The sequence below is a fragment of the Lepidochelys olivacea genome, assembly GCF_965140295.1.
Source record: "Lepidochelys olivacea isolate rLepOli2 genome assembly, chromosome: 14".
Classification (NCBI taxonomy): Eukaryota; Metazoa; Chordata; order Testudines; family Cheloniidae; genus Lepidochelys; species Lepidochelys olivacea.
This window is the reverse complement of record NC_140424.1, coordinates 31,206,402-31,349,526: the sequence shown is the minus strand read 5'-3', so window position 1 is coordinate 31,349,526 and position 143,125 is coordinate 31,206,402. Positions and strand designations below refer to the sequence as shown.

At 44.6% G+C, this 143,125-nt stretch overlaps 1 protein-coding gene and 13 long non-coding RNA genes across 15 annotated transcripts; all 14 read left to right on the top strand.

Annotated features, from left to right (window-relative positions):
• The first annotated feature begins 5,988 nt into the window (after positions 1–5,988).
• On the top strand, positions 5,989–9,621 carry LOC311531213 (uncharacterized protein). Of its 2 annotated transcripts, none has more exons than XM_084648418.1 (2): positions 5,989–6,167; positions 7,790–9,621. In XM_084648418.1, the coding sequence occupies exon 2, from the start codon at positions 7,859–7,861 to the stop codon at positions 8,861–8,863; it is 1,005 nt and encodes a 334-aa protein (XP_084504544.1). In that variant the 5' UTR covers positions 5,989–6,167; positions 7,790–7,858; the 3' UTR covers positions 8,864–9,621. The 2 variants fall into 2 exon arrangements, with proteins under 2 accessions (XP_084504544.1, XP_084504543.1); XM_084648417.1 differs by having other exon boundaries at positions 7,787–9,621.
• Positions 9,622–19,750: 10,129 nt separating this feature from the next.
• LOC311530746 lies at positions 19,751–22,506 on the top strand. The gene is made up of 2 exons (XR_014714088.1): positions 19,751–20,470; positions 21,217–22,506. It is a non-coding gene; the product is annotated as an uncharacterized lncRNA (long non-coding RNA).
• Positions 22,507–28,833: 6,327 nt separating this feature from the next.
• LOC311530531 lies at positions 28,834–32,016 on the top strand. The gene is made up of 2 exons (XR_014714022.1): positions 28,834–29,980; positions 30,727–32,016. It is a non-coding gene; the product is annotated as an uncharacterized lncRNA (long non-coding RNA).
• A 2,985-nt stretch (positions 32,017–35,001) lies between these two features.
• Positions 35,002–41,526, top strand: LOC311530485. The gene is made up of 2 exons (XR_014714000.1): positions 35,002–39,490; positions 40,237–41,526. It is a non-coding gene; the product is annotated as an uncharacterized lncRNA (long non-coding RNA).
• Positions 41,527–49,733: 8,207 nt separating this feature from the next.
• On the top strand, positions 49,734–52,218 carry LOC311530390. Its single transcript, XR_014713987.1, has 2 exons — positions 49,734–50,182; positions 50,929–52,218. It is a non-coding gene; the product is annotated as an uncharacterized lncRNA (long non-coding RNA).
• Positions 52,219–55,203: 2,985 nt separating this feature from the next.
• LOC311530339 lies at positions 55,204–61,728 on the top strand. The gene is made up of 2 exons (XR_014713963.1): positions 55,204–59,692; positions 60,439–61,728. It is a non-coding gene; the product is annotated as an uncharacterized lncRNA (long non-coding RNA).
• A 6,327-nt stretch (positions 61,729–68,055) lies between these two features.
• On the top strand, positions 68,056–71,238 carry LOC311531332. Its single transcript, XR_014714193.1, has 2 exons — positions 68,056–69,202; positions 69,949–71,238. It is a non-coding gene; the product is annotated as an uncharacterized lncRNA (long non-coding RNA).
• Positions 71,239–74,223: 2,985 nt separating this feature from the next.
• Positions 74,224–80,755, top strand: LOC311531212. The gene is made up of 2 exons (XR_014714155.1): positions 74,224–78,719; positions 79,466–80,755. It is a non-coding gene; the product is annotated as an uncharacterized lncRNA (long non-coding RNA).
• Positions 80,756–83,728: 2,973 nt separating this feature from the next.
• On the top strand, positions 83,729–90,273 carry LOC311531079. Its single transcript, XR_014714138.1, has 2 exons — positions 83,729–88,237; positions 88,984–90,273. It is a non-coding gene; the product is annotated as an uncharacterized lncRNA (long non-coding RNA).
• A 2,973-nt stretch (positions 90,274–93,246) lies between these two features.
• Positions 93,247–99,783, top strand: LOC311531120. Its single transcript, XR_014714143.1, has 2 exons — positions 93,247–97,748; positions 98,494–99,783. It is a non-coding gene; the product is annotated as an uncharacterized lncRNA (long non-coding RNA).
• Positions 99,784–106,113: 6,330 nt separating this feature from the next.
• On the top strand, positions 106,114–109,295 carry LOC311530745. Its single transcript, XR_014714087.1, has 2 exons — positions 106,114–107,260; positions 108,006–109,295. It is a non-coding gene; the product is annotated as an uncharacterized lncRNA (long non-coding RNA).
• A 2,973-nt stretch (positions 109,296–112,268) lies between these two features.
• Positions 112,269–118,809, top strand: LOC311530719. Its single transcript, XR_014714077.1, has 2 exons — positions 112,269–116,774; positions 117,520–118,809. It is a non-coding gene; the product is annotated as an uncharacterized lncRNA (long non-coding RNA).
• A 2,973-nt stretch (positions 118,810–121,782) lies between these two features.
• On the top strand, positions 121,783–128,322 carry LOC311530530. Its single transcript, XR_014714021.1, has 2 exons — positions 121,783–126,287; positions 127,033–128,322. It is a non-coding gene; the product is annotated as an uncharacterized lncRNA (long non-coding RNA).
• Positions 128,323–131,296: 2,974 nt separating this feature from the next.
• On the top strand, positions 131,297–137,839 carry LOC311530457. Its single transcript, XR_014713994.1, has 2 exons — positions 131,297–135,804; positions 136,550–137,839. It is a non-coding gene; the product is annotated as an uncharacterized lncRNA (long non-coding RNA).
• The last annotated feature ends 5,286 nt before the right edge of the window (positions 137,840–143,125 follow it).

The window sequence follows — 143,125 nt, the reverse complement described above, 5'->3', positions numbered from 1 at the left end:
GGCAGAGAAGCAGCTCCTATACCACCTACCCTCTCTGTGGGTGGTGCAGAGACATGGCTACACAATACCCTGCCAGCCTCTGGCTGCTGTACTGGCCCTTTGGGGGCACTGGCAACCCATACAAGTCAGGCTGGTCTAACCTGTGTCTGGGGTCAAGTGCTCCTAGGATGGGGGGAAAATAAAAGATTGCTTAAATACACCTTTTCACCTCCCTCCTGAGTTGCACTGAACATGGAAGCCAAGGATCAGGGCTAATAAGATGTTTTAAATAGTCGGACTCATACAACAGGTGCTAAATGCCATTGGTAGATCACACTAGCTTTTCAGCAGATCTCAAGCTTCATCCTATCTCTGCCCATTATCTTTTCAGCTTGTTAGGTCTTTTAGGGCATGGTTCTTATCTTCTGTAGAGCGTTTCAAAATGTTCTTTGTTGTTGTTTATTTAATTTCCTGAATTTTGTTAAAGTTGTTGGTTCTCTGTTAAATGGACTCTTGCTTTCATGCAGGGGAAGACTCAAATCAACCAAAAAGCAACTGTGCTGGATGCAGGAATCACTGGGTGAAGTTCTATTGCTTGTGTTATGCAGAAGTTCAGATTAGATGGTAACAAGGGTCCTTCTGGCTTTAACAGCTGTAAAAACCTTTATAATAATAATAATAATGAAGTCTCTGTTCTGCAGTGATGTAATTTGTCAGAGATGGAGAGCAAAGCATGCCCGAGAACTTTACAGTAGTTGTGAAGTCCCTGAATGAAGTGTCAAAAGCCTTGAGGAAAGGCCTGGCTTGGTACTGACTGACTTGCTTATGAGTCCTGGGCTTCATTTTCCCCATCTGTGACCCCCTAGCCACCTGTGTAAAGAGCTGTTAGAGCAGTGGATGGAAAGTGTTTATATAGCTCTCAGTGGGGTTATTATTACTCAGCTGCTGTATACAAGCAACGCCAGTTGACTGCCGTCATCTTCTCAGAACAATGGGGCCTATTGTGTAGTATGCTGGACTAGGACTCAGGAAGCAAGAGTTCTAGTCTTGGCTCTGCTATAGGGCTGCTGGGTGACTTATGGCAAGTCATGTCCCCATCTATAAAGTGGACGCTCACCTCCTTTCTAAGGCATGTTGAGAGAGGTATTTAAGAGCTGAGTATTGGCATTATTCAGAAGAGACTGAAGTTTATGCTTCCCTATTGATACTGCATGCTCCAGGCTTGCTGCTTTCTCTTTGCTCTCTGCCTTGGGCACTAAGTGGGTTGTTGAAATCCCCAGATATGGGCACTGTACAGCTCATATTCTACAAGTACCCCAGCTCTAAACTGCAGCTGGATTTGCCTGGGACACTGCAATGGGAGGCTGGGAGGCAGCACTCAGAGAATCACCTAGGTGTAGGGATGGCCTGTGTGCAGGTGCTAGGCACGAAGAGACACTCCACAAGGCATTCACTTCCGTCTCCAAGACATACTGAGAAACCATATGCACCCCAGCTTCATCCAACTTGTGATCTCATGTGAAACCTTAATGGTAGCCTCTAAGATGTTAAAATAGAATAATGTTACGTGTGTGGGCTATGTGCCAGTCACATGTGCCTACAGGGCTTAAAATGGAGGAGTTGCAAGGAGTCAGACCTGGCCCAAAAACACAACGAAAGTTAAACCAAGACGAATTGCTGAGGGGTGCACTTTCAGCACTGTCTTACCAAAGCCGCTGCTTCCACATTATGATAGACCTGCCCCGCCACCACACACTTTTTTCAGTCCAGTCCAAGACTGTGCGCCGATCTGCTGACGTGAGAGTGGTTTTGCACGGGGGTGTAAGTTATTGACAGCACTGCAGGAGGCTTTCCTTCTCATTCCCATGTGGTTACATTTTTTGTGTGGTGGGATGTGTCATTAGCTGTCATTAAATTAAGGTTTGGTTTGTGTTCATAAATGTTTGAGGACTCTCAGACAGTGAAGTTCGGGTGACGTTCCCTGTGCTCTCTATTCCTAGCCTGCAGCTTGCAGAGGTGGTGGGGAGTCTCTCCATTTACAGGCGAGTCCTTAGCACAGATTTATTTGACTTGAATATGGTACCCATATCACCAGGGTGATCGCCAGACTCTCACATGGGGAAGTCATTGGGGGCATCAGCAGCAACTCACCCAAGACACTTCACCCCGGATGAAGCGACTTTGTCCTGAGTGTGACAACCTGCCTTAGGCCTAATTTTCAGGGAACTGCACTGGTGCTGGACAAATGATGACAGAGTCCCTAAAGCACTCTGCACATCTCTCAAGGGGAGCTGCTAAGGTACGGAGCTCTTCCCCCACCCAAAACCAACCCCTCTGTGCCTCAGTTTCCCCAAATGGGGGAAATAAGCCTGGCTGGGGGTTGTGTGCATAAATCCATTAATGTTCATGAAGTGCTCAGATATGACAGCGCTAGGAGCCATAAAAGCAGATGGAGACCCTAGAGTGGCACAGGAAGGTTACCTGTCCTCTGCAGATGTTACTGCTCAGATGTCCTGCCTAGGGGAGGCTCTTTAAGGAGGTGTCTGCACAGTATGGCTGCCCCTCCCCACTCCTTGAAGGTAGCAGGTGAGCATGGAGATGAGGAGATTCCATGAGTCCGGGGAAGGGGAGATTCTGTGGGTATCTGAGATTGTCCCAGGGGTTCCCCTAATAAAAGAGCCCCAGAGATGATGGGTACCTGGCCCCAAGGGCTGCCCAGAGCCCTGCAAGGTCTCTGGTTCATTCCTACTTTTCAGGAAAGAGACAAGGATACTTGATCCCTCCTGTGGGGAGCTAGGGAGGGATCTTCATTGGTTGTGTGAAGCCAGGTCCTACATTCAATTGGATGTCATTTCTCCATTTGGATGTAAGGTCCTAACTTCTCAGCACCACATCCAATCAGTTCCACATTTCAGGGTGTTTTTTTAGGCAGCAGTGGGCAGAACCCTGTTGATTTTGGTGCCCAATCAGGAAAACTGAAAGTGGGGAATGGGAAGCACATGGAGCCCTGGCATCCAGTGAACAGAGCCAGCAGCTCCAACCATCCCTGTAATAATCTATAGTTATTATTTATTATTTGTATTGCCATAACAAGTAGGAGCCCTAGTCATGGACCAGCACCCCATGGTGCTAGGCACTATACAGACATAGAACAAAAAGTTCTTGCCAAGAGACAACAGAGGGGAACAGATAGATGAGGGAGCACAAGAAAACAATTGTCACACTGTCTGGAGTGGCTCACAACTGTGAGTGCTAATCTCAGGGCAGACTGTTAGAAAACCGGGCAGACATCCCTAACTGGAGCTGTGTTCTATAATTAGATTTCACCAAGCCAGTAACAAATGTGAACTCCTGGATCATTGTACCAGTCTTACCATGGAGTCACAGACAGTCCCCTTAGACTCTCCAGCCTATCTTGCCACCTAGACAGACTGGACTTAGTGATAATAGTCACATAAACCAAAAATTACACCACCTCAGATTGCTTCCAGTCCCAAGGGACTAGCCACTTACCCCAGATCAATGGGTCCTCCAGATCTCACCCCAAAGACAACATTGGCACCCAGTTCTATAGTAACCTAGTAGTAGGTTTATTAGCTAAGAAAAGGAAATGAGAATTATTGAGAGGTTAAAGTAGTAAAATATAGGTACAGGAAAGTCACAGTTTGTAAGTCCAAATGGTAGCAGTAATGTAATGAACAACCAGATAATATCTGGGAATCTTGGCTTTGCATCTGGTGCCCTTCCCTGTAAGAGTCCATACAGTCCAGAGATGCAGGATCATTCCTGGAATCCATACATATAGCTTCTCACAGAAAACAAGCTGATGGAGTCTCTACACACACAGAGTTTTCCTTTGATGATGGTGAGTGAGGAATGCAGTTTGAGTCATTGGCCACCAATTATCACCATAATGACCACTTGCTTTTCTGTTGAAGTCCTTTATTAGCATCCCACAAGATTTCTTTGTTGTTTACTTACAGGGGTATGCACAATGTAAATGTTTGCTATTTCATTATAACAGGAACAAAGAGGTGAAAATAATATGAAAACTATTGGGATGTTATTTGTGAATTGTAAACACCAACCATACTTTCATAGAATACCAGGGTTGGAAGGGATCTCAGGAGGTCATCTAGTCCAACCCCCTGCTCAAAGCAGGGCCAATCCCCAATTTTTGCCCCAGATCCCAAATGGCCCCTTCAACGATTGAACTCCCAACCCTGGGTTTAGCAGGCTAATGCTCAAACCACTGAGCTATCCCAATCTGTACTAATACACAAGTGAATTGGCCTGTGGCCCTGGATTGACCTGGTCTGCCAGCAACTCTACAACAGCGGGATCCATGTCTAGTTGGCAGCCGGTGTCAAGTGGAGTGCCCCAGGGGTCGGTCCTGGGGCCGGTTTTGTTCAATATCTTCATAAATGATCTGGAGGATGGTGTGGATTGCACTCTCAGCAAATTTGCGGATAATACTAAACTGGGAGGAGTGGTAGATACACTGGAGGGCAGGGATAGGATACAGAAGGACCTAGACAAATTGGAGGATTGGGCCAAAAGAAATCTGATGAGGTTCAATAAGGATAAGTGCAGGGTCCTGCACTTAGGATGGAAGAACCCAATGCACAGCTACAGACTAGGGACCGAATGGCTAGGCAGCAGTTCTGCGGAAAAGGACCTAGGGGTGACAGTGGACGAGAAGCTGGATATGAGTCAGCAGTGTGCCCTTGTTGCCAAGAAGGCCAATGGCATTTTGGGATGTATAAGTAGGGGCATAGCGAGCAGATCGAGGGACGTGATCGTTCCCCTCTATTCGACATTGGTGAGGCCTCATCTGGAGTACTGTGTCCAGTTTTGGGCCCCACACTACAAGAAGGATGTGGATAAATTGGAGAGAGTCCAGCGAAGGGCAACAAAAATGATTAGGGGTCTGGAACACATGACTTATGAGGAGAGGCTGAGGGAGCTGGGATTGTTTAGCCTGCAGAAGAGAAGAATGAGGGGGGATTTGATAGCTGCTTTCAACCACCTGAAAGGGGGTTCCAAAGAGGATGGCTCTAGACTGTTCTCAATGGTAGCAGATGACAGAACGAGGAGTAATGGTCTCAAGTTGCAGTGGGGGAGGTTTAGGTTGGATATTAGGAAAAACTTTTTCACTAAGAGGGTGGTGAAACACTGGAATGCGTTACCTAGGGAGGTGGTAGAATCTCCTTCCTTAGAGGTTTTTAAGGTCAGGCTTGACAAAGCCCTGGCTGGGATGATTTAACTGGGAATTGGTCCTGCTTCGAGCAGGGGGTTGGACTAGATGACCTTCTGGGGTCCCTTACAACCCTGATATTCTATGATTCTATGATCCCTGGGGTGCAAACTGGAACTGGGGTACTGCTGAGCCCTCTGGCTTACCAATAGGGTGACTGGATGCCCTGGTTTTATAGGGACGGTCCTGTTATTCAGGGCTTTTTCTTATATAGGCACCAATTACAACCCCCCCCCCCAATATTTCACACTTGCTATCTGGTCACCCTGCCAATAGAGGGGGATGGAAGGGGGACCTGCAGGGAGCTCGTGGGGGAAATGGAGGGATGCAAGGAGCCCTTGGTGACTGCAGTGAGCTCAGGCTACACAGTGTGCATGTCTGTCTGCCGGGGGACATTTTCACATCACCATCAATTTTACACCCATCCTGGGAGTTTTCCCCCCTGCTCGATGTGACCATCACAACTCTTCCAGCCCCAGCTTCCAGTTACATCCCAGTATATGCGGGCAGCCAAGACAAGACCTGCCCCATGCATCCCTTCTCAGATGGGTCTTAAACCTGAAAAGCCATTTGCAGTTCAAACGTGCATTAACACGGTGCTCAGCAGCAGCAAAGCGGGCCGCCCTCAGCAGCTGTTGTCATCAGAAGGCTAGTTTGGCCTCTGGTTACTGCTAAGGAAGGGGGAGGGGGATTCTCCGAGTCTCTCTGGCTTTCGTCTGACCAGGATATAAGGGATTGAACTTCCTGGGTCAGGAGCTGGGGCTGTTGCCTCCATTGTGAGCCGGACTGAGCCGCCGCTGCTGCTGTGTAGGGAGAGTCATTCCCTACCGCCCTTCTGTGCCCAGCTGGCGGGACTTTCTCCGGGGCTGGAACCAGCCCCTGGGGCAGCCTCGGGCTCTGTCGACATCAGCTTCTGAGCCGCAGACTCCAGGTAATTGCAAGAGGGAACTTGGAGAAAGTGCGAGGGCCCGGCAGAAAGCGAGCCGCGCTGGCTCTGCCCAGATGGCCCCTCCTCACCCCCAGCGCTTCTCACTCGTCGCATGGCAGCTCGCTCCCGTTCGCACTATTAGGAGCCAGGCCAGCGATGGGGGAGGAAATGCCTCCGGGCTGGACCCTGCCAGAGGGGAGGGCAGCGGGGGAAGGAAAGCCCAGAAAGGGGCAGTAGGAGAGAGAACTGGGGAGGGGAGTTCCCGGATACCGAACCTGCCCAACCCAGCTCCAAGTGCTGTGGTCACTGATACATCAGCTAGTAAACCTGCCTTTTAAAAACTCTTATTCATAGCCTAGGTTACCTTAGACAAAAGTCATCTAAGAATTGACTTTCTTGTTTTTTTTTTAACTAGAAGAGCAGAGAGGAAAAGCCAGTTGTTGCCTCTGCTTAGTCCCTGCACTTGGGGATAATGTCAGGGGAAACCCCTAAAATGGCTCTTTTGATTGTTATTAGTCTTGCCCACAGATGAGCGGGCTGGGTTCTTTGTAGAAACAAATAAAAATGTCCCCCTGCCCTAAGGAGCTGCCAGTTAAGGGCTGGGTGCTCTTGCCTTGCATTTTGTGTCATTCACCCTCTGCTCTGCTAAGCTGAAATGGTTGTATTTTCCCCCACTTTGCACTTAATCTGCACAGGTGTAAATAACAAGTATAAGGCTATGGGGAATGAGGCCTTGGTGTGCTTCTGTGAATAGTTACTCACATGAGTGAATAGTTGTAGGACTGGTCCCTAAATTAATACATGCCATCAGTGAGAGTCATAACAGAAAATCTGAGGGATTAAGGGGTACCCAGGGCAACTATGAGCTCAGGTGGCTACTCCGGAAGGCATAGTCTGACCTCCTTTAGAATAGGGGTTCTCAGCATCTTTCTTTCTGAGCCCCCTCTTCCCCCCAAATTGCTATTAAAAACTCCACGGCCCACCTGTGCCACAGCAACTGTTTTACTGCATATCCAGTAAATTAAAAGCCAGACCTGACATTAGGGGGTAGCAACCAGGGCCCCACACCACAGGGGATCCCGCCAAGCTAAGTTACTCGGACTTTGGCTTTAGTCCTGCATGGCAGGGCTCGGACTTCAGCTTTCTGCCTTGGGACCCAGTGAATTTCAGGCAGGCCTTGCTCTCTGGTTTATTTTAGAGGACCCCCTGAAACCTGCTCACGGCCCTTCCAAGGCACCCTGTATCCCTGGGTGAGAACCTCTGCTGTATAGCACAGGTCAGGGAAGATCACCCAGTGATTACTGCATTGAGCCCAATAACGTGTGGCTGAGCTAGAGAGCACATTTTTATTTTCTTTTTTTAGAAAGAGGCATCCAATCTTTTTAAAAACTTTTTAAATGATGGAAAGTCTACCACCTCCCTTGGGAAGTTATTAAAAATTATGCCTTAATTCCATTTTGAGCTCAGCTGCCTGCATCATTCAGCCATTGGATTTGTTACACCTTTGCCTGTGAGGTTAAAGAGCCTTCTCAGTTCTAAAATAATTTGTCAACTGATTATTCCTGTTTCCTTCTGCCTATGCTTGGAGCATGACTCGTGTCTGGATTCTCTCTTTATCCCAGCAGGTGTCAGGACTGTGAGTGATAACAAAATAGGCGAATCTTCAAAGCCTTGCTGGAGAGGAACTGCCTGAGATGTCTCCAAAACGATCCAAAGGAAACGTGTCTCAGAATTTGGACCAGGGAAAATCCCTTAAGAGTCAGGGCAGGTCAGAAGCACAGCAGCAAAACCCTTCAGAGGAGAGAGAGGGTAAGTCCACCCACCGTGGGAGAGGCGTGAGGAAACGCAAAGACACCATCGTCCGCCAGAGAACATATGCAGGGGAGAGGCCCAACATCTGCATCGAATGTGGGAAAAGCTTCACCCAGAGCTCAGACCTTATGAATCATCGGAGAATCCACACAGGGGAGAAACCTTATAAATGTATTGACTGCGGGAAAAGCTTCAGCATCAATTCAAACCTTATCCGTCACCAGAGAACCCATACAGGGGACAGACCCCACAGCTGCTCTGACTGTGGGAAAAGCTTCACAGACAAGTCGACCCAGACCCAGCACCAGTGCGTCCACATGGGTGAGAAGCCCTATAAATGTATCGACTGTGGGAAGAGCTTCAGCCGCAGCTCCCACCACAAGAGGCGCCTGAGGAGCCCTCCAGGGAAAAGGCAGGACAAATGCATCCAGCGGGACAGCGCTGCCATTGGGAAGGTTAAAAAAACTAAAACATCAAAGAAGAAAACCTCGACTATCGAGATCCCCATCACGTGTGCCGAGTGCTGGCAAAGCTTCAGCCAGAACTCGGACCTGGTCAAACATATGAGGATCCACACAGGAGAGAAACCCTATGAGTGCAGTCACTGTGGGAAATGCTTCAATGTCAGTTCAAACCTGATCAGACACCAGAGGATCCACACAGGAGAGAAGCCCTACACATGCTCTGACTGCGGGAAAAGCTTCACTGACAAATCTACCCTGACCCAGCATCACCGGATCCACACAGGAGAGAAGCCTTATGAGTGCATTTACTGTGGGAAAAGCTTCAGCCGCAGTTCCCACCACAAGAGGCATCAGAGAACCCACACAGGAGAGAACCCTGTGTCCTTCCTGCCTTTATGGCCGTACCCCACTCAAGCATGTTAGGGGTTGGGGGAGGGAAGGAGAGTCCATCAGAGCAGCAGGAGGCAGTAGCTAGAGGAGATTGGAGCTGTGTGCTTGTGGGATCTGCTTTCTGGGGGTTAGTGGGGTGGGAGGGAGCTGGTATGGCTTTTTAGCAGGGATCATTAGGGGAAGGGGTTGGTTCTTGGGAGAATTGGTTGTTTTAGTGGGTTGGGACTAGGGATGGGCAAGGAGAGCTGGCCAGTGGCTGGGGTTTGTATTGGGAGGGCGAGTAGCTGGTAGGATAAGGGATATGTTTGTCTTGTTAAATTTTTACTATTGGCCTGTGTAGAACGGGTTGTAGGTTTCTTGCCATTTCCAGGTAGGATGAGTGTCTACACCCCGGGAACACCAGCGGGACTAACCCAGACGGGGTTCACTATGGAATGTCTCAGCAGAGACGCCATGGGGACCGAGCGGGGTGCTAGCCGTGGCTCTTCCAGGAGAGGACTGCAGCACAGCTTTCACGCTGTGTGTATCAAGGGCCTCTCTCCAGCAGCAGCACATTCACATCTCTTTTAACTAGTTCAGGTCAAAGGCAAATGAGGCCAGCTCCCACTCTGGTGTTAGGACATGAGAGTCTCATTTCTACTTTAAACAGCCCACTCAGTTACTACCATTGCCTTCCTTTCTCTTCTAGAATAGACAAGGCTGTGCTAGACCAGCTGTCGTACATGGGGACTCTGTATGCACCGTAGAACAAATAGCGATTAACAAAATGTTTAAACCAAAAATCATTTCCATTTCTTTGTTCTTGTGGTTCTTACTGTCTCTGGGCTTTAATCTTTCTTCTGTTCCCCACCCCAAATGTAATCAGTTCAGGGAATTCATGGCACTGTTAGCAGAATTCAGGTGACCTGTGAGCTGAAGAGGTCACTTGGGACTAATGTGGCTCCTCACCCCAGGAGGCCAGACACTTCCAGAGGGGAGCAGCCTGTCTTCTCCTCCCCAGCAGCAGCTGAAGCATTGCTCCTTTCTCTCTCTGGGTCATCCTTACCTACTAGGAGGTGTAGAATTGGACTTCTTCAGACATTTTAACCTACCTCACACTTCCCAGTCAGTTACCCTCTTTGTGTGTGTGTGTGTGTAATCCGTCTGTAGCTGTTGAGGAATCCTGAGCGCCTTAATTATTTTTTAATTCTTAATCTACTATTCTCTCTTAAAAAGAGACTGAGCTGGCACAACCCCTTGCTCAAATTATTCCCTTTGTTGATCACTCCAGACACAACCTATGTGCCTTTTTTTGCTGGCCCATTCTAAGCTCGCCCGTAGCCCAGATGTGTGTCTCTTCCCTCACAAATCCCCACTTGGGGCCCATCCCTTTCTGCCTCCCTAAAATTCCCACTAGAATTTCATTTGGGCATGTGCTTCAGCCTTCCTTTCTGTCCTAAACAGTTGTCACTATTTAAATACCAGAGTTATTCTGCCTTGGAGTTAAGTTCTAGTGAAGTGTTTCATGATGTATTAGGTGATGTTCTATTAGGTAACCTCTGATGACTATGCAGATGCACTGGGATGGTGGCTGAGTATCAAGCCTTAATGTTACTACTTCTTGATGATTAATTCAAGGGTGTCAGACTCATTCTGTGCAGATGGCTGAATTACAATTTCTACTTGTAGAGTCCTGCAAATTTGGGGATATCCACAGACCATGTTTGTGGAGTGTGGATCTGTTGCGGATACAAATTTTGTGTCCATACAGGGCTCTGTCTATTTGCGCTAGACTTGCAAGAGTTCTCACCAATCAAAATGTGGAGCAGATTTTCAAAAGAGCTCTGTACTCAGGAGCTCCTGTCTTTCCCAGCAGAGAGGGAAGGATTCTCCATTGCTCTCAATGGGAGCTGCTCAATACTTTTGAAAATCTGGCCCTTAGAGTCCCTGAGCCAGGAGTGAAAAGTTCACTGGCCAAGAACATCTTTCGGTATTGTCTGAGTACAGAATGTGCCTCTAATTAACAAAGTTAAATAGACTCATAAATTCCAAGACCACAAGGGACCATTGCTCTGATATACTGTATTGCATTTCAGGACTTAAAAAGTCAGTAGGTAGGTCATTTAGGTAACCTCTTTTTCTCTGTGCTCTAACGTTCCCTTCTATGTGGCCCCCTTATGACTAGTCTCCCCTGTGTGTGTGTGTACGCGCGCACACACACACGTCATTTTCCCCACCCCTCTCCTTCTCCCTGTTGGCATTTCTCCCCACAGCAGGAGTCAGCTGTAGAAGGGGGATGCAGGTCAAAGCCTGTCTTCTGGAGGTGGCGGGGGAGACGGTTCTGTTCCTGGGATGAAAGGTTGATGTTTTCCTAAGCCTGGTGCTAAGGGTAGGCATTGGCTTGTGAAAAGGAGAGCCATTGACTAGAGGGGTGAAGAAAGGTGCGGGAAAGTGCTCATTTGCTTGTGTCTAGTCGGGAACTAGAATCTTTTACTCCAGCATCAGTTCCCTGCTGGAAGCAAGCAGCAGTGGATTATGCTGAGTGAGGATTCTAGACCAAGCTATGTGCCTAGAGAATGGCAGTGATGAGAATTCAGAGAGGGAACCCCTGAGGTACCTTTTCTTCCTGTGCTTCCTGCAGGGCAGATCCACATACCAGGCTGTACCTGCATGCCATAACAGTTCAGAGTTAGAGAGCTGGCCCCAAACACTGACTGAAATCAATAATGCAGAGAGGGAGCGAAATTAAGGGTCATGGGACTGTTCCCCTCTGAGAACTGAAATGAGCAGGAGTTAGGACCTTCTGGGGTCCTGACCTTCTGGGGTCCCTTCCAACCCTGATATTCTATGATTCTAGGGTGTGTTTACACTTAAAATGCCACAGTTGCAGCACTGTTCTGCTTAGTGAAGAGAGCTTCTACCATCAATGTAGGTACTCCACCTCCCTGAGAGGCAGATACTAGGTCTCCCAAAGACATAGTGTTGTCTGCAGTGGGAGTTAGGTCCACGTGGATTTTCCACACCCTTGAGTGACATAGTTATCAACCTAATCCCAGGTGTAGGCAGTGATATGTCAACAGGAGGGCTCAGGGGCTTGGGTAATGCAATATGGGGCCTCTTCTGCTTTTAATATTCTTCAAGGGGAGAAGGTTGAGTAGTATGATTTCTCCCACTGCAAATGTCACAATTGGCTGTACTTTTTCTGACTTATTTTCCCCCTACCAGAATGAGGAGCATGGGAGCAGATCACCCTCCACCTCTACCCCATGCAGAGAGCTGTTCTCTGCTTGTCTGGATACCTACCATCACTCGATAGAGCTTTCCAGCCACCCTGGGCACTACTCTTTATCTAATCTGTTAACTCCTTTTGCTTCTGTCACCACTTTTGTCAGAAGAGTCCCAGACACTTGAGACAAATGGTGTTCATGACCTTGCCATGCTGAGATGTAGGAGTTTAGCAGTCCTATTGTTCCAGCAACAGGGCCTGGCAGGTTTGCAGGTGGGGAAGGGCAGAACCATGCACCTGAGTGAGAGTCTGTCCAGCCCAGTTTATCCCATCCCAGCTGCTTTCTCTGCAACAACCCAACCCAACTTCTTGTCCCAACTACCAGCTGCCAATCACCTTCCCATTCCCTGTTGTTGTTAGGGCTGGATTAAGGCAATCTTGGAATCAAGGTGCAGCAAAACATTGAGGTGCTGCTGTGTCTACCCACCATTTAGTGCAATGTGGGTGGCGTTCTGGAGAAGCTGGGACACAATAGGGAAGAATGGAGTAGGGGGGCTTCCTTATCAGCCAGGTTGTACCTGCTTGGTGGGTGGACTGCTGTGCACTTCCCCTCCTGCCACACTCAGCCCTCTGTTGGGGAGAGCTTGGCAGCAGAGATGGGGCAGCTCCCCCTCTCAGAGCAAGTGTCCCAGGCTTACTACACTCAGGCAGCCTCAGTTACTCGGGTCATATTTTCAAGCTTTTCTTTGCAACTGTGAGAGCTAGAAATGGACTCTTTTTCCACCAGGAAAGCAGTGGTTGCTGTAATTGCATGACTCCAGGAGCTGGGTCCCCAACACATGGAGAAATAGTGCCTGTGCTCTACTGCAGCCCTGGCAGCTCTCTGTTCCCATCTGTTACGCAAATACCCAGCATCTTCTGGCTCCATCCTCCCTTCCCATGTTACAGCACCATCACCAAGGCTCTCTGCTGCCCATGTCAGTTTCAAGCCAGTGGGAGATAATTGCTTTCTATTTTTTTATTGAACATAAAATCACGTCAGATTTTCTCCTTTTTTCTCTCCATTTTTTAACTGGGATAACTTCCTGGTTACCCAAGATGGCAGGGGGTTGGTGTGGAAGGGAATCAAACCTCTTTTCAGTCAACTACTCTGTGCATGTTTGGGAATCAAAGTGTTTTACTCCATTTATGTAAATAAAACTCCGCCACCCCAAAGCAGTACACAGCCTCCTGCCCATCCAAACTCCATTACCCAGGCACCATCCCTGCTGCTGCCCCTTACAACTGCCTAAGAAACTTCCATCTCCATCCTCCTCTCCGTGCTTGGGTCATTGGATGCCATCCAGAACCCCCTGCCGCCCACATAAAGGGCAGGGCTGGGGAGCAGGAGGAAACAAACACTTTAAATTTGCTTTTTGAGTATTAGTATAAAATTTGGGATTTCATCCCTTTTTCCCTCTGAATATCAAATCTTGATGAGAAAATATTAATGTTCTCCTCACCTGTTGCCATTTGTGTGTAACTGTTGAACATTATTTGATAGCCACAATAATCTCCTCTGCTACTGTCCTTTTCTCGCTAATTATCAGATATAGATCAAATCCCTCAGATTTCCTCTTTTCTCTCTAATTAGTGACTGTTGATATTAAAAACCCCTTAAATTACACCCCTAAATATCCAATCTCATCCAAATTGGGTATTTTCTGTGTAATTATGGAATAGTGATATTTTACATTACTATGAAAATCCTCTCAATTCTGGGGGTTTCTCATCCTTTTTAATTGCAGAAACATGGCCTTGAGTTGGAGGGAAACTGTAATCCTGACTCATTACCACAGCTCTCCCTCTGCCAACCACCTGTCCCTCCCCCGCTCCATGCCAACTGCTGTGGAACCTTCTGGTGCCATCTCCCTTCCCTGCCCATGTCACCCAGGGCTCCCTGCAGCCCTCGTCTGTTGCACAGCAGGGGGGACTGCTCACTTTTGAGTTAATTATCTCATATTAACCTAATGTCCCCAGAGATTTTATCCCTTTTTTCTCTCCCTTTTAAACTGCAGCAACTTTTTCTGCTTCTGGAGGGAAATAGTTGCCTTTAGTCATTACTCCAGAGGGAGAAGAGCAAGGGAAGGCATTTAAACACCGCTTCAATACTTTCCCCCTTTCACACCTCTGATCTGGGAATCAAATTGTTTCCCCTTTATATCAATAAAAATACCCCTAGATGATTATGTCTGCCACTTACGCACTCCCAACTGCCACAGAACCTTCCGGTCCCGTCTCCCAACTGCCTTTTGCCTGGTGCTGCCTGCTCCCAACTGCTGCAGAACCTTCCCATCCCATCTCCCAACTGCCCCTCCCCTGCTGCTGCCACAGAAGGTTTGGGCTCTGTTCCCCCCTCCCTTCTGCAAAAGCAGTATCACCAACCGCTCTGCCTTTGTGAAAGGCAAACAGGGAGGCTAATCCTCACTTTCGCTACAATCAAACATTGGTATAAAATACCCTCAGATTTTGTCCCTTTTTAATCTTCCTTTTGAAATTGCAGAAAGCCCTTGGTTCCCATACCTCTCAATTTGCCAGGGCCGAAATGTGAGATACAATGTATGACAAAGGCCCAAAGGGAAGGAAATAATAATAAAACCCCACAGGAAACTGGAACAGTGGTGGGATCCATCCCTTTAGTCTGAAGAATGCTGCACACTTGTGATTTTTCATTTATGATACAATTTTCAACAGTAAACAGTAATGAGGAGGGGATGCTTAATTTGTATGAAATTGTGGGACTAAAATGAGTGTGAGTCCACACTGGTTTTGGAGGGAAAAATATTAACATATTTGCTGATTAACATGTCTCATATTGGCACCTGCTCCAATCTGGAGGACTGGGTGTGTCAGAGCACCCAGGGAATGGGATGCGGGGCCTTTCATCATTTAGGGCTCTGGTTCCAATCCAGCTTCCCCGATTTAGAAGGCAGGTTATTTTTTAGTGGTGGATGTTAGGGGGCTTATTCCTTCACCCGCTTACTTCCCTGGTCCTTCTCGCATGAACAGAGAGCAACAATACCTGAAGTCCAAAGGTGCAAACAATTCGATGTTTATTGGGGTGAACTTCCAGCAAGCATGATTCCAGTTTCCTTCCTTAGTGTTCCCCCTTTTCAGCTCTGAAATCACAGAACCTTACCTGTGTCCCTGTTCCCATTCCCCCCCTTAGCAAAACATGATTCCAATTTCCGCACCCCCATTCCCTGTTCGCATTCCCCACCCTTACTTCCTGATTGACTGCAGTAAAACTTGAGTTCTGCTTAGATATACCTTAACCTCTCATTTTACTGAAATTTAACTAACCAATCCTAACCTATTGAACATGATTATTTAACCAATTATATCCCACCACTTTAATTAGTTTACGCCCAGCAAAATTAATTATACAGCAGACAGAAACAATCACAGAACCAGACAGAGATTATACAAACAAACAATAAAAAAATGGGGACTACAATAATAGAACAACACAGAAATAAGGATTTCACGTCCCAGCTATTGATAAGTGAGTTCATGCCAGAAAGGATGCTATCAAACTAAGTTTCCTTTTACATTTTCTAGGCACTTCCCTTTCTCTGGAGGTGATAGGCATTATCAGGACAGGATTGTATTCCTAACAGCCCAATAGCACCTGCTTTCAATGTGACTAGTTTGGAATGTAAGGATGTGACCGTTCGCTTCCCAGCTTATGGCTGCCTCTGCTGCTTAGCCAAAGATCTTAGCCTAAGAACAGGGCCTCAGACTGTCACAGTAAGAGAAAAAAGAAAAGGAGTACTAGTGGCACCTTAGAGACTAACCAAATTATTTGAGCATAAGCTTTCGTGAGCTCCAGCTCACTTCGTCGGATGCTGTAGCTCACGAAAGCTCATGCTCAAATAAATCGGTTAGTCTCTAAGGTGCCACTAGTACTCCTTTTCTTTTTGCGAATACAGACTAACACGGCTGCTACTCTGAACCAGTAAGAGCAGGCACTTACCACGGCAGACAGTGATTTTGATTCTTTCTTTTATACCTCTATAACTAGCTAAGGGATAAGAATACACCTAAATTCTTAGAGTATATGCCTTTACAGACAGGCCTGACTAGCTATATCCTAACACTCCCAGCCTTTTTTTTCGGGATCCTCCTGCCCAGGTATCCCTGGAAAAGCATAGGACATATAGCGACACATTTCCTGATAAGGCCAGGCATCAAGGTGGAAGGTGTCGATATTCCATTTATGCCACTGCCCCTTGTGTAGTATAGTGCCCTGCACCCTCTCTCGTGCAGGCATACCACACCTATTCCAATTAGTGTTCCCAGACTTCCCATTACAGTGGGCCCGAGAAGGTTGGGTCCGGGTTGCCTAGTACACTGCGGGGTGGGGAGGGCTTACTACATTACTTATAGGTTATCTCTATATGCAACGTAACACAAGTACAGTTAACAATACAAAATCCACAGCAACACCGAGTCCTGACCACTGCAGTATGGTCCAACAGCCGAGTCGCCACCAAAACACTGCCTCTCCTCCTTCGACAGGGTCATGATCTTATGTGTCCAGTTGCTGGCAGTTGCAAAAAGCTGTCCCTGCAGGTTTTACATGCTTTTGTCCCTATCATAAGTCCATTGAATGTTCACAGAGAAATGGGATATTGTCCAAACCAGCTTAACCACTTGGTATGGAATCAGGCGATATGCCCTGGTTTGAGTATTTACAGCAATAAGATTTACAGATGCATTTGTGCACCATAGTCCAGATAGCAGCATGTAGCTGTGTATAGTTTGATTATGGGCTGGTGTAATTGTGCCCTTAGTAATATGTATGTTCCCAGCAAAACACCTTGTACACCCAATTGTCCACCCCTTGCACAGGCCATTGATCCTGCTCCTCCATAGTCACAGGAGAGGGGCACATCCAAACACCTTCTGTTGATTTACACTATTTTACACACCCCTCCATTGATTCCCAGTAAGCTCCTTCTCATTATTTCTATATTATTTCTTGTGGGGACCACCTTAGTTGCCATTCCATTTCCAGGCACCACGGTAGCTAGTACACAGGTGCTTGCCTCCTAGTTGGGCATTCTGCATTCCCATACACATCTCCCCACCAAGGTCAGCCTTCTGAAGCCATCCCCTACCCATGTCATGAGGTTTCTTGTTTATTGAAACACAACAATGCTAGCAACAAGACAAACACCACACACAAAACAACACAAAACATAGATCCATGGTATTCTGAGTTATTCTTCTGCAGGCGCCAGCTTGCTTGTAGAGTGTCTGAAAAACAAAAGAAACAATTTCCACCACCCCCTAGTGGGGACAGATTATTGCTTAATAATACTACTACTTCCTTTTACAAATTTCCTTGCTAATTGCAGAAAAAAACCCAGAAGAATTACCTCCAAGCTGTCCTTATTTTGTTCTATAGTCAGGCTACTGAGCTACCCCACTCACTGGTCATTTAGGAAATTCATGAGGTGGTGTACCTCAGTTTCCCCTCTTGTACAACCGACCAAGTTTGTAATAGTTTCTCTGCCGTACCAAACAGTGGAGACGACATCAATTAAGAGCACACTCACAGGCATTCTCGTTTCCCTTTCTGGGTATGTGTGGTGAGACTGTGCTCCTCAGCTAGACAAGTAGGTGTCCATCCCAATATCTGTTATGTGTTCAGATGGGCCTCAGGGCCCTCTGTAGCTCTAATAGGCAAATGGTCCCATGCAGAGCCACTTGCCATCAGCCTCCTGTCTATGCTACAGAAGGGGCCACATCAGCATTGAATCCTCCCAGCCTTGGACACAGGAGGCAGCGATGGAAATAATGAGACTCCATGAAACTGTGTGAGATTCTCCAGGGACCTGGGATTATTTCGGGTCTCACCCAGAGGGGCTCGAACACTTTGTATAGTGGAGGTCCTGAGAGCCACTGACCCAAACTATAAACTCTGTGTAGAATGGAAACCACTTCAAGCCAGAGGGTATTGCTGGATCCCAAGGACCCCTGGTTCCAGCACCTATGGTCTCAACATAGAATGGCCATGGGACTGATGGGCACTTGGCCCCCAAGGGCTGCCCAGGTCCCTGGGGCTCTGTCTCTGATTCATTAGCGCTGGAGGTTTCTCTCTACTCAGGAAGGAGAGAAGATTTCTGCCCAAAGAAGGACAGAAGAGTCTGTCCAAATCTTCCGTACAAAGGAAGGCGGTTGAGGTAGTTGAGGCCATAAAGGAAGTCTGGGGAATTGCTAGAGGAGAGGGCTGCTCTCTCTCTTTCCTCTGACTAGGAGAACAGGAGTTGAGCTTCCAGGGTCAGAAGCTGATGCCTGCCTTCATTGTGAGGCACAACTCCTGGCTGAGCAGCTGCTGAGCAGGAACAGTCAGCGTGGATTAACCAAGGGCAAGTCATGCCTAACTAACCTAATTGCCTTCTACGATGAGATAACTGGCTCTGTGGATGAGGGGAAAGCAGTGAACTAGTTAGCAAAGCCTTTGATATGGTCTCCCACAGTATTCTTGCCAGCAAGTTAAAGAAGTATGGGCTGGATGAATGGACTATAAAGTGGAAAGGAAGAAGGATGTGGAAAAATGGGAAAGAGTCCAGTGAAGGGCAACAAAAATGACTCGGGGGCTGGAGCCTTATGAGGAAAGGCTGAGGGAACTGGGATTACTTCGTGTGCAGAGGAGAAGAACGAAGAAAGGGGGTTCCAAAGAGGGTGGAGCTAGACTGTTCTCCGTGGTAGCAGATAACAGAAAGAGGCGTAATGGTCTCAAGTTGCAGTGGGGGAGGGTTAGGCTGGCTATTAGGAAAAACTTTTTCACTAGGAGGGTGGTGAAGCACTGGAATGGGTTACCGAGGGAGGTAGTGGAATCTCCTTCCTTAGAGGTTTTGAAGGTCAGGCTTGAAAAAAACCTCTGTCTGGGATGATTTAGTTAGGGACTGAGTCTCCCAGGCTGAGGGCAGGAGACGGGGTGGGGAGCGAGGTACCCAGCGCCCAGCCCGGCCCAGACCCATTTCCTGCAGCATCCCACGGTAGATTGACTTTTCTGGGACAAGGGGAGGAGCAGAGAGAGAAAAAGACAGTTCCTACCTCTGCCTAGCTCCCCGCAAGCTGCTGGGGGAGTGTGCAGGCACAATGTCAAGAGAAATCTCTCAAAGTGGCTCCTTTTGATTCTACTCTTTTCTACTGTTCTGTTCAGAGAATCGGTTACTAGGAGGGTTTAAGATTTTCTCTGTAAATTTAGGATTTGTGAGAAATTATAAAGTATAACATATATATAGAGCTACAGTTTGTGTCATCCCTTTCCACAGTTTCCTTTCTCTCCAGTGTAAGGAATTGTTTCAGAGTAGCAGCCGTGTTACTCTGTATTCGCAAAAAGAAAAGGAGTACTTGTGGCATCTTAGAGACTAACCAATTTATTGGAGCATAAACTCAGATGTCAAGAATTATAACATTCATAAACCAGTCGGAGAACACTTCATTCTCTTTGGTCACGCGATTACAGTCATGAAAGTTGCGATATTACAACAGAAAAACTTCAGAAACAGACTTCAAGGAGAGACTGCTGAATTGGAATTCATTTGCAAATTGGATACAATTAATTTAGGCTTGATAGCGACTGGGAGTGGTTGAGTCATTCCGCAAAGTAACCTATTTCCCCTTGTTTATTCCTGCCCCCTCCCCCCCCCCCACTGTTCCTCAGACGTTCGTGTTAAACCCTGGATTTGTGCTGGAAATGGCCCACCTTGATTAGCATACACATTGTAAGGCGAGTGATCACTTTAGATAAGCTATTACCAGCAGGAGAGTGGGGTGGGGGGAGAGAAAACCTTTTGAAGTGATAAACACCCATTTTTTCATGGTCTCTGTGTATAAAAACACGCTCACTGTATTTTCTACAGTATGCATCCGATGAAGTGAGCTGTAGCTCACGAAAGCTTATGCTCAAATAAATTGGTTAGTCTCTAAGGTGCCACATGTACTCCTTTTCTTAGTGTAAGGAATGACTCTTGCCTGCATTCCTTCTTTAGCCCATCATATGATGGGACCATAAAAGAATATAAGGAGGAGAATCTTTACCAGCATATACAGAGAGTGCAAGAGGCCACCAATAAATCCAAAGGGAATGTTACCCAAAGTCTTGAAAAGAGACAACTCTAAGAGCCCGCGCAAGTTAGAAAAAGCCTCAAGGGGAGAAAGGGAGTGAAACCACTAACCATGCAGGAGACTTCCTGAATGGCCTCATTTTCCAAAGCACACACCCAGGGGAGAAACCAAACATATGTATAGAATATGGGAAAAGTTTGGCTCAGAACTCAGACCTCGTTAATCATCAGAGATCCACATTGGACAGAAACCCTATAAGTGTATGTACTGTGGGAAAAGGTTCAATGTGAGCTCTACTTCACCACGGCAAGGTAAGTGTGTGCGTGTATGTTTTAAAACATATTTTTTGAAAGAGTTAGTTTTAATGTTTAAATTGTGAGTTAGGGGCCTATGGAAGAGATAAGCGTGGGATTTTACAGTATTTTTGTTTCAAAACAGTTTGTTTTTTAATCTGCAAAATGTGATGTGTTTTTAAAACGGCTTGTTTTAAAATTAGTTCGTGTTTAAATTGTTGTTGGTGATTTAGGGAACCTATGCAAGACATAGTTATGGGGGGGATTTTAAAGGTATTTTATTGCACACTTTGTTTTTGGGTACATGGTGGAAATATAAAATTCTCGGTTTTAGAGAAACACTAGTGGTGGAAATGAACCAAAACCTGTGTTTGTTGTACAGCCTGAAGTGGATTACCTTGTTTTAAAGCTATGACTTTTTAAATAGAAAAACACCTTAATAAGTATTTTATTTTTTAACTTTACAAGACAGTTTCATTTGTTTTATAATAATAATGTTGTCTGCTCTAAAACATGAGAGATTCTTAGACAAGAGGGTAAACAAGCTCAAAAGAGAAAGAAAAGAGACATCTGAAAAGGAAAATTCACCAGCATCAATGGCTGATGGATGGCTGAAGCCCAGTAAATATGTTTTGCTTATTGTTTTGACTATTTCATGAGTTTTTCTATTTTAAGCAAATACATAGCTGTGGGTGAGAAAGATGGTAAAGTTTTAAAATGTTTATTTGATGCTAAGTTGGAACACCTCCGTTTTTCTTAATCAGGCATGGGCAGTTCTCCTGACAATGCTGTAGTCCGAGCTACAGGGAAACCTCCACCAGAACCACCAAAGAACCAGGAATCTGCTCCGATACCTTTAACAACAACAACAACGCCAACGCAAACAGCAGAAGAGTGCAGTCGAAGCAGCAGGACAGTCCAAAGCGCACATACGTCAAGCCAAAGGACAAAACAAAAGACTTTGGTAAAAAGCACCCACACAAACATAACTCCAGTTCCTCAGCTGTCAGCACCACACCAAGTCCTGAGAAAACTGTGAGCGAAAACACACCCATTCATAAACCTGGAGCAAACTTTTTAGTGGTTGTCAATAAAAAAGCCAAGAACTGAAAGCTCCAGCGATGCAGGGGTAGCTCCTTATGAAGTATCCAACAATTCTCGCGAACTATTCTCCCACCTCCATAAGGTCGGCACAGCTCTTCAGTATTCTAGAAAATTTGGGAAAAATATGACGCTTCGTTCAGAAAGCTGATGGACGCTGTATCCTCAGAGGTTCTCAAAGAAAGGAAGACTGGAAACTACATCAAAAATGCAAAAGCTCTTGCAGCTGAATTTGAAAAACACTTCAGTTTTTCTGAGGGTTGTTCTGAGCAGGCATGACTAGTCATGGAAAGGGGCTTTCGTAAAAGGGGCATCCTCAAAGCTACACATTAGCTAAGGCGTAAACAAAAGGGGCGGGCAGTGTTGGCGGATAAACGTACGTCTGCCGAAAAGTTACAGGCCAGGGTCGCTGAAATTTTTTAAAAAAGGCTAAAGAGGTGATGAGGATCAAAAAACAAAAAGAGACGCCCCCTACTCTGGAGGCTCTGAAATTGGTGTGTCTGAGATTGGGGAGGCGGAATCCGACCTGGGGGCAGTGGTGACTCTCACAGAGTCTGGTTTAGAAAATTCCCCAGAAGGCTTTCTTGATGGGTCCCCGTATACTTCTGATGATCCTCACGCTGGCCCTTGGAGTCTGACTCTCAAATAGCATCTGATGTAGAAAAAGCAGCTGACGGTTCCGTAGCGGAACCCCCAAGTAACCCTGAAAATGCAGATGCAGACCCCCCAAACAGACGTGTATATAGAGAGAGTGAGAAATTGTCAAAGGGAATTACCTAGGTTTGGGGGTTCGGCGTATCGTGAAGAATTTTGTTTTGTCAATCTTGAGAGAATTAAATCAGCTCAGCAGGTCGTTGAAGCCATACACGGGGGATACAGTGGCCGCAGAGTTTTGAATTTTTTCCTCTATAGTCAAATCCTCCATAAAAAGAGACCATGTTTAGTAGACCTGACTTACACTGGTACTAATCTGTGTTTTGCGGGTGGGTTCTTGGCTGTCATGTCTGACTGTAAAGCAACAGACGTGGAATTGTTAGACTGGGTGAGAAAGTTGCATGAGAAACTGGGGTGGTCAGATCAAAAAAAGATTATGCTCAGCATCATAGCGGCGTTTGAACAGCATTTAGGAGTCAACATACAGGTGGTGCTCTATGCGGCAAACGGTGGCTGTTTTTTTTTTTTAAATGGGAGTTCCAGTGTACGCCAAGACTTTTTTCATCGTGTTGCATGATGAGCATTATTATGGGGTTCTGGATGTGAAAAAGCTGTTCGGTGTGAAAAATTATTGTGAGTTTTACCACACAGTGTACAGTGATAGCCATTCTTGCAGGTATCGTTGGTGCCTCTGCTTGAGTGCAACGTTCTCAGACAGCGTGGGTGTGCAGCTGAGGTGTCCTAGCTGTAGACTGTATTGTTGCTCCAAAGAATGTTTAGAGAGACAAGTAGACTGCGCATCGAAAAAACAAGTCAAATGCCTGTCTAAAATTGTATGTGATCAGTGTCAGTCTTACGTGGACAAGGGACACAGGTGTAAGAGAAGGCGTTGTGAGCAGTGTCGGGGTTTGATCACCAGTGATGTAGATAGCCACCTGTGTTTTATGTATAGCATTAGAAATTATATTTTTTTACAGTTTTGAATGCAGGCAGGAGATGGGCCTGCATGTGCACAATTAGATTTTTGCTATGTCCCTAAAGCTAGAACGATCCTGGGAATTTAAGGGTGGTGAGTGTCTGTCTACATTTGTTAAGACCTTTATTGGCAGAAAGTTCCGGGACTGCAAGACAGAACAAGGAGTAATGGTCTCAAGTTGCGGTGGGGGAGACTTAGGTTGGATATTAGGAAAAACTTTTCACTAGGAGGGTGGTGAAACACTGGAATGTGTTACCTAGGGAGGTGGTGGAATCTCCTTCCCTAGAAGTTTTTAAGGTCAGGCTTGACAAAGCCCTGGCTGGGATGATTTAGTCAGGGATCGGTCCTGCTTTGAGCAGGGGGTTGGACTAGATGACCTCCCTTCCAACCCTGATATTCTATGATTCTTATGATTCTAAGTTCCTAGCGCACAATTCTAAAGATTATGAGGCATACTTCATTGTTAGACAGTTACTGAAGGAAAAGATGGGCCTAGAACTGATAACTCAGGGTAGTAAACTAATGTGTGTGGAAGTTAAGGCCCTGGGCATTTGTTTTATAGACTCATTACACTTCTTGCCCATGAAGCTTAGCAAGCTCCCACAGGTGATGGGGTCTGAAGATTGCAAAGGGCATTTCCCACATTTTTCATCACTTTAGAAAGCCAAATTTACGTGGGGCCTATGTCCAAGGTGGAGTACTATGGCGTAGACAGCATGATGCCTATGGAGAAAGCAGGATTTCTTCCCCGGTATCGGGACAACAGATATGAGATGTTTGACTTGCAGAAAAAGCTCGCGTATTATTCTCAGAAGGGTGTCAACATTTTGAGAAGGGCCTGTATCCTGTACAGAGAAGAGATCATGAGAATGTCAGAGACGGGAGATATTGTAGCGAGAGGCCCTGGTAAATTCACAGAGGTAAAATTGTGTATAGATCCTTTCTGGATAACGTTGGCATCTGTCTGCATGGCTATGTTTTTGCAGCCTAACACTGTAGCTCTTCTCCGTCCAGACAACTATCACAAGCAGAAAAAGAGATATTCGACCCCCTCTATTCAGTGGCTCTTGTATAACAAAGAAAATATACAGATACGGCATGCTTTACAGGGTAGGGAATTACACGTAGGCCCCCTACTTTCTAGACGGTTATGCCGTCGTTGATGGGGTACGCACAGCCTTTGAGTTTAATGGGTGTTTTTTTGCCAGGGTTGTATCACCTGTTATTGTGAAAAAGCACCCTACAATGGGGACTACTTTTGAGTTTCTTTATTAAAAGACTGAGCTCAAGACCGATTATCTGAAAGGACTTGGTTAAGTAGTGAGGAGACGAGTGGGAGGTGACGCTAGAAAGATAAAGAGCTTGCAGATTTCTTAAACAAAGCCCAGCTGCCTCAGCCTCTCGTGCCTAGGGATGCTCTTTTTTGGGGGAGGACTAACACTATCCGCCTATATTACTAGTAATATTAGTAACTTGACTGCAATTCATGACATGCTGGCGAGACCCAGCAGCATATTCCTGAGCGGTTCGGGATCCATTCCTGCAGCCCAAAAGGGAAGACGGAACGCGTAGTAGAAAAAACGTTGAAAGATGGTGCCAAATGTGGACAGAAGCACAGGGATTGCTGGGATGCGATTTGATGCATCACGGGGCATTGGGAGAGACCCCAGAATGCCCCGCACCCCCCTACTGAAATTTAACTAACCAATCCTAACCTATTGAACATGATTATTTAACCAATTATATCCCACCACTTTAATTAGTTTACACCCAGCAAAATTAATTATACAGCAGACAGAAACAATCACAGAACCAGACAGAGATTATACAAACAATGGGGAAATGGGGACTACAGTGATAGAACAAATACAGAAATGAGGATTTCACATCCCAGCTATTGATAAGTGAGTTCATGCCAGAAAGGATGCTATCAAACTAAGTTTCCTTTTACATTTTCTAGGCACTTCCCTTTCTCTGGAGGTGATAGGCATTATCAGGACAGGATTGTATTCCTAACAGCCCAATAGCACCTGCTTTCAATGTGACTAGTTTGGAATGTAAGGGTGTGACCGTTCGCTTCCCAGCTTATGGCTGCCTCTGCTGCTTAGCCAAAGAGCTTAGCCTAAGAACAGGGCCTCAGACTGTCACAGTAAGAGAAAAAAGAAAAGGAGTACTAGTGGCACCTTAGAGACTAACCAAATTATTTGAGCATAAGCTTTCGTGAGCTCCAGCTCACTTCGTCGGATGCTGTAGCTCACGAAAGCTTATGCTCAAATAAATCGGTTAGTCTCTAAGGTGCCACTAGTACTCCTTTTCTTTTTGCGAATACAGACTAACACGGCTGCTACTCTGAACCAGTAAGAGCAGGCACTTACCACGGCAGACAGTGATTTTGATTCTTTCTTTTATACCTCTATAACTAGCTAAGGGATAAGAATACACCTAAATTCTTAGAGTATATGCCTTTACAGACAGGCTTGACTAGCTATATCCTAACACTCCCAGCCTTTTTTTTCGGGATCCTCCTGCCCAGGTATCCCTGGAAAAGCATAGGACATATAGCGACACATTTCCTGATAAGGCCAGGCATCAAGGTGGAAGGTGTCGATATTCCATTTATGCCACTGCCCCTTGTGTAGTATAGTGCCCTGCACCCTCTCTCGTGCAGGCATACCACACCTATTCCAATTAGTGTTCCCAGACTTCCCATTACAGTGGGCCCGAGAAGGTTGGGTCCGGGTTGCCTAGTACACTGCGGGGTGGGGAGGGCTTACTACATTACTTATAGGTTATCTCTATATGCAACGTAACACAAGTACAGTTAACAATACAAAATCCACAGCAACACCGAGTCCTGACCACTGCAGTATGGTCCAACAGCCGAGCCGCCACCAAAACACTGCCTCTCCTCCTTCGACAGGGTCATGATCTTATGTGTCCAGTTGCTGGCAGTTGCAAAAAGCTGTCCCTGCAGGTTTTACATGCTTTTGTCCCTATCATAAGTCCATTGAATGTTCACAGAGAAATGGGATATTGTCCAAACCAGCTTAACCACTTGGTATGGAATCAGGCGATATGCCCTGGTTTGAGTATTTACAGCAATAAGATTTACAGATGCATTTGTGCACCATAGTCCAGATAGCAGCATGTAGCTGTGTATAGTTTGATTATGGGCTGGTGTAATTGTGCCCTTAGTAATATGTATGTTCCCAGCAAAACACCTTGTACACCCAATTGTCCACCCCTTGCACAGGCCATTGATCCTGCTCCTCCATAGTCACAGGAGAGGGGCACAGCCAAACACCTTCTGTTGATTTACACTATTTTACACACCCCTCCATTGATTCCCAGTAAGCTCCTTCTCATTATTTCTATATTATTTCTTGTGGGGACCACCTTAGTTGCCATTCCATTTCCAGGCACCACGGTAGCTAGTACACAGGTGCTTGCCTCCTAGTTGGGCATTCTGCATTCCCATACACATCTCCCCACCAAGGTCAGCCTTCTGAAGCCATCCCCTACCCATGTCATGAGGTTTCTTGTTTATTGAAACACAACAATGCTAGCAACAAGACAAACACCACACACAAAACAACACAAAACATAGATCCATGGTATTCTGACAGGTTATTCTTCTGCAGGCGCCAGCTTGCTTGTAGAGTGTCTGAAAAACAAAAGAAACAATTTCCACCACCCCCTAGTGGGGACAGATTATTGCTTAATAATACTACTACTTCCTTTTACAAATTTCCTTGCTAATTGTAGAAAAAAACCCAGAAGAATTACCTCCAAGCTGTCCTTATTTTGTTCTATAGTCAGGCTACTGAGCTACCCCACTCACTGGTCATTTAGGAAATTCATGAGGTGGTGTACCTCAGTTTCCCCTCTTGTACAACCGACCACGTTTGTAATAGTTTCTCTGCCGTACCAAACAGTGGAGACGACATCAATTAAGAGCACACTCACAGGCATTCTCGTTTCCCTTTCTGGGTATGTGTGGTGAGACTGTGCTCCTCAGCTAGACAAGTAGGTGTCCATCCCAATATCTGTTATGTGTTCAGATGGGCCTCAGGGCCCTCTGTAGCTCTAATAGGCAAATGGTCCCATGCAGAGCCACTTGCCATCAGCCTCCTGTCTATGCTACAGAAGGGGCCACATCAGCATTGAATCCTCCCAGCCTTGGACACAGGAGGCAGCGATGGAAATAATGAGACTCCATGAAACTGTGTGAGATTCTCCAGGGACCTGGGATTATTTCGGGTCTCACCCAGAGGGGCTCGAACACTTTGTATAGTGGAGGTCCTGAGAGCCACTGACCCAAACTATAAACTCTGTGTAGAATGGAAACCACTTCAAGCCAGAGGGTATTGCTGGATCCCAAGGACCCCTGGTTCCAGCACCTATGGTCTCAACATAGAATGGCCATGGGACTGATGGGCACTTGGCCCCCAAGGGCTGCCCAGGTCCCTGGGGCTCTGTCTCTGATTCATTAGCGCTGGAGGTTTCTCTCTACTCAGGAAGGAGAGAAGATTTCTGCCCAAAGAAGGACAGAAGAGTCTGTCCAAATCTTCCGTACAAAGGAAGGCGGTTGAGGTAGTTGAGGCCATAAAGGAAGTCTGGGGAATTGCTAGAGGAGAGGGCTGCTCTCTCTCTTTCCTCTGACTAGGAGAACAGGAGTTGAGCTTCCAGGGTCAGAAGCTGATGCCTGCCTTCATTGTGAGGCACAACTCCTGGCTGAGCAGCTGCTGAGCAGGAACAGTCAGCGTGGATTAACCAAGGGCAAGTCATGCCTAACTAACCTAATTGCCTTCTACGATGAGATAACTGGCTCTGTGGATGAGGGGAAAGCAGTGAACTAGTTAGCAAAGCCTTTGATATGGTCTCCCACAGTATTCTTGCCAGCAAGTTAAAGAAGTATGGGCTGGATGAATGGACTATAAAGTGGAAAGGAAGAAGGATGTGGAAAAATGGGAAAGAGTCCAGTGAAGGGCAACAAAAATGACTCGGGGGCTGGAGCCTTATGAGGAAAGGCTGAGGGAACTGGGATTACTTCGTGTGCAGAGGAGAAGAACGAAGAAAGGGGGTTCCAAAGAGGGTGGAGCTAGACTGTTCTCCGTGGTAGCAGATAACAGAAAGAGGCGTAATGGTCTCAAGTTGCAGTGGGGGAGGGTTAGGCTGGCTATTAGGAAAAACTTTTTCACTAGGAGGGTGGTGAAGCACTGGAATGGGTTACCGAGGGAGGTAGTGGAATCTCCTTCCTTAGAGGTTTTGAAGGTCAGGCTTGAAAAAAACCTCTGTCTGGGATGATTTAGTTAGGGACTGAGTCTCCCAGGCTGAGGGCAGGAGACGGGGTGGGGAGCGAGGTACCCAGCGCCCAGCCCGGCCCAGACCCATTTCCTGCAGCATCCCACGGTAGATTGACTTTTCTGGGACAAGGGGAGGAGCAGAGAGAGAAAAAGACAGTTCCTACCTCTGCCTAGCTCCCCGCAAGCTGCTGGGGGAGTGTGCAGGCACAATGTCAAGAGAAATCTCTCAAAGTGGCTCCTTTTGATTCTACTCTTTTCTACTGTTCTGTTCAGAGAATCGGTTACTAGGCGGGTTTAAGATTTTCTCTGTAAATTTAGGATTTGTGAGAAATTATAAAGTATAACATATATATAGAGCTACAGTTTGTGTCATCCCTTTCCACAGTTTCCTTTCTCTCCAGTGTAAGGAATTGTTTCAGAGTAGCAGCCGTGTTACTCTGTATTCGCAAAAAGAAAAGGAGTACTTGTGGCATCTTAGAGACTAACCAATTTATTGGAGCATAAACTCAGATGTCAAGAATTATAACATTCATAAACCAGTCGGAGAACACTTCATTCTCTTTGGTCACGCGATTACAGTCATGAAAGTTGCGATATTACAACAGAAAAACTTCAGAAACAGACTTCAAGGAGAGACTGCTGAATTGGAATTCATTTGCAAATTGGATACAATTAATTTAGGCTTGATAGCGACTGGGAGTGGTTGAGTCATTCCGCAAAGTAACCTATTTCCCCTTGTTTATTCCTGCCCCCTCCCCCCCCCCACTGTTCCTCAGACGTTCGTGTTAAACCCTGGATTTGTGCTGGAAATGGCCCACCTTGATTAGCATACACATTGTAAGGCGAGTGATCACTTTAGATAAGCTATTACCAGCAGGAGAGTGGGGTGGGGGGAGAGAAAACCTTTTGAAGTGATAAACACCCATTTTTTCATGGTCTCTGTGTATAAAAACACGCTCACTGTATTTTCTACAGTATGCATCCGATGAAGTGAGCTGTAGCTCACGAAAGCTTATGCTCAAATAAATTGGTTAGTCTCTAAGGTGCCACATGTACTCCTTTTCTTAGTGTAAGGAATGACTCTTGCCTGCATTCCTTCTTTAGCCCATCATATGATGGGACCATAAAAGAATATAAGGAGGAGAATCTTTACCAGCATATACAGAGAGTGCAAGAGGCCACCAATAAATCCAAAGGGAATGTTACCCAAAGTCTTGAAAAGAGACAACTCTAAGAGCCCGCGCAAGTTAGAAAAAGCCTCAAGGGGAGAAAGGGAGTGAAACCACTAACCATGCAGGAGACTTCCTGAATGGCCTCATTTTCCAAAGCACACACCCAGGGGAGAAACCAAACATATGTATAGAATATGGGAAAAGTTTGGCTCAGAACTCAGACCTCGTTAATCATCAGAGATCCACATTGGACAGAAACCCTATAAGTGTATGTACTGTGGGAAAAGGTTCAATGTGAGCTCTACTTCACCACGGCAAGGTAAGTGTGTGCGTGTATGTTTTAAAACATATTTTTTGAAAGAGTTAGTTTTAATGTTTAAATTGTGAGTTAGGGGCCTATGGAAGAGATAAGCGTGGGATTTTACAGTATTTTTGTTTCAAAACAGTTTGTTTTTTAATCTGCAAAATGTGATGTGTTTTTAAAACGGCTTGTTTTAAAATTAGTTCGTGTTTAAATTGTTGTTGGTGATTTAGGGAACCTATGCAAGACATAGTTATGGGGGGGATTTTAAAGGTATTTTATTGCACACTTTGTTTTTGGGTACATGGTGGAAATATAAAATTCTCGGTTTTAGAGAAACACTAGTGGTGGAAATGAACCAAAACCTGTGTTTGTTGTACAGCCTGAAGTGGATTACCTTGTTTTAAAGCTATGACTTTTTAAATAGAAAAACACCTTAATAAGTATTTTATTTTTTAACTTTACAAGACAGTTTCATTTGTTTTATAATAATAATGTTGTCTGCTCTAAAACATGAGAGATTCTTAGACAAGAGGGTAAACAAGCTCAAAAGAGAAAGAAAAGAGACATCTGAAAAGGAAAATTCACCAGCATCAATGGCTGATGGATGGCTGAAGCCCAGTAAATATGTTTTGCTTATTGTTTTGACTATTTCATGAGTTTTTCTATTTTAAGCAAATACATAGCTGTGGGTGAGAAAGATGGTAAAGTTTTAAAATGTTTATTTGATGCTAAGTTGGAACACCTCCGTTTTTCTTAATCAGGCATGGGCAGTTCTCCTGACAATGCTGTAGTCCGAGCTACAGGGAAACCTCCACCAGAACCACCAAAGAACCAGGAATCTGCTCCGATACCTTTAACAACAACAACAACGCCAACGCAAACAGCAGAAGAGTGCAGTCGAAGCAGCAGGACAGTCCAAAGCGCACATACGTCAAGCCAAAGGACAAAACAAAAGACTTTGGTAAAAAGCACCCACACAAACATAACTCCAGTTCCTCAGCTGTCAGCACCACACCAAGTCCTGAGAAAACTGTGAGCGAAAACACACCCATTCATAAACCTGGAGCAAACTTTTTAGTGGTTGTCAATAAAAAAGCCAAGAACTGAAAGCTCCAGCGATGCAGGGGTAGCTCCTTATGAAGTATCCAACAATTCTCGCGAACTATTCTCCCACCTCCATAAGGTCGGCACAGCTCTTCAGTATTCTAGAAAATTTGGGAAAAATATGACGCTTCGTTCAGAAAGCTGATGGACGCTGTATCCTCAGAGGTTCTCAAAGAAAGGAAGACTGGAAACTACATCAAAAATGCAAAAGCTCTTGCAGCTGAATTTGAAAAACACTTCAGTTTTTCTGAGGGTTGTTCTGAGCAGGCATGACTAGTCATGGAAAGGGGCTTTCGTAAAAGGGGCATCCTCAAAGCTACACATTAGCTAAGGCGTAAACAAAAGGGGCGGGCAGTGTTGGCGGATAAACGTACGTCTGCCGAAAAGTTACAGGCCAGGGTCGCTGAAATTTTTTAAAAAAGGCTAAAGAGGTGATGAGGATCAAAAAACAAAAAGAGACGCCCCCTACTCTGGAGGCTCTGAAATTGGTGTGTCTGAGATTGGGGAGGCGGAATCCGACCTGGGGGCAGTGGTGACTCTCACAGAGTCTGGTTTAGAAAATTCCCCAGAAGGCTTTCTTGATGGGTCCCCGTATACTTCTGATGATCCTCACGCTGGCCCTTGGAGTCTGACTCTCAAATAGCATCTGATGTAGAAAAAGCAGCTGACGGTTCCGTAGCGGAACCCCCAAGTAACCCTGAAAATGCAGATGCAGACCCCCCAAACAGACGTGTATATAGAGAGAGTGAGAAATTGTCAAAGGGAATTACCTAGGTTTGGGGGTTCGGCGTATCGTGAAGAATTTTGTTTTGTCAATCTTGAGAGAATTAAATCAGCTCAGCAGGTCGTTGAAGCCATACACGGGGGATACAGTGGCCGCAGAGTTTTGAATTTTTTCCTCTATAGTCAAATCCTCCATAAAAAGAGACCATGTTTAGTAGACCTGACTTACACTGGTACTAATCTGTGTTTTGCGGGTGGGTTCTTGGCTGTCATGTCTGACTGTAAAGCAACAGACGTGGAATTGTTAGACTGGGTGAGAAAGTTGCATGAGAAACTGGGGTGGTCAGATCAAAAAAAGATTATGCTCAGCATCATAGCGGCGTTTGAACAGCATTTAGGAATCAACATACAGGTGGTGCTCTATGCGGCAAACGGTGGCTGTTTTTTTTTTTTTAAATGGGAGTTCCAGTGTACGCCAAGACTTTTTTCATCGTGTTGCATGATGAGCATTATTATGGGGTTCTGGATGTGAAAAAGCTGTTCGGTGTGAAAAATTATTGTGAGTTTTACCACACAGTGTACAGTGATAGCCATTCTTGCAGGTATCGTTGGTGCCTCTGCTTGAGTGCAACGTTCTCAGACAGCGTGGGTGTGCAGCTGAGGTGTCCTAGCTGTAGACTGTATTGTTGCTCCAAAGAATGTTTAGAGAGACAAGTAGACTGCGCATCGAAAAAACAAGTCAAATGCCTGTCTAAAATTGTATGTGATCAGTGTCAGTCTTACGTGGACAAGGGACACAGGTGTAAGAGAAGGCGTTGTGAGCAGTGTCGGGGTTTGATCACCAGTGATGTAGATAGCCACCTGTGTTTTATGTATAGCATTAGAAATTATATTTTTTTACAGTTTTGAATGCAGGCAGGAGATGGGCCTGCATGTGCACAATTAGATTTTTGCTATGTCCCTAAAGCTAGAACGATCCTGGGAATTTAAGGGTGGTGAGTGTCTGTCTACATTTGTTAAGACCTTTATTGGCAGAAAGTTCCGGGACTGCAAGACAGAACAAGGAGTAATGGTCTCAAGTTGCGGTGGGGGAGACTTAGGTTGGATATTAGGAAAAACTTTTCACTAGGAGGGTGGTGAAACACTGGAATGTGTTACCTAGGGAGGTGGTGGAATCTCCTTCCCTAGAAGTTTTTAAGGTCAGGCTTGACAAAGCCCTGGCTGGGATGATTTAGTCAGGGATCGGTCCTGCTTTGAGCAGGGGGTTGGACTAGATGACCTCCCTTCCAACCCTGATATTCTATGATTCTTATGATTCTAAGTTCCTAGCGCACAATTCTAAAGATTATGAGGCATACTTCATTGTTAGACAGTTACTGAAGGAAAAGATGGGCCTAGAACTGATAACTCAGGGTAGTAAACTAATGTGTGTGGAAGTTAAGGCCCTGGGCATTTGTTTTATAGACTCATTACACTTCTTGCCCATGAAGCTTAGCAAGCTCCCACAGGTGATGGGGTCTGAAGATTGCAAAGGGCATTTCCCACATTTTTCATCACTTTAGAAAGCCAAATTTACGTGGGGCCTATGTCCAAGGTGGAGTACTATGGCGTAGACAGCATGATGCCTATGGAGAAAGCAGGATTTCTTCCCCGGTATCGGGACAACAGATATGAGATGTTTGACTTGCAGAAAAAGCTCGCGTATTATTCTCAGAAGGGTGTCAACATTTTGAGAAGGGCCTGTATCCTGTACAGAGAAGAGATCATGAGAATGTCAGAGACGGGAGATATTGTAGCGAGAGGCCCTGGTAAATTCACAGAGGTAAAATTGTGTATAGATCCTTTCTGGATAACGTTGGCATCTGTCTGCATGGCTATGTTTTTGCAGCCTAACACTGTAGCTCTTCTCCGTCCAGACAACTATCACAAGCAGAAAAAGAGATATTCGACCCCCTCTATTCAGTGGCTCTTGTATAACAAAGAAAATATACAGATACGGCATGCTTTACAGGGTAGGGAATTACACGTAGGCCCCCTACTTTCTAGACGGTTATGCCGTCGTTGATGGGGTACGCACAGCCTTTGAGTTTAATGGGTGTTTTTTTGCCAGGGTTGTATCACCTGTTATTGTGAAAAAGCACCCTACAATGGGGACTACTTTTGAGTTTCTTTATTAAAAGACTGAGCTCAAGACCGATTATCTGAAAGGACTTGGTTAAGTAGTGAGGAGACGAGTGGGAGGTGACGCTAGAAAGATAAAGAGCTTGCAGATTTCTTAAACAAAGCCCAGCTGCCTCAGCCTCTCGTGCCTAGGGATGCTCTTTTTTGGGGGAGGACTAACACTATCCGCCTATATTACTAGTAATATTAGTAACTTGACTGCAATTCATGACATGCTGGCGAGACCCAGCAGCATATTCCTGAGCGGTTCGGGATCCATTCCTGCAGCCCAAAAGGGAAGACGGAACGCGTAGTAGAAAAAACGTTGAAAGATGGTGCCAAATGTGGACAGAAGCACAGGGATTGCTGGGATGCGATTTGATGCATCACGGGGCATTGGGAGAGACCCCAGAATGCCCCGCACCCCCCTACTGAAATTTAACTAACCAATCCTAACCTATTGAACATGATTATTTAACCAATTATATCCCACCACTTTAATTAGTTTACACCCAGCAAAATTAATTATACAGCAGACAGAAACAATCACAGAACCAGACAGAGATTATACAAACAATGGGGAAATGGGGACTACAGTGATAGAACAAATACAGAAATGAGGATTTCACATCCCAGCTATTGATAAGTGAGTTCATGCCAGAAAGGATGCTATCAAACTAAGTTTCCTTTTACATTTTCTAGGCACTTCCCTTTCTCTGGAGGTGATAGGCATTATCAGGACAGGATTGTATTCCTAACAGCCCAATAGCACCTGCTTTCAATGTGACTAGTTTGGAATGTAAGGGTGTGACCGTTCGCTTCCCAGCTTATGGCTGCCTCTGCTGCTTAGCCAAAGATCTTAGCCTAAGAACAGGGCCTCAGACTGTCACAGTAAGAGAAAAAAGAAAAGGAGTACTAGTGGCACCTTAGAGACTAACCAAATTATTTGAGCATAAGCTTTCGTGAGCTCCAGCTCACTTCGTCGGATGCTGTAGCTCACGAAAGCTTATGCTCAAATAAATCGGTTAGTCTCTAAGGTGCCACTAGTACTCCTTTTCTTTTTGCGAATACAGACTAACACGGCTGCTACTCTGAACCAGTAAGAGCAGGCACTTACCACGGCAGACAGTGATTTTGATTCTTTCTTTTATACCTCTATAACTAGCTAAGGGATAAGAATACACCTAAATTCTTAGAGTATATGCCTTTACAGACAGGCTTGACTAGCTATATCCTAACACTCCCAGCCTTTTTTTTCGGGATCCTCCTGCCCAGGTATCCCTGGAAAAGCATAGGACATATAGCGACACATTTCCTGATAAGGCCAGGCATCAAGGTGGAAGGTGTCGATATTCCATTTATGCCACTGCCCCTTGTGTAGTATAGTGCCCTGCACCCTCTCTCGTGCAGGCATACCACACCTATTCCAATTAGTGTTCCCAGACTTCCCATTACAGTGGGCCCGAGAAGGTTGGGTCCGGGTTGCCTAGTACACTGCGGGGTGGGGAGGGCTTACTACATTACTTATAGGTTATCTCTATATGCAACGTAACACAAGTACAGTTAACAATACAAAATCCACAGCAACACCGAGTCCTGACCACTGCAGTATGGTCCAACAGCCGAGCCGCCACCAAAACACTGCCTCTCCTCCTTCGACAGGGTCATGATCTTATGTGTCCAGTTGCTGGCAGTTGCAAAAAGCTGTCCCTGCAGGTTTTACATGCTTTTGTCCCTATCATAAGTCCATTGAATGTTCACAGAGAAATGGGATATTGTCCAAACCAGCTTAACCACTTGGTATGGAATCAGGCGATATGCCCTGGTTTGAGTATTTACAGCAATAAGATTTACAGATGCATTTGTGCACCATAGTCCAGATAGCAGCATGTAGCTGTGTATAGTTTGATTATGGGCTGGTGTAATTGTGCCCTTAGTAATATGTATGTTCCCAGCAAAACACCTTGTACACCCAATTGTCCACCCCTTGCACAGGCCATTGATCCTGCTCCTCCATAGTCACAGGAGAGGGGCACAGCCAAACACCTTCTGTTGATTTACACTATTTTACACACCCCTCCATTGATTCCCAGTAAGCTCCTTCTCATTATTTCTATATTATTTCTTGTGGGGACCACCTTAGTTGCCATTCCATTTCCAGGCACCACGGTAGCTAGTACACAGGTGCTTGCCTCCTAGTTGGGCATTCTGCATTCCCATACACATCTCCCCACCAAGGTCAGCCTTCTGAAGCCATCCCCTACCCATGTCATGAGGTTTCTTGTTTATTGAAACACAACAATGCTAGCAACAAGACAAACACCACACACAAAACAACACAAAACATAGATCCATGGTATTCTGACAGGTTATTCTTCTGCAGGCGCCAGCTTGCTTGTAGAGTGTCTGAAAAACAAAAGAAACAATTTCCACCACCCCCTAGTGGGGACAGATTATTGCTTAATAATACTACTACTTCCTTTTACAAATTTCCTTGCTAATTGTAGAAAAAAACCCAGAAGAATTACCTCCAAGCTGTCCTTATTTTGTTCTATAGTCAGGCTACTGAGCTACCCCACTCACTGGTCATTTAGGAAATTCATGAGGTGGTGTACCTCAGTTTCCCCTCTTGTACAACCGACCAAGTTTGTAATAGTTTCTCTGCCGTACCAAACAGTGGAGACGACATCAATTAAGAGCACACTCACAGACATTCTCGTTTCCCTTTCTGGGTATGTGTGGTGAGACTGTGCTCCTCAGCTAGACAAGTAGGTGTCCATCCCAATATCTGTTATGTGTTCAGATGGGCCTCAGGGCCCTCTGTAGCTCTAATAGGCAAATGGTCCCATGCAGAGCCACTTGCCATCAGCCTCCTGTCTATGCTACAGAAGGGGCCACATCAGCATTGAATCCTCCCAGCCTTGGACACAGGAGGCAGCGATGGAAATAATGAGACTCCATGAAACTGTGTGAGATTCTCCAGGGACCTGGGATTATTTCGGGTCTCACCCAGAGGGGCTCGAACACTTTGTATAGTGGAGGTCCTGAGAGCCACTGACCCAAACTATAAACTCTGTGTAGAATGGAAACCACTTCAAGCCAGAGGGTATTGCTGGATCCCAAGGACCCCTGGTTCCAGCACCTATGGTCTCAACATAGAATGGCCATGGGACTGATGGGCACTTGGCCCCCAAGGGCTGCCCAGGTCCCTGGGGCTCTGTCTCTGATTCATTAGCGCTGGAGGTTTCTCTCTACTCAGGAAGGAGAGAAGATTTCTGCCCAAAGAAGGACAGAAGAGTCTGTCCAAATCTTCCGTACAAAGGAAGGCGGTTGAGGTAGTTGAGGCCATAAAGGAAGTCTGGGGAATTGCTAGAGGAGAGGGCTGCTCTCTCTCTTTCCTCTGACTAGGAGAACAGGAGTTGAGCTTCCAGGGTCAGAAGCTGATGCCTGCCTTCATTGTGAGGCACAACTCCTGGCTGAGCAGCTGCTGAGCAGGAACAGTCAGCGTGGATTAACCAAGGGCAAGTCATGCCTAACTAACCTAATTGCCTTCTACGATGAGATAACTGGCTCTGTGGATGAGGGGAAAGCAGTGAACTAGTTAGCAAAGCCTTTGATATGGTCTCCCACAGTATTCTTGCCAGCAAGTTAAAGAAGTATGGGCTGGATGAATGGACTATAAAGTGGAAAGGAAGAAGGATGTGGAAAAATGGGAAAGAGTCCAGTGAAGGGCAACAAAAATGACTCGGGGGCTGGAGCCTTATGAGGAAAGGCTGAGGGAACTGGGATTACTTCGTGTGCAGAGGAGAAGAACGAAGAAAGGGGGTTCCAAAGAGGGTGGAGCTAGACTGTTCTCCGTGGTAGCAGATAACAGAAAGAGGCGTAATGGTCTCAAGTTGCAGTGGGGGAGGGTTAGGCTGGCTATTAGGAAAAACTTTTTCACTAGGAGGGTGGTGAAGCACTGGAATGGGTTACCGAGGGAGGTAGTGGAATCTCCTTCCTTAGAGGTTTTGAAGGTCAGGCTTGAAAAAAACCTCTGTCTGGGATGATTTAGTTAGGGACTGAGTCTCCCAGGCTGAGGGCAGGAGACGGGGTGGGGAGCGAGGTACCCAGCGCCCAGCCCGGCCCAGACCCATTTCCTGCAGCATCCCACGGTAGATTGACTTTTCTGGGACAAGGGGAGGAGCAGAGAGAGAAAAAGACAGTTCCTACCTCTGCCTAGCTCCCCGCAAGCTGCTGGGGGAGTGTGCAGGCACAATGTCAAGAGAAATCTCTCAAAGTGGCTCCTTTTGATTCTACTCTTTTCTACTGTTCTGTTCAGAGAATCGGTTACTAGGAGGGTTTAAGATTTTCTCTGTAAATTTAGGATTTGTGAGAAATTATAAAGTATAACATATATATAGAGCTACAGTTTGTGTCATCCCTTTCCACAGTTTCCTTTCTCTCCAGTGTAAGGAATTGTTTCAGAGTAGCAGCCGTGTTACTCTGTATTCGCAAAAAGAAAAGGAGTACTTGTGGCATCTTAGAGACTAACCAATTTATTGGAGCATAAACTCAGATGTCAAGAATTATAACATTCATAAACCAGTCGGAGAACACTTCATTCTCTTTGGTCACGCGATTACAGTCATGAAAGTTGCGATATTACAACAGAAAAACTTCAGAAACAGACTTCAAGGAGAGACTGCTGAATTGGAATTCATTTGCAAATTGGATACAATTAATTTAGGCTTGATAGCGACTGGGAGTGGTTGAGTCATTCCGCAAAGTAACCTATTTCCCCTTGTTTATTCCTGCCCCCTCCCCCCCCCACTGTTCCTCAGACGTTCGTGTTAAACCCTGGATTTGTGCTGGAAATGGCCCACCTTGATTAGCATACACATTGTAAGGCGAGTGATCACTTTAGATAAGCTATTACCAGCAGGAGAGTGGGGTGGGGGGAGAGAAAACCTTTTGAAGTGATAAACACCCATTTTTTCATGGTCTCTGTGTATAAAAACACGCTCACTGTATTTTCTACAGTATGCATCCGATGAAGTGAGCTGTAGCTCACGAAAGCTTATGCTCAAATAAATTGGTTAGTCTCTAAGGTGCCACATGTACTCCTTTTCTTAGTGTAAGGAATGACTCTTGCCTGCATTCCTTCTTTAGCCCATCATATGATGGGACCATAAAAGAATATAAGGAGGAGAATCTTTACCAGCATATACAGAGAGTGCAAGAGGCCACCAATAAATCCAAAGGGAATGTTACCCAAAGTCTTGAAAAGAGACAACTCTAAGAGCCCGCGCAAGTTAGAAAAAGCCTCAAGGGGAGAAAGGGAGTGAAACCACTAACCATGCAGGAGACTTCCTGAATGGCCTCATTTTCCAAAGCACACACCCAGGGGAGAAACCAAACATATGTATAGAATATGGGAAAAGTTTGGCTCAGAACTCAGACCTCGTTAATCATCAGAGATCCACATTGGACAGAAACCCTATAAGTGTATGTACTGTGGGAAAAGGTTCAATGTGAGCTCTACTTCACCACGGCAAGGTAAGTGTGTGCGTGTATGTTTTAAAACATATTTTTTGAAAGAGTTAGTTTTAATGTTTAAATTGTGAGTTAGGGGCCTATGGAAGAGATAAGCGTGGGATTTTACAGTATTTTTGTTTCAAAACAGTTTGTTTTTTAATCTGCTAAATGTGATGTGTTTTTAAAACGGCTTGTTTTAAAATTAGTTCGTGTTTAAATTGTTGTTGGTGATTTAGGGAACCTATGCAAGACATAGTTATGGGGGGGATTTTAAAGGTATTTTATTGCACACTTTGTTTTTGGGTACATGGTGGAAATATAAAATTCTCGGTTTTAGAGAAACACTAGTGGTGGAAATGAACCAAAACCTGTGTTTGTTGTACAGCCTGAAGTGGATTACCTTGTTTTAAAGCTATGACTTTTTAAATAGAAAAACACCTTAATAAGTATTTTATTTTTTAACTTTACAAGACAGTTTCATTTGTTTTATAATAATAATGTTGTCTGCTCTAAAACATGAGAGATTCTTAGACAAGAGGGTAAACAAGCTCAAAAGAGAAAGAAAAGAGACATCTGAAAAGGAAAATTCACCAGCATCAATGGCTGATGGATGGCTGAAGCCCAGTAAATATGTTTTGCTTATTGTTTTGACTATTTCATGAGTTTTTCTATTTTAAGCAAATACATAGCTGTGGGTGAGAAAGATGGTAAAGTTTTAAAATGTTTATTTGATGCTAAGTTGGAACACCTCCGTTTTTCTTAATCAGGCATGGGCAGTTCTCCTGACAATGCTGTAGTCCGAGCTACAGGGAAACCTCCACCAGAACCACCAAAGAACCAGGAATCTGCTCCGATACCTTTAACAACAACAACAACGCCAACGCAAACAGCAGAAGAGTGCAGTCGAAGCAGCAGGACAGTCCAAAGCGCACATACGTCAAGCCAAAGGACAAAACAAAAGACTTTGGTAAAAAGCACCCACACAAACATAACTCCAGTTCCTCAGCTGTCAGCACCACACCAAGTCCTGAGAAAACTGTGAGCGAAAACACACCCATTCATAAACCTGGAGCAAACTTTTTAGTGGTTGTCAATAAAAAAGCCAAGAACTGAAAGCTCCAGCGATGCAGGGGTAGCTCCTTATGAAGTATCCAACAATTCTCGCGAACTATTCTCCCACCTCCATAAGGTCGGCACAGCTCTTCAGTATTCTAGAAAATTTGGGAAAAATATGACGCTTCGTTCAGAAAGCTGATGGACGCTGTATCCTCAGAGGTTCTCAAAGAAAGGAAGACTGGAAACTACATCAAAAATGCAAAAGCTCTTGCAGCTGAATTTGAAAAACACTTCAGTTTTTCTGAGGGTTGTTCTGAGCAGGCATGACTAGTCATGGAAAGGGGCTTTCGTAAAAGGGGCATCCTCAAAGCTACACATTAGCTAAGGCGTAAACAAAAGGGGCGGGCAGTGTTGGCGGATAAACGTACGTCTGCCGAAAAGTTACAGGCCAGGGTCGCTGAAATTTTTTAAAAAAGGCTAAAGAGGTGATGAGGATCAAAAAACAAAAAGAGACGCCCCCTACTCTGGAGGCTCTGAAATTGGTGTGTCTGAGATTGGGGAGGCGGAATCCGACCTGGGGGCAGTGGTGACTCTCACAGAGTCTGGTTTAGAAAATTCCCCAGAAGGCTTTCTTGATGGGTCCCCGTATACTTCTGATGATCCTCACGCTGGCCCTTGGAGTCTGACTCTCAAATAGCATCTGATGTAGAAAAAGCAGCTGACGGTTCCGTAGCGGAACCCCCAAGTAACCCTGAAAATGCAGATGCAGACCCCCCAAACAGACGTGTATATAGAGAGAGTGAGAAATTGTCAAAGGGAATTACCTAGGTTTGGGGGTTCGGCGTATCGTGAAGAATTTTGTTTTGTCAATCTTGAGAGAATTAAATCAGCTCAGCAGGTCGTTGAAGCCATACACGGGGGATACAGTGGCCGCAGAGTTTTGAATTTTTTCCTCTATAGTCAAATCCTCCATAAAAAGAGACCATGTTTAGTAGACCTGACTTACACTGGTACTAATCTGTGTTTTGCGGGTGGGTTCTTGGCTGTCATGTCTGACTGTAAAGCAACAGACGTGGAATTGTTAGACTGGGTGAGAAAGTTGCATGAGAAACTGGGGTGGTCAGATCAAAAAAAGATTATGCTCAGCATCATAGCGGCGTTTGAACAGCATTTAGGAATCAACATACAGGTGGTGCTCTATGCGGCAAACGGTGGCTGTTTTTTTTTTTTTAAATGGGAGTTCCAGTGTACGCCAAGACTTTTTTCATCGTGTTGCATGATGAGCATTATTATGGGGTTCTGGATGTGAAAAAGCTGTTCGGTGTGAAAAATTATTGTGAGTTTTACCACACAGTGTACAGTGATAGCCATTCTTGCAGGTATCGTTGGTGCCTCTGCTTGAGTGCAACGTTCTCAGACAGCGTGGGTGTGCAGCTGAGGTGTCCTAGCTGTAGACTGTATTGTTGCTCCAAAGAATGTTTAGAGAGACAAGTAGACTGCGCATCGAAAAAACAAGTCAAATGCCTGTCTAAAATTGTATGTGATCAGTGTCAGTCTTACGTGGACAAGGGACACAGGTGTAAGAGAAGGCGTTGTGAGCAGTGTCGGGGTTTGATCACCAGTGATGTAGATAGCCACCTGTGTTTTATGTATAGCATTAGAAATTATATTTTTTTACAGTTTTGAATGCAGGCAGGAGATGGGCCTGCATGTGCACAATTAGATTTTTGCTATGTCCCTAAAGCTAGAACGATCCTGGGAATTTAAGGGTGGTGAGTGTCTGTCTACATTTGTTAAGACCTTTATTGGCAGAAAGTTCCGGGACTGCAAGACAGAACAAGGAGTAATGGTCTCAAGTTGCGGTGGGGGAGACTTAGGTTGGATATTAGGAAAAACTTTTCACTAGGAGGGTGGTGAAACACTGGAATGTGTTACCTAGGGAGGTGGTGGAATCTCCTTCCCTAGAAGTTTTTAAGGTCAGGCTTGACAAAGCCCTGGCTGGGATGATTTAGTCAGGGATCGGTCCTGCTTTGAGCAGGGGGTTGGACTAGATGACCTCCCTTCCAACCCTGATATTCTATGATTCTTATGATTCTAAGTTCCTAGCGCACAATTCTAAAGATTATGAGGCATACTTCATTGTTAGACAGTTACTGAAGGAAAAGATGGGCCTAGAACTGATAACTCAGGGTAGTAAACTAATGTGTGTGGAAGTTAAGGCCCTGGGCATTTGTTTTATAGACTCATTACACTTCTTGCCCATGAAGCTTAGCAAGCTCCCACAGGTGATGGGGTCTGAAGATTGCAAAGGGCATTTCCCACATTTTTCATCACTTTAGAAAGCCAAATTTACGTGGGGCCTATGTCCAAGGTGGAGTACTATGGCGTAGACAGCATGATGCCTATGGAGAAAGCAGGATTTCTTCCCCGGTATCGGGACAACAGATATGAGATGTTTGACTTGCAGAAAAAGCTCGCGTATTATTCTCAGAAGGGTGTCAACATTTTGAGAAGGGCCTGTATCCTGTACAGAGAAGAGATCATGAGAATGTCAGAGACGGGAGATATTGTAGCGAGAGGCCCTGGTAAATTCACAGAGGTAAAATTGTGTATAGATCCTTTCTGGATAACGTTGGCATCTGTCTGCATGGCTATGTTTTTGCAGCCTAACACTGTAGCTCTTCTCCGTCCAGACAACTATCACAAGCAGAAAAAGAGATATTCGACCCCCTCTATTCAGTGGCTCTTGTATAACAAAGAAAATATACAGATACGGCATGCTTTACAGGGTAGGGAATTACACGTAGGCCCCCTACTTTCTAGACGGTTATGCCGTCGTTGATGGGGTACGCACAGCCTTTGAGTTTAATGGGTGTTTTTTTGCCAGGGTTGTATCACCTGTTATTGTGAAAAAGCACCCTACAATGGGGACTACTTTTGAGTTTCTTTATTAAAAGACTGAGCTCAAGACCGATTATCTGAAAGGACTTGGTTAAGTAGTGAGGAGACGAGTGGGAGGTGACGCTAGAAAGATAAAGAGCTTGCAGATTTCTTAAACAAAGCCCAGCTGCCTCAGCCTCTCGTGCCTAGGGATGCTCTTTTTTGGGGGAGGACTAACACTATCCGCCTATATTACTAGTAATATTAGTAACTTGACTGCAATTCATGACATGCTGGCGAGACCCAGCAGCATATTCCTGAGCGGTTCGGGATCCATTCCTGCAGCCCAAAAGGGAAGACGGAACGCGTAGTAGAAAAAACGTTGAAAGATGGTGCCAAATGTGGACAGAAGCACAGGGATTGCTGGGATGCGATTTGATGCATCACGGGGCATTGGGAGAGACCCCAGAATGCCCCGCACCCCCCTACTGAAATTTAACTAACCAATCCTAACCTATTGAACATGATTATTTAACCAATTATATCCCACCACTTTAATTAGTTTACACCCAGCAAAATTAATTATACAGCAGACAGAAACAATCACAGAACCAGACAGAGATTATACAAACAATGGGGAAATGGGGACTACAGTGATAGAACAAATACAGAAATGAGGATTTCACATCCCAGCTATTGATAAGTGAGTTCATGCCAGAAAGGATGCTATCAAACTAAGTTTCCTTTTACATTTTCTAGGCACTTCCCTTTCTCTGGAGGTGATAGGCATTATCAGGACAGGATTGTATTCCTAACAGCCCAATAGCACCTGCTTTCAATGTGACTAGTTTGGAATGTAAGGGTGTGACCGTTCGCTTCCCAGCTTATGGCTGCCTCTGCTGCTTAGCCAAAGAGCTTAGCCTAAGAACAGGGCCTCAGACTGTCACAGTAAGAGAAAAAAGAAAAGGAGTACTAGTGGCACCTTAGAGACTAACCAAATTATTTGAGCATAAGCTTTCGTGAGCTCCAGCTCACTTCGTCGGATGCTGTAGCTCACGAAAGCTTATGCTCAAATAAATCGGTTAGTCTCTAAGGTGCCACTAGTACTCCTTTTCTTTTTGCGAATACAGACTAACACGGCTGCTACTCTGAACCAGTAAGAGCAGGCACTTACCACGGCAGACAGTGATTTTGATTCTTTCTTTTATACCTCTATAACTAGCTAAGGGATAAGAATACACCTAAATTCTTAGAGTATATGCCTTTACAGACAGGCTTGACTAGCTATATCCTAACACTCCCAGCCTTTTTTTTCGGGATCCTCCTGCCCAGGTATCCCTGGAAAAGCATAGGACATATAGCGACACATTTCCTGATAAGGCCAGGCATCAAGGTGGAAGGTGTCGATATTCCATTTATGCCACTGCCCCTTGTGTAGTATAGTGCCCTGCACCCTCTCTCGTGCAGGCATACCACACCTATTCCAATTAGTGTTCCCAGACTTCCCATTACAGTGGGCCCGAGAAGGTTGGGTCCGGGTTGCCTAGTACACTGCGGGGTGGGGAGGGCTTACTACATTACTTATAGGTTATCTCTATATGCAACGTAACACAAGTACAGTTAACAATACAAAATCCACAGCAACACCGAGTCCTGACCACTGCAGTATGGTCCAACAGCCGAGCCGCCACCAAAACACTGCCTCTCCTCCTTCGACAGGGTCATGATCTTATGTGTCCAGTTGCTGGCAGTTGCAAAAAGCTGTCCCTGCAGGTTTTACATGCTTTTGTCCCTATCATAAGTCCATTGAATGTTCACAGAGAAATGGGATATTGTCCAAACCAGCTTAACCACTTGGTATGGAATCAGGCGATATGCCCTGGTTTGAGTATTTACAGCAATAAGATTTACAGATGCATTTGTGCACCATAGTCCAGATAGCAGCATGTAGCTGTGTATAGTTTGATTATGGGCTGGTGTAATTGTGCCCTTAGTAATATGTATGTTCCCAGCAAAACACCTTGTACACCCAATTGTCCACCCCTTGCACAGGCCATTGATCCTGCTCCTCCATAGTCACAGGAGAGGGGCACAGCCAAACACCTTCTGTTGATTTACACTATTTTACACACCCCTCCATTGATTCCCAGTAAGCTCCTTCTCATTATTTCTATATTATTTCTTGTGGGGACCACCTTAGTTGCCATTCCATTTCCAGGCACCACGGTAGCTAGTACACAGGTGCTTGCCTCCTAGTTGGGCATTCTGCATTCCCATACACATCTCCCCACCAAGGTCAGCCTTCTGAAGCCATCCCCTACCCATGTCATGAGGTTTCTTGTTTATTGAAACACAACAATGCTAGCAACAAGACAAACACCACACACAAAACAACACAAAACATAGATCCATGGTATTCTGACAGGTTATTCTTCTGCAGGCGCCAGCTTGCTTGTAGAGTGTCTGAAAAACAAAAGAAACAATTTCCACCACCCCCTAGTGGGGACAGATTATTGCTTAATAATACTACTACTTCCTTTTACAAATTTCCTTGCTAATTGTAGAAAAAAACCCAGAAGAATTACCTCCAAGCTGTCCTTATTTTGTTCTATAGTCAGGCTACTGAGCTACCCCACTCACTGGTCATTTAGGAAATTCATGAGGTGGTGTACCTCAGTTTCCCCTCTTGTACAACCGACCACGTTTGTAATAGTTTCTCTGCCGTACCAAACAGTGGAGACGACATCAATTAAGAGCACACTCACAGGCATTCTCGTTTCCCTTTCTGGGTATGTGTGGTGAGACTGTGCTCCTCAGCTAGACAAGTAGGTGTCCATCCCAATATCTGTTATGTGTTCAGATGGGCCTCAGGGCCCTCTGTAGCTCTAATAGGCAAATGGTCCCATGCAGAGCCACTTGCCATCAGCCTCCTGTCTATGCTACAGAAGGGGCCACATCAGCATTGAATCCTCCCAGCCTTGGACACAGGAGGCAGCGATGGAAATAATGAGACTCCATGAAACTGTGTGAGATTCTCCAGGGACCTGGGATTATTTCGGGTCTCACCCAGAGGGGCTCGAACACTTTGTATAGTGGAGGTCCTGAGAGCCACTGACCCAAACTATAAACTCTGTGTAGAATGGAAACCACTTCAAGCCAGAGGGTATTGCTGGATCCCAAGGACCCCTGGTTCCAGCACCTATGGTCTCAACATAGAATGGCCATGGGACTGATGGGCACTTGGCCCCCAAGGGCTGCCCAGGTCCCTGGGGCTCTGTCTCTGATTCATTAGCGCTGGAGGTTTCTCTCTACTCAGGAAGGAGAGAAGATTTCTGCCCAAAGAAGGACAGAAGAGTCTGTCCAAATCTTCCGTACAAAGGAAGGCGGTTGAGGTAGTTGAGGCCATAAAGGAAGTCTGGGGAATTGCTAGAGGAGAGGGCTGCTCTCTCTCTTTCCTCTGACTAGGAGAACAGGAGTTGAGCTTCCAGGGTCAGAAGCTGATGCCTGCCTTCATTGTGAGGCACAACTCCTGGCTGAGCAGCTGCTGAGCAGGAACAGTCAGCGTGGATTAACCAAGGGCAAGTCATGCCTAACTAACCTAATTGCCTTCTACGATGAGATAACTGGCTCTGTGGATGAGGGGAAAGCAGTGAACTAGTTAGCAAAGCCTTTGATATGGTCTCCCACAGTATTCTTGCCAGCAAGTTAAAGAAGTATGGGCTGGATGAATGGACTATAAAGTGGAAAGGAAGAAGGATGTGGAAAAATGGGAAAGAGTCCAGTGAAGGGCAACAAAAATGACTCGGGGGCTGGAGCCTTATGAGGAAAGGCTGAGGGAACTGGGATTACTTCGTGTGCAGAGGAGAAGAACGAAGAAAGGGGGTTCCAAAGAGGGTGGAGCTAGACTGTTCTCCGTGGTAGCAGATAACAGAAAGAGGCGTAATGGTCTCAAGTTGCAGTGGGGGAGGGTTAGGCTGGCTATTAGGAAAAACTTTTTCACTAGGAGGGTGGTGAAGCACTGGAATGGGTTACCGAGGGAGGTAGTGGAATCTCCTTCCTTAGAGGTTTTGAAGGTCAGGCTTGAAAAAAACCTCTGTCTGGGATGATTTAGTTAGGGACTGAGTCTCCCAGGCTGAGGGCAGGAGACGGGGTGGGGAGCGAGGTACCCAGCGCCCAGCCCGGCCCAGACCCATTTCCTGCAGCATCCCACGGTAGATTGACTTTTCTGGGACAAGGGGAGGAGCAGAGAGAGAAAAAGACAGTTCCTACCTCTGCCTAGCTCCCCGCAAGCTGCTGGGGGAGTGTGCAGGCACAATGTCAAGAGAAATCTCTCAAAGTGGCTCCTTTTGATTCTACTCTTTTCTACTGTTCTGTTCAGAGAATCGGTTACTAGGAGGGTTTAAGATTTTCTCTGTAAATTTAGGATTTGTGAGAAATTATAAAGTATAACATATATATAGAGCTACAGTTTGTGTCATCCCTTTCCACAGTTTCCTTTCTCTCCAGTGTAAGGAATTGTTTCAGAGTAGCAGCCGTGTTACTCTGTATTCGCAAAAAGAAAAGGAGTACTTGTGGCATCTTAGAGACTAACCAATTTATTGGAGCATAAACTCAGATGTCAAGAATTATAACATTCATAAACCAGTCGGAGAACACTTCATTCTCTTTGGTCACGCGATTACAGTCATGAAAGTTGCGATATTACAACAGAAAAACTTCAGAAACAGACTTCAAGGAGAGACTGCTGAATTGGAATTCATTTGCAAATTGGATACAATTAATTTAGGCTTGATAGCGACTGGGAGTGGTTGAGTCATTCCGCAAAGTAACCTATTTCCCCTTGTTTATTCCTGCCCCCTCCCCCCCCCCACTGTTCCTCAGACGTTCGTGTTAAACCCTGGATTTGTGCTGGAAATGGCCCACCTTGATTAGCATACACATTGTAAGGCGAGTGATCACTTTAGATAAGCTATTACCAGCAGGAGAGTGGGGTGGGGGGAGAGAAAACCTTTTGAAGTGATAAACACCCATTTTTTCATGGTCTCTGTGTATAAAAACACGCTCACTGTATTTTCTACAGTATGCATCCGATGAAGTGAGCTGTAGCTCACGAAAGCTTATGCTCAAATAAATTGGTTAGTCTCTAAGGTGCCACATGTACTCCTTTTCTTAGTGTAAGGAATGACTCTTGCCTGCATTCCTTCTTTAGCCCATCATATGATGGGACCATAAAAGAATATAAGGAGGAGAATCTTTACCAGCATATACAGAGAGTGCAAGAGGCCACCAATAAATCCAAAGGGAATGTTACCCAAAGTCTTGAAAAGAGACAACTCTAAGAGCCCGCGCAAGTTAGAAAAAGCCTCAAGGGGAGAAAGGGAGTGAAACCACTAACCATGCAGGAGACTTCCTGAATGGCCTCATTTTCCAAAGCACACACCCAGGGGAGAAACCAAACATATGTATAGAATATGGGAAAAGTTTGGCTCAGAACTCAGACCTCGTTAATCATCAGAGATCCACATTGGACAGAAACCCTATAAGTGTATGTACTGTGGGGAAAGGTTCAATGTGAGCTCTACTTCACCACGGCAAGGTAAGTGTGTGCGTGTATGTTTTAAAACATATTTTTTGAAAGAGTTAGTTTTAATGTTTAAATTGTGAGTTAGGGGCCTATGGAAGAGATAAGCGTGGGATTTTACAGTATTTTGTTTCAAAACAGTTTGTTTTTTAATCTGCAAAATGTGATGTGTTTTTAAAACGGCTTGTTTTAAAATTAGTTCGTGTTTAAATTGTTGTTGGTGATTTAGGGAACCTATGCAAGACATAGTTATGGGGGGGATTTTAAAGGTATTTTATTGCACACTTTGTTTTTGGGTACATGGTGGAAATATAAAATTCTCGGTTTTAGAGAAACACTAGTGGTGGAAATGAACCAAAACCTGTGTTTGTTGTACAGCCTGAAGTGGATTACCTTGTTTTAAAGCTATGACTTTTTAAATAGAAAAACACCTTAATAAGTATTTTATTTTTTAACTTTACAAGACAGTTTCATTTGTTTTATAATAATAATGTTGTCTGCTCTAAAACATGAGAGATTCTTAGACAAGAGGGTAAACAAGCTCAAAAGAGAAAGAAAAGAGACATCTGAAAAGGAAAATTCACCAGCATCAATGGCTGATGGATGGCTGAAGCCCAGTAAATATGTTTTGCTTATTGTTTTGACTATTTCATGAGTTTTTCTATTTTAAGCAAATACATAGCTGTGGGTGAGAAAGATGGTAAAGTTTTAAAATGTTTATTTGATGCTAAGTTGGAACATCTCTAAGGTGCCACATGTACTCCTTTTCTTAGTGTAAGGAATGACTCTTGCCTGCATTCCTTCTTTAGCCCATCATATGATGGGACCATAAAAGAATATAAGGAGGAGAATCTTTACCAGCATATACAGAGAGTGCAAGAGGCCACCAATAAATCCAAAGGGAATGTTACCCAAAGTCTTGAAAAGAGACAACTCTAAGAGCCCGCGCAAGTTAGAAAAAGCCTCAAGGGGAGAAAGGGAGTGAAACCACTAACCATGCAGGAGACTTCCTGAATGGCCTCATTTTCCAAAGCACACACCCAGGGGAGAAACCAAACATATGTATAGAATATGGGAAAAGTTTGGCTCAGAACTCAGACCTCGTTAATCATCAGAGATCCACATTGGACAGAAACCCTATAAGTGTATGTACTGTGGGAAAAGGTTCAATGTGAGCTCTACTTCACCACGGCAAGGTAAGTGTGTGCGTGTATGTTTTAAAACATATTTTTTGAAAGAGTTAGTTTTAATGTTTAAATTGTGAGTTAGGGGCCTATGGAAGAGATAAGCGTGGGATTTTACAGTATTTTTGTTTCAAAACAGTTTGTTTTTTAATCTGCAAAATGTGATGTGTTTTTAAAACGGCTTGTTTTAAAATTAGTTCGTGTTTAAATTGTTGTTGGTGATTTAGGGAACCTATGCAAGACATAGTTATGGGGGGGATTTTAAAGGTATTTTATTGCACACTTTGTTTTTGGGTACATGGTGGAAATATAAAATTCTCGGTTTTAGAGAAACACTAGTGGTGGAAATGAACCAAAACCTGTGTTTGTTGTACAGCCTGAAGTGGATTACCTTGTTTTAAAGCTATGACTTTTTAAATAGAAAAACACCTTAATAAGTATTTTATTTTTTAACTTTACAAGACAGTTTCATTTGTTTTATAATAATAATGTTGTCTGCTCTAAAACATGAGAGATTCTTAGACAAGAGGGTAAACAAGCTCAAAAGAGAAAGAAAAGAGACATCTGAAAAGGAAAATTCACCAGCATCAATGGCTGATGGATGGCTGAAGCCCAGTAAATATGTTTTGCTTATTGTTTTGACTATTTCATGAGTTTTTCTATTTTAAGCAAATACATAGCTGTGGGTGAGAAAGATGGTAAAGTTTTAAAATGTTTATTTGATGCTAAGTTGGAACACCTCCGTTTTTCTTAATCAGGCATGGGCAGTTCTCCTGACAATGCTGTAGTCCGAGCTACAGGGAAACCTCCACCAGAACCACCAAAGAACCAGGAATCTGCTCCGATACCTTTAACAACAACAACAACGCCAACGCAAACAGCAGAAGAGTGCAGTCGAAGCAGCAGGACAGTCCAAAGCGCACATACGTCAAGCCAAAGGACAAAACAAAAGACTTTGGTAAAAAGCACCCACACAAACATAACTCCAGTTCCTCAGCTGTCAGCACCACACCAAGTCCTGAGAAAACTGTGAGCGAAAACACACCCATTCATAAACCTGGAGCAAACTTTTTAGTGGTTGTCAATAAAAAAGCCAAGAACTGAAAGCTCCAGCGATGCAGGGGTAGCTCCTTATGAAGTATCCAACAATTCTCGCGAACTATTCTCCCACCTCCATAAGGTCGGCACAGCTCTTCAGTATTCTAGAAAATTTGGGAAAAATATGACGCTTCGTTCAGAAAGCTGATGGACGCTGTATCCTCAGAGGTTCTCAAAGAAAGGAAGACTGGAAACTACATCAAAAATGCAAAAGCTCTTGCAGCTGAATTTGAAAAACACTTCAGTTTTTCTGAGGGTTGTTCTGAGCAGGCATGACTAGTCATGGAAAGGGGCTTTCGTAAAAGGGGCATCCTCAAAGCTACACATTAGCTAAGGCGTAAACAAAAGGGGCGGGCAGTGTTGGCGGATAAACGTACGTCTGCCGAAAAGTTACAGGCCAGGGTCGCTGAAATTTTTTAAAAAAGGCTAAAGAGGTGATGAGGATCAAAAAACAAAAAGAGACGCCCCCTACTCTGGAGGCTCTGAAATTGGTGTGTCTGAGATTGGGGAGGCGGAATCCGACCTGGGGGCAGTGGTGACTCTCACAGAGTCTGGTTTAGAAAATTCCCCAGAAGGCTTTCTTGATGGGTCCCCGTATACTTCTGATGATCCTCACGCTGGCCCTTGGAGTCTGACTCTCAAATAGCATCTGATGTAGAAAAAGCAGCTGACGGTTCCGTAGCGGAACCCCCAAGTAACCCTGAAAATGCAGATGCAGACCCCCCAAACAGACGTGTATATAGAGAGAGTGAGAAATTGTCAAAGGGAATTACCTAGGTTTGGGGGTTCGGCGTATCGTGAAGAATTTTGTTTTGTCAATCTTGAGAGAATTAAATCAGCTCAGCAGGTCGTTGAAGCCATACACGGGGGATACAGTGGCCGCAGAGTTTTGAATTTTTTCCTCTATAGTCAAATCCTCCATAAAAAGAGACCATGTTTAGTAGACCTGACTTACACTGGTACTAATCTGTGTTTTGCGGGTGGGTTCTTGGCTGTCATGTCTGACTGTAAAGCAACAGACGTGGAATTGTTAGACTGGGTGAGAAAGTTGCATGAGAAACTGGGGTGGTCAGATCAAAAAAAGATTATGCTCAGCATCATAGCGGCGTTTGAACAGCATTTAGGAGTCAACATACAGGTGGTGCTCTATGCGGCAAACGGTGGCTGTTTTTTTTTTTTTAAATGGGAGTTCCAGTGTACGCCAAGACTTTTTTCATCGTGTTGCATGATGAGCATTATTATGGGGTTCTGGATGTGAAAAAGCTGTTCGGTGTGAAAAATTATTGTGAGTTTTACCACACAGTGTACAGTGATAGCCATTCTTGCAGGTATCGTTGGTGCCTCTGCTTGAGTGCAACGTTCTCAGACAGCGTGGGTGTGCAGCTGAGGTGTCCTAGCTGTAGACTGTATTGTTGCTCCAAAGAATGTTTAGAGAGACAAGTAGACTGCGCATCGAAAAAACAAGTCAAATGCCTGTCTAAAATTGTATGTGATCAGTGTCAGTCTTACGTGGACAAGGGACACAGGTGTAAGAGAAGGCGTTGTGAGCAGTGTCGGGGTTTGATCACCAGTGATGTAGATAGCCACCTGTGTTTTATGTATAGCATTAGAAATTATATTTTTTTACAGTTTTGAATGCAGGCAGGAGATGGGCCTGCATGTGCACAATTAGATTTTTGCTATGTCCCTAAAGCTAGAACGATCCTGGGAATTTAAGGGTGGTGAGTGTCTGTCTACATTTGTTAAGACCTTTATTGGCAGAAAGTTCCGGGACTGCAAGACAGAACAAGGAGTAATGGTCTCAAGTTGCGGTGGGGGAGACTTAGGTTGGATATTAGGAAAAACTTTTCACTAGGAGGGTGGTGAAACACTGGAATGTGTTACCTAGGGAGGTGGTGGAATCTCCTTCCCTAGAAGTTTTTAAGGTCAGGCTTGACAAAGCCCTGGCTGGGATGATTTAGTCAGGGATCGGTCCTGCTTTGAGCAGGGGGTTGGACTAGATGACCTCCCTTCCAACCCTGATATTCTATGATTCTTATGATTCTAAGTTCCTAGCGCACAATTCTAAAGATTATGAGGCATACTTCATTGTTAGACAGTTACTGAAGGAAAAGATGGGCCTAGAACTGATAACTCAGGGTAGTAAACTAATGTGTGTGGAAGTTAAGGCCCTGGGCATTTGTTTTATAGACTCATTACACTTCTTGCCCATGAAGCTTAGCAAGCTCCCACAGGTGATGGGGTCTGAAGATTGCAAAGGGCATTTCCCACATTTTTCATCACTTTAGAAAGCCAAATTTACGTGGGGCCTATGTCCAAGGTGGAGTACTATGGCGTAGACAGCATGATGCCTATGGAGAAAGCAGGATTTCTTCCCCGGTATCGGGACAACAGATATGAGATGTTTGACTTGCAGAAAAAGCTCGCGTATTATTCTCAGAAGGGTGTCAACATTTTGAGAAGGGCCTGTATCCTGTACAGAGAAGAGATCATGAGAATGTCAGAGACGGGAGATATTGTAGCGAGAGGCCCTGGTAAATTCACAGAGGTAAAATTGTGTATAGATCCTTTCTGGATAACGTTGGCATCTGTCTGCATGGCTATGTTTTTGCAGCCTAACACTGTAGCTCTTCTCCGTCCAGACAACTATCACAAGCAGAAAAAGAGATATTCGACCCCCTCTATTCAGTGGCTCTTGTATAACAAAGAAAATATACAGATACGGCATGCTTTACAGGGTAGGGAATTACACGTAGGCCCCCTACTTTCTAGACGGTTATGCCGTCGTTGATGGGGTACGCACAGCCTTTGAGTTTAATGGGTGTTTTTTTGCCAGGGTTGTATCACCTGTTATTGTGAAAAAGCACCCTACAATGGGGACTACTTTTGAGTTTCTTTATTAAAAGACTGAGCTCAAGACCGATTATCTGAAAGGACTTGGTTAAGTAGTGAGGAGACGAGTGGGAGGTGACGCTAGAAAGATAAAGAGCTTGCAGATTTCTTAAACAAAGCCCAGCTGCCTCAGCCTCTCGTGCCTAGGGATGCTCTTTTTTGGGGGAGGACTAACACTATCCGCCTATATTACTAGTAATATTAGTAACTTGACTGCAATTCATGACATGCTGGCGAGACCCAGCAGCATATTCCTGAGCGGTTCGGGATCCATTCCTGCAGCCCAAAAGGGAAGACGGAACGCGTAGTAGAAAAAACGTTGAAAGATGGTGCCAAATGTGGACAGAAGCACAGGGATTGCTGGGATGCGATTTGATGCATCACGGGGCATTGGGACAGACCCCAGAATGCCCCGCACCCCCCTACTGAAATTTAACTAACCAATCCTAACCTATTGAACATGATTATTTAACCAATTATATCCCACCACTTTAATTAGTTTACACCCAGCAAAATTAATTATACAGCAGACAGAAACAATCACAGAACCAGACAGAGATTATACAAACAATGGGGAAATGGGGACTACAGTGATAGAACAAATACAGAAATGAGGATTTCACATCCCAGCTATTGATAAGTGAGTTCATGCCAGAAAGGATGCTATCAAACTAAGTTTCCTTTTACATTTTCTAGGCACTTCCCTTTCTCTGGAGGTGATAGGCATTATCAGGACAGGATTGTATTCCTAACAGCCCAATAGCACCTGCTTTCAATGTGACTAGTTTGGAATGTAAGGGTGTGACCGTTCGCTTCCCAGCTTATGGCTGCCTCTGCTGCTTAGCCAAAGAGCTTAGCCTAAGAACAGGGCCTCAGACTGTCACAGTAAGAGAAAAAAGAAAAGGAGTACTAGTGGCACCTTAGAGACTAACCAAATTATTTGAGCATAAGCTTTCGTGAGCTCCAGCTCACTTCGTCGGATGCTGTAGCTCACGAAAGCTTATGCTCAAATAAATCGGTTAGTCTCTAAGGTGCCACTAGTACTCCTTTTCTTTTTGCGAATACAGACTAACACGGCTGCTACTCTGAACCAGTAAGAGCAGGCACTTACCACGGCAGACAGTGATTTTGATTCTTTCTTTTATACCTCTATAACTAGCTAAGGGATAAGAATACACCTAAATTCTTAGAGTATATGCCTTTACAGACAGGCTTGACTAGCTATATCCTAACACTCCCAGCCTTTTTTTTCGGGATCCTCCTGCCCAGGTATCCCTGGAAAAGCATAGGACATATAGCGACACATTTCCTGATAAGGCCAGGCATCAAGGTGGAAGGTGTCGATATTCCATTTATGCCACTGCCCCTTGTGTAGTATAGTGCCCTGCACCCTCTCTCGTGCAGGCATACCACACCTATTCCAATTAGTGTTCCCAGACTTCCCATTACAGTGGGCCCGAGAAGGTTGGGTCCGGGTTGCCTAGTACACTGCGGGGTGGGGAGGGCTTACTACATTACTTATAGGTTATCTCTATATGCAACGTAACACAAGTACAGTTAACAATACAAAATCCACAGCAACACCGAGTCCTGACCACTGCAGTATGGTCCAACAGCCGAGCCGCCACCAAAACACTGCCTCTCCTCCTTCGACAGGGTCATGATCTTATGTGTCCAGTTGCTGGCAGTTGCAAAAAGCTGTCCCTGCAGGTTTTACATGCTTTTGTCCCTATCATAAGTCCATTGAATGTTCACAGAGAAATGGGATATTGTCCAAACCAGCTTAACCACTTGGTATGGAATCAGGCGATATGCCCTGGTTTGAGTATTTACAGCAATAAGATTTACAGATGCATTTGTGCACCATAGTCCAGATAGCAGCATGTAGCTGTGTATAGTTTGATTATGGGCTGGTGTAATTGTGCCCTTAGTAATATGTATGTTCCCAGCAAAACACCTTGTACACCCAATTGTCCACCCCTTGCACAGGCCATTGATCCTGCTCCTCCATAGTCACAGGAGAGGGGCACAGCCAAACACCTTCTGTTGATTTACACTATTTTACACACCCCTCCATTGATTCCCAGTAAGCTCCTTCTCATTATTTCTATATTATTTCTTGTGGGGACCACCTTAGTTGCCATTCCATTTCCAGGCACCACGGTAGCTAGTACACAGGTGCTTGCCTCCTAGTTGGGCATTCTGCATTCCCATACACATCTCCCCACCAAGGTCAGCCTTCTGAAGCCATCCCCTACCCATGTCATGAGGTTTCTTGTTTATTGAAACACAACAATGCTAGCAACAAGACAAACACCACACACAAAACAACACAAAACATAGATCCATGGTATTCTGACAGGTTATTCTTCTGCAGGCGCCAGCTTGCTTGTAGAGTGTCTGAAAAACAAAAGAAACAATTTCCACCACCCCCTAGTGGGGACAGATTATTGCTTAATAATACTACTACTTCCTTTTACAAATTTCCTTGCTAATTGTAGAAAAAAACCCAGAAGAATTACCTCCAAGCTGTCCTTATTTTGTTCTATAGTCAGGCTACTGAGCTACCCCACTCACTGGTCATTTAGGAAATTCATGAGGTGGTGTACCTCAGTTTCCCCTCTTGTACAACCGACCAAGTTTGTAATAGTTTCTCTGCCGTACCAAACAGTGGAGACGACATCAATTAAGAGCACACTCACAGACATTCTCGTTTCCCTTTCTGGGTATGTGTGGTGAGACTGTGCTCCTCAGCTAGACAAGTAGGTGTCCATCCCAATATCTGTTATGTGTTCAGATGGGCCTCAGGGCCCTCTGTAGCTCTAATAGGCAAATGGTCCCATGCAGAGCCACTTGCCATCAGCCTCCTGTCTATGCTACAGAAGGGGCCACATCAGCATTGAATCCTCCCAGCCTTGGACACAGGAGGCAGCGATGGAAATAATGAGACTCCATGAAACTGTGTGAGATTCTCCAGGGACCTGGGATTATTTCGGGTCTCACCCAGAGGGGCTCGAACACTTTGTATAGTGGAGGTCCTGAGAGCCACTGACCCAAACTATAAACTCTGTGTAGAATGGAAACCACTTCAAGCCAGAGGGTATTGCTGGATCCCAAGGACCCCTGGTTCCAGCACCTATGGTCTCAACATAGAATGGCCATGGGACTGATGGGCACTTGGCCCCCAAGGGCTGCCCAGGTCCCTGGGGCTCTGTCTCTGATTCATTAGCGCTGGAGGTTTCTCTCTACTCAGGAAGGAGAGAAGATTTCTGCCCAAAGAAGGACAGAAGAGTCTGTCCAAATCTTCCGTACAAAGGAAGGCGGTTGAGGTAGTTGAGGCCATAAAGGAAGTCTGGGGAATTGCTAGAGGAGAGGGCTGCTCTCTCTCTTTCCTCTGACTAGGAGAACAGGAGTTGAGCTTCCAGGGTCAGAAGCTGATGCCTGCCTTCATTGTGAGGCACAACTCCTGGCTGAGCAGCTGCTGAGCAGGAACAGTCAGCGTGGATTAACCAAGGGCAAGTCATGCCTAACTAACCTAATTGCCTTCTACGATGAGATAACTGGCTCTGTGGATGAGGGGAAAGCAGTGAACTAGTTAGCAAAGCCTTTGATATGGTCTCCCACAGTATTCTTGCCAGCAAGTTAAAGAAGTATGGGCTGGATGAATGGACTATAAAGTGGAAAGGAAGAAGGATGTGGAAAAATGGGAAAGAGTCCAGTGAAGGGCAACAAAAATGACTCGGGGGCTGGAGCCTTATGAGGAAAGGCTGAGGGAACTGGGATTACTTCGTGTGCAGAGGAGAAGAACGAAGAAAGGGGGTTCCAAAGAGGGTGGAGCTAGACTGTTCTCCGTGGTAGCAGATAACAGAAAGAGGCGTAATGGTCTCAAGTTGCAGTGGGGGAGGGTTAGGCTGGCTATTAGGAAAAACTTTTTCACTAGGAGGGTGGTGAAGCACTGGAATGGGTTACCGAGGGAGGTAGTGGAATCTCCTTCCTTAGAGGTTTTGAAGGTCAGGCTTGAAAAAAACCTCTGTCTGGGATGATTTAGTTAGGGACTGAGTCTCCCAGGCTGAGGGCAGGAGACGGGGTGGGGAGCGAGGTACCCAGCGCCCAGCCCGGCCCAGACCCATTTCCTGCAGCATCCCACGGTAGATTGACTTTTCTGGGACAAGGGGAGGAGCAGAGAGAGAAAAAGACAGTTCCTACCTCTGCCTAGCTCCCCGCAAGCTGCTGGGGGAGTGTGCAGGCACAATGTCAAGAGAAATCTCTCAAAGTGGCTCCTTTTGATTCTACTCTTTTCTACTGTTCTGTTCAGAGAATCGGTTACTAGGAGGGTTTAAGATTTTCTCTGTAAATTTAGGATTTGTGAGAAATTATAAAGTATAACATATATATAGAGCTACAGTTTGTGTCATCCCTTTCCACAGTTTCCTTTCTCTCCAGTGTAAGGAATTGTTTCAGAGTAGCAGCCGTGTTACTCTGTATTCGCAAAAAGAAAAGGAGTACTTGTGGCATCTTAGAGACTAACCAATTTATTGGAGCATAAACTCAGATGTCAAGAATTATAACATTCATAAACCAGTCGGAGAACACTTCATTCTCTTTGGTCACGCGATTACAGTCATGAAAGTTGCGATATTACAACAGAAAAACTTCAGAAACAGACTTCAAGGAGAGACTGCTGAATTGGAATTCATTTGCAAATTGGATACAATTAATTTAGGCTTGATAGCGACTGGGAGTGGTTGAGTCATTCCGCAAAGTAACCTATTTCCCCTTGTTTATTCCTGCCCCCTCCCCCCCCCACTGTTCCTCAGACGTTCGTGTTAAACCCTGGATTTGTGCTGGAAATGGCCCACCTTGATTAGCATACACATTGTAAGGCGAGTGATCACTTTAGATAAGCTATTACCAGCAGGAGAGTGGGGTGGGGGGAGAGAAAACCTTTTGAAGTGATAAACACCCATTTTTTCATGGTCTCTGTGTATAAAAACACGCTCACTGTATTTTCTACAGTATGCATCCGATGAAGTGAGCTGTAGCTCACGAAAGCTTATGCTCAAATAAATTGGTTAGTCTCTAAGGTGCCACATGTACTCCTTTTCTTAGTGTAAGGAATGACTCTTGCCTGCATTCCTTCTTTAGCCCATCATATGATGGGACCATAAAAGAATATAAGGAGGAGAATCTTTACCAGCATATACAGAGAGTGCAAGAGGCCACCAATAAATCCAAAGGGAATGTTACCCAAAGTCTTGAAAAGAGACAACTCTAAGAGCCCGCGCAAGTTAGAAAAAGCCTCAAGGGGAGAAAGGGAGTGAAACCACTAACCATGCAGGAGACTTCCTGAATGGCCTCATTTTCCAAAGCACACACCCAGGGGAGAAACCAAACATATGTATAGAATATGGGAAAAGTTTGGCTCAGAACTCAGACCTCGTTAATCATCAGAGATCCACATTGGACAGAAACCCTATAAGTGTATGTACTGTGGGAAAAGGTTCAATGTGAGCTCTACTTCACCACGGCAAGGTAAGTGTGTGCGTGTATGTTTTAAAACATATTTTTTGAAAGAGTTAGTTTTAATGTTTAAATTGTGAGTTAGGGGCCTATGGAAGAGATAAGCGTGGGATTTTACAGTATTTTTGTTTCAAAACAGTTTGTTTTTTAATCTGCAAAATGTGATGTGTTTTTAAAACGGCTTGTTTTAAAATTAGTTCGTGTTTAAATTGTTGTTGGTGATTTAGGGAACCTATGCAAGACATAGTTATGGGGGGGATTTTAAAGGTATTTTATTGCACACTTTGTTTTTGGGTACATGGTGGAAATATAAAATTCTCGGTTTTAGAGAAACACTAGTGGTGGAAATGAACCAAAACCTGTGTTTGTTGTACAGCCTGAAGTGGATTACCTTGTTTTAAAGCTATGACTTTTTAAATAGAAAAACACCTTAATAAGTATTTTATTTTTTAACTTTACAAGACAGTTTCATTTGTTTTATAATAATAATGTTGTCTGCTCTAAAACATGAGAGATTCTTAGACAAGAGGGTAAACAAGCTCAAAAGAGAAAGAAAAGAGACATCTGAAAAGGAAAATTCACCAGCATCAATGGCTGATGGATGGCTGAAGCCCAGTAAATATGTTTTGCTTATTGTTTTGACTATTTCATGAGTTTTTCTATTTTAAGCAAATACATAGCTGTGGGTGAGAAAGATGGTAAAGTTTTAAAATGTTTATTTGATGCTAAGTTGGAACACCTCCGTTTTTCTTAATCAGGCATGGGCAGTTCTCCTGACAATGCTGTAGTCCGAGCTACAGGGAAACCTCCACCAGAACCACCAAAGAACCAGGAATCTGCTCCGATACCTTTAACAACAACAACAACGCCAACGCAAACAGCAGAAGAGTGCAGTCGAAGCAGCAGGACAGTCCAAAGCGCACATACGTCAAGCCAAAGGACAAAACAAAAGACTTTGGTAAAAAGCACCCACACAAACATAACTCCAGTTCCTCAGCTGTCAGCACCACACCAAGTCCTGAGAAAACTGTGAGCGAAAACACACCCATTCATAAACCTGGAGCAAACTTTTTAGTGGTTGTCAATAAAAAAGCCAAGAACTGAAAGCTCCAGCGATGCAGGGGTAGCTCCTTATGAAGTATCCAACAATTCTCGCGAACTATTCTCCCACCTCCATAAGGTCGGCACAGCTCTTCAGTATTCTAGAAAATTTGGGAAAAATATGACGCTTCGTTCAGAAAGCTGATGGACGCTGTATCCTCAGAGGTTCTCAAAGAAAGGAAGACTGGAAACTACATCAAAAATGCAAAAGCTCTTGCAGCTGAATTTGAAAAACACTTCAGTTTTTCTGAGGGTTGTTCTGAGCAGGCATGACTAGTCATGGAAAGGGGCTTTCGTAAAAGGGGCATCCTCAAAGCTACACATTAGCTAAGGCGTAAACAAAAGGGGCGGGCAGTGTTGGCGGATAAACGTACGTCTGCCGAAAAGTTACAGGCCAGGGTCGCTGAAATTTTTTAAAAAAGGCTAAAGAGGTGATGAGGATCAAAAAACAAAAAGAGACGCCCCCTACTCTGGAGGCTCTGAAATTGGTGTGTCTGAGATTGGGGAGGCGGAATCCGACCTGGGGGCAGTGGTGACTCTCACAGAGTCTGGTTTAGAAAATTCCCCAGAAGGCTTTCTTGATGGGTCCCCGTATACTTCTGATGATCCTCACGCTGGCCCTTGGAGTCTGACTCTCAAATAGCATCTGATGTAGAAAAAGCAGCTGACGGTTCCGTAGCGGAACCCCCAAGTAACCCTGAAAATGCAGATGCAGACCCCCCAAACAGACGTGTATATAGAGAGAGTGAGAAATTGTCAAAGGGAATTACCTAGGTTTGGGGGTTCGGCGTATCGTGAAGAATTTTGTTTTGTCAATCTTGAGAGAATTAAATCAGCTCAGCAGGTCGTTGAAGCCATACACGGGGGATACAGTGGCCGCAGAGTTTTGAATTTTTTCCTCTATAGTCAAATCCTCCATAAAAAGAGACCATGTTTAGTAGACCTGACTTACACTGGTACTAATCTGTGTTTTGCGGGTGGGTTCTTGGCTGTCATGTCTGACTGTAAAGCAACAGACGTGGAATTGTTAGACTGGGTGAGAAAGTTGCATGAGAAACTGGGGTGGTCAGATCAAAAAAAGATTATGCTCAGCATCATAGCGGCGTTTGAACAGCATTTAGGAGTCAACATACAGGTGGTGCTCTATGCGGCAAACGGTGGCTGTTTTTTTTTTTTAAATGGGAGTTCCAGTGTACGCCAAGACTTTTTTCATCGTGTTGCATGATGAGCATTATTATGGGGTTCTGGATGTGAAAAAGCTGTTCGGTGTGAAAAATTATTGTGAGTTTTACCACACAGTGTACAGTGATAGCCATTCTTGCAGGTATCGTTGGTGCCTCTGCTTGAGTGCAACGTTCTCAGACAGCGTGGGTGTGCAGCTGAGGTGTCCTAGCTGTAGACTGTATTGTTGCTCCAAAGAATGTTTAGAGAGACAAGTAGACTGCGCATCGAAAAAACAAGTCAAATGCCTGTCTAAAATTGTATGTGATCAGTGTCAGTCTTACGTGGACAAGGGACACAGGTGTAAGAGAAGGCGTTGTGAGCAGTGTCGGGGTTTGATCACCAGTGATGTAGATAGCCACCTGTGTTTTATGTATAGCATTAGAAATTATATTTTTTTACAGTTTTGAATGCAGGCAGGAGATGGGCCTGCATGTGCACAATTAGATTTTTGCTATGTCCCTAAAGCTAGAACGATCCTGGGAATTTAAGGGTGGTGAGTGTCTGTCTACATTTGTTAAGACCTTTATTGGCAGAAAGTTCCGGGACTGCAAGACAGAACAAGGAGTAATGGTCTCAAGTTGCGGTGGGGGAGACTTAGGTTGGATATTAGGAAAAACTTTTCACTAGGAGGGTGGTGAAACACTGGAATGTGTTACCTAGGGAGGTGGTGGAATCTCCTTCCCTAGAAGTTTTTAAGGTCAGGCTTGACAAAGCCCTGGCTGGGATGATTTAGTCAGGGATCGGTCCTGCTTTGAGCAGGGGGTTGGACTAGATGACCTCCCTTCCAACCCTGATATTCTATGATTCTTATGATTCTAAGTTCCTAGCGCACAATTCTAAAGATTATGAGGCATACTTCATTGTTAGACAGTTACTGAAGGAAAAGATGGGCCTAGAACTGATAACTCAGGGTAGTAAACTAATGTGTGTGGAAGTTAAGGCCCTGGGCATTTGTTTTATAGACTCATTACACTTCTTGCCCATGAAGCTTAGCAAGCTCCCACAGGTGATGGGGTCTGAAGATTGCAAAGGGCATTTCCCACATTTTTCATCACTTTAGAAAGCCAAATTTACGTGGGGCCTATGTCCAAGGTGGAGTACTATGGCGTAGACAGCATGATGCCTATGGAGAAAGCAGGATTTCTTCCCCGGTATCGGGACAACAGATATGAGATGTTTGACTTGCAGAAAAAGCTCGCGTATTATTCTCAGAAGGGTGTCAACATTTTGAGAAGGGCCTGTATCCTGTACAGAGAAGAGATCATGAGAATGTCAGAGACGGGAGATATTGTAGCGAGAGGCCCTGGTAAATTCACAGAGGTAAAATTGTGTATAGATCCTTTCTGGATAACGTTGGCATCTGTCTGCATGGCTATGTTTTTGCAGCCTAACACTGTAGCTCTTCTCCGTCCAGACAACTATCACAAGCAGAAAAAGAGATATTCGACCCCCTCTATTCAGTGGCTCTTGTATAACAAAGAAAATATACAGATACGGCATGCTTTACAGGGTAGGGAATTACACGTAGGCCCCCTACTTTCTAGACGGTTATGCCGTCGTTGATGGGGTACGCACAGCCTTTGAGTTTAATGGGTGTTTTTTTGCCAGGGTTGTATCACCTGTTATTGTGAAAAAGCACCCTACAATGGGGACTACTTTTGAGTTTCTTTATTAAAAGACTGAGCTCAAGACCGATTATCTGAAAGGACTTGGTTAAGTAGTGAGGAGACGAGTGGGAGGTGACGCTAGAAAGATAAAGAGCTTGCAGATTTCTTAAACAAAGCCCAGCTGCCTCAGCCTCTCGTGCCTAGGGATGCTCTTTTTTGGGGGAGGACTAACACTATCCGCCTATATTACTAGTAATATTAGTAACTTGACTGCAATTCATGACATGCTGGCGAGACCCAGCAGCATATTCCTGAGCGGTTCGGGATCCATTCCTGCAGCCCAAAAGGGAAGACGGAACGCGTAGTAGAAAAAACGTTGAAAGATGGTGCCAAATGTGGACAGAAGCACAGGGATTGCTGGGATGCGATTTGATGCATCACGGGGCATTGGGACAGACCCCAGAATGCCCCGCACCCCCCTACTGAAATTTAACTAACCAATCCTAACCTATTGAACATGATTATTTAACCAATTATATCCCACCACTTTAATTAGTTTACACCCAGCAAAATTAATTATACAGCAGACAGAAACAATCACAGAACCAGACAGAGATTATACAAACAATGGGGAAATGGGGACTACAGTGATAGAACAAATACAGAAATGAGGATTTCACATCCCAGCTATTGATAAGTGAGTTCATGCCAGAAAGGATGCTATCAAACTAAGTTTCCTTTTACATTTTCTAGGCACTTCCCTTTCTCTGGAGGTGATAGGCATTATCAGGACAGGATTGTATTCCTAACAGCCCAATAGCACCTGCTTTCAATGTGACTAGTTTGGAATGTAAGGGTGTGACCGTTCGCTTCCCAGCTTATGGCTGCCTCTGCTGCTTAGCCAAAGAGCTTAGCCTAAGAACAGGGCCTCAGACTGTCACAGTAAGAGAAAAAAGAAAAGGAGTACTAGTGGCACCTTAGAGACTAACCAAATTATTTGAGCATAAGCTTTCGTGAGCTCCAGCTCACTTCGTCGGATGCTGTAGCTCACGAAAGCTTATGCTCAAATAAATCGGTTAGTCTCTAAGGTGCCACTAGTACTCCTTTTCTTTTTGCGAATACAGACTAACACGGCTGCTACTCTGAACCAGTAAGAGCAGGCACTTACCACGGCAGACAGTGATTTTGATTCTTTCTTTTATACCTCTATAACTAGCTAAGGGATAAGAATACACCTAAATTCTTAGAGTATATGCCTTTACAGACAGGCTTGACTAGCTATATCCTAACACTCCCAGCCTTTTTTTTCGGGATCCTCCTGCCCAGGTATCCCTGGAAAAGCATAGGACATATAGCGACACATTTCCTGATAAGGCCAGGCATCAAGGTGGAAGGTGTCGATATTCCATTTATGCCACTGCCCCTTGTGTAGTATAGTGCCCTGCACCCTCTCTCGTGCAGGCATACCACACCTATTCCAATTAGTGTTCCCAGACTTCCCATTACAGTGGGCCCGAGAAGGTTGGGTCCGGGTTGCCTAGTACACTGCGGGGTGGGGAGGGCTTACTACATTACTTATAGGTTATCTCTATATGCAACGTAACACAAGTACAGTTAACAATACAAAATCCACAGCAACACCGAGTCCTGACCACTGCAGTATGGTCCAACAGCCGAGCCGCCACCAAAACACTGCCTCTCCTCCTTCGACAGGGTCATGATCTTATGTGTCCAGTTGCTGGCAGTTGCAAAAAGCTGTCCCTGCAGGTTTTACATGCTTTTGTCCCTATCATAAGTCCATTGAATGTTCACAGAGAAATGGGATATTGTCCAAACCAGCTTAACCACTTGGTATGGAATCAGGCGATATGCCCTGGTTTGAGTATTTACAGCAATAAGATTTACAGATGCATTTGTGCACCATAGTCCAGATAGCAGCATGTAGCTGTGTATAGTTTGATTATGGGCTGGTGTAATTGTGCCCTTAGTAATATGTATGTTCCCAGCAAAACACCTTGTACACCCAATTGTCCACCCCTTGCACAGGCCATTGATCCTGCTCCTCCATAGTCACAGGAGAGGGGCACAGCCAAACACCTTCTGTTGATTTACACTATTTTACACACCCCTCCATTGATTCCCAGTAAGCTCCTTCTCATTATTTCTATATTATTTCTTGTGGGGACCACCTTAGTTGCCATTCCATTTCCAGGCACCACGGTAGCTAGTACACAGGTGCTTGCCTCCTAGTTGGGCATTCTGCATTCCCATACACATCTCCCCACCAAGGTCAGCCTTCTGAAGCCATCCCCTACCCATGTCATGAGGTTTCTTGTTTATTGAAACACAACAATGCTAGCAACAAGACAAACACCACACACAAAACAACACAAAACATAGATCCATGGTATTCTGACAGGTTATTCTTCTGCAGGCGCCAGCTTGCTTGTAGAGTGTCTGAAAAACAAAAGAAACAATTTCCACCACCCCCTAGTGGGGACAGATTATTGCTTAATAATACTACTACTTCCTTTTACAAATTTCCTTGCTAATTGTAGAAAAAAACCCAGAAGAATTACCTCCAAGCTGTCCTTATTTTGTTCTATAGTCAGGCTACTGAGCTACCCCACTCACTGGTCATTTAGGAAATTCATGAGGTGGTGTACCTCAGTTTCCCCTCTTGTACAACCGACCAAGTTTGTAATAGTTTCTCTGCCGTACCAAACAGTGGAGACGACATCAATTAAGAGCACACTCACAGACATTCTCGTTTCCCTTTCTGGGTATGTGTGGTGAGACTGTGCTCCTCAGCTAGACAAGTAGGTGTCCATCCCAATATCTGTTATGTGTTCAGATGGGCCTCAGGGCCCTCTGTAGCTCTAATAGGCAAATGGTCCCATGCAGAGCCACTTGCCATCAGCCTCCTGTCTATGCTACAGAAGGGGCCACATCAGCATTGAATCCTCCCAGCCTTGGACACAGGAGGCAGCGATGGAAATAATGAGACTCCATGAAACTGTGTGAGATTCTCCAGGGACCTGGGATTATTTCGGGTCTCACCCAGAGGGGCTCGAACACTTTGTATAGTGGAGGTCCTGAGAGCCACTGACCCAAACTATAAACTCTGTGTAGAATGGAAACCACTTCAAGCCAGAGGGTATTGCTGGATCCCAAGGACCCCTGGTTCCAGCACCTATGGTCTCAACATAGAATGGCCATGGGACTGATGGGCACTTGGCCCCCAAGGGCTGCCCAGGTCCCTGGGGCTCTGTCTCTGATTCATTAGCGCTGGAGGTTTCTCTCTACTCAGGAAGGAGAGAAGATTTCTGCCCAAAGAAGGACAGAAGAGTCTGTCCAAATCTTCCGTACAAAGGAAGGCGGTTGAGGTAGTTGAGGCCATAAAGGAAGTCTGGGGAATTGCTAGAGGAGAGGGCTGCTCTCTCTCTTTCCTCTGACTAGGAGAACAGGAGTTGAGCTTCCAGGGTCAGAAGCTGATGCCTGCCTTCATTGTGAGGCACAACTCCTGGCTGAGCAGCTGCTGAGCAGGAACAGTCAGCGTGGATTAACCAAGGGCAAGTCATGCCTAACTAACCTAATTGCCTTCTACGATGAGATAACTGGCTCTGTGGATGAGGGGAAAGCAGTGAACTAGTTAGCAAAGCCTTTGATATGGTCTCCCACAGTATTCTTGCCAGCAAGTTAAAGAAGTATGGGCTGGATGAATGGACTATAAAGTGGAAAGGAAGAAGGATGTGGAAAAATGGGAAAGAGTCCAGTGAAGGGCAACAAAAATGACTCGGGGGCTGGAGCCTTATGAGGAAAGGCTGAGGGAACTGGGATTACTTCGTGTGCAGAGGAGAAGAACGAAGAAAGGGGGTTCCAAAGAGGGTGGAGCTAGACTGTTCTCCGTGGTAGCAGATAACAGAAAGAGGCGTAATGGTCTCAAGTTGCAGTGGGGGAGGGTTAGGCTGGCTATTAGGAAAAACTTTTTCACTAGGAGGGTGGTGAAGCACTGGAATGGGTTACCGAGGGAGGTAGTGGAATCTCCTTCCTTAGAGGTTTTGAAGGTCAGGCTTGAAAAAAACCTCTGTCTGGGATGATTTAGTTAGGGACTGAGTCTCCCAGGCTGAGGGCAGGAGACGGGGTGGGGAGCGAGGTACCCAGCGCCCAGCCCGGCCCAGACCCATTTCCTGCAGCATCCCACGGTAGATTGACTTTTCTGGGACAAGGGGAGGAGCAGAGAGAGAAAAAGACAGTTCCTACCTCTGCCTAGCTCCCCGCAAGCTGCTGGGGGAGTGTGCAGGCACAATGTCAAGAGAAATCTCTCAAAGTGGCTCCTTTTGATTCTACTCTTTTCTACTGTTCTGTTCAGAGAATCGGTTACTAGGCGGGTTTAAGATTTTCTCTGTAAATTTAGGATTTGTGAGAAATTATAAAGTATAACATATATATAGAGCTACAGTTTGTGTCATCCCTTTCCACAGTTTCCTTTCTCTCCAGTGTAAGGAATTGTTTCAGAGTAGCAGCCGTGTTACTCTGTATTCGCAAAAAGAAAAGGAGTACTTGTGGCATCTTAGAGACTAACCAATTTATTGGAGCATAAACTCAGATGTCAAGAATTATAACATTCATAAACCAGTCGGAGAACACTTCATTCTCTTTGGTCACGCGATTACAGTCATGAAAGTTGCGATATTACAACAGAAAAACTTCAGAAACAGACTTCAAGGAGAGACTGCTGAATTGGAATTCATTTGCAAATTGGATACAATTAATTTAGGCTTGATAGCGACTGGGAGTGGTTGAGTCATTCCGCAAAGTAACCTATTTCCCCTTGTTTATTCCTGCCCCCTCCCCCCCCCCACTGTTCCTCAGACGTTCGTGTTAAACCCTGGATTTGTGCTGGAAATGGCCCACCTTGATTAGCATACACATTGTAAGGCGAGTGATCACTTTAGATAAGCTATTACCAGCAGGAGAGTGGGGTGGGGGGAGAGAAAACCTTTTGAAGTGATAAACACCCATTTTTTCATGGTCTCTGTGTATAAAAACACGCTCACTGTATTTTCTACAGTATGCATCCGATGAAGTGAGCTGTAGCTCACGAAAGCTTATGCTCAAATAAATTGGTTAGTCTCTAAGGTGCCACATGTACTCCTTTTCTTAGTGTAAGGAATGACTCTTGCCTGCATTCCTTCTTTAGCCCATCATATGATGGGACCATAAAAGAATATAAGGAGGAGAATCTTTACCAGCATATACAGAGAGTGCAAGAGGCCACCAATAAATCCAAAGGGAATGTTACCCAAAGTCTTGAAAAGAGACAACTCTAAGAGCCCGCGCAAGTTAGAAAAAGCCTCAAGGGGAGAAAGGGAGTGAAACCACTAACCATGCAGGAGACTTCCTGAATGGCCTCATTTTCCAAAGCACACACCCAGGGGAGAAACCAAACATATGTATAGAATATGGGAAAAGTTTGGCTCAGAACTCAGACCTCGTTAATCATCAGAGATCCACATTGGACAGAAACCCTATAAGTGTATGTACTGTGGGAAAAGGTTCAATGTGAGCTCTACTTCACCACGGCAAGGTAAGTGTGTGCGTGTATGTTTTAAAACATATTTTTTGAAAGAGTTAGTTTTAATGTTTAAATTGTGAGTTAGGGGCCTATGGAAGAGATAAGCGTGGGATTTTACAGTATTTTTGTTTCAAAACAGTTTGTTTTTTAATCTGCAAAATGTGATGTGTTTTTAAAACGGCTTGTTTTAAAATTAGTTCGTGTTTAAATTGTTGTTGGTGATTTAGGGAACCTATGCAAGACATAGTTATGGGGGGGATTTTAAAGGTATTTTATTGCACACTTTGTTTTTGGGTACATGGTGGAAATATAAAATTCTCGGTTTTAGAGAAACACTAGTGGTGGAAATGAACCAAAACCTGTGTTTGTTGTACAGCCTGAAGTGGATTACCTTGTTTTAAAGCTATGACTTTTTAAATAGAAAAACACCTTAATAAGTATTTTATTTTTTAACTTTACAAGACAGTTTCATTTGTTTTATAATAATAATGTTGTCTGCTCTAAAACATGAGAGATTCTTAGACAAGAGGGTAAACAAGCTCAAAAGAGAAAGAAAAGAGACATCTGAAAAGGAAAATTCACCAGCATCAATGGCTGATGGATGGCTGAAGCCCAGTAAATATGTTTTGCTTATTGTTTTGACTATTTCATGAGTTTTTCTATTTTAAGCAAATACATAGCTGTGGGTGAGAAAGATGGTAAAGTTTTAAAATGTTTATTTGATGCTAAGTTGGAACACCTCCGTTTTTCTTAATCAGGCATGGGCAGTTCTCCTGACAATGCTGTAGTCCGAGCTACAGGGAAACCTCCACCAGAACCACCAAAGAACCAGGAATCTGCTCCGATACCTTTAACAACAACAACAACGCCAACGCAAACAGCAGAAGAGTGCAGTCGAAGCAGCAGGACAGTCCAAAGCGCACATACGTCAAGCCAAAGGACAAAACAAAAGACTTTGGTAAAAAGCACCCACACAAACATAACTCCAGTTCCTCAGCTGTCAGCACCACACCAAGTCCTGAGAAAACTGTGAGCGAAAACACACCCATTCATAAACCTGGAGCAAACTTTTTAGTGGTTGTCAATAAAAAAGCCAAGAACTGAAAGCTCCAGCGATGCAGGGGTAGCTCCTTATGAAGTATCCAACAATTCTCGCGAACTATTCTCCCACCTCCATAAGGTCGGCACAGCTCTTCAGTATTCTAGAAAATTTGGGAAAAATATGACGCTTCGTTCAGAAAGCTGATGGACGCTGTATCCTCAGAGGTTCTCAAAGAAAGGAAGACTGGAAACTACATCAAAAATGCAAAAGCTCTTGCAGCTGAATTTGAAAAACACTTCAGTTTTTCTGAGGGTTGTTCTGAGCAGGCATGACTAGTCATGGAAAGGGGCTTTCGTAAAAGGGGCATCCTCAAAGCTACACATTAGCTAAGGCGTAAACAAAAGGGGCGGGCAGTGTTGGCGGATAAACGTACGTCTGCCGAAAAGTTACAGGCCAGGGTCGCTGAAATTTTTTAAAAAAGGCTAAAGAGGTGATGAGGATCAAAAAACAAAAAGAGACGCCCCCTACTCTGGAGGCTCTGAAATTGGTGTGTCTGAGATTGGGGAGGCGGAATCCGACCTGGGGGCAGTGGTGACTCTCACAGAGTCTGGTTTAGAAAATTCCCCAGAAGGCTTTCTTGATGGGTCCCCGTATACTTCTGATGATCCTCACGCTGGCCCTTGGAGTCTGACTCTCAAATAGCATCTGATGTAGAAAAAGCAGCTGACGGTTCCGTAGCGGAACCCCCAAGTAACCCTGAAAATGCAGATGCAGACCCCCCAAACAGACGTGTATATAGAGAGAGTGAGAAATTGTCAAAGGGAATTACCTAGGTTTGGGGGTTCGGCGTATCGTGAAGAATTTTGTTTTGTCAATCTTGAGAGAATTAAATCAGCTCAGCAGGTCGTTGAAGCCATACACGGGGGATACAGTGGCCGCAGAGTTTTGAATTTTTTCCTCTATAGTCAAATCCTCCATAAAAAGAGACCATGTTTAGTAGACCTGACTTACACTGGTACTAATCTGTGTTTTGCGGGTGGGTTCTTGGCTGTCATGTCTGACTGTAAAGCAACAGACGTGGAATTGTTAGACTGGGTGAGAAAGTTGCATGAGAAACTGGGGTGGTCAGATCAAAAAAAGATTATGCTCAGCATCATAGCGGCGTTTGAACAGCATTTAGGAATCAACATACAGGTGGTGCTCTATGCGGCAAACGGTGGCTGTTTTTTTTTTTTTAAATGGGAGTTCCAGTGTACGCCAAGACTTTTTTCATCGTGTTGCATGATGAGCATTATTATGGGGTTCTGGATGTGAAAAAGCTGTTCGGTGTGAAAAATTATTGTGAGTTTTACCACACAGTGTACAGTGATAGCCATTCTTGCAGGTATCGTTGGTGCCTCTGCTTGAGTGCAACGTTCTCAGACAGCGTGGGTGTGCAGCTGAGGTGTCCTAGCTGTAGACTGTATTGTTGCTCCAAAGAATGTTTAGAGAGACAAGTAGACTGCGCATCGAAAAAACAAGTCAAATGCCTGTCTAAAATTGTATGTGATCAGTGTCAGTCTTACGTGGACAAGGGACACAGGTGTAAGAGAAGGCGTTGTGAGCAGTGTCGGGGTTTGATCACCAGTGATGTAGATAGCCACCTGTGTTTTATGTATAGCATTAGAAATTATATTTTTTTACAGTTTTGAATGCAGGCAGGAGATGGGCCTGCATGTGCACAATTAGATTTTTGCTATGTCCCTAAAGCTAGAACGATCCTGGGAATTTAAGGGTGGTGAGTGTCTGTCTACATTTGTTAAGACCTTTATTGGCAGAAAGTTCCGGGACTGCAAGACAGAACAAGGAGTAATGGTCTCAAGTTGCGGTGGGGGAGACTTAGGTTGGATATTAGGAAAAACTTTTCACTAGGAGGGTGGTGAAACACTGGAATGTGTTACCTAGGGAGGTGGTGGAATCTCCTTCCCTAGAAGTTTTTAAGGTCAGGCTTGACAAAGCCCTGGCTGGGATGATTTAGTCAGGGATCGGTCCTGCTTTGAGCAGGGGGTTGGACTAGATGACCTCCCTTCCAACCCTGATATTCTATGATTCTTATGATTCTAAGTTCCTAGCGCACAATTCTAAAGATTATGAGGCATACTTCATTGTTAGACAGTTACTGAAGGAAAAGATGGGCCTAGAACTGATAACTCAGGGTAGTAAACTAATGTGTGTGGAAGTTAAGGCCCTGGGCATTTGTTTTATAGACTCATTACACTTCTTGCCCATGAAGCTTAGCAAGCTCCCACAGGTGATGGGGTCTGAAGATTGCAAAGGGCATTTCCCACATTTTTCATCACTTTAGAAAGCCAAATTTACGTGGGGCCTATGTCCAAGGTGGAGTACTATGGCGTAGACAGCATGATGCCTATGGAGAAAGCAGGATTTCTTCCCCGGTATCGGGACAACAGATATGAGATGTTTGACTTGCAGAAAAAGCTCGCGTATTATTCTCAGAAGGGTGTCAACATTTTGAGAAGGGCCTGTATCCTGTACAGAGAAGAGATCATGAGAATGTCAGAGACGGGAGATATTGTAGCGAGAGGCCCTGGTAAATTCACAGAGGTAAAATTGTGTATAGATCCTTTCTGGATAACGTTGGCATCTGTCTGCATGGCTATGTTTTTGCAGCCTAACACTGTAGCTCTTCTCCGTCCAGACAACTATCACAAGCAGAAAAAGAGATATTCGACCCCCTCTATTCAGTGGCTCTTGTATAACAAAGAAAATATACAGATACGGCATGCTTTACAGGGTAGGGAATTACACGTAGGCCCCCTACTTTCTAGACGGTTATGCCGTCGTTGATGGGGTACGCACAGCCTTTGAGTTTAATGGGTGTTTTTTTGCCAGGGTTGTATCACCTGTTATTGTGAAAAAGCACCCTACAATGGGGACTACTTTTGAGTTTCTTTATTAAAAGACTGAGCTCAAGACCGATTATCTGAAAGGACTTGGTTAAGTAGTGAGGAGACGAGTGGGAGGTGACGCTAGAAAGATAAAGAGCTTGCAGATTTCTTAAACAAAGCCCAGCTGCCTCAGCCTCTCGTGCCTAGGGATGCTCTTTTTTGGGGGAGGACTAACACTATCCGCCTATATTACTAGTAATATTAGTAACTTGACTGCAATTCATGACATGCTGGCGAGACCCAGCAGCATATTCCTGAGCGGTTCGGGATCCATTCCTGCAGCCCAAAAGGGAAGACGGAACGCGTAGTAGAAAAAACGTTGAAAGATGGTGCCAAATGTGGACAGAAGCACAGGGATTGCTGGGATGCGATTTGATGCATCACGGGGCATTGGGAGAGACCCCAGAATGCCCCGCACCCCCCTACTGAAATTTAACTAACCAATCCTAACCTATTGAACATGATTATTTAACCAATTATATCCCACCACTTTAATTAGTTTACACCCAGCAAAATTAATTATACAGCAGACAGAAACAATCACAGAACCAGACAGAGATTATACAAACAATGGGGAAATGGGGACTACAGTGATAGAACAAATACAGAAATGAGGATTTCACATCCCAGCTATTGATAAGTGAGTTCATGCCAGAAAGGATGCTATCAAACTAAGTTTCCTTTTACATTTTCTAGGCACTTCCCTTTCTCTGGAGGTGATAGGCATTATCAGGACAGGATTGTATTCCTAACAGCCCAATAGCACCTGCTTTCAATGTGACTAGTTTGGAATGTAAGGGTGTGACCGTTCGCTTCCCAGCTTATGGCTGCCTCTGCTGCTTAGCCAAAGAGCTTAGCCTAAGAACAGGGCCTCAGACTGTCACAGTAAGAGAAAAAAGAAAAGGAGTACTAGTGGCACCTTAGAGACTAACCAAATTATTTGAGCATAAGCTTTCGTGAGCTCCAGCTCACTTCGTCGGATGCTGTAGCTCACGAAAGCTTATGCTCAAATAAATCGGTTAGTCTCTAAGGTGCCACTAGTACTCCTTTTCTTTTTGCGAATACAGACTAACACGGCTGCTACTCTGAACCAGTAAGAGCAGGCACTTACCACGGCAGACAGTGATTTTGATTCTTTCTTTTATACCTCTATAACTAGCTAAGGGATAAGAATACACCTAAATTCTTAGAGTATATGCCTTTACAGACAGGCTTGACTAGCTATATCCTAACACTCCCAGCCTTTTTTTTCGGGATCCTCCTGCCCAGGTATCCCTGGAAAAGCATAGGACATATAGCGACACATTTCCTGATAAGGCCAGGCATCAAGGTGGAAGGTGTCGATATTCCATTTATGCCACTGCCCCTTGTGTAGTATAGTGCCCTGCACCCTCTCTCGTGCAGGCATACCACACCTATTCCAATTAGTGTTCCCAGACTTCCCATTACAGTGGGCCCGAGAAGGTTGGGTCCGGGTTGCCTAGTACACTGCGGGGTGGGGAGGGCTTACTACATTACTTATAGGTTATCTCTATATGCAACGTAACACAAGTACAGTTAACAATACAAAATCCACAGCAACACCGAGTCCTGACCACTGCAGTATGGTCCAACAGCCGAGCCGCCACCAAAACACTGCCTCTCCTCCTTCGACAGGGTCATGATCTTATGTGTCCAGTTGCTGGCAGTTGCAAAAAGCTGTCCCTGCAGGTTTTACATGCTTTTGTCCCTATCATAAGTCCATTGAATGTTCACAGAGAAATGGGATATTGTCCAAACCAGCTTAACCACTTGGTATGGAATCAGGCGATATGCCCTGGTTTGAGTATTTACAGCAATAAGATTTACAGATGCATTTGTGCACCATAGTCCAGATAGCAGCATGTAGCTGTGTATAGTTTGATTATGGGCTGGTGTAATTGTGCCCTTAGTAATATGTATGTTCCCAGCAAAACACCTTGTACACCCAATTGTCCACCCCTTGCACAGGCCATTGATCCTGCTCCTCCATAGTCACAGGAGAGGGGCACAGCCAAACACCTTCTGTTGATTTACACTATTTTACACACCCCTCCATTGATTCCCAGTAAGCTCCTTCTCATTATTTCTATATTATTTCTTGTGGGGACCACCTTAGTTGCCATTCCATTTCCAGGCACCACGGTAGCTAGTACACAGGTGCTTGCCTCCTAGTTGGGCATTCTGCATTCCCATACACATCTCCCCACCAAGGTCAGCCTTCTGAAGCCATCCCCTACCCATGTCATGAGGTTTCTTGTTTATTGAAACACAACAATGCTAGCAACAAGACAAACACCACACACAAAACAACACAAAACATAGATCCATGGTATTCTGACAGGTTATTCTTCTGCAGGCGCCAGCTTGCTTGTAGAGTGTCTGAAAAACAAAAGAAACAATTTCCACCACCCCCTAGTGGGGACAGATTATTGCTTAATAATACTACTACTTCCTTTTACAAATTTCCTTGCTAATTGTAGAAAAAAACCCAGAAGAATTACCTCCAAGCTGTCCTTATTTTGTTCTATAGTCAGGCTACTGAGCTACCCCACTCACTGGTCATTTAGGAAATTCATGAGGTGGTGTACCTCAGTTTCCCCTCTTGTACAACCGACCAAGTTTGTAATAGTTTCTCTGCCGTACCAAACAGTGGAGACGACATCAATTAAGAGCACACTCACAGACATTCTCGTTTCCCTTTCTGGGTATGTGTGGTGAGACTGTGCTCCTCAGCTAGACAAGTAGGTGTCCATCCCAATATCTGTTATGTGTTCAGATGGGCCTCAGGGCCCTCTGTAGCTCTAATAGGCAAATGGTCCCATGCAGAGCCACTTGCCATCAGCCTCCTGTCTATGCTACAGAAGGGGCCACATCAGCATTGAATCCTCCCAGCCTTGGACACAGGAGGCAGCGATGGAAATAATGAGACTCCATGAAACTGTGTGAGATTCTCCAGGGACCTGGGATTATTTCGGGTCTCACCCAGAGGGGCTCGAACACTTTGTATAGTGGAGGTCCTGAGAGCCACTGACCCAAACTATAAACTCTGTGTAGAATGGAAACCACTTCAAGCCAGAGGGTATTGCTGGATCCCAAGGACCCCTGGTTCCAGCACCTATGGTCTCAACATAGAATGGCCATGGGACTGATGGGCACTTGGCCCCCAAGGGCTGCCCAGGTCCCTGGGGCTCTGTCTCTGATTCATTAGCGCTGGAGGTTTCTCTCTACTCAGGAAGGAGAGAAGATTTCTGCCCAAAGAAGGACAGAAGAGTCTGTCCAAATCTTCCGTACAAAGGAAGGCGGTTGAGGTAGTTGAGGCCATAAAGGAAGTCTGGGGAATTGCTAGAGGAGAGGGCTGCTCTCTCTCTTTCCTCTGACTAGGAGAACAGGAGTTGAGCTTCCAGGGTCAGAAGCTGATGCCTGCCTTCATTGTGAGGCACAACTCCTGGCTGAGCAGCTGCTGAGCAGGAACAGTCAGCGTGGATTAACCAAGGGCAAGTCATGCCTAACTAACCTAATTGCCTTCTACGATGAGATAACTGGCTCTGTGGATGAGGGGAAAGCAGTGAACTAGTTAGCAAAGCCTTTGATATGGTCTCCCACAGTATTCTTGCCAGCAAGTTAAAGAAGTATGGGCTGGATGAATGGAAGTGAATATAAAGTGGAAAGGAAGAAGGATGTGGAAAAATGGGAAAGAGTCCAGTGAAGGGCAACAAAAATGACTCGGGGGCTGGAGCCTTATGAGGAAAGGCTGAGGGAACTGGGATTACTTCGTGTGCAGAGGAGAAGAACGAAGAAAGGGGGTTCCAAAGAGGGTGGAGCTAGACTGTTCTCCGTGGTAGCAGATAACAGAAAGAGGCGTAATGGTCTCAAGTTGCAGTGGGGGAGGGTTAGGCTGGCTATTAGGAAAAACTTTTTCACTAGGAGGGTGGTGAAGCACTGGAATGGGTTACCGAGGGAGGTAGTGGAATCTCCTTCCTTAGAGGTTTTGAAGGTCAGGCTTGAAAAAAACCTCTGTCTGGGATGATTTAGTTAGGGACTGAGTCTCCCAGGCTGAGGGCAGGAGACGGGGTGGGGAGCGAGGTACCCAGCGCCCAGCCCGGCCCAGACCCATTTCCTGCAGCATCCCACGGTAGATTGACTTTTCTGGGACAAGGGGAGGAGCAGAGAGAGAAAAAGACAGTTCCTACCTCTGCCTAGCTCCCCGCAAGCTGCTGGGGGAGTGTGCAGGCACAATGTCAAGAGAAATCTCTCAAAGTGGCTCCTTTTGATTCTACTCTTTTCTACTGTTCTGTTCAGAGAATCGGTTACTAGGAGGGTTTAAGATTTTCTCTGTAAATTTAGGATTTGTGAGAAATTATAAAGTATAACATATATATAGAGCTACAGTTTGTGTCATCCCTTTCCACAGTTTCCTTTCTCTCCAGTGTAAGGAATTGTTTCAGAGTAGCAGCCGTGTTACTCTGTATTCGCAAAAAGAAAAGGAGTACTTGTGGCATCTTAGAGACTAACCAATTTATTGGAGCATAAACTCAGATGTCAAGAATTATAACATTCATAAACCAGTCGGAGAACACTTCATTCTCTTTGGTCACGCGATTACAGTCATGAAAGTTGCGATATTACAACAGAAAAACTTCAGAAACAGACTTCAAGGAGAGACTGCTGAATTGGAATTCATTTGCAAATTGGATACAATTAATTTAGGCTTGATAGCGACTGGGAGTGGTTGAGTCATTCCGCAAAGTAACCTATTTCCCCTTGTTTATTCCTGCCCCCCTCCCCCCCCCCACTGTTCCTCAGACGTTCGTGTTAAACCCTGGATTTGTGCTGGAAATGGCCCACCTTGATTAGCATACACATTGTAAGGTGAGTGATCACTTTAGATAAGCTATTACCAGCAGGAGAGTGGGGTGGGGGGAGAGAAAACCTTTTGAAGTGATAAACACCCATTTTTTCATGGTCTCTGTGTATAAAAACACGCTCACTGTATTTTCTACAGTATGCATCCGATGAAGTGAGCTGTAGCTCACGAAAGCTTATGCTCAAATAAATTGGTTAGTCTCTAAGGTGCCACATGTACTCCTTTTCTTAGTGTAAGGAATGACTCTTGCCTGCATTCCTTCTTTAGCCCATCATATGATGGGACCATAAAAGAATATAAGGAGGAGAATCTTTACCAGCATATACAGAGAGTGCAAGAGGCCACCAATAAATCCAAAGGGAATGTTACCCAAAGTCTTGAAAAGAGACAACTCTAAGAGCCCGCGCAAGTTAGAAAAAGCCTCAAGGGGAGAAAGGGAGTGAAACCACTAACCATGCAGGAGACTTCCTGAATGGCCTCATTTTCCAAAGCACACACCCAGGGGAGAAACCAAACATATGTATAGAATATGGGAAAAGTTTGGCTCAGAACTCAGACCTCGTTAATCATCAGAGATCCACATTGGACAGAAACCCTATAAGTGTATGTACTGTGGGAAAAGGTTCAATGTGAGCTCTACTTCACCACGGCAAGGTAAGTGTGTGCGTGTATGTTTTAAAACATATTTTTTGAAAGAGTTAGTTTTAATGTTTAAATTGTGAGTTAGGGGCCTATGGAAGAGATAAGCGTGGGATTTTACAGTATTTTTGTTTCAAAACAGTTTGTTTTTTAATCTGCAAAATGTGATGTGTTTTTAAAACGGCTTGTTTTAAAATTAGTTCGTGTTTAAATTGTTGTTGGTGATTTAGGGAACCTATGCAAGACATAGTTATGGGGGGGATTTTAAAGGTATTTTATTGCACACTTTGTTTTTGGGTACATGGTGGAAATATAAAATTCTCGGTTTTAGAGAAACACTAGTGGTGGAAATGAACCAAAACCTGTGTTTGTTGTACAGCCTGAAGTGGATTACCTTGTTTTAAAGCTATGACTTTTTAAATAGAAAAACACCTTAATAAGTATTTTATTTTTTAACTTTACAAGACAGTTTCATTTGTTTTATAATAATAATGTTGTCTGCTCTAAAACATGAGAGATTCTTAGACAAGAGGGTAAACAAGCTCAAAAGAGAAAGAAAAGAGACATCTGAAAAGGAAAATTCACCAGCATCAATGGCTGATGGATGGCTGAAGCCCAGTAAATATGTTTTGCTTATTGTTTTGACTATTTCATGAGTTTTTCTATTTTAAGCAAATACATAGCTGTGGGTGAGAAAGATGGTAAAGTTTTAAAATGTTTATTTGATGCTAAGTTGGAACACCTCCGTTTTTCTTAATCAGGCATGGGCAGTTCTCCTGACAATGCTGTAGTCCGAGCTACAGGGAAACCTCCACCAGAACCACCAAAGAACCAGGAATCTGCTCCGATACCTTTAACAACAACAACAACGCCAACGCAAACAGCAGAAGAGTGCAGTCGAAGCAGCAGGACAGTCCAAAGCGCACATACGTCAAGCCAAAGGACAAAACAAAAGACTTTGGTAAAAAGCACCCACACAAACATAACTCCAGTTCCTCAGCTGTCAGCACCACACCAAGTCCTGAGAAAACTGTGAGCGAAAACACACCCATTCATAAACCTGGAGCAAACTTTTTAGTGGTTGTCAATAAAAAAGCCAAGAACTGAAAGCTCCAGCGATGCAGGGGTAGCTCCTTATGAAGTATCCAACAATTCTCGCGAACTATTCTCCCACCTCCATAAGGTCGGCACAGCTCTTCAGTATTCTAGAAAATTTGGGAAAAATATGACGCTTCGTTCAGAAAGCTGATGGACGCTGTATCCTCAGAGGTTCTCAAAGAAAGGAAGACTGGAAACTACATCAAAAATGCAAAAGCTCTTGCAGCTGAATTTGAAAAACACTTCAGTTTTTCTGAGGGTTGTTCTGAGCAGGCATGACTAGTCATGGAAAGGGGCTTTCGTAAAAGGGGCATCCTCAAAGCTACACATTAGCTAAGGCGTAAACAAAAGGGGCGGGCAGTGTTGGCGGATAAACGTACGTCTGCCGAAAAGTTACAGGCCAGGGTCGCTGAAATTTTTTAAAAAAGGCTAAAGAGGTGATGAGGATCAAAAAACAAAAAGAGACGCCCCCTACTCTGGAGGCTCTGAAATTGGTGTGTCTGAGATTGGGGAGGCGGAATCCGACCTGGGGGCAGTGGTGACTCTCACAGAGTCTGGTTTAGAAAATTCCCCAGAAGGCTTTCTTGATGGGTCCCCGTATACTTCTGATGATCCTCACGCTGGCCCTTGGAGTCTGACTCTCAAATAGCATCTGATGTAGAAAAAGCAGCTGACGGTTCCGTAGCGGAACCCCCAAGTAACCCTGAAAATGCAGATGCAGACCCCCCAAACAGACGTGTATATAGAGAGAGTGAGAAATTGTCAAAGGGAATTACCTAGGTTTGGGGGTTCGGCGTATCGTGAAGAATTTTGTTTTGTCAATCTTGAGAGAATTAAATCAGCTCAGCAGGTCGTTGAAGCCATACACGGGGGATACAGTGGCCGCAGAGTTTTGAATTTTTTCCTCTATAGTCAAATCCTCCATAAAAAGAGACCATGTTTAGTAGACCTGACTTACACTGGTACTAATCTGTGTTTTGCGGGTGGGTTCTTGGCTGTCATGTCTGACTGTAAAGCAACAGACGTGGAATTGTTAGACTGGGTGAGAAAGTTGCATGAGAAACTGGGGTGGTCAGATCAAAAAAAGATTATGCTCAGCATCATAGCGGCGTTTGAACAGCATTTAGGAGTCAACATACAGGTGGTGCTCTATGCGGCAAACGGTGGCTGTTTTTTTTTTTTTTAAATGGGAGTTCCAGTGTACGCCAAGACTTTTTTCATCGTGTTGCATGATGAGCATTATTATGGGGTTCTGGATGTGAAAAAGCTGTTCGGTGTGAAAAATTATTGTGAGTTTTACCACACAGTGTACAGTGATAGCCATTCTTGCAGGTATCGTTGGTGCCTCTGCTTGAGTGCAACGTTCTCAGACAGCGTGGGTGTGCAGCTGAGGTGTCCTAGCTGTAGACTGTATTGTTGCTCCAAAGAATGTTTAGAGAGACAAGTAGACTGCGCATCGAAAAAACAAGTCAAATGCCTGTCTAAAATTGTATGTGATCAGTGTCAGTCTTACGTGGACAAGGGACACAGGTGTAAGAGAAGGCGTTGTGAGCAGTGTCGGGGTTTGATCACCAGTGATGTAGATAGCCACCTGTGTTTTATGTATAGCATTAGAAATTATATTTTTTTACAGTTTTGAATGCAGGCAGGAGATGGGCCTGCATGTGCACAATTAGATTTTTGCTATGTCCCTAAAGCTAGAACGATCCTGGGAATTTAAGGGTGGTGAGTGTCTGTCTACATTTGTTAAGACCTTTATTGGCAGAAAGTTCCGGGACTGCAAGACAGAACAAGGAGTAATGGTCTCAAGTTGCGGTGGGGGAGACTTAGGTTGGATATTAGGAAAAACTTTTCACTAGGAGGGTGGTGAAACACTGGAATGTGTTACCTAGGGAGGTGGTGGAATCTCCTTCCCTAGAAGTTTTTAAGGTCAGGCTTGACAAAGCCCTGGCTGGGATGATTTAGTCAGGGATCGGTCCTGCTTTGAGCAGGGGGTTGGACTAGATGACCTCCCTTCCAACCCTGATATTCTATGATTCTTATGATTCTAAGTTCCTAGCGCACAATTCTAAAGATTATGAGGCATACTTCATTGTTAGACAGTTACTGAAGGAAAAGATGGGCCTAGAACTGATAACTCAGGGTAGTAAACTAATGTGTGTGGAAGTTAAGGCCCTGGGCATTTGTTTTATAGACTCATTACACTTCTTGCCCATGAAGCTTAGCAAGCTCCCACAGGTGATGGGGTCTGAAGATTGCAAAGGGCATTTCCCACATTTTTCATCACTTTAGAAAGCCAAATTTACGTGGGGCCTATGTCCAAGGTGGAGTACTATGGCGTAGACAGCATGATGCCTATGGAGAAAGCAGGATTTCTTCCCCGGTATCGGGACAACAGATATGAGATGTTTGACTTGCAGAAAAAGCTCGCGTATTATTCTCAGAAGGGTGTCAACATTTTGAGAAGGGCCTGTATCCTGTACAGAGAAGAGATCATGAGAATGTCAGAGACGGGAGATATTGTAGCGAGAGGCCCTGGTAAATTCACAGAGGTAAAATTGTGTATAGATCCTTTCTGGATAACGTTGGCATCTGTCTGCATGGCTATGTTTTTGCAGCCTAACACTGTAGCTCTTCTCCGTCCAGACAACTATCACAAGCAGAAAAAGAGATATTCGACCCCCTCTATTCAGTGGCTCTTGTATAACAAAGAAAATATACAGATACGGCATGCTTTACAGGGTAGGGAATTACACGTAGGCCCCCTACTTTCTAGACGGTTATGCCGTCGTTGATGGGGTACGCACAGCCTTTGAGTTTAATGGGTGTTTTTTTGCCAGGGTTGTATCACCTGTTATTGTGAAAAAGCACCCTACAATGGGGACTACTTTTGAGTTTCTTTATTAAAAGACTGAGCTCAAGACCGATTATCTGAAAGGACTTGGTTAAGTAGTGAGGAGACGAGTGGGAGGTGACGCTAGAAAGATAAAGAGCTTGCAGATTTCTTAAACAAAGCCCACCTGCCTCAGCCTCTCGTGCCTAGGGATGCTCTTTTTTGGGGGAGGACTAACACTATCCGCCTATATTACTAGTAATATTAGTAACTTGACTGCAATTCATGACATGCTGGCGAGACCCAGCAGCATATTCCTGAGCGGTTCGGGATCCATTCCTGCAGCCCAAAAGGGAAGACGGAACGCGTAGTAGAAAAAACGTTGAAAGATGGTGCCAAATGTGGACAGAAGCACAGGGATTGCTGGGATGCGATTTGATGCATCACGGGGCATTGGGACAGACCCCAGAATGCCCCGCACCCCCCTACTGAAATTTAACTAACCAATCCTAACCTATTGAACATGATTATTTAACCAATTATATCCCACCACTTTAATTAGTTTACACCCAGCAAAATTAATTATACAGCAGACAGAAACAATCACAGAACCAGACAGAGATTATACAAACAATGGGGAAATGGGGACTACAGTGATAGAACAAATACAGAAATGAGGATTTCACATCCCAGCTATTGATAAGTGAGTTCATGCCAGAAAGGATGCTATCAAACTAAGTTTCCTTTTACATTTTCTAGGCACTTCCCTTTCTCTGGAGGTGATAGGCATTATCAGGACAGGATTGTATTCCTAACAGCCCAATAGCACCTGCTTTCAATGTGACTAGTTTGGAATGTAAGGATGTGACCGTTCGCTTCCCAGCTTATGGCTGCCTCTGCTGCTTAGCCAAAGATCTTAGCCTAAGAACAGGGCCTCAGACTGTCACAGTAAGAGAAAAAAGAAAAGGAGTACTAGTGGCACCTTAGAGACTAACCAAATTATTTGAGCATAAGCTTTCGTGAGCTCCAGCTCACTTCGTCGGATGCTGTAGCTCACGAAAGCTTATGCTCAAATAAATCGGTTAGTCTCTAAGGTGCCACTAGTACTCCTTTTCTTTTTGCGAATACAGACTAACACGGCTGCTACTCTGAACCAGTAAGAGCAGGCACTTACCACGGCAGACAGTGATTTTGATTCTTTCTTTTATACCTCTATAACTAGCTAAGGGATAAGAATACACCTAAATTCTTAGAGTATATGCCTTTACAGACAGGCCTGACTAGCTATATCCTAACACTCCCAGCCTTTTTTTTCGGGATCCTCCTGCCCAGGTATCCCTGGAAAAGCATAGGACATATAGCGACACATTTCCTGATAAGGCCAGGCATCAAGGTGGAAGGTGTCGATATTCCATTTATGCCACTGCCCCTTGTGTAGTATAGTGCCCTGCACCCTCTCTCGTGCAGGCATACCACACCTATTCCAATTAGTGTTCCCAGACTTCCCATTACAGTGGGCCCGAGAAGGTTGGGTCCGGGTTGCCTAGTACACTGCGGGGTGGGGAGGGCTTACTACATTACTTATAGGTTATCTCTATATGCAACGTAACACAAGTACAGTTAACAATACAAAATCCACAGCAACACCGAGTCCTGACCACTGCAGTATGGTCCAACAGCCGAGCCGCCACCAAAACACTGCCTCTCCTCCTTCGACAGGGTCATGATCTTATGTGTCCAGTTGCTGGCAGTTGCAAAAAGCTGTCCCTGCAGGTTTTACATGCTTTTGTCCCTATCATAAGTCCATTGAATGTTCACAGAGAAATGGGATATTGTCCAAACCAGCTTAACCACTTGGTATGGAATCAGGCGATATGCCCTGGTTTGAGTATTTACAGCAATAAGATTTACAGATGCATTTGTGCACCATAGTCCAGATAGCAGCATGTAGCTGTGTATAGTTTGATTATGGGCTGGTGTAATTGTGCCCTTAGTAATATGTATGTTCCCAGCAAAACACCTTGTACACCCAATTGTCCACCCCTTGCACAGGCCATTGATCCTGCTCCTCCATAGTCACAGGAGAGGGGCACAGCCAAACACCTTCTGTTGATTTACACTATTTTACACACCCCTCCATTGATTCCCAGTAAGCTCCTTCTCATTATTTCTATATTATTTCTTGTGGGGACCACCTTAGTTGCCATTCCATTTCCAGGCACCACGGTAGCTAGTACACAGGTGCTTGCCTCCTAGTTGGGCATTCTGCATTCCCATACACATCTCCCCACCAAGGTCAGCCTTCTGAAGCCATCCCCTACCCATGTCATGAGGTTTCTTGTTTATTGAAACACAACAATGCTAGCAACAAGACAAACACCACACACAAAACAACACAAAACATAGATCCATGGTATTCTGACAGGTTATTCTTCTGCAGGCGCCAGCTTGCTTGTAGAGTGTCTGAAAAACAAAAGAAACAATTTCCACCACCCCCTAGTGGGGACAGATTATTGCTTAATAATACTACTACTTCCTTTTACAAATTTCCTTGCTAATTGTAGAAAAAAACCCAGAAGAATTACCTCCAAGCTGTCCTTATTTTGTTCTATAGTCAGGCTACTGAGCTACCCCACTCACTGGTCATTTAGGAAATTCATGAGGTGGTGTACCTCAGTTTCCCCTCTTGTACAACCGACCAAGTTTGTAATAGTTTCTCTGCCGTACCAAACAGTGGAGACGACATCAATTAAGAGCACACTCACAGACATTCTCGTTTCCCTTTCTGGGTATGTGTGGTGAGACTGTGCTCCTCAGCTAGACAAGTAGGTGTCCATCCCAATATCTGTTATGTGTTCAGATGGGCCTCAGGGCCCTCTGTAGCTCTAATAGGCAAATGGTCCCATGCAGAGCCACTTGCCATCAGCCTCCTGTCTATGCTACAGAAGGGGCCACATCAGCATTGAATCCTCCCAGCCTTGGACACAGGAGGCAGCGATGGAAATAATGAGACTCCATGAAACTGTGTGAGATTCTCCAGGGACCTGGGATTATTTCGGGTCTCACCCAGAGGGGCTCGAACACTTTGTATAGTGGAGGTCCTGAGAGCCACTGACCCAAACTATAAACTCTGTGTAGAATGGAAACCACTTCAAGCCAGAGGGTATTGCTGGATCCCAAGGACCCCTGGTTCCAGCACCTATGGTCTCAACATAGAATGGCCATGGGACTGATGGGCACTTGGCCCCCAAGGGCTGCCCAGGTCCCTGGGGCTCTGTCTCTGATTCATTAGCGCTGGAGGTTTCTCTCTACTCAGGAAGGAGAGAAGATTTCTGCCCAAAGAAGGACAGAAGAGTCTGTCCAAATCTTCCGTACAAAGGAAGGCGGTTGAGGTAGTTGAGGCCATAAAGGAAGTCTGGGGAATTGCTAGAGGAGAGGGCTGCTCTCTCTCTTTCCTCTGACTAGGAGAACAGGAGTTGAGCTTCCAGGGTCAGAAGCTGATGCCTGCCTTCATTGTGAGGCACAACTCCTGGCTGAGCAGCTGCTGAGCAGGAACAGTCAGCGTGGATTAACCAAGGGCAAGTCATGCCTAACTAACCTAATTGCCTTCTACGATGAGATAACTGGCTCTGTGGATGAGGGGAAAGCAGTGAACTAGTTAGCAAAGCCTTTGATATGGTCTCCCACAGTATTCTTGCCAGCAAGTTAAAGAAGTATGGGCTGGATGAATGGAAGTGAATATAAAGTGGAAAGGAAGAAGGATGTGGAAAAATGGGAAAGAGTCCAGTGAAGGGCAACAAAAATGACTCGGGGGCTGGAGCCTTATGAGGAAAGGCTGAGGGAACTGGGATTACTTCGTGTGCAGAGGAGAAGAACGAAGAAAGGGGGTTCCAAAGAGGGTGGAGCTAGACTGTTCTCCGTGGTAGCAGATAACAGAAAGAGGCGTAATGGTCTCAAGTTGCAGTGGGGGAGGGTTAGGCTGGCTATTAGGAAAAACTTTTTCACTAGGAGGGTGGTGAAGCACTGGAATGGGTTACCGAGGGAGGTAGTGGAATCTCCTTCCTTAGAGGTTTTGAAGGTCAGGCTTGAAAAAAACCTCTGTCTGGGATGATTTAGTTAGGGACTGAGTCTCCCAGGCTGAGGGCAGGAGACGGGGTGGGGAGCGAGGTACCCAGCGCCCAGCCCGGCCCAGACCCATTTCCTGCAGCATCCCACGGTAGATTGACTTTTCTGGGACAAGGGGAGGAGCAGAGAGAGAAAAAGACAGTTCCTACCTCTGCCTAGCTCCCCGCAAGCTGCTGGGGGAGTGTGCAGGCACAATGTCAAGAGAAATCTCTCAAAGTGGCTCCTTTTGATTCTACTCTTTTCTACTGTTCTGTTCAGAGAATCGGTTACTAGGAGGGTTTAAGATTTTCTCTGTAAATTTAGGATTTGTGAGAAATTATAAAGTATAACATATATATAGAGCTACAGTTTGTGTCATCCCTTTCCACAGTTTCCTTTCTCTCCAGTGTAAGGAATTGTTTCAGAGTAGCAGCCGTGTTACTCTGTATTCGCAAAAAGAAAAGGAGTACTTGTGGCATCTTAGAGACTAACCAATTTATTGGAGCATAAACTCAGATGTCAAGAATTATAACATTCATAAACCAGTCGGAGAACACTTCATTCTCTTTGGTCACGCGATTACAGTCATGAAAGTTGCGATATTACAACAGAAAAACTTCAGAAACAGACTTCAAGGAGAGACTGCTGAATTGGAATTCATTTGCAAATTGGATACAATTAATTTAGGCTTGATAGCGACTGGGAGTGGTTGAGTCATTCCGCAAAGTAACCTATTTCCCCTTGTTTATTCCTGCCCCCCTCCCCCCCCCCACTGTTCCTCAGACGTTCGTGTTAAACCCTGGATTTGTGCTGGAAATGGCCCACCTTGATTAGCATACACATTGTAAGGTGAGTGATCACTTTAGATAAGCTATTACCAGCAGGAGAGTGGGGTGGGGGGAGAGAAAACCTTTTGAAGTGATAAACACCCATTTTTTCATGGTCTCTGTGTATAAAAACACGCTCACTGTATTTTCTACAGTATGCATCCGATGAAGTGAGCTGTAGCTCACGAAAGCTTATGCTCAAATAAATTGGTTAGTCTCTAAGGTGCCACATGTACTCCTTTTCTTAGTGTAAGGAATGACTCTTGCCTGCATTCCTTCTTTAGCCCATCATATGATGGGACCATAAAAGAATATAAGGAGGAGAATCTTTACCAGCATATACAGAGAGTGCAAGAGGCCACCAATAAATCCAAAGGGAATGTTACCCAAAGTCTTGAAAAGAGACAACTCTAAGAGCCCGCGCAAGTTAGAAAAAGCCTCAAGGGGAGAAAGGGAGTGAAACCACTAACCATGCAGGAGACTTCCTGAATGGCCTCATTTTCCAAAGCACACACCCAGGGGAGAAACCAAACATATGTATAGAATATGGGAAAAGTTTGGCTCAGAACTCAGACCTCGTTAATCATCAGAGATCCACATTGGACAGAAACCCTATAAGTGTATGTACTGTGGGAAAAGGTTCAATGTGAGCTCTACTTCACCACGGCAAGGTAAGTGTGTGCGTGTATGTTTTAAAACATATTTTTTGAAAGAGTTAGTTTTAATGTTTAAATTGTGAGTTAGGGGCCTATGGAAGAGATAAGCGTGGGATTTTACAGTATTTTTGTTTCAAAACAGTTTGTTTTTTAATCTGCAAAATGTGATGTGTTTTTAAAACGGCTTGTTTTAAAATTAGTTCGTGTTTAAATTGTTGTTGGTGATTTAGGGAACCTATGCAAGACATAGTTATGGGGGGGATTTTAAAGGTATTTTATTGCACACTTTGTTTTTGGGTACATGGTGGAAATATAAAATTCTCGGTTTTAGAGAAACACTAGTGGTGGAAATGAACCAAAACCTGTGTTTGTTGTACAGCCTGAAGTGGATTACCTTGTTTTAAAGCTATGACTTTTTAAATAGAAAAACACCTTAATAAGTATTTTATTTTTTAACTTTACAAGACAGTTTCATTTGTTTTATAATAATAATGTTGTCTGCTCTAAAACATGAGAGATTCTTAGACAAGAGGGTAAACAAGCTCAAAAGAGAAAGAAAAGAGACATCTGAAAAGGAAAATTCACCAGCATCAATGGCTGATGGATGGCTGAAGCCCAGTAAATATGTTTTGCTTATTGTTTTGACTATTTCATGAGTTTTTCTATTTTAAGCAAATACATAGCTGTGGGTGAGAAAGATGGTAAAGTTTTAAAATGTTTATTTGATGCTAAGTTGGAACACCTCCGTTTTTCTTAATCAGGCATGGGCAGTTCTCCTGACAATGCTGTAGTCCGAGCTACAGGGAAACCTCCACCAGAACCACCAAAGAACCAGGAATCTGCTCCGATACCTTTAACAACAACAACAACGCCAACGCAAACAGCAGAAGAGTGCAGTCGAAGCAGCAGGACAGTCCAAAGCGCACATACGTCAAGCCAAAGGACAAAACAAAAGACTTTGGTAAAAAGCACCCACACAAACATAACTCCAGTTCCTCAGCTGTCAGCACCACACCAAGTCCTGAGAAAACTGTGAGCGAAAACACACCCATTCATAAACCTGGAGCAAACTTTTTAGTGGTTGTCAATAAAAAAGCCAAGAACTGAAAGCTCCAGCGATGCAGGGGTAGCTCCTTATGAAGTATCCAACAATTCTCGCGAACTATTCTCCCACCTCCATAAGGTCGGCACAGCTCTTCAGTATTCTAGAAAATTTGGGAAAAATATGACGCTTCGTTCAGAAAGCTGATGGACGCTGTATCCTCAGAGGTTCTCAAAGAAAGGAAGACTGGAAACTACATCAAAAATGCAAAAGCTCTTGCAGCTGAATTTGAAAAACACTTCAGTTTTTCTGAGGGTTGTTCTGAGCAGGCATGACTAGTCATGGAAAGGGGCTTTCGTAAAAGGGGCATCCTCAAAGCTACACATTAGCTAAGGCGTAAACAAAAGGGGCGGGCAGTGTTGGCGGATAAACGTACGTCTGCCGAAAAGTTACAGGCCAGGGTCGCTGAAATTTTTTAAAAAAGGCTAAAGAGGTGATGAGGATCAAAAAACAAAAAGAGACGCCCCCTACTCTGGAGGCTCTGAAATTGGTGTGTCTGAGATTGGGGAGGCGGAATCCGACCTGGGGGCAGTGGTGACTCTCACAGAGTCTGGTTTAGAAAATTCCCCAGAAGGCTTTCTTGATGGGTCCCCGTATACTTCTGATGATCCTCACGCTGGCCCTTGGAGTCTGACTCTCAAATAGCATCTGATGTAGAAAAAGCAGCTGACGGTTCCGTAGCGGAACCCCCAAGTAACCCTGAAAATGCAGATGCAGACCCCCCAAACAGACGTGTATATAGAGAGAGTGAGAAATTGTCAAAGGGAATTACCTAGGTTTGGGGGTTCGGCGTATCGTGAAGAATTTTGTTTTGTCAATCTTGAGAGAATTAAATCAGCTCAGCAGGTCGTTGAAGCCATACACGGGGGATACAGTGGCCGCAGAGTTTTGAATTTTTTCCTCTATAGTCAAATCCTCCATAAAAAGAGACCATGTTTAGTAGACCTGACTTACACTGGTACTAATCTGTGTTTTGCGGGTGGGTTCTTGGCTGTCATGTCTGACTGTAAAGCAACAGACGTGGAATTGTTAGACTGGGTGAGAAAGTTGCATGAGAAACTGGGGTGGTCAGATCAAAAAAAGATTATGCTCAGCATCATAGCGGCGTTTGAACAGCATTTAGGAGTCAACATACAGGTGGTGCTCTATGCGGCAAACGGTGGCTGTTTTTTTTTTTTTTAAATGGGAGTTCCAGTGTACGCCAAGACTTTTTTCATCGTGTTGCATGATGAGCATTATTATGGGGTTCTGGATGTGAAAAAGCTGTTCGGTGTGAAAAATTATTGTGAGTTTTACCACACAGTGTACAGTGATAGCCATTCTTGCAGGTATCGTTGGTGCCTCTGCTTGAGTGCAACGTTCTCAGACAGCGTGGGTGTGCAGCTGAGGTGTCCTAGCTGTAGACTGTATTGTTGCTCCAAAGAATGTTTAGAGAGACAAGTAGACTGCGCATCGAAAAAACAAGTCAAATGCCTGTCTAAAATTGTATGTGATCAGTGTCAGTCTTACGTGGACAAGGGACACAGGTGTAAGAGAAGGCGTTGTGAGCAGTGTCGGGGTTTGATCACCAGTGATGTAGATAGCCACCTGTGTTTTATGTATAGCATTAGAAATTATATTTTTTTACAGTTTTGAATGCAGGCAGGAGATGGGCCTGCATGTGCACAATTAGATTTTTGCTATGTCCCTAAAGCTAGAACGATCCTGGGAATTTAAGGGTGGTGAGTGTCTGTCTACATTTGTTAAGACCTTTATTGGCAGAAAGTTCCGGGACTGCAAGACAGAACAAGGAGTAATGGTCTCAAGTTGCGGTGGGGGAGACTTAGGTTGGATATTAGGAAAAACTTTTCACTAGGAGGGTGGTGAAACACTGGAATGTGTTACCTAGGGAGGTGGTGGAATCTCCTTCCCTAGAAGTTTTTAAGGTCAGGCTTGACAAAGCCCTGGCTGGGATGATTTAGTCAGGGATCGGTCCTGCTTTGAGCAGGGGGTTGGACTAGATGACCTCCCTTCCAACCCTGATATTCTATGATTCTTATGATTCTAAGTTCCTAGCGCACAATTCTAAAGATTATGAGGCATACTTCATTGTTAGACAGTTACTGAAGGAAAAGATGGGCCTAGAACTGATAACTCAGGGTAGTAAACTAATGTGTGTGGAAGTTAAGGCCCTGGGCATTTGTTTTATAGACTCATTACACTTCTTGCCCATGAAGCTTAGCAAGCTCCCACAGGTGATGGGGTCTGAAGATTGCAAAGGGCATTTCCCACATTTTTCATCACTTTAGAAAGCCAAATTTACGTGGGGCCTATGTCCAAGGTGGAGTACTATGGCGTAGACAGCATGATGCCTATGGAGAAAGCAGGATTTCTTCCCCGGTATCGGGACAACAGATATGAGATGTTTGACTTGCAGAAAAAGCTCGCGTATTATTCTCAGAAGGGTGTCAACATTTTGAGAAGGGCCTGTATCCTGTACAGAGAAGAGATCATGAGAATGTCAGAGACGGGAGATATTGTAGCGAGAGGCCCTGGTAAATTCACAGAGGTAAAATTGTGTATAGATCCTTTCTGGATAACGTTGGCATCTGTCTGCATGGCTATGTTTTTGCAGCCTAACACTGTAGCTCTTCTCCGTCCAGACAACTATCACAAGCAGAAAAAGAGATATTCGACCCCCTCTATTCAGTGGCTCTTGTATAACAAAGAAAATATACAGATACGGCATGCTTTACAGGGTAGGGAATTACACGTAGGCCCCCTACTTTCTAGACGGTTATGCCGTCGTTGATGGGGTACGCACAGCCTTTGAGTTTAATGGGTGTTTTTTTGCCAGGGTTGTATCACCTGTTATTGTGAAAAAGCACCCTACAATGGGGACTACTTTTGAGTTTCTTTATTAAAAGACTGAGCTCAAGACCGATTATCTGAAAGGACTTGGTTAAGTAGTGAGGAGACGAGTGGGAGGTGACGCTAGAAAGATAAAGAGCTTGCAGATTTCTTAAACAAAGCCCACCTGCCTCAGCCTCTCGTGCCTAGGGATGCTCTTTTTTGGGGGAGGACTAACACTATCCGCCTATATTACTAGTAATATTAGTAACTTGACTGCAATTCATGACATGCTGGCGAGACCCAGCAGCATATTCCTGAGCGGTTCGGGATCCATTCCTGCAGCCCAAAAGGGAAGACGGAACGCGTAGTAGAAAAAACGTTGAAAGATGGTGCCAAATGTGGACAGAAGCACAGGGATTGCTGGGATGCGATTTGATGCATCACGGGGCATTGGGACAGACCCCAGAATGCCCCGCACCCCCCTACTGAAATTTAACTAACCAATCCTAACCTATTGAACATGATTATTTAACCAATTATATCCCACCACTTTAATTAGTTTACACCCAGCAAAATTAATTATACAGCAGACAGAAACAATCACAGAACCAGACAGAGATTATACAAACAATGGGGAAATGGGGACTACAGTGATAGAACAAATACAGAAATGAGGATTTCACATCCCAGCTATTGATAAGTGAGTTCATGCCAGAAAGGATGCTATCAAACTAAGTTTCCTTTTACATTTTCTAGGCACTTCCCTTTCTCTGGAGGTGATAGGCATTATCAGGACAGGATTGTATTCCTAACAGCCCAATAGCACCTGCTTTCAATGTGACTAGTTTGGAATGTAAGGATGTGACCGTTCGCTTCCCAGCTTATGGCTGCCTCTGCTGCTTAGCCAAAGATCTTAGCCTAAGAACAGGGCCTCAGACTGTCACAGTAAGAGAAAAAAGAAAAGGAGTACTAGTGGCACCTTAGAGACTAACCAAATTATTTGAGCATAAGCTTTCGTGAGCTCCAGCTCACTTCGTCGGATGCTGTAGCTCACGAAAGCTTATGCTCAAATAAATCGGTTAGTCTCTAAGGTGCCACTAGTACTCCTTTTCTTTTTGCGAATACAGACTAACACGGCTGCTACTCTGAACCAGTAAGAGCAGGCACTTACCACGGCAGACAGTGATTTTGATTCTTTCTTTTATACCTCTATAACTAGCTAAGGGATAAGAATACACCTAAATTCTTAGAGTATATGCCTTTACAGACAGGCCTGACTAGCTATATCCTAACACTCCCAGCCTTTTTTTTCGGGATCCTCCTGCCCAGGTATCCCTGGAAAAGCATAGGACATATAGCGACACATTTCCTGATAAGGCCAGGCATCAAGGTGGAAGGTGTCGATATTCCATTTATGCCACTGCCCCTTGTGTAGTATAGTGCCCTGCACCCTCTCTCGTGCAGGCATACCACACCTATTCCAATTAGTGTTCCCAGACTTCCCATTACAGTGGGCCCGAGAAGGTTGGGTCCGGGTTGCCTAGTACACTGCGGGGTGGGGAGGGCTTACTACATTACTTATAGGTTATCTCTATATGCAACGTAACACAAGTACAGTTAACAATACAAAATCCACAGCAACACCGAGTCCTGACCACTGCAGTATGGTCCAACAGCCGAGCCGCCACCAAAACACTGCCTCTCCTCCTTCGACAGGGTCATGATCTTATGTGTCCAGTTGCTGGCAGTTGCAAAAAGCTGTCCCTGCAGGTTTTACATGCTTTTGTCCCTATCATAAGTCCATTGAATGTTCACAGAGAAATGGGATATTGTCCAAACCAGCTTAACCACTTGGTATGGAATCAGGCGATATGCCCTGGTTTGAGTATTTACAGCAATAAGATTTACAGATGCATTTGTGCACCATAGTCCAGATAGCAGCATGTAGCTGTGTATAGTTTGATTATGGGCTGGTGTAATTGTGCCCTTAGTAATATGTATGTTCCCAGCAAAACACCTTGTACACCCAATTGTCCACCCCTTGCACAGGCCATTGATCCTGCTCCTCCATAGTCACAGGAGAGGGGCACAGCCAAACACCTTCTGTTGATTTACACTATTTTACACACCCCTCCATTGATTCCCAGTAAGCTCCTTCTCATTATTTCTATATTATTTCTTGTGGGGACCACCTTAGTTGCCATTCCATTTCCAGGCACCACGGTAGCTAGTACACAGGTGCTTGCCTCCTAGTTGGGCATTCTGCATTCCCATACACATCTCCCCACCAAGGTCAGCCTTCTGAAGCCATCCCCTACCCATGTCATGAGGTTTCTTGTTTATTGAAACACAACAATGCTAGCAACAAGACAAACACCACACACAAAACAACACAAAACATAGATCCATGGTATTCTGACAGGTTATTCTTCTGCAGGCGCCAGCTTGCTTGTAGAGTGTCTGAAAAACAAAAGAAACAATTTCCACCACCCCCTAGTGGGGACAGATTATTGCTTAATAATACTACTACTTCCTTTTACAAATTTCCTTGCTAATTGTAGAAAAAAACCCAGAAGAATTACCTCCAAGCTGTCCTTATTTTGTTCTATAGTCAGGCTACTGAGCTACCCCACTCACTGGTCATTTAGGAAATTCATGAGGTGGTGTACCTCAGTTTCCCCTCTTGTACAACCGACCAAGTTTGTAATAGTTTCTCTGCCGTACCAAACAGTGGAGACGACATCAATTAAGAGCACACTCACAGACATTCTCGTTTCCCTTTCTGGGTATGTGTGGTGAGACTGTGCTCCTCAGCTAGACAAGTAGGTGTCCATCCCAATATCTGTTATGTGTTCAGATGGGCCTCAGGGCCCTCTGTAGCTCTAATAGGCAAATGGTCCCATGCAGAGCCACTTGCCATCAGCCTCCTGTCTATGCTACAGAAGGGGCCACATCAGCATTGAATCCTCCCAGCCTTGGACACAGGAGGCAGCGATGGAAATAATGAGACTCCATGAAACTGTGTGAGATTCTCCAGGGACCTGGGATTATTTCGGGTCTCACCCAGAGGGGCTCGAACACTTTGTATAGTGGAGGTCCTGAGAGCCACTGACCCAAACTATAAACTCTGTGTAGAATGGAAACCACTTCAAGCCAGAGGGTATTGCTGGATCCCAAGGACCCCTGGTTCCAGCACCTATGGTCTCAACATAGAATGGCCATGGGACTGATGGGCACTTGGCCCCCAAGGGCTGCCCAGGTCCCTGGGGCTCTGTCTCTGATTCATTAGCGCTGGAGGTTTCTCTCTACTCAGGAAGGAGAGAAGATTTCTGCCCAAAGAAGGACAGAAGAGTCTGTCCAAATCTTCCGTACAAAGGAAGGCGGTTGAGGTAGTTGAGGCCATAAAGGAAGTCTGGGGAATTGCTAGAGGAGAGGGCTGCTCTCTCTCTTTCCTCTGACTAGGAGAACAGGAGTTGAGCTTCCAGGGTCAGAAGCTGATGCCTGCCTTCATTGTGAGGCACAACTCCTGGCTGAGCAGCTGCTGAGCAGGAACAGTCAGCGTGGATTAACCAAGGGCAAGTCATGCCTAACTAATCTAATTGCCTTCTACGATGAGATAACTGGCTCTGTGGATGAGGGGAAAGCAGTGAACTAGTTAGCAAAGCCTTTGATATGGTCTCCCACAGTATTCTTGCCAGCAAGTTAAAGAAGTATGGGCTGGATGAATGGACTATAAAGTGGAAAGGAAGAAGGATGTGGAAAAATGGGAAAGAGTCCAGTGAAGGGCAACAAAAATGACTCGGGGGCTGGAGCCTTATGAGGAAAGGCTGAGGGAACTGGGATTACTTCGTGTGCAGAGGAGAAGAACGAAGAAAGGGGGTTCCAAAGAGGGTGGAGCTAGACTGTTCTCCGTGGTAGCAGATAACAGAAAGAGGCGTAATGGTCTCAAGTTGCAGTGGGGGAGGGTTAGGCTGGCTATTAGGAAAAACTTTTTCACTAGGAGGGTGGTGAAGCACTGGAATGGGTTACCGAGGGAGGTAGTGGAATCTCCTTCCTTAGAGGTTTTGAAGGTCAGGCTTGAAAAAAACCTCTGTCTGGGATGATTTAGTTAGGGACTGAGTCTCCCAGGCTGAGGGCAGGAGACGGGGTGGGGAGCGAGGTACCCAGCGCCCAGCCCGGCCCAGACCCATTTCCTGCAGCATCCCACGGTAGATTGACTTTTCTGGGACAAGGGGAGGAGCAGAGAGAGAAAAAGACAGTTCCTACCTCTGCCTAGCTCCCCGCAAGCTGCTGGGGGAGTGTGCAGGCACAATGTCAAGAGAAATCTCTCAAAGTGGCTCCTTTTGATTCTACTCTTTTCTACTGTTCTGTTCAGAGAATCGGTTACTAGGAGGGTTTAAGATTTTCTCTGTAAATTTAGGATTTGTGAGAAATTATAAAGTATAACATATATATAGAGCTACAGTTTGTGTCATCCCTTTCCACAGTTTCCTTTCTCTCCAGTGTAAGGAATTGTTTCAGAGTAGCAGCCGTGTTACTCTGTATTCGCAAAAAGAAAAGGAGTACTTGTGGCATCTTAGAGACTAACCAATTTATTGGAGCATAAACTCAGATGTCAAGAATTATAACATTCATAAACCAGTCGGAGAACACTTCATTCTCTTTGGTCACGCGATTACAGTCATGAAAGTTGCGATATTACAACAGAAAAACTTCAGAAACAGACTTCAAGGAGAGACTGCTGAATTGGAATTCATTTGCAAATTGGATACAATTAATTTAGGCTTGATAGCGACTGGGAGTGGTTGAGTCATTCCGCAAAGTAACCTATTTCCCCTTGTTTATTCCTGCCCCCTCCCCCCCCCACTGTTCCTCAGACGTTCGTGTTAAACCCTGGATTTGTGCTGGAAATGGCCCACCTTGATTAGCATACACATTGTAAGGCGAGTGATCACTTTAGATAAGCTATTACCAGCAGGAGAGTGGGGTGGGGGGAGAGAAAACCTTTTGAAGTGATAAACACCCATTTTTTCATGGTCTCTGTGTATAAAAACACGCTCACTGTATTTTCTACAGTATGCATCCGATGAAGTGAGCTGTAGCTCACGAAAGCTTATGCTCAAATAAATTGGTTAGTCTCTAAGGTGCCACATGTACTCCTTTTCTTAGTGTAAGGAATGACTCTTGCCTGCATTCCTTCTTTAGCCCATCATATGATGGGACCATAAAAGAATATAAGGAGGAGAATCTTTACCAGCATATACAGAGAGTGCAAGAGGCCACCAATAAATCCAAAGGGAATGTTACCCAAAGTCTTGAAAAGAGACAACTCTAAGAGCCCGCGCAAGTTAGAAAAAGCCTCAAGGGGAGAAAGGGAGTGAAACCACTAACCATGCAGGAGACTTCCTGAATGGCCTCATTTTCCAAAGCACACACCCAGGGGAGAAACCAAACATATGTATAGAATATGGGAAAAGTTTGGCTCAGAACTCAGACCTCGTTAATCATCAGAGATCCACATTGGACAGAAACCCTATAAGTGTATGTACTGTGGGAAAAGGTTCAATGTGAGCTCTACTTCACCACGGCAAGGTAAGTGTGTGCGTGTATGTTTTAAAACATATTTTTTGAAAGAGTTAGTTTTAATGTTTAAATTGTGAGTTAGGGGCCTATGGAAGAGATAAGCGTGGGATTTTACAGTATTTTGTTTCAAAACAGTTTGTTTTTTAATCTGCAAAATGTGATGTGTTTTTAAAACGGCTTGTTTTAAAATTAGTTCGTGTTTAAATTGTTGTTGGTGATTTAGGGAACCTATGCAAGACATAGTTATGGGGGGGATTTTAAAGGTATTTTATTGCACACTTTGTTTTTGGGTACATGGTGGAAATATAAAATTCTCGGTTTTAGAGAAACACTAGTGGTGGAAATGAACCAAAACCTGTGTTTGTTGTACAGCCTGAAGTGGATTACCTTGTTTTAAAGCTATGACTTTTTAAATAGAAAAACACCTTAATAAGTATTTTATTTTTTAACTTTACAAGACAGTTTCATTTGTTTTATAATAATAATGTTGTCTGCTCTAAAACATGAGAGATTCTTAGACAAGAGGGTAAACAAGCTCAAAAGAGAAAGAAAAGAGACATCTGAAAAGGAAAATTCACCAGCATCAATGGCTGATGGATGGCTGAAGCCCAGTAAATATGTTTTGCTTATTGTTTTGACTATTTCATGAGTTTTTCTATTTTAAGCAAATACATAGCTGTGGGTGAGAAAGATGGTAAAGTTTTAAAATGTTTATTTGATGCTAAGTTGGAACACCTCCGTTTTTCTTAATCAGGCATGGGCAGTTCTCCTGACAATGCTGTAGTCCGAGCTACAGGGAAACCTCCACCAGAACCACCAAAGAACCAGGAATCTGCTCCGATACCTTTAACAACAACAACAACGCCAACGCAAACAGCAGAAGAGTGCAGTCGAAGCAGCAGGACAGTCCAAAGCGCACATACGTCAAGCCAAAGGACAAAACAAAAGACTTTGGTAAAAAGCACCCACACAAACATAACTCCAGTTCCTCAGCTGTCAGCACCACACCAAGTCCTGAGAAAACTGTGAGCGAAAACACACCCATTCATAAACCTGGAGCAAACTTTTTAGTGGTTGTCAATAAAAAAGCCAAGAACTGAAAGCTCCAGCGATGCAGGGGTAGCTCCTTATGAAGTATCCAACAATTCTCGCGAACTATTCTCCCACCTCCATAAGGTCGGCACAGCTCTTCAGTATTCTAGAAAATTTGGGAAAAATATGACGCTTCGTTCAGAAAGCTGATGGACGCTGTATCCTCAGAGGTTCTCAAAGAAAGGAAGACTGGAAACTACATCAAAAATGCAAAAGCTCTTGCAGCTGAATTTGAAAAACACTTCAGTTTTTCTGAGGGTTGTTCTGAGCAGGCATGACTAGTCATGGAAAGGGGCTTTCGTAAAAGGGGCATCCTCAAAGCTACACATTAGCTAAGGCGTAAACAAAAGGGGCGGGCAGTGTTGGCGGATAAACGTACGTCTGCCGAAAAGTTACAGGCCAGGGTCGCTGAAATTTTTTAAAAAAGGCTAAAGAGGTGATGAGGATCAAAAAACAAAAAGAGACGCCCCCTACTCTGGAGGCTCTGAAATTGGTGTGTCTGAGATTGGGGAGGCGGAATCCGACCTGGGGGCAGTGGTGACTCTCACAGAGTCTGGTTTAGAAAATTCCCCAGAAGGCTTTCTTGATGGGTCCCCGTATACTTCTGATGATCCTCACGCTGGCCCTTGGAGTCTGACTCTCAAATAGCATCTGATGTAGAAAAAGCAGCTGACGGTTCCGTAGCGGAACCCCCAAGTAACCCTGAAAATGCAGATGCAGACCCCCCAAACAGACGTGTATATAGAGAGAGTGAGAAATTGTCAAAGGGAATTACCTAGGTTTGGGGGTTCGGCGTATCGTGAAGAATTTTGTTTTGTCAATCTTGAGAGAATTAAATCAGCTCAGCAGGTCGTTGAAGCCATACACGGGGGATACAGTGGCCGCAGAGTTTTGAATTTTTTCCTCTATAGTCAAATCCTCCATAAAAAGAGACCATGTTTAGTAGACCTGACTTACACTGGTACTAATCTGTGTTTTGCGGGTGGGTTCTTGGCTGTCATGTCTGACTGTAAAGCAACAGACGTGGAATTGTTAGACTGGGTGAGAAAGTTGCATGAGAAACTGGGGTGGTCAGATCAAAAAAAGATTATGCTCAGCATCATAGCGGCGTTTGAACAGCATTTAGGAGTCAACATACAGGTGGTGCTCTATGCGGCAAACGGTGGCTGTTTTTTTTTTTTTAAATGGGAGTTCCAGTGTACGCCAAGACTTTTTTCATCGTGTTGCATGATGAGCATTATTATGGGGTTCTGGATGTGAAAAAGCTGTTCGGTGTGAAAAATTATTGTGAGTTTTACCACACAGTGTACAGTGATAGCCATTCTTGCAGGTATCGTTGGTGCCTCTGCTTGAGTGCAACGTTCTCAGACAGCGTGGGTGTGCAGCTGAGGTGTCCTAGCTGTAGACTGTATTGTTGCTCCAAAGAATGTTTAGAGAGACAAGTAGACTGCGCATCGAAAAAACAAGTCAAATGCCTGTCTAAAATTGTATGTGATCAGTGTCAGTCTTACGTGGACAAGGGACACAGGTGTAAGAGAAGGCGTTGTGAGCAGTGTCGGGGTTTGATCACCAGTGATGTAGATAGCCACCTGTGTTTTATGTATAGCATTAGAAATTATATTTTTTTACAGTTTTGAATGCAGGCAGGAGATGGGCCTGCATGTGCACAATTAGATTTTTGCTATGTCCCTAAAGCTAGAACGATCCTGGGAATTTAAGGGTGGTGAGTGTCTGTCTACATTTGTTAAGACCTTTATTGGCAGAAAGTTCCGGGACTGCAAGACAGAACAAGGAGTAATGGTCTCAAGTTGCGGTGGGGGAGACTTAGGTTGGATATTAGGAAAAACTTTTCACTAGGAGGGTGGTGAAACACTGGAATGTGTTACCTAGGGAGGTGGTGGAATCTCCTTCCCTAGAAGTTTTTAAGGTCAGGCTTGACAAAGCCCTGGCTGGGATGATTTAGTCAGGGATCGGTCCTGCTTTGAGCAGGGGGTTGGACTAGATGACCTCCCTTCCAACCCTGATATTCTATGATTCTTATGATTCTAAGTTCCTAGCGCACAATTCTAAAGATTATGAGGCATACTTCATTGTTAGACAGTTACTGAAGGAAAAGATGGGCCTAGAACTGATAACTCAGGGTAGTAAACTAATGTGTGTGGAAGTTAAGGCCCTGGGCATTTGTTTTATAGACTCATTACACTTCTTGCCCATGAAGCTTAGCAAGCTCCCACAGGTGATGGGGTCTGAAGATTGCAAAGGGCATTTCCCACATTTTTCATCACTTTAGAAAGCCAAATTTACGTGGGGCCTATGTCCAAGGTGGAGTACTATGGCGTAGACAGCATGATGCCTATGGAGAAAGCAGGATTTCTTCCCCGGTATCGGGACAACAGATATGAGATGTTTGACTTGCAGAAAAAGCTCGCGTATTATTCTCAGAAGGGTGTCAACATTTTGAGAAGGGCCTGTATCCTGTACAGAGAAGAGATCATGAGAATGTCAGAGACGGGAGATATTGTAGCGAGAGGCCCTGGTAAATTCACAGAGGTAAAATTGTGTATAGATCCTTTCTGGATAACGTTGGCATCTGTCTGCATGGCTATGTTTTTGCAGCCTAACACTGTAGCTCTTCTCCGTCCAGACAACTATCACAAGCAGAAAAAGAGATATTCGACCCCCTCTATTCAGTGGCTCTTGTATAACAAAGAAAATATACAGATACGGCATGCTTTACAGGGTAGGGAATTACACGTAGGCCCCCTACTTTCTAGACGGTTATGCCGTCGTTGATGGGGTACGCACAGCCTTTGAGTTTAATGGGTGTTTTTTTGCCAGGGTTGTATCACCTGTTATTGTGAAAAAGCACCCTACAATGGGGACTACTTTTGAGTTTCTTTATTAAAAGACTGAGCTCAAGACCGATTATCTGAAAGGACTTGGTTAAGTAGTGAGGAGACGAGTGGGAGGTGACGCTAGAAAGATAAAGAGCTTGCAGATTTCTTAAACAAAGCCCAGCTGCCTCAGCCTCTCGTGCCTAGGGATGCTCTTTTTTGGGGGAGGACTAACACTATCCGCCTATATTACTAGTAATATTAGTAACTTGACTGCAATTCATGACATGCTGGCGAGACCCAGCAGCATATTCCTGAGCGGTTCGGGATCCATTCCTGCAGCCCAAAAGGGAAGACGGAACGCGTAGTAGAAAAAACGTTGAAAGATGGTGCCAAATGTGGACAGAAGCACAGGGATTGCTGGGATGCGATTTGATGCATCACGGGGCATTGGGACAGACCCCAGAATGCCCCGCACCCCCCTACTGAAATTTAACTAACCAATCCTAACCTATTGAACATGATTATTTAACCAATTATATCCCACCACTTTAATTAGTTTACACCCAGCAAAATTAATTATACAGCAGACAGAAACAATCACAGAACCAGACAGAGATTATACAAACAATGGGGAAATGGGGACTACAGTGATAGAACAAATACAGAAATGAGGATTTCACATCCCAGCTATTGATAAGTGAGTTCATGCCAGAAAGGATGCTATCAAACTAAGTTTCCTTTTACATTTTCTAGGCACTTCCCTTTCTCTGGAGGTGATAGGCATTATCAGGACAGGATTGTATTCCTAACAGCCCAATAGCACCTGCTTTCAATGTGACTAGTTTGGAATGTAAGGATGTGACCGTTCGCTTCCCAGCTTATGGCTGCCTCTGCTGCTTAGCCAAAGATCTTAGCCTAAGAACAGGGCCTCAGACTGTCACAGTAAGAGAAAAAAGAAAAGGAGTACTAGTGGCACCTTAGAGACTAACCAAATTATTTGAGCATAAGCTTTCGTGAGCTCCAGCTCACTTCGTCGGATGCTGTAGCTCACGAAAGCTTATGCTCAAATAAATCGGTTAGTCTCTAAGGTGCCACTAGTACTCCTTTTCTTTTTGCGAATACAGACTAACACGGCTGCTACTCTGAACCAGTAAGAGCAGGCACTTACCACGGCAGACAGTGATTTTGATTCTTTCTTTTATACCTCTATAACTAGCTAAGGGATAAGAATACACCTAAATTCTTAGAGTATATGCCTTTACAGACAGGCCTGACTAGCTATATCCTAACACTCCCAGCCTTTTTTTTCGGGATCCTCCTGCCCAGGTATCCCTGGAAAAGCATAGGACATATAGCGACACATTTCCTGATAAGGCCAGGCATCAAGGTGGAAGGTGTCGATATTCCATTTATGCCACTGCCCCTTGTGTAGTATAGTGCCCTGCACCCTCTCTCGTGCAGGCATACCACACCTATTCCAATTAGTGTTCCCAGACTTCCCATTACAGTGGGCCCGAGAAGGTTGGGTCCGGGTTGCCTAGTACACTGCGGGGTGGGGAGGGCTTACTACATTACTTATAGGTTATCTCTATATGCAACGTAACACAAGTACAGTTAACAATACAAAATCCACAGCAACACCGAGTCCTGACCACTGCAGTATGGTCCAACAGCCGAGCCGCCACCAAAACACTGCCTCTCCTCCTTCGACAGGGTCATGATCTTATGTGTCCAGTTGCTGGCAGTTGCAAAAAGCTGTCCCTGCAGGTTTTACATGCTTTTGTCCCTATCATAAGTCCATTGAATGTTCACAGAGAAATGGGATATTGTCCAAACCAGCTTAACCACTTGGTATGGAATCAGGCGATATGCCCTGGTTTGAGTATTTACAGCAATAAGATTTACAGATGCATTTGTGCACCATAGTCCAGATAGCAGCATGTAGCTGTGTATAGTTTGATTATGGGCTGGTGTAATTGTGCCCTTAGTAATATGTATGTTCCCAGCAAAACACCTTGTACACCCAATTGTCCACCCCTTGCACAGGCCATTGATCCTGCTCCTCCATAGTCACAGGAGAGGGGCACAGCCAAACACCTTCTGTTGATTTACACTATTTTACACACCCCTCCATTGATTCCCAGTAAGCTCCTTCTCATTATTTCTATATTATTTCTTGTGGGGACCACCTTAGTTGCCATTCCATTTCCAGGCACCACGGTAGCTAGTACACAGGTGCTTGCCTCCTAGTTGGGCATTCTGCATTCCCATACACATCTCCCCACCAAGGTCAGCCTTCTGAAGCCATCCCCTACCCATGTCATGAGGTTTCTTGTTTATTGAAACACAACAATGCTAGCAACAAGACAAACACCACACACAAAACAACACAAAACATAGATCCATGGTATTCTGACAGGTTATTCTTCTGCAGGCGCCAGCTTGCTTGTAGAGTGTCTGAAAAACAAAAGAAACAATTTCCACCACCCCCTAGTGGGGACAGATTATTGCTTAATAATACTACTACTTCCTTTTACAAATTTCCTTGCTAATTGCAGAAAAAAAACCAGAAGAATTACCTCCAAGCTGTCCTTATTTTGTTCTATAGTCAGGCTACTGAGCTACCCCACTCACTGGTCATTTAGGAAATTCATGAGGTGGTGTACCTCAGTTTCCCCTCTTGTACAACCGACCAAGTTTGTAATAGTTTCTCTGCCGTACCAAACAGTGGAGACGACATCAATTAAGAGCACACTCACAGGCATTCTCGTTTCCCTTTCTGGGTATGTGTGGTGAGACTGTGCTCCTCAGCTAGACAAGTAGGTGTCCATCCCAATATCTGTTATGTGTTCAGATGGGCCTCAGGGCCCTCTGTAGCTCTAATAGGCAAATGGTCCCATGCAGAGCCACTTGCCATCAGCCTCCTGTCTATGCTACAGAAGGGGCCACATCAGCATTGAATCCTCCCAGCCTTGGACACAGGAGGCAGCGATGGAAATAATGACACTCCATGAAACTGTGTGAGATTCTCCAGGGACCTGGGATTATTTCGGGTCTCACCCAGAGGGGCTCGAACACTTTGTATAGTGGAGGTCCTGAGAGCCACTGACCCAAACTATAAACTCTGTGTAGAATGGAAACCACTTCAAGCCAGAGGGTATTGCTGGATCCCAAGGACCCCTGGTTCCAGCACCTATGGTCTCAACATAGAATGGCCATGGGACTGATGGGCACTTGGCCCCCAAGGGCTGCCCAGGTCCCTGGGGCTCTGTCTCTGATTCATTAGCGCTGGAGGTTTCTCTCTACTCAGGAAGGAGAGAAGATTTCTGCCCAAAGAAGGACAGAAGAGTCTGTCCAAATCTTCCGTACAAAGGAAGGCGGTTGAGGTAGTTGAGGCCATAAAGGAAGTCTGGGGAATTGCTAGAGGAGAGGGCTGCTCTCTCTCTTTCCTCTGACTAGGAGAACAGGAGTTGAGCTTCCAGGGTCAGAAGCTGATGCCTGCCTTCATTGTGAGGCACAACTCCTGGCTGAGCTTAGCTGCTGAGCAGGAACAGTCAGCGTGGATTAACCAAGGGCAAGTCATGCCTAACTAATCTAATTGCCTTCTACGATGAGATAACTGGCTCTGTGGATGAGAGGAAAGCAGTGAACTAGTTAGCAAAGCCTTTGATATGGTCTCCCACAGTATTCTTGCCAGCAAGTTAAAGAAGTATGGGCTGGATGAATGGACTATAAAGTGGAAAGGAAGAAGGATGTGGAAAAATGGGAAAGAGTCCAGTGAAGGGCAACAAAAATGACTCGGGGGCTGGAGCCTTATGAGGAAAGGCTGAGGGAACTGGGATTACTTCGTGTGCAGAGGAGAAGAACGAAGAAAGGGGGTTCCAAAGAGGGTGGAGCTAGACTGTTCTCCGTGGTAGCAGATAACAGAAAGAGGCGTAATGGTCTCAAGTTGCAGTGGGGGAGGGTTAGGCTGGCTATTAGGAAAAACTTTTTCACTAGGAGGGTGGTGAAGCACTGGAATGGGTTACCGAGGGAGGTAGTGGAATCTCCTTCCTTAGAGGTTTTGAAGGTCAGGCTTGAAAAAAACCTCTGTCTGGGATGATTTAGTTAGGGACTGAGTCTCCCAGGCTGAGGGCAGGAGACGGGGTGGGGAGCGAGGTACCCAGCGCCCAGCCCGGCCCAGACCCATTTCCTGCAGCATCCCACGGTAGATTGACTTTTCTGGGACAAGGGGAGGAGCAGAGAGAGAAAAAGACAGTTCCTACCTCTGCCTAGCTCCCCGCAAGCTGCTGGGGGAGTGTGCAGGCACAATGTCAAGAGAAATCTCTCAAAGTGGCTCCTTTTGATTCTACTCTTTTCTACTGTTCTGTTCAGAGAATCGGTTACTAGGCGGGTTTAAGATTTTCTCTGTAAATTTAGGATTTGTGAGAAATTATAAAGTATAACATATATATAGAGCTACAGTTTGTGTCATCCCTTTCCACAGTTTCCTTTCTCTCCAGTGTAAGGAATTGTTTCAGAGTAGCAGCCGTGTTACTCTGTATTCGCAAAAAGAAAAGGAGTACTTGTGGCATCTTAGAGACTAACCAATTTATTGGAGCATAAACTCAGATGTCAAGAATTATAACATTCATAAACCAGTCGGAGAACACTTCATTCTCTTTGGTCACGCGATTACAGTCATGAAAGTTGCGATATTACAACAGAAAAACTTCAGAAACAGACTTCAAGGAGAGACTGCTGAATTGGAATTCATTTGCAAATTGGATACAATTAATTTAGGCTTGATAGCGACTGGGAGTGGTTGAGTCATTCCGCAAAGTAACCTATTTCCCCTTGTTTATTCCTGCCCCCTCCCCCCCCCCACTGTTCCTCAGACGTTCGTGTTAAACCCTGGATTTGTGCTGGAAATGGCCCACCTTGATTAGCATACACATTGTAAGGCGAGTGATCACTTTAGATAAGCTATTACCAGCAGGAGAGTGGGGTGGGGGGAGAGAAAACCTTTTGAAGTGATAAACACCCATTTTTTCATGGTCTCTGTGTATAAAAACACGCTCACTGTATTTTCTACAGTATGCATCCGATGAAGTGAGCTGTAGCTCACGAAAGCTTATGCTCAAATAAATTGGTTAGTCTCTAAGGTGCCACATGTACTCCTTTTCTTAGTGTAAGGAATGACTCTTGCCTGCATTCCTTCTTTAGCCCATCATATGATGGGACCATAAAAGAATATAAGGAGGAGAATCTTTACCAGCATATACAGAGAGTGCAAGAGGCCACCAATAAATCCAAAGGGAATGTTACCCAAAGTCTTGAAAAGAGACAACTCTAAGAGCCCGCGCAAGTTAGAAAAAGCCTCAAGGGGAGAAAGGGAGTGAAACCACTAACCATGCAGGAGACTTCCTGAATGGCCTCATTTTCCAAAGCACACACCCAGGGGAGAAACCAAACATATGTATAGAATATGGGAAAAGTTTGGCTCAGAACTCAGACCTCGTTAATCATCAGAGATCCACATTGGACAGAAACCCTATAAGTGTATGTACTGTGGGAAAAGGTTCAATGTGAGCTCTACTTCACCACGGCAAGGTAAGTGTGTGCGTGTATGTTTTAAAACATATTTTTTGAAAGAGTTAGTTTTAATGTTTAAATTGTGAGTTAGGGGCCTATGGAAGAGATAAGCGTGGGATTTTACAGTATTTTGTTTCAAAACAGTTTGTTTTTTAATCTGCAAAATGTGATGTGTTTTTAAAACGGCTTGTTTTAAAATTAGTTCGTGTTTAAATTGTTGTTGGTGATTTAGGGAACCTATGCAAGACATAGTTATGGGGGGGATTTTAAAGGTATTTTATTGCACACTTTGTTTTTGGGTACATGGTGGAAATATAAAATTCTCGGTTTTAGAGAAACACTAGTGGTGGAAATGAACCAAAACCTGTGTTTGTTGTACAGCCTGAAGTGGATTACCTTGTTTTAAAGCTATGACTTTTTAAATAGAAAAACACCTTAATAAGTATTTTATTTTTTAACTTTACAAGACAGTTTCATTTGTTTTATAATAATAATGTTGTCTGCTCTAAAACATGAGAGATTCTTAGACAAGAGGGTAAACAAGCTCAAAAGAGAAAGAAAAGAGACATCTGAAAAGGAAAATTCACCAGCATCAATGGCTGATGGATGGCTGAAGCCCAGTAAATATGTTTTGCTTATTGTTTTGACTATTTCATGAGTTTTTCTATTTTAAGCAAATACATAGCTGTGGGTGAGAAAGATGGTAAAGTTTTAAAATGTTTATTTGATGCTAAGTTGGAACACCTCCGTTTTTCTTAATCAGGCATGGGCAGTTCTCCTGACAATGCTGTAGTCCGAGCTACAGGGAAACCTCCACCAGAACCACCAAAGAACCAGGAATCTGCTCCGATACCTTTAACAACAACAACAACGCCAACGCAAACAGCAGAAGAGTGCAGTCGAAGCAGCAGGACAGTCCAAAGCGCACATACGTCAAGCCAAAGGACAAAACAAAAGACTTTGGTAAAAAGCACCCACACAAACATAACTCCAGTTCCTCAGCTGTCAGCACCACACCAAGTCCTGAGAAAACTGTGAGCGAAAACACACCCATTCATAAACCTGGAGCAAACTTTTTAGTGGTTGTCAATAAAAAAGCCAAGAACTGAAAGCTCCAGCGATGCAGGGGTAGCTCCTTATGAAGTATCCAACAATTCTCGCGAACTATTCTCCCACCTCCATAAGGTCGGCACAGCTCTTCAGTATTCTAGAAAATTTGGGAAAAATATGACGCTTCGTTCAGAAAGCTGATGGACGCTGTATCCTCAGAGGTTCTCAAAGAAAGGAAGACTGGAAACTACATCAAAAATGCAAAAGCTCTTGCAGCTGAATTTGAAAAACACTTCAGTTTTTCTGAGGGTTGTTCTGAGCAGGCATGACTAGTCATGGAAAGGGGCTTTCGTAAAAGGGGCATCCTCAAAGCTACACATTAGCTAAGGCGTAAACAAAAGGGGCGGGCAGTGTTGGCGGATAAACGTACGTCTGCCGAAAAGTTACAGGCCAGGGTCGCTGAAATTTTTTAAAAAAGGCTAAAGAGGTGATGAGGATCAAAAAACAAAAAGAGACGCCCCCTACTCTGGAGGCTCTGAAATTGGTGTGTCTGAGATTGGGGAGGCGGAATCCGACCTGGGGGCAGTGGTGACTCTCACAGAGTCTGGTTTAGAAAATTCCCCAGAAGGCTTTCTTGATGGGTCCCCGTATACTTCTGATGATCCTCACGCTGGCCCTTGGAGTCTGACTCTCAAATAGCATCTGATGTAGAAAAAGCAGCTGACGGTTCCGTAGCGGAACCCCCAAGTAACCCTGAAAATGCAGATGCAGACCCCCCAAACAGACGTGTATATAGAGAGAGTGAGAAATTGTCAAAGGGAATTACCTAGGTTTGGGGGTTCGGCGTATCGTGAAGAATTTTGTTTTGTCAATCTTGAGAGAATTAAATCAGCTCAGCAGGTCGTTGAAGCCATACACGGGGGATACAGTGGCCGCAGAGTTTTGAATTTTTTCCTCTATAGTCAAATCCTCCATAAAAAGAGACCATGTTTAGTAGACCTGACTTACACTGGTACTAATCTGTGTTTTGCGGGTGGGTTCTTGGCTGTCATGTCTGACTGTAAAGCAACAGACGTGGAATTGTTAGACTGGGTGAGAAAGTTGCATGAGAAACTGGGGTGGTCAGATCAAAAAAAGATTATGCTCAGCATCATAGCGGCGTTTGAACAGCATTTAGGAGTCAACATACAGGTGGTGCTCTATGCGGCAAACGGTGGCTGTTTTTTTTTTTTTTAAATGGGAGTTCCAGTGTACGCCAAGACTTTTTTCATCGTGTTGCATGATGAGCATTATTATGGGGTTCTGGATGTGAAAAAGCTGTTCGGTGTGAAAAATTATTGTGAGTTTTACCACACAGTGTACAGTGATAGCCATTCTTGCAGGTATCGTTGGTGCCTCTGCTTGAGTGCAACGTTCTCAGACAGCGTGGGTGTGCAGCTGAGGTGTCCTAGCTGTAGACTGTATTGTTGCTCCAAAGAATGTTTAGAGAGACAAGTAGACTGCGCATCGAAAAAACAAGTCAAATGCCTGTCTAAAATTGTATGTGATCAGTGTCAGTCTTACGTGGACAAGGGACACAGGTGTAAGAGAAGGCGTTGTGAGCAGTGTCGGGGTTTGATCACCAGTGATGTAGATAGCCACCTGTGTTTTATGTATAGCATTAGAAATTATATTTTTTTACAGTTTTGAATGCAGGCAGGAGATGGGCCTGCATGTGCACAATTAGATTTTTGCTATGTCCCTAAAGCTAGAACGATCCTGGGAATTTAAGGGTGGTGAGTGTCTGTCTACATTTGTTAAGACCTTTATTGGCAGAAAGTTCCGGGACTGCAAGACAGAACAAGGAGTAATGGTCTCAAGTTGCGGTGGGGGAGACTTAGGTTGGATATTAGGAAAAACTTTTCACTAGGAGGGTGGTGAAACACTGGAATGTGTTACCTAGGGAGGTGGTGGAATCTCCTTCCCTAGAAGTTTTTAAGGTCAGGCTTGACAAAGCCCTGGCTGGGATGATTTAGTCAGGGATCGGTCCTGCTTTGAGCAGGGGGTTGGACTAGATGACCTCCCTTCCAACCCTGATATTCTATGATTCTTATGATTCTAAGTTCCTAGCGCACAATTCTAAAGATTATGAGGCATACTTCATTGTTAGACAGTTACTGAAGGAAAAGATGGGCCTAGAACTGATAACTCAGGGTAGTAAACTAATGTGTGTGGAAGTTAAGGCCCTGGGCATTTGTTTTATAGACTCATTACACTTCTTGCCCATGAAGCTTAGCAAGCTCCCACAGGTGATGGGGTCTGAAGATTGCAAAGGGCATTTCCCACATTTTTCATCACTTTAGAAAGCCAAATTTACGTGGGGCCTATGTCCAAGGTGGAGTACTATGGCGTAGACAGCATGATGCCTATGGAGAAAGCAGGATTTCTTCCCCGGTATCGGGACAACAGATATGAGATGTTTGACTTGCAGAAAAAGCTCGCGTATTATTCTCAGAAGGGTGTCAACATTTTGAGAAGGGCCTGTATCCTGTACAGAGAAGAGATCATGAGAATGTCAGAGACGGGAGATATTGTAGCGAGAGGCCCTGGTAAATTCACAGAGGTAAAATTGTGTATAGATCCTTTCTGGATAACGTTGGCATCTGTCTGCATGGCTATGTTTTTGCAGCCTAACACTGTAGCTCTTCTCCGTCCAGACAACTATCACAAGCAGAAAAAGAGATATTCGACCCCCTCTATTCAGTGGCTCTTGTATAACAAAGAAAATATACAGATACGGCATGCTTTACAGGGTAGGGAATTACACGTAGGCCCCCTACTTTCTAGACGGTTATGCCGTCGTTGATGGGGTACGCACAGCCTTTGAGTTTAATGGGTGTTTTTTTGCCAGGGTTGTATCACCTGTTATTGTGAAAAAGCACCCTACAATGGGGACTACTTTTGAGTTTCTTTATTAAAAGACTGAGCTCAAGACCGATTATCTGAAAGGACTTGGTTAAGTAGTGAGGAGACGAGTGGGAGGTGACGCTAGAAAGATAAAGAGCTTGCAGATTTCTTAAACAAAGCCCAGCTGCCTCAGCCTCTCGTGCCTAGGGATGCTCTTTTTTGGGGGAGGACTAACACTATCCGCCTATATTACTAGTAATATTAGTAACTTGACTGCAATTCATGACATGCTGGCGAGACCCAGCAGCATATTCCTGAGCGGTTCGGGATCCATTCCTGCAGCCCAAAAGGGAAGACGGAACGCGTAGTAGAAAAAACGTTGAAAGATGGTGCCAAATGTGGACAGAAGCACAGGGATTGCTGGGATGCGATTTGATGCATCACGGGGCATTGGGACAGACCCCAGAATGCCCCGCACCCCCCTACTGAAATTTAACTAACCAATCCTAACCTATTGAACATGATTATTTAACCAATTATATCCCACCACTTTAATTAGTTTACACCCAGCAAAATTAATTATACAGCAGACAGAAACAATCACAGAACCAGACAGAGATTATACAAACAATGGGGAAATGGGGACTACAGTGATAGAACAAATACAGAAATGAGGATTTCACATCCCAGCTATTGATAAGTGAGTTCATGCCAGAAAGGATGCTATCAAACTAAGTTTCCTTTTACATTTTCTAGGCACTTCCCTTTCTCTGGAGGTGATAGGCATTATCAGGACAGGATTGTATTCCTAACAGCCCAATAGCACCTGCTTTCAATGTGACTAGTTTGGAATGTAAGGATGTGACCGTTCGCTTCCCAGCTTATGGCTGCCTCTGCTGCTTAGCCAAAGATCTTAGCCTAAGAACAGGGCCTCAGACTGTCACAGTAAGAGAAAAAAGAAAAGGAGTACTAGTGGCACCTTAGAGACTAACCAAATTATTTGAGCATAAGCTTTCGTGAGCTCCAGCTCACTTCGTCGGATGCTGTAGCTCACGAAAGCTTATGCTCAAATAAATCGGTTAGTCTCTAAGGTGCCACTAGTACTCCTTTTCTTTTTGCGAATACAGACTAACACGGCTGCTACTCTGAACCAGTAAGAGCAGGCACTTACCACGGCAGACAGTGATTTTGATTCTTTCTTTTATACCTCTATAACTAGCTAAGGGATAAGAATACACCTAAATTCTTAGAGTATATGCCTTTACAGACAGGCCTGACTAGCTATATCCTAACACTCCCAGCCTTTTTTTTCGGGATCCTCCTGCCCAGGTATCCCTGGAAAAGCATAGGACATATAGCGACACATTTCCTGATAAGGCCAGGCATCAAGGTGGAAGGTGTCGATATTCCATTTATGCCACTGCCCCTTGTGTAGTATAGTGCCCTGCACCCTCTCTCGTGCAGGCATACCACACCTATTCCAATTAGTGTTCCCAGACTTCCCATTACAGTGGGCCCGAGAAGGTTGGGTCCGGGTTGCCTAGTACACTGCGGGGTGGGGAGGGCTTACTACATTACTTATAGGTTATCTCTATATGCAACGTAACACAAGTACAGTTAACAATACAAAATCCACAGCAACACCGAGTCCTGACCACTGCAGTATGGTCCAACAGCCGAGCCGCCACCAAAACACTGCCTCTCCTCCTTCGACAGGGTCATGATCTTATGTGTCCAGTTGCTGGCAGTTGCAAAAAGCTGTCCCTGCAGGTTTTACATGCTTTTGTCCCTATCATAAGTCCATTGAATGTTCACAGAGAAATGGGATATTGTCCAAACCAGCTTAACCACTTGGTATGGAATCAGGCGATATGCCCTGGTTTGAGTATTTACAGCAATAAGATTTACAGATGCATTTGTGCACCATAGTCCAGATAGCAGCATGTAGCTGTGTATAGTTTGATTATGGGCTGGTGTAATTGTGCCCTTAGTAATATGTATGTTCCCAGCAAAACACCTTGTACACCCAATTGTCCACCCCTTGCACAGGCCATTGATCCTGCTCCTCCATAGTCACAGGAGAGGGGCACATCCAAACACCTTCTGTTGATTTACACTATTTTACACACCCCTCCATTGATTCCCAGTAAGCTCCTTCTCATTATTTCTATATTATTTCTTGTGGGGACCACCTTAGTTGCCATTCCATTTCCAGGCACCACGGTAGCTAGTACACAGGTGCTTGCCTCCTAGTTGGGCATTCTGCATTCCCATACACATCTCCCCACCAAGGTCAGCCTTCTGAAGCCATCCCCTACCCATGTCATGAGGTTTCTTGTTTATTGAAACACAACAATGCTAGCAACAAGACAAACACCACACACAAAACAACACAAAACATAGATCCATGGTATTCTGACAGGTTATTCTTCTGCAGGCGCCAGCTTGCTTGTAGAGTGTCTGAAAAACAAAAGAAACAATTTCCACCACCCCCTAGTGGGGACAGATTATTGCTTAATAATACTACTACTTCCTTTTACAAATTTCCTTGCTAATTGCAGAAAAAAAACCAGAAGAATTACCTCCAAGCTGTCCTTATTTTGTTCTATAGTCAGGCTACTGAGCTACCCCACTCACTGGTCATTTAGGAAATTCATGAGGTGGTGTACCTCAGTTTCCCCTCTTGTACAACCGACCAAGTTTGTAATAGTTTCTCTGCCGTACCAAACAGTGGAGACGACATCAATTAAGAGCACACTCACAGGCATTCTCGTTTCCCTTTCTGGGTATGTGTGGTGAGACTGTGCTCCTCAGCTAGACAAGTAGGTGTCCATCCCAATATCTGTTATGTGTTCAGATGGGCCTCAGGGCCCTCTGTAGCTCTAATAGGCAAATGGTCCCATGCAGAGCCACTTGCCATCAGCCTCCTGTCTATGCTACAGAAGGGGCCACATCAGCATTGAATCCTCCCAGCCTTGGACACAGGAGGCAGCGATGGAAATAATGAGACTCCATGAAACTGTGTGAGATTCTCCAGGGACCTGGGATTATTTCGGGTCTCACCCAGAGGGGCTCGAACACTTTGTATAGTGGAGGTCCTGAGAGCCACTGACCCAAACTATAAACTCTGTGTAGAATGGAAACCACTTCAAGCCAGAGGGTATTGCTGGATCCCAAGGACCCCTGGTTCCAGCACCTATGGTCTCAACATAGAATGGCCATGGGACTGATGGGCACTTGGCCCCCAAGGGCTGCCCAGGTCCCTGGGGCTCTGTCTCTGATTCATTAGCGCTGGAGGTTTCTCTCTACTCAGGAAGGAGAGAAGATTTCTGCCCAAAGAAGGACAGAAGAGTCTGTCCAAATCTTCCGTACAAAGGAAGGCGGTTGAGGTAGTTGAGGCCATAAAGGAAGTCTGGGGAATTGCTAGAGGAGAGGGCTGCTCTCTCTCTTTCCTCTGACTAGGAGAACAGGAGTTGAGCTTCCAGGGTCAGAAGCTGATGCCTGCCTTCATTGTGAGGCACAACTCCTGGCTGAGCAGCTGCTGAGCAGGAACAGTCAGCGTGGATTAACCAAGGGCAAGTCATGCCTAACTAATCTAATTGCCTTCTACGATGAGATAACTGGCTCTGTGGATGAGGGGAAAGCAGTGAACTAGTTAGCAAAGCCTTTGATATGGTCTCCCACAGTATTCTTGCCAGCAAGTTAAAGAAGTATGGGCTGGATGAATGGACTATAAAGTGGAAAGGAAGAAGGATGTGGAAAAATGGGAAAGAGTCCAGTGAAGGGCAACAAAAATGACTCGGGGGCTGGAGCCTTATGAGGAAAGGCTGAGGGAACTGGGATTACTTCGTGTGCAGAGGAGAAGAACGAAGAAAGGGGGTTCCAAAGAGGGTGGAGCTAGACTGTTCTCCGTGGTAGCAGATAACAGAAAGAGGCGTAATGGTCTCAAGTTGCAGTGGGGGAGGGTTAGGCTGGCTATTAGGAAAAACTTTTTCACTAGGAGGGTGGTGAAGCACTGGAATGGGTTACCGAGGGAGGTAGTGGAATCTCCTTCCTTAGAGGTTTTGAAGGTCAGGCTTGAAAAAAACCTCTGTCTGGGATGATTTAGTTAGGGACTGAGTCTCCCAGGCTGAGGGCAGGAGACGGGGTGGGGAGCGAGGTACCCAGCGCCCAGCCCGGCCCAGACCCATTTCCTGCAGCATCCCACGGTAGATTGACTTTTCTGGGACAAGGGGAGGAGCAGAGAGAGAAAAAGACAGTTCCTACCTCTGCCTAGCTCCCCGCAAGCTGCTGGGGGAGTGTGCAGGCACAATGTCAAGAGAAATCTCTCAAAGTGGCTCCTTTTGATTCTACTCTTTTCTACTGTTCTGTTCAGAGAATCGGTTACTAGGAGGGTTTAAGATTTTCTCTGTAAATTTAGGATTTGTGAGAAATTATAAAGTATAACATATATATAGAGCTACAGTTTGTGTCATCCCTTTCCACAGTTTCCTTTCTCTCCAGTGTAAGGAATTGTTTCAGAGTAGCAGCCGTGTTACTCTGTATTCGCAAAAAGAAAAGGAGTACTTGTGGCATCTTAGAGACTAACCAATTTATTGGAGCATAAACTCAGATGTCAAGAATTATAACATTCATAAACCAGTCGGAGAACACTTCATTCTCTTTGGTCACGCGATTACAGTCATGAAAGTTGCGATATTACAACAGAAAAACTTCAGAAACAGACTTCAAGGAGAGACTGCTGAATTGGAATTCATTTGCAAATTGGATACAATTAATTTAGGCTTGATAGCGACTGGGAGTGGTTGAGTCATTCCGCAAAGTAACCTATTTCCCCTTGTTTATTCCTGCCCCCCTCCCCCCCCCCCCACTGTTCCTCAGACGTTCGTGTTAAACCCTGGATTTGTGCTGGAAATGGCCCACCTTGATTAGCATACACATTGTAAGGCGAGTGATCACTTTAGATAAGCTATTACCAGCAGGAGAGTGGGGTGGGGGGAGAGAAAACCTTTTGAAGTGATAAACACCCATTTTTTCATGGTCTCTGTGTATAAAAACACGCTCACTGTATTTTCTACAGTATGCATCCGATGAAGTGAGCTGTAGCTCACGAAAGCTTATGCTCAAATAAATTGGTTAGTCTCTAAGGTGCCACATGTACTCCTTTTCTTAGTGTAAGGAATGACTCTTGCCTGCATTCCTTCTTTAGCCCATCATATGATGGGACCATAAAAGAATATAAGGAGGAGAATCTTTACCAGCATATACAGAGAGTGCAAGAGGCCACCAATAAATCCAAAGGGAATGTTACCCAAAGTCTTGAAAAGAGACAACTCTAAGAGCCCGCGCAAGTTAGAAAAAGCCTCAAGGGGAGAAAGGGAGTGAAACCACTAACCATGCAGGAGACTTCCTGAATGGCCTCATTTTCCAAAGCACACACCCAGGGGAGAAACCAAACATATGTATAGAATATGGGAAAAGTTTGGCTCAGAACTCAGACCTCGTTAATCATCAGAGATCCACATTGGACAGAAACCCTATAAGTGTATGTACTGTGGGAAAAGGTTCAATGTGAGCTCTACTTCACCACGGCAAGGTAAGTGTGTGCGTGTATGTTTTAAAACATATTTTTTGAAAGAGTTGGTTTTAATGTTTAAATTGTGAGTTAGGGGCCTATGGAAGAGATAAGCGTGGGATTTTACAGTATTTTGTTTCAAAACAGTTTGTTTTTTAATCTGCAAAATGTGATGTGTTTTTAAAACGGCTTGTTTTAAAATTAGTTCGTGTTTAAATTGTTGTTGGTGATTTAGGGAACCTATGCAAGACATAGTTATGGGGGGGATTTTAAAGGTATTTTATTGCACACTTTGTTTTTGGGTACACGGTGGAAATATAAAATTCTCGGTTTTAGAGAAACACTAGTGGTGGAAATGAACCAAAACCTGTGTTTGTTGTACAGCCTGAAGTGGATTACCTTGTTTTAAAGCTATGACTTTTTAAATAGAAAAACACCTTAATAAGTATTTTATTTTTTAACTTTACAAGACAGTTTCATTTGTTTTATAATAATAATGTTGTCTGCTCTAAAACATGAGAGATTCTTAGACAAGAGGGTAAACAAGCTCAAAAGAGAAAGAAAAGAGACATCTGAAAAGGAAAATTCACCAGCATCAATGGCTGATGGATGGCTGAAGCCCAGTAAATATGTTTTGCTTATTGTTTTGACTATTTCATGAGTTTTTCTATTTTAAGCAAATACATAGCTGTGGGTGAGAAAGATGGTAAAGTTTTAAAATGTTTATTTGATGCTAAGTTGGAACACCTCCGTTTTTCTTAATCAGGCATGGGCAGTTCTCCTGACAATGCTGTAGTCCGAGCTACAGGGAAACCTCCACCAGAACCACCAAAGAACCAGGAATCTGCTCCGATACCTTTAACAACAACAACAACGCCAACGCAAACAGCAGAAGAGTGCAGTCGAAGCAGCAGGACAGTCCAAAGCGCACATACGTCAAGCCAAAGGACAAAACAAAAGACTTTGGTAAAAAGCACCCACACAAACATAACTCCAGTTCCTCAGCTGTCAGCACCACACCAAGTCCTGAGAAAACTGTGAGCGAAAACACACCCATTCATAAACCTGGAGCAAACTTTTTAGTGGTTGTCAATAAAAAAGCCAAGAACTGAAAGCTCCAGCGATGCAGGGGTAGCTCCTTATGAAGTATCCAACAATTCTCGCGAACTATTCTCCCACCTCCATAAGGTCGGCACAGCTCTTCAGTATTCTAGAAAATTTGGGAAAAATATGACGCTTCGTTCAGAAAGCTGATGGACGCTGTATCCTCAGAGGTTCTCAAAGAAAGGAAGACTGGAAACTACATCAAAAATGCAAAAGCTCTTGCAGCTGAATTTGAAAAACACTTCAGTTTTTCTGAGGGTTGTTCTGAGCAGGCATGACTAGTCATGGAAAGGGGCTTTCGTAAAAGGGGCATCCTCAAAGCTACACATTAGCTAAGGCGTAAACAAAAGGGGCGGGCAGTGTTGGCGGATAAACGTACGTCTGCCGAAAAGTTACAGGCCAGGGTCGCTGAAATTTTTTAAAAAAGGCTAAAGAGGTGATGAGGATCAAAAAACAAAAAGAGACGCCCCCTACTCTGGAGGCTCTGAAATTGGTGTGTCTGAGATTGGGGAGGCGGAATCCGACCTGGGGGCAGTGGTGACTCTCACAGAGTCTGGTTTAGAAAATTCCCCAGAAGGCTTTCTTGATGGGTCCCCGTATACTTCTGATGATCCTCACGCTGGCCCTTGGAGTCTGACTCTCAAATAGCATCTGATGTAGAAAAAGCAGCTGACGGTTCCGTAGCGGAACCCCCAAGTAACCCTGAAAATGCAGATGCAGACCCCCCAAACAGACGTGTATATAGAGAGAGTGAGAAATTGTCAAAGGGAATTACCTAGGTTTGGGGGTTCGGCGTATCGTGAAGAATTTTGTTTTGTCAATCTTGAGAGAATTAAATCAGCTCAGCAGGTCGTTGAAGCCATACACGGGGGATACAGTGGCCGCAGAGTTTTGAATTTTTTCCTCTATAGTCAAATCCTCCATAAAAAGAGACCATGTTTAGTAGACCTGACTTACACTGGTACTAATCTGTGTTTTGCGGGTGGGTTCTTGGCTGTCATGTCTGACTGTAAAGCAACAGACGTGGAATTGTTAGACTGGGTGAGAAAGTTGCATGAGAAACTGGGGTGGTCAGATCAAAAAAAGATTATGCTCAGCATCATAGCGGCGTTTGAACAGCATTTAGGAGTCAACATACAGGTGGTGCTCTATGCGGCAAACGGTGGCTGTTTTTTTTTTTTTTAAATGGGAGTTCCAGTGTACGCCAAGACTTTTTTCATCGTGTTGCATGATGAGCATTATTATGGGGTTCTGGATGTGAAAAAGCTGTTCGGTGTGAAAAATTATTGTGAGTTTTACCACACAGTGTACAGTGATAGCCATTCTTGCAGGTATCGTTGGTGCCTCTGCTTGAGTGCAACGTTCTCAGACAGCGTGGGTGTGCAGCTGAGGTGTCCTAGCTGTAGACTGTATTGTTGCTCCAAAGAATGTTTAGAGAGACAAGTAGACTGCGCATCGAAAAAACAAGTCAAATGCCTGTCTAAAATTGTATGTGATCAGTGTCAGTCTTACGTGGACAAGGGACACAGGTGTAAGAGAAGGCGTTGTGAGCAGTGTCGGGGTTTGATCACCAGTGATGTAGATAGCCACCTGTGTTTTATGTATAGCATTAGAAATTATATTTTTTTACAGTTTTGAATGCAGGCAGGAGATGGGCCTGCATGTGCACAATTAGATTTTTGCTATGTCCCTAAAGCTAGAACGATCCTGGGAATTTAAGGGTGGTGAGTGTCTGTCTACATTTGTTAAGACCTTTATTGGCAGAAAGTTCCGGGACTGCAAGACAGAACAAGGAGTAATGGTCTCAAGTTGCGGTGGGGGAGACTTAGGTTGGATATTAGGAAAAACTTTTCACTAGGAGGGTGGTGAAACACTGGAATGTGTTACCTAGGGAGGTGGTGGAATCTCCTTCCCTAGAAGTTTTTAAGGTCAGGCTTGACAAAGCCCTGGCTGGGATGATTTAGTCAGGGATCGGTCCTGCTTTGAGCAGGGGGTTGGACTAGATGACCTCCCTTCCAACCCTGATATTCTATGATTCTTATGATTCTAAGTTCCTAGCGCACAATTCTAAAGATTATGAGGCATACTTCATTGTTAGACAGTTACTGAAGGAAAAGATGGGCCTAGAACTGATAACTCAGGGTAGTAAACTAATGTGTGTGGAAGTTAAGGCCCTGGGCATTTGTTTTATAGACTCATTACACTTCTTGCCCATGAAGCTTAGCAAGCTCCCACAGGTGATGGGGTCTGAAGATTGCAAAGGGCATTTCCCACATTTTTCATCACTTTAGAAAGCCAAATTTACGTGGGGCCTATGTCCAAGGTGGAGTACTATGGCGTAGACAGCATGATGCCTATGGAGAAAGCAGGATTTCTTCCCCGGTATCGGGACAACAGATATGAGATGTTTGACTTGCAGAAAAAGCTCGCGTATTATTCTCAGAAGGGTGTCAACATTTTGAGAAGGGCCTGTATCCTGTACAGAGAAGAGATCATGAGAATGTCAGAGACGGGAGATATTGTAGCGAGAGGCCCTGGTAAATTCACAGAGGTAAAATTGTGTATAGATCCTTTCTGGATAACGTTGGCATCTGTCTGCATGGCTATGTTTTTGCAGCCTAACACTGTAGCTCTTCTCCGTCCAGACAACTATCACAAGCAGAAAAAGAGATATTCGACCCCCTCTATTCAGTGGCTCTTGTATAACAAAGAAAATATACAGATACGGCATGCTTTACAGGGTAGGGAATTACACGTAGGCCCCCTACTTTCTAGACGGTTATGCCGTCGTTGATGGGGTACGCACAGCCTTTGAGTTTAATGGGTGTTTTTTTGCCAGGGTTGTATCACCTGTTATTGTGAAAAAGCACCCTACAATGGGGACTACTTTTGAGTTTCTTTATTAAAAGACTGAGCTCAAGACCGATTATCTGAAAGGACTTGGTTAAGTAGTGAGGAGACGAGTGGGAGGTGACGCTAGAAAGATAAAGAGCTTGCAGATTTCTTAAACAAAGCCCAGCTGCCTCAGCCTCTCGTGCCTAGGGATGCTCTTTTTTGGGGGAGGACTAACACTATCCGCCTATATTACTAGTAATATTAGTAACTTGACTGCAATTCATGACATGCTGGCGAGACCCAGCAGCATATTCCTGAGCGGTTCGGGATCCATTCCTGCAGCCCAAAAGGGAAGACGGAACGCGTAGTAGAAAAAACGTTGAAAGATGGTGCCAAATGTGGACAGAAGCACAGGGATTGCTGGGATGCGATTTGATGCATCACGGGGCATTGGGACAGACCCCAGAATGCCCCGCACCCCCCTACTGAAATTTAACTAACCAATCCTAACCTATTGAACATGATTATTTAACCAATTATATCCCACCACTTTAATTAGTTTACACCCAGCAAAATTAATTATACAGCAGACAGAAACAATCACAGAACCAGACAGAGATTATACAAACAATGGGGAAATGGGGACTACAGTGATAGAACAAATACAGAAATGAGGATTTCACATCCCAGCTATTGATAAGTGAGTTCATGCCAGAAAGGATGCTATCAAACTAAGTTTCCTTTTACATTTTCTAGGCACTTCCCTTTCTCTGGAGGTGATAGGCATTATCAGGACAGGATTGTATTCCTAACAGCCCAATAGCACCTGCTTTCAATGTGACTAGTTTGGAATGTAAGGATGTGACCGTTCGCTTCCCAGCTTATGGCTGCCTCTGCTGCTTAGCCAAAGATCTTAGCCTAAGAACAGGGCCTCAGACTGTCACAGTAAGAGAAAAAAGAAAAGGAGTACTAGTGGCACCTTAGAGACTAACCAAATTATTTGAGCATAAGCTTTCGTGAGCTCCAGCTCACTTCGTCGGATGCTGTAGCTCACGAAAGCTTATGCTCAAATAAATCGGTTAGTCTCTAAGGTGCCACTAGTACTCCTTTTCTTTTTGCGAATACAGACTAACACGGCTGCTACTCTGAACCAGTAAGAGCAGGCACTTACCACGGCAGACAGTGATTTTGATTCTTTCTTTTATACCTCTATAACTAGCTAAGGGATAAGAATACACCTAAATTCTTAGAGTATATGCCTTTACAGACAGGCCTGACTAGCTATATCCTAACACTCCCAGCCTTTTTTTTCGGGATCCTCCTGCCCAGGTATCCCTGGAAAAGCATAGGACATATAGCGACACATTTCCTGATAAGGCCAGGCATCAAGGTGGAAGGTGTCGATATTCCATTTATGCCACTGCCCCTTGTGTAGTATAGTGCCCTGCACCCTCTCTCGTGCAGGCATACCACACCTATTCCAATTAGTGTTCCCAGACTTCCCATTACAGTGGGCCCGAGAAGGTTGGGTCCGGGTTGCCTAGTACACTGCGGGGTGGGGAGGGCTTACTACATTACTTATAGGTTATCTCTATATGCAACGTAACACAAGTACAGTTAACAATACAAAATCCACAGCAACACCGAGTCCTGACCACTGCAGTATGGTCCAACAGCCGAGCCGCCACCAAAACACTGCCTCTCCTCCTTCGACAGGGTCATGATCTTATGTGTCCAGTTGCTGGCAGTTGCAAAAAGCTGTCCCTGCAGGTTTTACATGCTTTTGTCCCTATCATAAGTCCATTGAATGTTCACAGAGAAATGGGATATTGTCCAAACCAGCTTAACCACTTGGTATGGAATCAGGCGATATGCCCTGGTTTGAGTATTTACAGCAATAAGATTTACAGATGCATTTGTGCACCATAGTCCAGATAGCAGCATGTAGCTGTGTATAGTTTGATTATGGGCTGGTGTAATTGTGCCCTTAGTAATATGTATGTTCCCAGCAAAACACCTTGTACACCCAATTGTCCACCCCTTGCACAGGCCATTGATCCTGCTCCTCCATAGTCACAGGAGAGGGGCACAGCCAAACACCTTCTGTTGATTTACACTATTTTACACACCCCTCCATTGATTCCCAGTAAGCTCCTTCTCATTATTTCTATATTATTTCTTGTGGGGACCACCTTAGTTGCCATTCCATTTCCAGGCACCACGGTAGCTAGTACACAGGTGCTTGCCTCCTAGTTGGGCATTCTGCATTCCCATACACATCTCCCCACCAAGGTCAGCCTTCTGAAGCCATCCCCTACCCATGTCATGAGGTTTCTTGTTTATTGAAACACAACAATGCTAGCAACAAGACAAACACCACACACAAAACAACACAAAACATAGATCCATGGTATTCTGACAGGTTATTCTTCTGCAGGCGCCAGCTTGCTTGTAGAGTGTCTGAAAAACAAAAGAAACAATTTCCACCACCCCCTAGTGGGGACAGATTATTGCTTAATAATACTACTACTTCCTTTTACAAATTTCCTTGCTAATTGCAGAAAAAAAACCAGAAGAATTACCTCCAAGCTGTCCTTATTTTGTTCTATAGTCAGGCTACTGAGCTACCCCACTCACTGGTCATTTAGGAAATTCATGAGGTGGTGTACCTCAGTTTCCCCTCTTGTACAACCGACCAAGTTTGTAATAGTTTCTCTGCCGTACCAAACAGTGGAGACGACATCAATTAAGAGCACACTCACAGGCATTCTCGTTTCCCTTTCTGGGTATGTGTGGTGAGACTGTGCTCCTCAGCTAGACAAGTAGGTGTCCATCCCAATATCTGTTATGTGTTCAGATGGGCCTCAGGGCCCTCTGTAGCTCTAATAGGCAAATGGTCCCATGCAGAGCCACTTGCCATCAGCCTCCTGTCTATGCTACAGAAGGGGCCACATCAGCATTGAATCCTCCCAGCCTTGGACACAGGAGGCAGCGATGGAAATAATGAGACTCCATGAAACTGTGTGAGATTCTCCAGGGACCTGGGATTATTTCGGGTCTCACCCAGAGGGGCTCGAACACTTTGTATAGTGGAGGTCCTGAGAGCCACTGACCCAAACTATAAACTCTGTGTAGAATGGAAACCACTTCAAGCCAGAGGGTATTGCTGGATCCCAAGGACCCCTGGTTCCAGCACCTATGGTCTCAACATAGAATGGCCATGGGACTGATGGGCACTTGGCCCCCAAGGGCTGCCCAGGTCCCTGGGGCTCTGTCTCTGATTCATTAGCGCTGGAGGTTTCTCTCTACTCAGGAAGGAGAGAAGATTTCTGCCCAAAGAAGGACAGAAGAGTCTGTCCAAATCTTCCGTACAAAGGAAGGCGGTTGAGGTAGTTGAGGCCATAAAGGAAGTCTGGGGAATTGCTAGAGGAGAGGGCTGCTCTCTCTCTTTCCTCTGACTAGGAGAACAGGAGTTGAGCTTCCAGGGTCAGAAGCTGATGCCTGCCTTCATTGTGAGGCACAACTCCTGGCTGAGCTTAGCTGCTGAGCAGGAACAGTCAGCGTGGATTAACCAAGGGCAAGTCATGCCTAACTAATCTAATTGCCTTCTACGATGAGATAACTGGCTCTGTGGATGAGAGGAAAGCAGTGAACTAGTTAGCAAAGCCTTTGATATGGTCTCCCACAGTATTCTTGCCAGCAAGTTAAAGAAGTATGGGCTGGATGAATGGACTATAAAGTGGAAAGGAAGAAGGATGTGGAAAAATGGGAAAGAGTCCAGTGAAGGGCAACAAAAATGACTCGGGGGCTGGAGCCTTATGAGGAAAGGCTGAGGGAACTGGGATTACTTCGTGTGCAGAGGAGAAGAACGAAGAAAGGGGGTTCCAAAGAGGGTGGAGCTAGACTGTTCTCCGTGGTAGCAGATAACAGAAAGAGGCGTAATGGTCTCAAGTTGCAGTGGGGGAGGGTTAGGCTGGCTATTAGGAAAAACTTTTTCACTAGGAGGGTGGTGAAGCACTGGAATGGGTTACCGAGGGAGGTAGTGGAATCTCCTTCCTTAGAGGTTTTGAAGGTCAGGCTTGAAAAAAACCTCTGTCTGGGATGATTTAGTTAGGGACTGAGTCTCCCAGGCTGAGGGCAGGAGACGGGGTGGGGAGCGAGGTACCCAGCGCCCAGCCCGGCCCAGACCCATTTCCTGCAGCATCCCACGGTAGATTGACTTTTCTGGGACAAGGGGAGGAGCAGAGAGAGAAAAAGACAGTTCCTACCTCTGCCTAGCTCCCCGCAAGCTGCTGGGGGAGTGTGCAGGCACAATGTCAAGAGAAATCTCTCAAAGTGGCTCCTTTTGATTCTACTCTTTTCTACTGTTCTGTTCAGAGAATCGGTTACTAGGAGGGTTTAAGATTTTCTCTGTAAATTTAGGATTTGTGAGAAATTATAAAGTATAACATATATATAGAGCTACAGTTTGTGTCATCCCTTTCCACAGTTTCCTTTCTCTCCAGTGTAAGGAATTGTTTCAGAGTAGCAGCCGTGTTACTCTGTATTCGCAAAAAGAAAAGGAGTACTTGTGGCATCTTAGAGACTAACCAATTTATTGGAGCATAAACTCAGATGTCAAGAATTATAACATTCATAAACCAGTCGGAGAACACTTCATTCTCTTTGGTCACGCGATTACAGTCATGAAAGTTGCGATATTACAACAGAAAAACTTCAGAAACAGACTTCAAGGAGAGACTGCTGAATTGGAATTCATTTGCAAATTGGATACAATTAATTTAGGCTTGATAGCGACTGGGAGTGGTTGAGTCATTCCGCAAAGTAACCTATTTCCCCTTGTTTATTCCTGCCCCCTCCCCCCCCCCACTGTTCCTCAGACGTTCGTGTTAAACCCTGGATTTGTGCTGGAAATGGCCCACCTTGATTAGCATACACATTGTAAGGCGAGTGATCACTTTAGATAAGCTATTACCAGCAGGAGAGTGGGGTGGGGGGAGAGAAAACCTTTTGAAGTGATAAACACCCATTTTTTCATGGTCTCTGTGTATAAAAACACGCTCACTGTATTTTCTACAGTATGCATCCGATGAAGTGAGCTGTAGCTCACGAAAGCTTATGCTCAAATAAATTGGTTAGTCTCTAAGGTGCCACATGTACTCCTTTTCTTAGTGTAAGGAATGACTCTTGCCTGCATTCCTTCTTTAGCCCATCATATGATGGGACCATAAAAGAATATAAGGAGGAGAATCTTTACCAGCATATACAGAGAGTGCAAGAGGCCACCAATAAATCCAAAGGGAATGTTACCCAAAGTCTTGAAAAGAGACAACTCTAAGAGCCCGCGCAAGTTAGAAAAAGCCTCAAGGGGAGAAAGGGAGTGAAACCACTAACCATGCAGGAGACTTCCTGAATGGCCTCATTTTCCAAAGCACACACCCAGGGGAGAAACCAAACATATGTATAGAATATGGGAAAAGTTTGGCTCAGAACTCAGACCTCGTTAATCATCAGAGATCCACATTGGACAGAAACCCTATAAGTGTATGTACTGTGGGAAAAGGTTCAATGTGAGCTCTACTTCACCACGGCAAGGTAAGTGTGTGCGTGTATGTTTTAAAACATATTTTTTGAAAGAGTTAGTTTTAATGTTTAAATTGTGAGTTAGGGGCCTATGGAAGAGATAAGCGTGGGATTTTACAGTATTTTGTTTCAAAACAGTTTGTTTTTTAATCTGCAAAATGTGATGTGTTTTTAAAACGGCTTGTTTTAAAATTAGTTCGTGTTTAAATTGTTGTTGGTGATTTAGGGAACCTATGCAAGACATAGTTATGGGGGGGATTTTAAAGGTATTTTATTGCACACTTTGTTTTTGGGTACATGGTGGAAATATAAAATTCTCGGTTTTAGAGAAACACTAGTGGTGGAAATGAACCAAAACCTGTGTTTGTTGTACAGCCTGAAGTGGATTACCTTGTTTTAAAGCTATGACTTTTTAAATAGAAAAACACCTTAATAAGTATTTTATTTTTTAACTTTACAAGACAGTTTCATTTGTTTTATAATAATAATGTTGTCTGCTCTAAAACATGAGAGATTCTTAGACAAGAGGGTAAACAAGCTCAAAAGAGAAAGAAAAGAGACATCTGAAAAGGAAAATTCACCAGCATCAATGGCTGATGGATGGCTGAAGCCCAGTAAATATGTTTTGCTTATTGTTTTGACTATTTCATGAGTTTTTCTATTTTAAGCAAATACATAGCTGTGGGTGAGAAAGATGGTAAAGTTTTAAAATGTTTATTTGATGCTAAGTTGGAACACCTCCGTTTTTCTTAATCAGGCATGGGCAGTTCTCCTGACAATGCTGTAGTCCGAGCTACAGGGAAACCTCCACCAGAACCACCAAAGAACCAGGAATCTGCTCCGATACCTTTAACAACAACAACAACGCCAACGCAAACAGCAGAAGAGTGCAGTCGAAGCAGCAGGACAGTCCAAAGCGCACATACGTCAAGCCAAAGGACAAAACAAAAGACTTTGGTAAAAAGCACCCACACAAACATAACTCCAGTTCCTCAGCTGTCAGCACCACACCAAGTCCTGAGAAAACTGTGAGCGAAAACACACCCATTCATAAACCTGGAGCAAACTTTTTAGTGGTTGTCAATAAAAAAGCCAAGAACTGAAAGCTCCAGCGATGCAGGGGTAGCTCCTTATGAAGTATCCAACAATTCTCGCGAACTATTCTCCCACCTCCATAAGGTCGGCACAGCTCTTCAGTATTCTAGAAAATTTGGGAAAAATATGACGCTTCGTTCAGAAAGCTGATGGACGCTGTATCCTCAGAGGTTCTCAAAGAAAGGAAGACTGGAAACTACATCAAAAATGCAAAAGCTCTTGCAGCTGAATTTGAAAAACACTTCAGTTTTTCTGAGGGTTGTTCTGAGCAGGCATGACTAGTCATGGAAAGGGGCTTTCGTAAAAGGGGCATCCTCAAAGCTACACATTAGCTAAGGCGTAAACAAAAGGGGCGGGCAGTGTTGGCGGATAAACGTACGTCTGCCGAAAAGTTACAGGCCAGGGTCGCTGAAATTTTTTAAAAAAGGCTAAAGAGGTGATGAGGATCAAAAAACAAAAAGAGACGCCCCCTACTCTGGAGGCTCTGAAATTGGTGTGTCTGAGATTGGGGAGGCGGAATCCGACCTGGGGGCAGTGGTGACTCTCACAGAGTCTGGTTTAGAAAATTCCCCAGAAGGCTTTCTTGATGGGTCCCCGTATACTTCTGATGATCCTCACGCTGGCCCTTGGAGTCTGACTCTCAAATAGCATCTGATGTAGAAAAAGCAGCTGACGGTTCCGTAGCGGAACCCCCAAGTAACCCTGAAAATGCAGATGCAGACCCCCCAAACAGACGTGTATATAGAGAGAGTGAGAAATTGTCAAAGGGAATTACCTAGGTTTGGGGGTTCGGCGTATCGTGAAGAATTTTGTTTTGTCAATCTTGAGAGAATTAAATCAGCTCAGCAGGTCGTTGAAGCCATACACGGGGGATACAGTGGCCGCAGAGTTTTGAATTTTTTCCTCTATAGTCAAATCCTCCATAAAAAGAGACCATGTTTAGTAGACCTGACTTACACTGGTACTAATCTGTGTTTTGCGGGTGGGTTCTTGGCTGTCATGTCTGACTGTAAAGCAACAGACGTGGAATTGTTAGACTGGGTGAGAAAGTTGCATGAGAAACTGGGGTGGTCAGATCAAAAAAAGATTATGCTCAGCATCATAGCGGCGTTTGAACAGCATTTAGGAGTCAACATACAGGTGGTGCTCTATGCGGCAAACGGTGGCTGTTTTTTTTTTTTTTAAATGGGAGTTCCAGTGTACGCCAAGACTTTTTTCATCGTGTTGCATGATGAGCATTATTATGGGGTTCTGGATGTGAAAAAGCTGTTCGGTGTGAAAAATTATTGTGAGTTTTACCACACAGTGTACAGTGATAGCCATTCTTGCAGGTATCGTTGGTGCCTCTGCTTGAGTGCAACGTTCTCAGACAGCGTGGGTGTGCAGCTGAGGTGTCCTAGCTGTAGACTGTATTGTTGCTCCAAAGAATGTTTAGAGAGACAAGTAGACTGCGCATCGAAAAAACAAGTCAAATGCCTGTCTAAAATTGTATGTGATCAGTGTCAGTCTTACGTGGACAAGGGACACAGGTGTAAGAGAAGGCGTTGTGAGCAGTGTCGGGGTTTGATCACCAGTGATGTAGATAGCCACCTGTGTTTTATGTATAGCATTAGAAATTATATTTTTTTACAGTTTTGAATGCAGGCAGGAGATGGGCCTGCATGTGCACAATTAGATTTTTGCTATGTCCCTAAAGCTAGAACGATCCTGGGAATTTAAGGGTGGTGAGTGTCTGTCTACATTTGTTAAGACCTTTATTGGCAGAAAGTTCCGGGACTGCAAGACAGAACAAGGAGTAATGGTCTCAAGTTGCGGTGGGGGAGACTTAGGTTGGATATTAGGAAAAACTTTTCACTAGGAGGGTGGTGAAACACTGGAATGTGTTACCTAGGGAGGTGGTGGAATCTCCTTCCCTAGAAGTTTTTAAGGTCAGGCTTGACAAAGCCCTGGCTGGGATGATTTAGTCAGGGATCGGTCCTGCTTTGAGCAGGGGGTTGGACTAGATGACCTCCCTTCCAACCCTGATATTCTATGATTCTTATGATTCTAAGTTCCTAGCGCACAATTCTAAAGATTATGAGGCATACTTCATTGTTAGACAGTTACTGAAGGAAAAGATGGGCCTAGAACTGATAACTCAGGGTAGTAAACTAATGTGTGTGGAAGTTAAGGCCCTGGGCATTTGTTTTATAGACTCATTACACTTCTTGCCCATGAAGCTTAGCAAGCTCCCACAGGTGATGGGGTCTGAAGATTGCAAAGGGCATTTCCCACATTTTTCATCACTTTAGAAAGCCAAATTTACGTGGGGCCTATGTCCAAGGTGGAGTACTATGGCGTAGACAGCATGATGCCTATGGAGAAAGCAGGATTTCTTCCCCGGTATCGGGACAACAGATATGAGATGTTTGACTTGCAGAAAAAGCTCGCGTATTATTCTCAGAAGGGTGTCAACATTTTGAGAAGGGCCTGTATCCTGTACAGAGAAGAGATCATGAGAATGTCAGAGACGGGAGATATTGTAGCGAGAGGCCCTGGTAAATTCACAGAGGTAAAATTGTGTATAGATCCTTTCTGGATAACGTTGGCATCTGTCTGCATGGCTATGTTTTTGCAGCCTAACACTGTAGCTCTTCTCCGTCCAGACAACTATCACAAGCAGAAAAAGAGATATTCGACCCCCTCTATTCAGTGGCTCTTGTATAACAAAGAAAATATACAGATACGGCATGCTTTACAGGGTAGGGAATTACACGTAGGCCCCCTACTTTCTAGACGGTTATGCCGTCGTTGATGGGGTACGCACAGCCTTTGAGTTTAATGGGTGTTTTTTTGCCAGGGTTGTATCACCTGTTATTGTGAAAAAGCACCCTACAATGGGGACTACTTTTGAGTTTCTTTATTAAAAGACTGAGCTCAAGACCGATTATCTGAAAGGACTTGGTTAAGTAGTGAGGAGACGAGTGGGAGGTGACGCTAGAAAGATAAAGAGCTTGCAGATTTCTTAAACAAAGCCCAGCTGCCTCAGCCTCTCGTGCCTAGGGATGCTCTTTTTTGGGGGAGGACTAACACTATCCGCCTATATTACTAGTAATATTAGTAACTTGACTGCAATTCATGACATGCTGGCGAGACCCAGCAGCATATTCCTGAGCGGTTCGGGATCCATTCCTGCAGCCCAAAAGGGAAGACGGAACGCGTAGTAGAAAAAACGTTGAAAGATGGTGCCAAATGTGGACAGAAGCACAGGGATTGCTGGGATGCGATTTGATGCATCACGGGGCATTGGGACAGACCCCAGAATGCCCCGCACCCCCCTACTGAAATTTAACTAACCAATCCTAACCTATTGAACATGATTATTTAACCAATTATATCCCACCACTTTAATTAGTTTACACCCAGCAAAATTAATTATACAGCAGACAGAAACAATCACAGAACCAGACAGAGATTATACAAACAAATGGGGAAATGGGGACTACAGTGATAGAACAAATACAGAAATGAGGATTTCACATCCCAGCTATTGATAAGTGAGTTCATGCCAGAAAGGATGCTATCAAACTAAGTTTCCTTTTACATTTTCTAGGCACTTCCCTTTCTCTGGAGGTGATAGGCATTATCAGGACAGGATTGTATTCCTAACAGCCCAATAGCACCTGCTTTCAATGTGACTAGTTTGGAATGTAAGGATGTGACCGTTCGCTTCCCAGCTTATGGCTGCCTCTGCTGCTTAGCCAAAGATCTTAGCCTAAGAACAGGGCCTCAGACTGTCACAGTAAGAGAAAAAAGAAAAGGAGTACTAGTGGCACCTTAGAGACTAACCAAATTATTTGAGCATAAGCTTTCGTGAGCTCCAGCTCACTTCGTCGGATGCTGTAGCTCACGAAAGCTTATGCTCAAATAAATCGGTTAGTCTCTAAGGTGCCACTAGTACTCCTTTTCTTTTTGCGAATACAGACTAACACGGCTGCTACTCTGAACCAGTAAGAGCAGGCACTTACCACGGCAGACAGTGATTTTGATTCTTTCTTTTATACCTCTATAACTAGCTAAGGGATAAGAATACACCTAAATTCTTAGAGTATATGCCTTTACAGACAGGCCTGACTAGCTATATCCTAACACTCCCAGCCTTTTTTTTCGGGATCCTCCTGCCCAGGTATCCCTGGAAAAGCATAGGACATATAGCGACACATTTCCTGATAAGGCCAGGCATCAAGGTGGAAGGTGTCGATATTCCATTTATGCCACTGCCCCTTGTGTAGTATAGTGCCCTGCACCCTCTCTCGTGCAGGCATACCACACCTATTCCAATTAGTGTTCCCAGACTTCCCATTACAGTGGGCCCGAGAAGGTTGGGTCCGGGTTGCCTAGTACACTGCGGGGTGGGGAGGGCTTACTACATTACTTATAGGTTATCTCTATATGCAACGTAACACAAGTACAGTTAACAATACAAAATCCACAGCAACACCGAGTCCTGACCACTGCAGTATGGTCCAACAGCCGAGCCGCCACCAAAACACTGCCTCTCCTCCTTCGACAGGGTCATGATCTTATGTGTCCAGTTGCTGGCAGTTGCAAAAAGCTGTCCCTGCAGGTTTTACATGCTTTTGTCCCTATCATAAGTCCATTGAATGTTCACAGAGAAATGGGATATTGTCCAAACCAGCTTAACCACTTGGTATGGAATCAGGCGATATGCCCTGGTTTGAGTATTTACAGCAATAAGATTTACAGATGCATTTGTGCACCATAGTCCAGATAGCAGCATGTAGCTGTGTATAGTTTGATTATGGGCTGGTGTAATTGTGCCCTTAGTAATATGTATGTTCCCAGCAAAACACCTTGTACACCCAATTGTCCACCCCTTGCACAGGCCATTGATCCTGCTCCTCCATAGTCACAGGAGAGGGGCACATCCAAACACCTTCTGTTGATTTACACTATTTTACACACCCCTCCATTGATTCCCAGTAAGCTCCTTCTCATTATTTCTATATTATTTCTTGTGGGGACCACCTTAGTTGCCATTCCATTTCCAGGCACCACGGTAGCTAGTACACAGGTGCTTGCCTCCTAGTTGGGCATTCTGCATTCCCATACACATCTCCCCACCAAGGTCAGCCTTCTGAAGCCATCCCCTACCCATGTCATGAGGTTTCTTGTTTATTGAAACACAACAATGCTAGCAACAAGACAAACACCACACACAAAACAACACAAAACATAGATCCATGGTATTCTGACAGGTTATTCTTCTGCAGGCGCCAGCTTGCTTGTAGAGTGTCTGAAAAACAAAAGAAACAATTTCCACCACCCCCTAGTGGGGACAGATTATTGCTTAATAATACTACTACTTCCTTTTACAAATTTCCTTGCTAATTGCAGAAAAAAAACCAGAAGAATTACCTCCAAGCTGTCCTTATTTTGTTCTATAGTCAGGCTACTGAGCTACCCCACTCACTGGTCATTTAGGAAATTCATGAGGTGGTGTACCTCAGTTTCCCCTCTTGTACAACCGACCAAGTTTGTAATAGTTTCTCTGCCGTACCAAACAGTGGAGACGACATCAATTAAGAGCACACTCACAGGCATTCTCGTTTCCCTTTCTGGGTATGTGTGGTGAGACTGTGCTCCTCAGCTAGACAAGTAGGTGTCCATCCCAATATCTGTTATGTGTTCAGATGGGCCTCAGGGCCCTCTGTAGCTCTAATAGGCAAATGGTCCCATGCAGAGCCACTTGCCATCAGCCTCCTGTCTATGCTACAGAAGGGGCCACATCAGCATTGAATCCTCCCAGCCTTGGACACAGGAGGCAGCGATGGAAATAATGAGACTCCATGAAACTGTGTGAGATTCTCCAGGGACCTGGGATTATTTCGGGTCTCACCCAGAGGGGCTCGAACACTTTGTATAGTGGAGGTCCTGAGAGCCACTGACCCAAACTATAAACTCTGTGTAGAATGGAAACCACTTCAAGCCAGAGGGTATTGCTGGATCCCAAGGACCCCTGGTTCCAGCACCTATGGTCTCAACATAGAATGGCCATGGGACTGATGGGCACTTGGCCCCCAAGGGCTGCCCAGGTCCCTGGGGCTCTGTCTCTGATTCATTAGCGCTGGAGGTTTCTCTCTACTCAGGAAGGAGAGAAGATTTCTGCCCAAAGAAGGACAGAAGAGTCTGTCCAAATCTTCCGTACAAAGGAAGGCGGTTGAGGTAGTTGAGGCCATAAAGGAAGTCTGGGGAATTGCTAGAGGAGAGGGCTGCTCTCTCTCTTTCCTCTGACTAGGAGAACAGGAGTTGAGCTTCCAGGGTCAGAAGCTGATGCCTGCCTTCATTGTGAGGCACAACTCCTGGCTGAGCTTAGCTGCTGAGCAGGAACAGTCAGCGTGGATTAACCAAGGGCAAGTCATGCCTAACTAATCTAATTGCCTTCTACGATGAGATAACTGGCTCTGTGGATGAGAGGAAAGCAGTGAACTAGTTAGCAAAGCCTTTGATATGGTCTCCCACAGTATTCTTGCCAGCAAGTTAAAGAAGTATGGGCTGGATGAATGGACTATAAAGTGGAAAGGAAGAAGGATGTGGAAAAATGGGAAAGAGTCCAGTGAAGGGCAACAAAAATGACTCGGGGGCTGGAGCCTTATGAGGAAAGGCTGAGGGAACTGGGATTACTTCGTGTGCAGAGGAGAAGAACGAAGAAAGGGGGTTCCAAAGAGGGTGGAGCTAGACTGTTCTCCGTGGTAGCAGATAACAGAAAGAGGCGTAATGGTCTCAAGTTGCAGTGGGGGAGGGTTAGGCTGGCTATTAGGAAAAACTTTTTCACTAGGAGGGTGGTGAAGCACTGGAATGGGTTACCGAGGGAGGTAGTGGAATCTCCTTCCTTAGAGGTTTTGAAGGTCAGGCTTGAAAAAAACCTCTGTCTGGGATGATTTAGTTAGGGACTGAGTCTCCCAGGCTGAGGGCAGGAGACGGGGTGGGGAGCGAGGTACCCAGCGCCCAGCCCGGCCCAGACCCATTTCCTGCAGCATCCCACGGTAGATTGACTTTTCTGGGACAAGGGGAGGAGCAGAGAGAGAAAAAGACAGTTCCTACCTCTGCCTAGCTCCCCGCAAGCTGCTGGGGGAGTGTGCAGGCACAATGTCAAGAGAAATCTCTCAAAGTGGCTCCTTTTGATTCTACTCTTTTCTACTGTTCTGTTCAGAGAATCGGTTACTAGGAGGGTTTAAGATTTTCTCTGTAAATTTAGGATTTGTGAGAAATTATAAAGTATAACATATATATAGAGCTACAGTTTGTGTCATCCCTTTCCACAGTTTCCTTTCTCTCCAGTGTAAGGAATTGTTTCAGAGTAGCAGCCGTGTTACTCTGTATTCGCAAAAAGAAAAGGAGTACTTGTGGCATCTTAGAGACTAACCAATTTATTGGAGCATAAACTCAGATGTCAAGAATTATAACATTCATAAACCAGTCGGAGAACACTTCATTCTCTTTGGTCACGCGATTACAGTCATGAAAGTTGCGATATTACAACAGAAAAACTTCAGAAACAGACTTCAAGGAGAGACTGCTGAATTGGAATTCATTTGCAAATTGGATACAATTAATTTAGGCTTGATAGCGACTGGGAGTGGTTGAGTCATTCCGCAAAGTAACCTATTTCCCCTTGTTTATTCCTGCCCCCCTCCCCCCCCCCCCACTGTTCCTCAGACGTTCGTGTTAAACCCTGGATTTGTGCTGGAAATGGCCCACCTTGATTAGCATACACATTGTAAGGCGAGTGATCACTTTAGATAAGCTATTACCAGCAGGAGAGTGGGGTGGGGGGAGAGAAAACCTTTTGAAGTGATAAACACCCATTTTTTCATGGTCTCTGTGTATAAAAACACGCTCACTGTATTTTCTACAGTATGCATCCGATGAAGTGAGCTGTAGCTCACGAAAGCTTATGCTCAAATAAATTGGTTAGTCTCTAAGGTGCCACATGTACTCCTTTTCTTAGTGTAAGGAATGACTCTTGCCTGCATTCCTTCTTTAGCCCATCATATGATGGGACCATAAAAGAATATAAGGAGGAGAATCTTTACCAGCATATACAGAGAGTGCAAGAGGCCACCAATAAATCCAAAGGGAATGTTACCCAAAGTCTTGAAAAGAGACAACTCTAAGAGCCCGCGCAAGTTAGAAAAAGCCTCAAGGGGAGAAAGGGAGTGAAACCACTAACCATGCAGGAGACTTCCTGAATGGCCTCATTTTCCAAAGCACACACCCAGGGGAGAAACCAAACATATGTATAGAATATGGGAAAAGTTTGGCTCAGAACTCAGACCTCGTTAATCATCAGAGATCCACATTGGACAGAAACCCTATAAGTGTATGTACTGTGGGAAAAGGTTCAATGTGAGCTCTACTTCACCACGGCAAGGTAAGTGTGTGCGTGTATGTTTTAAAACATATTTTTTGAAAGAGTTGGTTTTAATGTTTAAATTGTGAGTTAGGGGCCTATGGAAGAGATAAGCGTGGGATTTTACAGTATTTTGTTTCAAAACAGTTTGTTTTTTAATCTGCAAAATGTGATGTGTTTTTAAAACGGCTTGTTTTAAAATTAGTTCGTGTTTAAATTGTTGTTGGTGATTTAGGGAACCTATGCAAGACATAGTTATGGGGGGGATTTTAAAGGTATTTTATTGCACACTTTGTTTTTGGGTACATGGTGGAAATATAAAATTCTCGGTTTTAGAGAAACACTAGTGGTGGAAATGAACCAAAACCTGTGTTTGTTGTACAGCCTGAAGTGGATTACCTTGTTTTAAAGCTATGACTTTTTAAATAGAAAAACACCTTAATAAGTATTTTATTTTTTAACTTTACAAGACAGTTTCATTTGTTTTATAATAATAATGTTGTCTGCTCTAAAACATGAGAGATTCTTAGACAAGAGGGTAAACAAGCTCAAAAGAGAAAGAAAAGAGACATCTGAAAAGGAAAATTCACCAGCATCAATGGCTGATGGATGGCTGAAGCCCAGTAAATATGTTTTGCTTATTGTTTTGACTATTTCATGAGTTTTTCTATTTTAAGCAAATACATAGCTGTGGGTGAGAAAGATGGTAAAGTTTTAAAATGTTTATTTGATGCTAAGTTGGAACACCTCCGTTTTTCTTAATCAGGCATGGGCAGTTCTCCTGACAATGCTGTAGTCCGAGCTACAGGGAAACCTCCACCAGAACCACCAAAGAACCAGGAATCTGCTCCGATACCTTTAACAACAACAACAACGCCAACGCAAACAGCAGAAGAGTGCAGTCGAAGCAGCAGGACAGTCCAAAGCGCACATACGTCAAGCCAAAGGACAAAACAAAAGACTTTGGTAAAAAGCACCCACACAAACATAACTCCAGTTCCTCAGCTGTCAGCACCACACCAAGTCCTGAGAAAACTGTGAGCGAAAACACACCCATTCATAAACCTGGAGCAAACTTTTTAGTGGTTGTCAATAAAAAAGCCAAGAACTGAAAGCTCCAGCGATGCAGGGGTAGCTCCTTATGAAGTATCCAACAATTCTCGCGAACTATTCTCCCACCTCCATAAGGTCGGCACAGCTCTTCAGTATTCTAGAAAATTTGGGAAAAATATGACGCTTCGTTCAGAAAGCTGATGGACGCTGTATCCTCAGAGGTTCTCAAAGAAAGGAAGACTGGAAACTACATCAAAAATGCAAAAGCTCTTGCAGCTGAATTTGAAAAACACTTCAGTTTTTCTGAGGGTTGTTCTGAGCAGGCATGACTAGTCATGGAAAGGGGCTTTCGTAAAAGGGGCATCCTCAAAGCTACACATTAGCTAAGGCGTAAACAAAAGGGGCGGGCAGTGTTGGCGGATAAACGTACGTCTGCCGAAAAGTTACAGGCCAGGGTCGCTGAAATTTTTTAAAAAAGGCTAAAGAGGTGATGAGGATCAAAAAACAAAAAGAGACGCCCCCTACTCTGGAGGCTCTGAAATTGGTGTGTCTGAGATTGGGGAGGCGGAATCCGACCTGGGGGCAGTGGTGACTCTCACAGAGTCTGGTTTAGAAAATTCCCCAGAAGGCTTTCTTGATGGGTCCCCGTATACTTCTGATGATCCTCACGCTGGCCCTTGGAGTCTGACTCTCAAATAGCATCTGATGTAGAAAAAGCAGCTGACGGTTCCGTAGCGGAACCCCCAAGTAACCCTGAAAATGCAGATGCAGACCCCCCAAACAGACGTGTATATAGAGAGAGTGAGAAATTGTCAAAGGGAATTACCTAGGTTTGGGGGTTCGGCGTATCGTGAAGAATTTTGTTTTGTCAATCTTGAGAGAATTAAATCAGCTCAGCAGGTCGTTGAAGCCATACACGGGGGATACAGTGGCCGCAGAGTTTTGAATTTTTTCCTCTATAGTCAAATCCTCCATAAAAAGAGACCATGTTTAGTAGACCTGACTTACACTGGTACTAATCTGTGTTTTGCGGGTGGGTTCTTGGCTGTCATGTCTGACTGTAAAGCAACAGACGTGGAATTGTTAGACTGGGTGAGAAAGTTGCATGAGAAACTGGGGTGGTCAGATCAAAAAAAGATTATGCTCAGCATCATAGCGGCGTTTGAACAGCATTTAGGAGTCAACATACAGGTGGTGCTCTATGCGGCAAACGGTGGCTGTTTTTTTTTTTTTTAAATGGGAGTTCCAGTGTACGCCAAGACTTTTTTCATCGTGTTGCATGATGAGCATTATTATGGGGTTCTGGATGTGAAAAAGCTGTTCGGTGTGAAAAATTATTGTGAGTTTTACCACACAGTGTACAGTGATAGCCATTCTTGCAGGTATCGTTGGTGCCTCTGCTTGAGTGCAACGTTCTCAGACAGCGTGGGTGTGCAGCTGAGGTGTCCTAGCTGTAGACTGTATTGTTGCTCCAAAGAATGTTTAGAGAGACAAGTAGACTGCGCATCGAAAAAACAAGTCAAATGCCTGTCTAAAATTGTATGTGATCAGTGTCAGTCTTACGTGGACAAGGGACACAGGTGTAAGAGAAGGCGTTGTGAGCAGTGTCGGGGTTTGATCACCAGTGATGTAGATAGCCACCTGTGTTTTATGTATAGCATTAGAAATTATATTTTTTTACAGTTTTGAATGCAGGCAGGAGATGGGCCTGCATGTGCACAATTAGATTTTTGCTATGTCCCTAAAGCTAGAACGATCCTGGGAATTTAAGGGTGGTGAGTGTCTGTCTACATTTGTTAAGACCTTTATTGGCAGAAAGTTCCGGGACTGCAAGACAGAACAAGGAGTAATGGTCTCAAGTTGCGGTGGGGGAGACTTAGGTTGGATATTAGGAAAAACTTTTCACTAGGAGGGTGGTGAAACACTGGAATGTGTTACCTAGGGAGGTGGTGGAATCTCCTTCCCTAGAAGTTTTTAAGGTCAGGCTTGACAAAGCCCTGGCTGGGATGATTTAGTCAGGGATCGGTCCTGCTTTGAGCAGGGGGTTGGACTAGATGACCTCCCTTCCAACCCTGATATTCTATGATTCTTATGATTCTAAGTTCCTAGCGCACAATTCTAAAGATTATGAGGCATACTTCATTGTTAGACAGTTACTGAAGGAAAAGATGGGCCTAGAACTGATAACTCAGGGTAGTAAACTAATGTGTGTGGAAGTTAAGGCCCTGGGCATTTGTTTTATAGACTCATTACACTTCTTGCCCATGAAGCTTAGCAAGCTCCCACAGGTGATGGGGTCTGAAGATTGCAAAGGGCATTTCCCACATTTTTCATCACTTTAGAAAGCCAAATTTACGTGGGGCCTATGTCCAAGGTGGAGTACTATGGCGTAGACAGCATGATGCCTATGGAGAAAGCAGGATTTCTTCCCCGGTATCGGGACAACAGATATGAGATGTTTGACTTGCAGAAAAAGCTCGCGTATTATTCTCAGAAGGGTGTCAACATTTTGAGAAGGGCCTGTATCCTGTACAGAGAAGAGATCATGAGAATGTCAGAGACGGGAGATATTGTAGCGAGAGGCCCTGGTAAATTCACAGAGGTAAAATTGTGTATAGATCCTTTCTGGATAACGTTGGCATCTGTCTGCATGGCTATGTTTTTGCAGCCTAACACTGTAGCTCTTCTCCGTCCAGACAACTATCACAAGCAGAAAAAGAGATATTCGACCCCCTCTATTCAGTGGCTCTTGTATAACAAAGAAAATATACAGATACGGCATGCTTTACAGGGTAGGGAATTACACGTAGGCCCCCTACTTTCTAGACGGTTATGCCGTCGTTGATGGGGTACGCACAGCCTTTGAGTTTAATGGGTGTTTTTTTGCCAGGGTTGTATCACCTGTTATTGTGAAAAAGCACCCTACAATGGGGACTACTTTTGAGTTTCTTTATTAAAAGACTGAGCTCAAGACCGATTATCTGAAAGGACTTGGTTAAGTAGTGAGGAGACGAGTGGGAGGTGACGCTAGAAAGATAAAGAGCTTGCAGATTTCTTAAACAAAGCCCAGCTGCCTCAGCCTCTCGTGCCTAGGGATGCTCTTTTTTGGGGGAGGACTAACACTATCCGCCTATATTACTAGTAATATTAGTAACTTGACTGCAATTCATGACATGCTGGCGAGACCCAGCAGCATATTCCTGAGCGGTTCGGGATCCATTCCTGCAGCCCAAAAGGGAAGACGGAACGCGTAGTAGAAAAAACGTTGAAAGATGGTGCCAAATGTGGACAGAAGCACAGGGATTGCTGGGATGCGATTTGATGCATCACGGGGCATTGGGACAGACCCCAGAATGCCCCGCACCCCCCTACTGAAATTTAACTAACCAATCCTAACCTATTGAACATGATTATTTAACCAATTATATCCCACCACTTTAATTAGTTTACACCCAGCAAAATTAATTATACAGCAGACAGAAACAATCACAGAACCAGACAGAGATTATACAAACAAACAATAAAAAAATGGGGACTACAGTGATAGAACAAATACAGAAATGAGGATTTCACATCCCAGCTATTGATAAGTGAGTTCATGCCAGAAAGGATGCTATCAAACTAAGTTTCCTTTTACATTTTCTAGGCACTTCCCTTTCTCTGGAGGTGATAGGCATTATCAGGACAGGATTGTATTCCTAACAGCCCAATAGCACCTGCTTTCAATGTGACTAGTTTGGAATGTAAGGATGTGACCGTTCGCTTCCCAGCTTATGGCTGCCTCTGCTGCTTAGCCAAAGATCTTAGCCTAAGAACAGGGCCTCAGACTGTCACAGTAAGAGAAAAAAGAAAAGGAGTACTAGTGGCACCTTAGAGACTAACCAAATTATTTGAGCATAAGCTTTCGTGAGCTCCAGCTCACTTCGTCGGATGCTGTAGCTCACGAAAGCTTATGCTCAAATAAATCGGTTAGTCTCTAAGGTGCCACTAGTACTCCTTTTCTTTTTGCGAATACAGACTAACACGGCTGCTACTCTGAACCAGTAAGAGCAGGCACTTACCACGGCAGACAGTGATTTTGATTCTTTCTTTTATACCTCTATAACTAGCTAAGGGATAAGAATACACCTAAATTCTTAGAGTATATGCCTTTACAGACAGGCCTGACTAGCTATATCCTAACACTCCCAGCCTTTTTTTTCGGGATCCTCCTGCCCAGGTATCCCTGGAAAAGCATAGGACATATAGCGACACATTTCCTGATAAGGCCAGGCATCAAGGTGGAAGGTGTCGATATTCCATTTATGCCACTGCCCCTTGTGTAGTATAGTGCCCTGCACCCTCTCTCGTGCAGGCATACCACACCTATTCCAATTAGTGTTCCCAGACTTCCCATTACAGTGGGCCCGAGAAGGTTGGGTCCGGGTTGCCTAGTACACTGCGGGGTGGGGAGGGCTTACTACATTACTTATAGGTTATCTCTATATGCAACGTAACACAAGTACAGTTAACAATACAAAATCCACAGCAACACCGAGTCCTGACCACTGCAGTATGGTCCAACAGCCGAGCCGCCACCAAAACACTGCCTCTCCTCCTTCGACAGGGTCATGATCTTATGTGTCCAGTTGCTGGCAGTTGCAAAAAGCTGTCCCTGCAGGTTTTACATGCTTTTGTCCCTATCATAAGTCCATTGAATGTTCACAGAGAAATGGGATATTGTCCAAACCAGCTTAACCACTTGGTATGGAATCAGGCGATATGCCCTGGTTTGAGTATTTACAGCAATAAGATTTACAGATGCATTTGTGCACCATAGTCCAGATAGCAGCATGTAGCTGTGTATAGTTTGATTATGGGCTGGTGTAATTGTGCCCTTAGTAATATGTATGTTCCCAGCAAAACACCTTGTACACCCAATTGTCCACCCCTTGCACAGGCCATTGATCCTGCTCCTCCATAGTCACAGGAGAGGGGCACATCCAAACACCTTCTGTTGATTTACACTATTTTACACACCCCTCCATTGATTCCCAGTAAGCTCCTTCTCATTATTTCTATATTATTTCTTGTGGGGACCACCTTAGTTGCCATTCCATTTCCAGGCACCACGGTAGCTAGTACACAGGTGCTTGCCTCCTAGTTGGGCATTCTGCATTCCCATACACATCTCCCCACCAAGGTCAGCCTTCTGAAGCCATCCCCTACCCATGTCATGAGGTTTCTTGTTTATTGAAACACAACAATGCTAGCAACAAGACAAACACCACACACAAAACAACACAAAACATAGATCCATGGTATTCTGACAGGTTATTCTTCTGCAGGCGCCAGCTTGCTTGTAGAGTGTCTGAAAAACAAAAGAAACAATTTCCACCACCCCCTAGTGGGGACAGATTATTGCTTAATAATACTACTACTTCCTTTTACAAATTTCCTTGCTAATTGCAGAAAAAAAACCAGAAGAATTACCTCCAAGCTGTCCTTATTTTGTTCTATAGTCAGGCTACTGAGCTACCCCACTCACTGGTCATTTAGGAAATTCATGAGGTGGTGTACCTCAGTTTCCCCTCTTGTACAACCGACCAAGTTTGTAATAGTTTCTCTGCCGTACCAAACAGTGGAGACGACATCAATTAAGAGCACACTCACAGGCATTCTCGTTTCCCTTTCTGGGTATGTGTGGTGAGACTGTGCTCCTCAGCTAGACAAGTAGGTGTCCATCCCAATATCTGTTATGTGTTCAGATGGGCCTCAGGGCCCTCTGTAGCTCTAATAGGCAAATGGTCCCATGCAGAGCCACTTGCCATCAGCCTCCTGTCTATGCTACAGAAGGGGCCACATCAGCATTGAATCCTCCCAGCCTTGGACACAGGAGGCAGCGATGGAAATAATGAGACTCCATGAAACTGTGTGAGATTCTCCAGGGACCTGGGATTATTTCGGGTCTCACCCAGAGGGGCTCGAACACTTTGTATAGTGGAGGTCCTGAGAGCCACTGACCCAAACTATAAACTCTGTGTAGAATGGAAACCACTTCAAGCCAGAGGGTATTGCTGGATCCCAAGGACCCCTGGTTCCAGCACCTATGGTCTCAACATAGAATGGCCATGGGACTGATGGGCACTTGGCCCCCAAGGGCTGCCCAGGTCCCTGGGGCTCTGTCTCTGATTCATTAGCGCTGGAGGTTTCTCTCTACTCAGGAAGGAGAGAAGATTTCTGCCCAAAGAAGGACAGAAGAGTCTGTCCAAATCTTCCGTACAAAGGAAGGCGGTTGAGGTAGTTGAGG

Bases quoted from the DNA above. Each gene is read 5' to 3' on its own strand.
- LOC311531213 (XM_084648418.1), top strand. From the start codon at position 7,859: ATGTCTCCAAAACGATCCAAAGGAAACGTGTCTCAGAATTTGGACCAG.